Source organism: Bufo gargarizans, chromosome 8, assembly GCF_014858855.1.
Source record: "Bufo gargarizans isolate SCDJY-AF-19 chromosome 8, ASM1485885v1, whole genome shotgun sequence".
Classification (NCBI taxonomy): Eukaryota; Metazoa; Chordata; class Amphibia; order Anura; family Bufonidae; genus Bufo; species Bufo gargarizans.
In genome coordinates, this window is record NC_058087.1 from 134,176,610 (window position 1) to 134,294,698 (window position 118,089).

The 118,089-nt window shown below is 43.5% G+C and overlaps 1 protein-coding gene across 1 annotated transcript; it reads right to left on the minus strand.

The window, feature by feature from the left end:
• Positions 1-233: 233 nt before the first annotated feature.
• LOC122945427 (ectonucleotide pyrophosphatase/phosphodiesterase family member 7-like) lies at positions 234-67,972 on the minus strand. Its single transcript, XM_044304497.1, has 6 exons — positions 67,720-67,972; positions 59,322-59,467; positions 24,660-25,286; positions 4,702-4,966; positions 3,548-3,653; positions 234-309 (listed from the first exon to the last, which is right to left on the minus strand). The coding sequence occupies exons 1-6, from the start codon at positions 67,970-67,972 to the stop codon at positions 234-236; spliced, it is 1,473 nt and encodes a 490-aa protein (XP_044160432.1).
• Between the last annotated feature and the right edge of the window lie 50,117 nt (positions 67,973-118,089).

A 118,089-nucleotide genomic window follows, 5' to 3' on the forward strand; every position in this document is an offset into this window, starting at 1 on the left:
ATATTTATTATTTTTTTTCTTTTTAATACATTTGCAAACATTTCTGAAATTCAGTTTTCACTTTCTCATTATACAGTAGGTATTGAGTACGGATTGATGGGGAAAACTTGCAACACAACAAAATGTAAAAATATTTAAAGGCTCTGAAGCCTTTCCAAATGCATGTTATGCACTGTAACTGATTTTATTTAGCGATCTTGCTTTCTATAGAAAATTGAAGAAATCATAATAATCTATAGTGACGTCTGTGGTTGTTTGTTTTCATTAATGTCCTCTTCACGTCCTTCCTCTCTTTTTTCTTTCTTCGCCCTGCAGCAAGAAAAAGTATTTGAAAAGAAAAAAATGAATTAAGCCGTGTTCACACATTCTTTCCTGAATAATAATTATTATTGATATTTTTCAGATACTGAAGTAAAGTGATCATGGAAAGTTACAATCAATGAAAGTAACAAATGTCTGTCAGCAAAGTATAGAGACATAAGCACACAGGGGGAGATTTATCATCTCCCCCTGCCTGATTTTTGTTGTAAAAAATTAGCAAACCTAGGCGGTCATTTATTATACTAAAATACGCCCATATTAGACATATTTCAGGAGCAGATTGTGATGCAATAGTTAGTTACGCCGCATTCTTTTGACTTTTCCCCGCTAACGCAAGGTGTAAAAAAGTAGTCGTGGTGTGGGCGGGGAAGGGGACGGGCCAGAAGACAAATCTCATTCATCATTTTCTATGGCTGTTTTAGGCGTTGAAAATGGTCTAAATGTAAACCAGCTGGCTTACATTTAGACTGGCACTGGATGCACCAAAGTTATGTAAACGCCAGCGCCTCCTCATAACTCTGGCGAATCCAGGCCAAGATATAGGGGCTATTAAGACCAGCATCTAAAATGTCAGTCTTAATAAATACCCCCCTAGTGTTTGCAACTTTTTCAATAACATTGTGAAAAAATATTGTCATAAGTGGATTTTTTTTACGTCACTGTGTCCACTATTCTGAAAGGGAGCATGGCGAGGGCGGGGAGGAGGTGTGGCCGGTGGTGTCATAACAAATTTATCTTCATTTTTACCAGTTTTCCTGGCGTAAATGTAGACATTCATTCGTTGAAGATTGCAGATATGCTTGACCAGGCAGCTGCTCTGTATTCATTACATACAGTGGTGCTTGAAACTATTATATTTGGTTATTTATTGAGGAAAATCATCTAATATCACATGCCACGTTAAGATCAGTAGATAATTTGACAGTGTTTTCAATTAACTGGTTGACAATTAGATGTGAGTCGACCGGTTTTATTTAAAGAACAGCAATCTATCAAAGTGTGGTCTTCCCATCACATTTGTGTAAGTGTATCATGGCACATACAAAGAAGGATCTTTGAGGACAGCAGAAGTAGAGTTGTTGATGCTCTTTAGGTTGGACAAGGTTAACAAACCATCTGTAAAGAGTTTAGACTCCTCCAATACACAGACAGATTGGGTCAGATTTACTATGCACTGTACATCAAAAAAAGTTGTGGTTTGTACTACAAATTTTGATGCAAGGTTTTTCCAACAATTTTACTATGTTAATTCGTCAACATAGCCTTTTACGACTTGCTCGTAGATATTTCTTCACCAAAATGGGACTGCCTAAAGAATGTATACGATTCTGACAGATTTACAAATGTTTAGATTACGAATCTGGTGCATATATTGGGCGTACATTACACCAATCTTAATTTGATGAAATTAAGTTACTTTTCATGCTCTGCTTTACTTAAAGGAATTTTTTTTAATGCTTTATTCCATCCTTAGAATCAGTTTCTTCAGTCATTTGTTCATCTTGATGTCTTTCAACAGTATAAATTGCAGTAGAGGATGTAGACTCCAGTGGAATGGAAACCGTACTTGGTGTGGTCTTCTTTATATTTTGATAAAATATTTCACAAGGTCCATAAGTTTTAGGAAACCTACTATGAATAAATTCCTCAAATAACACTTAATGCCATTTTTGGAGTGCATGCATTCAGGCTCCAACTGCATTGCAATATACAACTAATTCCCTGCTGTCCCGGCTTAGTCTACTTTCACACTCGCGTCTTGGCTTTCCGTTTGCGAGATCCGTTCAGGGCTCCCACAAGCGGTCCAAAACGGATCAGTTTGCATTCTAATGCATTCTGAATGGAAAAGGATCCGCTCAGAATACATTAGTTTGCATCAGTTCAGTCTCCATTCCGCTTGCAGCATGTCTGTCTTGATGAAACTGAGCCAAACAGATCAGTTCTGGCACACAATGTAAGTCAATGGGAACGGATCCGTTTTCACTGACACAATCTGGCACTATAGAAAACGGATCCGTCTTCCATTGAATTTCAATGGTGTTCATAACGGATCCGTCTTGGCTATGTTAAAGATAATACAAACGGATCCGCTCTGAATGGATGCAGACGGTCGTATTGTCTGAACGGATCCGTCCATGATGGATCTGCACAAAACGCAAGTGTGAAAGTAGCCTTAGCCAGTTTCCAGTATTGATGACCTATCCTTAGGTAAATAAATGGTTAATATTATAAGTAAATAAATGACCAAGTGCAATATTTGTGACTGTTTTGTTTGATTTGGTTATTTTTAACTACTTTTAGGACTTGTGTGAAAATTTGATGTAGTTTTACATCAAATTTATGCAGAAATTTTGAAAACTCTGAAGGGTTCACAAACTTTCAAGTACCACTATGCATTTAGGGTAGGTCCACATGGACCAGATTTGCTGTGGATTATTTGGAAGCAAATCTACATGAATTTTTACAGGCAAATAATGGAGTGGTAAATCTGCACCAGGATCTGCAAATCTTTGCATAAATTTGACATTGGGGCACCCGGCACCCCCTTCGCGGTGCAGCCTCTTTCTAGGCCAGTGACATCATTGCTCATTGTTCACATGGCATATTTGCACATCAGTCCCATTCAATTAAATGGGCCTGGCCCTCTATAACAAGCAGAGCCACTATACAATGTACATTACTGTTCTCCGTATTTTGTGAGGATACCACAGTGCTTACCGGAGCTTCATTGCCTCATCAAACAGCTGATCAGTGGTGGTATAAGGAGTCGGAACCCACAGATCAGATATTGATGGAAACACTTTTAAAACCACCTGCCCTATATTTTTTAGGAACCCCTTCTTCTGTCAATACAGCTCTGACCTGTCGAGGCATGGACTGCACAAGACCACTGAATGTGTCATGTGGTATCTAGCACCTAGACATTAGCAGCAGATCCTTAAAGTTCTGTAAATTGGGAGGTGGGTGGTTCATGGATCGGACTTGTTTTCCAGCTTACGGTATTCTACAAATGCTCAGTCGGACTGAATAATTCTACTGTGGATAGGGGATAGGATGCTATCTTGGTATATTAAAGGAAAAGTGGGAGTGGGTCCCAGATATGTGATGCTTTTCTTTGGTAGTCCTTCTTAACTCTCTATAATCCATTCTCTCTTGAAGAAAACACAGCAAAAATAGGAAATTGGAACCATGAACACTACTTTTATAGTAGTTTTTTAATATTTACCATTTCTTTCTCTTCACAACTGCGTATGGCACATAAAATAGGAAAATTAACAGGAGCACTCCACTTACTGAAGACAGCACAATCATTGCCACAGAGATTGCATCACCTATAACATTTCACAAAATAGAACACGATTAAGTTACAACATTTTATGTCCATTAATAATGTTTAAATGTAAAATAAGAAAGAAGGTGTCAATTACAAAGAACACAAACAACAAAAAATGTAATAACAAAAAAACACATGTACACTTTAAATAGCAGAATAGTGGGACCTATTGTAAATTTCTAAAAGTATTGATGGGCTAGTAACTCAATACTTTTATTACAGACAATGTCATTACAGACAATGCCTTTCAGAATATCGACCCCAAGGTGATTCTGTTCTCACTTCCCGACAAGCTGCAGATCTTTGCCAGGTGAAGACACAGGACAGCCAGGCATTTTCTCTTTAGTGGCCGCTGCATGGGAAATGTAGTATTGTATGGTAGCCGTTCAGCTGAATGACTGTCCTTGTAATACACAGACAACCCAAGTCCGCCAGATTGGAAGCCAATCCTACACAGCGGCTATCTGGGGTCCCAAGTGTGGGAACAGCTCTGTGATGCCCATATGCCCTCATATGGCATATAGACAAGAGTTTTGTTCATGAGCCACAAACTGAAAGAGGACCTTTCACCACTTCTGACATGACTATTTTAATAGCTTCAAGCATTCCCCAAGTACTAACAATTCTGGAGCATCTATTCTTATGGCTCTATGATGTGCCATTCCTTTTATTATTTCTACTAGAAGTTATGAATTACTGTAATTACTAGCAGTCTGCAGTAAGGGTACAGAGGGGTGGTAACCAGTTGGGAGGGTGTTTACCTGCGCAGACTGAAAATGGCAGCACTGATTGGATAGAGTGAGTCTGTGCAGGTACACACCCCCAACTTGTTACCTCCCCTCTGTACCCTTACTGAAGGCTAATAGCAATTCATTCATAACTTCTAGTAGAAATAATAAAGGAATGGCACATCATGGAGCCATAAGAATAGATACTCCAGAATTGTTATTACATGGGGAATGCATGGAGCTATTAAAACAGGAATGTCAGGAGTGGTGAAGGTCCTCTTTAATGTAAGCCATACAGTTGTAAAACTTGTTACTTACTCATTTCTTTGTTGTCATTGGTCTCTCCTGGCTCTTCTGCAACAGCAGTAAAAATCATATCTTGAGTAACCGCAATAGAGCCATTGTGTGGCTCTGGAATGACACCCAAGAGTTTGCACATAAGTGGGTATATGTGGATGCTATCAAATGGTTCTGCAGTGTAATTCTTTTTAAAATCTGGCCCAAAGGCACGAAATATCATCTTCATGTCCATTTCATTGTTGTCAAATCCGTGATCTCCTTTATTAACATATAATATTACTCGCTGAAAACGAAATGAAGAGCTTTATAAACATGGGCAGGAATACACATTGCACCTGGGTAGAACATACAATACATATACTCTCTATGGAAATGCAGTTTCACACTGAAGACATAAGTCTAATGGGTAGTGTACTAGAATAACTCTTTTTCTTAAAGGGGTTATACAATCCTATAAAAAGTCCCCCAATATGCCGAGCTCCCCACACTGAATATACTTACCCTTCTCCCCGCGCCACTCCTGGTCCCTGCACCGGCGCTGCTGCTTCTCTCCAGTGCACAAATAAAAACAGCCTGTATCGGGAGGGAGCCTCCCTAGCATTGCGGGTGACACTAGGGAGGCTTGTCCTTGCCTGCCATTGGCTGCTTCCCCCCAACACCGGATGTTTTCATCTGTGCACGGAGAGAAGCAGCAGCGGTAGTATGGGGGCCAGGAGTGGAGAGGGGAAGCGGGTAAGTATATTCAATGTGGGGGGCCCGGCATATTCGGGGGCTTTTTATAGGATTGGATAACCCCTTTGAAGTGGTTGTCTCTTGACAACAACCCATGTCTTCATGTGATATGCCCACCCAAGAGTACATCTATGAGCCTGAATGGAGAATCATTACGTATGATAGTGGAACCCATCATCTAAAATTCAGGCCTATGTCTTACAAAATCAATAATTGACAAGAAATTCATATCGCAATATGGCTATGATCACTGGAGGGCTAGAGAAGCCAAGACAACCAGCTGCTCATTGGATCAGCTTCCATTTTAAAAAGGTTTATCTTTATGAGTCTTTAAGTTGTAGAATCTTTTTTTGTCATTAGTTTATATTTTGCTGGACAATTTGGGCTATATATAAAACAAAACATGTTCAATACATCACTAAAGTCAATGGCCACAGGATTGAGCCTACTGTGCATGCAATGTCCCACAATTGTGTGGCACAAACTCACAATTTCAGTAGCTGAGAATAATGTTATAGAGCAAAGGGGATATCAGTGAAGACAATGGGATAAGGCCAAGGCAGAGAATGTTGAGGAGAATTTGAGAACTTGCCTCAATTGGGGCCATCCAAAGGGGAACTCATGACTCATTTTCATATTGGTTAAAAGTTGCTTTTTTCTTCTACTTAGATTTCAGTCCACATCAATAAATGTAAGTGCGGACATGTGTTTCACATCTCAAAAACTGGCACTGTAATTAGTTTAATGCTGACTATGGCTCTGACAGACTGCCTGTTTGAAAAATCCAGCTTTCCTTGTATGTTAGCCAACCTGTCATGGCTTCCCTGGTGTCCCACAGCAGCACAATAGAGGGGTTATTTGCCCCTGTACAGCTGCCAGACCATTAATATTTTAATGAACCCAATCAATGAACTATGCTCCTTCCCCTCCACTATATAAAAAAAAAAACACCTTGTGAAATACCCTACTGAGTTTATTTTTAGTCCTGTAGCAGCAGGTTCGGGATCTTCTCCTGCTTCATGTGATGATGTGGACCAGGACTTGCGGCCTGTACTTATTATATGAGGGCCCTGTCTGTGCATAGCTGGTGTATTGAACACTCCTGCCCTGCAGTGTCATTGAGGCAGAAAACGGTTATTTTGTTTATCAGTCACCATTTATTTGAATCAGAGGTGATGAACACATCCAGGCCAAGTTCATTCAGGAGTCCTTAAATCTAAAAAACACATACTTCTGCATTCCTATCCAACAAGCACACAGAAAATGCTTGGGTATCACAACAGTAGTTGGTAGCAGCTTAAGGCATTTGTAGTTCAGAACATTGCCTTTCGACATTTCAGTCGCTCCTCTTGTGTTGCGTCTTCAACACAAGTCGCTCCTCTTGTGTTGCGTCTTTGGGTATTACTGTTTGTCAGATATTAGCCACTCAGTAGCTTCAGGAACATCTTAAAATAGTACTCTTTTTTTCTGAAAGAACTAGGATGCTCTTGAATATGGACAAGTCCGACCTATCTCTCTCTACAAAGAAAAAGTTTCTGGGGTTAATCATAGTCTTTGAAGAAATTTGACTATATCTTCCTCAGGAGAGGAAACTCAGGATTCGGAATAGGCTGAAATTTCTCCAGGTTTCTCGCCAAGTTCCACAGCTACCACTGTTGATATTTCTGAGGTTGCTAACAGCTGCAGCAAAATCAGAATTGCAGGCCATGTCTCACCTTAAAACAGAGATTTTGAAAAGTTGAAGTTGAGAGATCAGAGATCTAGACTTTCTACACTGTTTCTCATCTAGAACAAGCCAGTCTCTCTGGTGGTGGTACGATCTGATAGACAGAATGTCCTTACACAGCTTTAGTGGATTCTTGTAACAAAGGTCTCAGCCCTAATTCCATTACGGTACAAGTTGCAGCAATATCAGCCTTCTGAAATATACCTCTTTTAAGGGACCAGTGAAGAAATTTATAGCTGGAATTTCTAAATTAAGACCTAAGGTCTTTGGTCACTCTCAGCATGGGATCTCTCAATGGTGTTGAAGCAGCTTCTAGAGGGAGCAAGGCTTCTAAGCCTACCATCTGCAGATAAATATGTGAATGCGTTAAACAGGCTTAACAACTAGCACAGTGATGGTGAACCTTTTAGAGACCGAGTGCCCAAACTGCAACCTATATTTATTACACGCATATACCCTGCACATGTAGAGGCACTTTGGATTTTTTACATTTAGTACAAGAGTACTGATTTGCCTGCTCTTGACATGTGCACTTTTAACATTAAAATATAACTTTTATTAGTCGTTTTATAAACTTAGTGATACCTTATTTCTATTATTTCTAGCTGCAGGGGGCAGCTCATAGGGTTTTAAGCTACTCGATACCTCCTAATAGTGTGATAGTAGGCAGACGCCGAGACAAATATCAGATAGCTACTGGAGCAGCGCCGCCACCAGGCTATCAAAAACAAAGTACAGTTAAATCAAACAGCACACTAGAGGGTCCAGTAGATAGTTTTAATAGTAGGTTAGATAGAAGTAAGGTATCACAAAGTTTATAAAACGACTAATAAAAGTTATATTTTAATGTTAAAAGTGCACATGTCAAGAGCAGGCAAATCAGTAGTCTTGTACTAAATGTAACAAACTGCAACCTAAACCGACTTATTTATCACAAAGTGCCAACATGGCAATTTAACCTGAATACCAATATAGTGTATCTTCCATGTACTTTATCATTTAGCTATAATAACTGCCTGTGCCATTCATAGTGTGCCCTTCGCTGATGAATGGCAGGAAAAGTCTAAGGCTTATTGTTACACCATAGACTTTTTCCAGGGTGCGAGTGCCCACAGAGAGGGCTCTGAGTGCCGCCTCTGGCACCCGTGCCATAGGTTCGCCATCACTGAACTAGCAGTCCTCTAGAGTTAACAAAGGCACCTTCTACATGGTCCATAACCTTTTCTTGGGAAGAGAGGAGTTCAAGCGGCTATATGGAGTTCTCTGCTAATGTTTTTTCATAATTATAAGTTGGATTCCAGATATTTGGAAGCGATGACTTTTGGGCTGTCAGTTCTTAATTCTGCCAAGCAGGGGTTCCTTCAAATACGGGTTCTACTTAATAATTCCCCACTATTGTTCTGCTGTGGGATACCAGGGAGGATTAGATTTAGACTAGAAAATCTGTTTTCCATCAGTCTCAACAGAAACACAGGTTTCTTGCCTTTCTTGGTAATCATGTATTTTATAACTAACTGAGTAATGTCACAGAAGGTTTCTTATACAGGGGAGCGGGAGGAGCTGCCTGGGTTCTAGAGCTGTACAAGCACAAATAACCCCTCTGATGGGAATAAAGTAAAACAGATTAACTAGTTTAAATCAAATATTCTTGCATACAAGATACTAGATAAAGTACATATCTAGTTTGTTTTTGCCTAAATGTATTTTCTAGTCAGAACTCTGAATGCTCTATGTTTTTACCTATATTTGCCTAAAATTGATTACTATTCAGTTGTAGCACACCATACATATAGATTATATAAAATACACTACTTTTATGTGGTTTTGGCCTTCTCTGCCCTTATAAAACTTTAGTCACTTTAAAGGTTTCTATTGCTTTTATCTTGTAGAATAATTTTAGATGGTAATTCATTCTGTTAGTAATTGTCATGCCCTGCTCAGGTTATGTGCGGAGGTCTGCCAGGTTAGCAGCACTTGTGTAGTTTTTTGTTTTTGTTTTGGAGTTGAGCTGTATCCACCTCCCTTCAGGTGCACTGGGTGTGGTCGTTTGTATGAGTTTAAATTACGCCCCTTCCCAGTGTCCTGTGCGGGTTATAGGTTCTATCTTGCTCAGTGGAAGGAAGGAAGGAAATAAGGATTTGCTGTATCTGCTCTGTGACAAGATAAGTTGGTTTTGTTTTCTTGTGTGTGCTCTGTCTAGGCTGTTAGAGAGACGCCTGCCTCCTCCAGGTCTGAGGAAGCAAGCTGTCTCTTTCCCCCTGTCACCATCTTAGAGATTTTAGGGAATCTTCAGCCTTAGGCACAGGGGCACGTTTATTCCCACCTCTAGGGTCTGAACGTGGGCACAGAAGTCTAGGGAGAGCTGGTAGGGATTTGTAAGGAGGTGACCTTTATTCCCAGCTTCTGGCCTAGACACTTGTTTGTGGATTTCTGTTATATCTTGTATCCTGTCCAGCGTGACATTATAACCCGCCAAAACCTAGACTGCCATTTCTCAGCAGCTTTGAGATGGAGTCAATTGATTCGTTGGTTGATCGCATGCAGGAGTTAACTTCGGAGGTAGCTGACCTCCGCAATGCAGTTTCACTTTGTCCGAATTTTCTGCTTCATGGCTCTGCTGGTGGGAGTCAGTCCAGCCTTGAACCTAAGGTTGCTCTCCCTGATCAGTTTTCTGGGGATGTGGATGATTTTATCCACTTTAGAGAGTCATGCAAGTTGTATTTTTAGCTGCGGCCATCTTCATCTGGTGATTTGGTGTCAGAGAGTAGGGATAATCATTTACCTGCTTAAAGGGGACGCGCAGTCCTGGGCCTTTTATCTGCCGACCGGTTCTCTGGCCCTCCGGTCGGTGGATGAATTTTTTAAAGCCTTGGGATTAATATATGATGACCCAGATCGGGTCTCGATGGCAGAATCTAAGTTGCGTACTTTATTACAAGGAGAACATTCTGCAGAGGTGTATTGTGTTGAGTTTAGGAGATGGGCTACGAGTCTGGGTGGAATGACCCCGCGCTTCATAGTCAGTTTTGTCAGGGGTTGTCTGAGAGATTAAAAGATGCCCTTGCTTTTCATGAGTATCCGGATACATTGGAGAATGCTATGTCTTTGGCAGTATGGTTAGATAGACGCATTAGAGAGAGGTGTAAGGTCCCTTCCACGCGAGGGATCCCTTCTGTGAGTGGTTTTGTCCCACCAGTTCCCCAGAGTATTATGACATGTAATTCTGGGGTAGGGGAGGAACCCATGCAGCTGGGTCAGGTGTTGTTCCGTTCTGGTAATAGGAACTTTAGGAGGTTGCATAAGCTATGTTATTACTGTGGAGAAAGTGGTCATTTTGTTTATGCTTGTCCTTTTGTTAAATCGCGTGTTGATGATAAAGAACCACAAAGAGTTTTACATAAAGAAAGGAAAAAAAAAAAACATCCTTGACTCTTGGTAGTGTGAATGGGCTGCCGGCGCAAGCAAGTATGCAATCTCCCTGCAATACTCGTTTTCTCCTTCCAGCTATGATGGTGCTAGACTCAAGAAAATTAGATTTTGAAGTATTCCTTGATTGTGGTACTGGGGTAAACCTTATTGATTATCTTTTTCTTCAAAATCTGGGCCTAAGTACTTGCACCTTAGAAAGAGAGATTCCGGTGTTCGCAATCGATTCTTCCCCTCTTTCTCAAAGGAGTCTCACTCATATTGCTCATGCTATTCAGTTAAGGGTGGGTGATTCACATGTTGAGATCATCTCTTGTTTTGTCATGAAGGACTTGCCCGCTCCTATAGTCTTAGGGTTATCGTGGTTGATAAAACATAACCCTACTATAGATTGGCAGGCAAGGCAGATCATTGGTTGGAGTGAATTTTGTTCGGACAATTGTCTTAGTACCTCTATCTCTGGGGTGTCTACTACGGTTTTACCCCAGTATCTCTCACATTTTTCAGATGTATTTTTGGAAGGTGGGGCTCAGGAATTGCCTCCTCACCGTGAATATGATTGCCCGGTTAATCTCATCCCAGGGGTTAAGTTGCCAAAGTCTCGGCTATCTTTCTCAACCTGAAAGAGAGGTCATGCGGTAGTATATTGCCGAGAGTTTGACAAAGGGTCATATTAGGCCATCTAAATCTCCGGTCGCTTAGACCCTGTTTCCGGGAATTGAACCGCATTACAATCCGTGATCCATATCCCCTTCCCTTGATCTCTGACCTTTTTGATCAAATTGTTGGAGCCAAGGTGTTCTCCAAGTTAGATTTAAGAGGGGCCTACAATCTGATCAGAATCAAGGAGGGGGGGTGAGTGGAAAACGGCCTCCAACACACACGAGGGTCATTTCGAGAATCTAGTTATGCCTTTTGGGTTAACTAACGCGCCAGCAGTGTTTCAGCAATTTGTCAATGACATTTTCCATCATTTTGTGGGAAGGTTCATTGTAATTTACTTGGATGACATTCTAATTTACTCTTCTGATCTGAAGACTCATCAGGATCACGTGAGACAGGTTTTGTCGATCCTTCGGGAGAATAAATTGTATGCTAAGTTGGAGAAATGTTTGCTGTTCCGGAGCTTCCGTTTCTGGGTTACCTGCTTTCTAACTCTGGTTTTCGTATGGACCCCGAAAAGGTCCGGGCGGTTCTGGAATAGGACCGACTGAAGAATCAGAAAGCTTTGATGCGGTTTTTGGGGTTTACCAATTATTATAGAAAATTTATCTTGAACTACTCTACCATTGTAAGACCCCTGACCGATATGACTAAGAAAGGCATTGACTTCTCTGTCTGGTTGGATGAGGCATTGCAGGCCTTTTCGGCTATTAAGGAATGTTTCACGTCTGCTCCCATTCTGATGCACCCTGATGTGTCTCAGCCATTCATGGTGGAGGTGGATGCATCAGAGGGAGCAGTGTTGTCGCAGGGTTCATCTCCTGGCAAGTGGCGTCCGTGTGCTTTTTTTTTCCAAGAAGCTCTCGGTCGCCGGGAGGAATTATGATGTAGGAGATAGGGAATTGCTGGCCATCAAATTAGCCTTTTAGGAATTGCGTCACTGGTTGGAGGGGGCGTCTCATCCGGTTACGGTATATACTGATCATAAGAACTTGGCTTACCTGCAAACTGCCAAGCGTCTGAATCCTAGACAGGCTAGATGGTCAATGTTCTTTACTAGGTTCAACTTTGTGGTTCGGGGGTTAAAAACGTTTTCGCCCGGGGGTTAAAAACGTCAAGGCGGATGCATTGTCTCGTAATTTTCCTGGGGGAGGTGATTCAGAGCATCCTGCTCCAATTTTGGCTGATAGGGTGGTTGTTTCCGCTCTGTACCCTGAGTTGGAGATGGAGGTGTTGGGAGCCCAGGAGGAGGCTCAGGATTCTTGTCCCCCAGGTAGGTTGCTTGTTCCTGCTGGATTGCGATACAAGCTATTCAAGGAACATCACAATACTGTCCTTGCGGGACATCCTAGTGGCAAGTCCACCTTTGATCTGATTTCCTGGAGGTTCTGGTGGCCTGGGTTAAGTAAGAGTGTTGAGGATTACGTAGCAGCTTGTGAGACCTGTGCACGGTCAAAGGTTGCTCACACTCGACCTTCTGGTTCACTTCTTCCTTTGTCTATTCCATCTCGTCCCTGGACGCACTTGTCTATGGACTTTATTACTGATCTGCCGAGTTCCTCTGGGAAAACTGTGATTTTGGTGGTTGTTGACCGTTTTAGTAAAATGGCTCACTTTGCATTGTTAGCTAGTCTGCCCAATGCTAAGACTCTTGCTCAGGTTCTTGTGGATAACATCGTGAAATTACATGGCATTCCCTCGGATGTGGTTTCTGATAGGGGCATGCAGTTTTTTTCCAGATTTTTGGAGGGCGTTCTGCTCTCGTCTTGGTATCCAACTTTCGTTCTCTTCGGCTTTTCATCCGCAGTCGAATGGACAGATAGAGCGTACTAATCAAAACCTGGAGACCTACTTGAGGTGCTTTGTGGCTGAAAACCAGGAGGACTGGTCCTCATTCTTATCACTAGCAAATGGGGGGTGGGGTGGGGTACTGTCATGCCCTGCTCAGGTTATGTGCGGAGGTCTGCCAAGTTAGCAGCACATACAAACAACCCCACCCCTTCAGGTGCACTGGGTGGGGTTGTTTGTATGAGTTTAAATGACGCTTCTTCCCAGTGTCCTGTGCGGGTTATAGCTTCTATCTTGCTCAGTGGAAGGAAGGAAGGAAATAAGGATTTGCTGTATCTGCTCTGTGACAAGATAAGTTGGTTTTGTTTTCTTGTGTGTGTTCTGTCTAGGCTGTTAGAGAGACGCCTGCCTCCTCCAGGTCTGAGGAAGCAAGCTGTCTCTTTCCCCCTGTCACCATCTTAGGGATTTTAGGGAATCTTCAGCCTTAGGCATGGGGGCACGTTTATTCCCACCTCTAGGGTCTGAACGCGGGCACAGAAGTCTAGGGAGAGCTGGTAGAGATTTGTAAGGAGGTGACCTTTATCCCCAGCTTCTGGCCTAGATACTTGTTTGTGGATTTCTGTTGTATCTTGTATCCTGTCCAGCGTGACAGTAATCAACTCTTGAGAAATTCACCTGATGTATGTCGGGGGAGGGGTGCTTCATGACTGGCACCATGTTTAGTCCTATTTAGTTAGCTCCTAGATGCATTACACTAGGCTGTTTTGTGGGCGATACAATTCTATTGTGCAAAATCAGGAGTACACTGGTACAGATAATGTTGGGGAGAGAAAAATTGGGCATGTTTATCTCATTTTGTTCTTCTGTGAGATTTGCTGCCACCAGAGGTGTCTGATGGTGGCTTTCTCCTCTTTCCCCATTGAAAGCATATACACATTCAACAGATCCCATTGTCAGGGGAGATAGTTGTCAACTGACAGCTTTAAAGGTGTTATTGCTAGGATATGCCAAAGTTTGGAAGAGTTCACCATGCATGCTTGGCCACCATCTATTAATTTCTATTGTAGTGGGAAAAATAACAGTGCGGCATGCTTTTAGAAATCCCATAGAAATGAATGGAGAGCGCAACATGCAAGAATGGCCATCACTCCATTCACTTCTGTGGAACTGCCAGATACAGCTGGGCCAGGAGTAACCTGCAGCTATATGAAATTGGTGGCATATCCTAGCAATATGCCACCAATGTTTGAGGTAAGGCTGGGTTCACATGGTGTTTTTCCCATCCGTTTAACATATACAAAAAATGTACATGTTGCCATACAGTGGCATCCATTCACCATAGAGTTCCATTGTAAAAAAGACATGCTTTGGACCTAAACAATCCCTTTAAAGGTGTATGGGTGCCACTTGAATGGGTCTACAATCCGGGAGATGTGGTGCGGAACGGAAGCATGGATTGGAACCCCACGGAAGCACTACGGAGTGCTTGTGTGGTGTTTCTGTCAAAAAATAGAACATGTTCTATTTTTTACGGTGCGGACTGATCACGGACCAACTCAAGTTGAATGGGTCTCGATCTGTCCCAGCCGCGGCACAGATGTTGCCTGTGCATTGAGGACCTCAAATTGCGGTCCCCAATACACGGAACGGCCGCACAACGGCGTGTGCATGAGGCCTAAGAAAAAGAAATTAACAGATGTTCTTATAGTTTATTACTATACAAAGTGACAAAAGTAACTTACAATATAGATATGCCTCTACTGTTTCTGAATATAATTGGTTTCAAATTGGATAGAAAAGATTCTAAAATGTTATCATATGATAAACAAAAATGATTGCAACATTTACCAAATAACAATGAATTGTAATGTTAGTCATTAGTGAGTTAATTTGCTTCCTAGAGTATCAGCTATCAGAGTTGTGCTGACTACTGAACTAGAACTATGCATATGTCTAATGGAATAAGTTTATTAACTTGAATGACTTCTTTTTTGTGACACTTTTTTTAAACCCTCCTCTCTTTAGGAGTCTTTTTGCTATGTCATGAATTGTAGTGAATCGTGGAAATTCACTACTAATTTCAGACTGAATGAAAAATTATGCAACTATGGCTAAGATACAGTTTTGACCTTTTGCGGTAAAGCCATGTTGATATTGGAAGCAGAGAAGAACAATTTGTTAAGGGCCCTATTCTAATGAATTGGTCAGAAGACCCAATTCAGTTACAAATAAAAAAGTATTCAAATTGTACTGAAAAGTTGTACACTCTGTAGGACACTCTGAGGTCTCCTAAGATGCAATGGATATTCACTAATGACCACTAAACACACCCAACCATGCCCCCACAGGATCTTATTTTGTGCACTGAGGTACAGTCATGCAGGAACAGAAAAGGGCCTTCCCCAAACTATTCCCGTACAATTGTTCAAAATGTCACTGGAACTAAGGAGCAATCCCTGAAAAACAACTCCATAGCATTATCCATTTCCCACAAACTATACAGTTGGTACAATGCATAAAGGCATAGAAGAACCTGACTGGCGCACAGAGCCTTGACCTCAAGCCTATCAAACACCTTTGGGTTGAACTAGAATTGAGATTTCAACCAGGCCCTCTCATCCAACATCTGTGTCTGACCTCACAAATGCCATCAATGAATGGTCAAACATTTCTATAGACACACTCCAAAATATGTAAAAAACCTTACCAGAATAGTGGAGTCTGTTTTGGGTGCAAAGTAAGGGGGAGGAGGGGGGGGCACTCTATATTAATACCTATGGATTTAGAATGGGATGTCATAAAGCTCCTGTGGACATAATGTGTAGGTTTTCCAATACTTTTACATATTTATATAGTAAATAAGTTCTTTCTTGTGTAAGTGGTCCATTACAAAATCTGAGAGATAATTGTTCCTTTATTATCATAATGTAGTAACTTACATGGCTCCCAATATCAAGACTTCTATGGCAGCAAAAGGATAAAATTGTATCTTAGCCATAGCTTTATTATTTTGCAATTATTCTGAAATGGGAATGTCCTGTACATCTTTGGGATGTAGTGCACCCACTATGACTTGACCCTGTGTAACGTCAGTTCATAGTGCAGCGAGGTAGCTGGAGAAGACCAGGGGGTGGTGAGTGCAGGAAGAGCCTCTGGATCTGCAGAGTGGTGGCATAGTCTGGAGCAGAAAAGGTAAGGTCATTTATTTATTTTATTTGATGTTTGATGGGTCTGATCTGAAGTCTAATAATGAATGGGAGTCTGATAAGGATCTGATCTGAGGTCTAATAATGAATGGGGTTCTGATTTGAGGTCTGATGAGTATTGGGGGTTTGATCTGAGGTCTGATGAAGATTGGGGATCTAATCTGGCATCTGATCTGAGGTCGGTGCATCTTATGGTGTGAAAAATAGGGTATTTGTCAATCTACAGATCTTTTCCTGCTCTATAACATGCACCCTGCAGATTGCATTGCATTTTGTGGTGACAAGTTCTCTATAAATTAGTGGGTAATTTTATTTTTCACAACAGATGCTTAAGGAGACTCTTCTGTCAGAAAGGGATTTTTTTTAAACTCAATATTCATAGAAAACCCTTTGAAGGCTTTTTGACCATTTTTGTTTTTCATTTCAACAGTGCTATGCCATGCCAACTTGTATCAAAATATTGTCCATCCTCACTACCAGTTATACACAGAGGCATAGCATTCCTATATAGATAGGCAATCCAGTTTACTGCTGCTCTGAAGGAAAGATGTTATATTAGTAAAATAGTATATTAGTAGAATTAGAATGACAGTATGACAGCCTTATTGATAGACCCAGATAACGATGTACATAGAAGAGCATTGCACTTATAACTGTAATGTGTAATGCTGTCACTGAGTCATTCGTCCCCTTCCCTCTCTAGCTGCAGTGAACGGTCTGATTGAGAAGGTCCTAACAAAGGAGGAAGTTAATGAGCCAGGACAGGAAATAAACTTCTCATAATGATTTGTCTGGCCAAATACATTTAGCATGGCAGAACATTCTCATAAAGCATTAATAAGGTAATTGATATCATGCCAAGGAATGATGCATGTGGTACTCATATGCAATACTGAATACATTGAGATGTTTTGAATATCTAGTTTTCATTTTTTATCATTTGCATATCATTAGCATGCTTACTGATCCTGTTATTTCCACAATTCCACAACTTTTCTTTTTGGTGTTGCAATTTCAACAGTACATGAAACATCTGCCCATCTTTTCATAGAAAATAATTACATTGAGTATTCACAAATACACTGTTAATACTCCATTTCACAAACATTTTTGATGGTAGTGTCCTTTTAAAGGGGTTGACCAGATGATATTTAACCCCTTAGGAATCAACACTGTACATGTACTGCAGAAATCTGGGGTTAAAAAAATGGCACCCATCCAGAAGCTGTGTGGGTGCCAAAGCTGCCAGGTGCCTGCTGTTTGACACAGTAGACAATGTCCATGATTGCAATTGCAGTCTATGGGAGATGTAATTACATGATCATATGTTCAGGTCCATTAGGGAAAAAAAAAGTTTAAAAAGTTTTTAAAATTGAAAACCAAATATATACATAAAATTTAAATCATCCCCTTTCCGCTTATTGAAACTAAAAATAAACAATAAAAATATGGATCATTGCATTACCATGTCCCAAAATGCCTGTACTATTAACATACCATACCATAATACCATCGCCATAACGAAAAAAAAAAAAGGCTAATTCGTAATTTTTTCATTACTTCACGTCCCCCAATAAACTGAATGGTATTGGTTTGCACACTCACACTGTTATAATAAAGGCTTTCATCTCATTAGTATTGAATTACATATCTTAGTTAATTGCTGATGTAGGAATAAGTAAATGTAGGAATAAATAAATAAAACTGACATAGAATAAGCCTCCTCCACTCTCCCTGTAGTCTCCCTGCACTCTCGCTCTCCAATACTTTGATCACGGAGAGAAGGGACGAGTGCAGCCCTGGACTCCACCTGCACCTCTGTCCCTACCTACTTGCACGACCTGTCCAATCTGACGGCGTACAACTTGTCGGCGGTCCCTAGCTTAAATATTTGCAGGGGCCTAAAAGCAAAGGAAAACCGTGAACAGAGTCAGGGAAGCAAAAGTAAAAAAACAGGAGGTCACGCAGTACACAGGGAAAAACACAATAGCAAGGTCACAAAGAAAGCTGAGGTCGGAAGCCAAGAGGTCACGTCAAATACAAATGGGGGTAGTGAGGTCGAGGTCACAAACAAAACCGAGGTCAAAACAAGCAAGGTCTGAATATATAAAGAAGGCTAGTGAGGGTAACTGTTTACATAGCCCTGACTGGTGAGTCACATGACGTGGCCAGCGTCACGTGACTCACATTAAACAGCCCAACACAGCCGAGCACCGATTCATCATTATCGGCGCTTGGTTCCCCTGCTGCTCGTAGTCGAGGGGAATGCCGGCCGCTGCTGAGGAGGCGTGCACGGCCAGGTCCTCCCCGCCCCCTGATCCCCATGGAGATGAGGACGCCGGCCGCGTCCTTGCTCCTGCACACAGACGGGATTCCAGCGGCGCTGCAAGAAGGAAGTGCGTCTCCGACTCCCTGTTACAGTACCCCCCTTCCACTAGGGGTCATCGGACCTATAATTACTGGAGCAGGTTTTTCCGGGTGAGTTAAATGGAATCTTCTCACTTGCATCACATTATGCATCTTACTAGCCGGCACCCAAGACCTCTCCTCAGGACCAAAGACCTTCCAATGGACCAAATATTGCAGAGAGTTCCGGACCTTTCTCGCATCAATAATCCTAGAGATCTCGAATTCTGTTTGGCCGGCCACCTCCACTGGTGATGGAGATTCCTGTGAAGGGGATACAGGTGACACATACTTTTTAATTATAGACTTGTGAAAAGCATTATGGATATGAAAGGAGTCAGGTAATATTAACTTAAAAGATACAGGATTAATAATACCCACAATCTCATAAGGCCCAATAAACCGTGGTGCAAACTTATTCGAGGGTACCTTCAAAGACAAATTCTTGGTGGACAGCCACACTTTATCACCCAACTCAGAATCTACTCCTCGAGAGCACTTTTTATCTGCATTGCTTTTTTGAATCTCTTGGGCTTTTCTCAGGTTCGACTGAACCTGGGCCCAGACTGTGAACAGTTCTCTAGCCATTACATCAGCCTCTGAAGTTTGAGAAGAGGACGGCCAAAACAAACTAAATTGCGGATGAAAACAAAGATTACAGTAAAATGGAGACATACCAGTAGATGTATACACCTGGTTGTTAATGGCAAATTCAGCCAGTGTAGGATGTGCACCTTAGATACTGCTCCAGAGACTAGTTCAAACGTTCAGTTTGACCGTTGGTTTTCAGATGAAAGCCCGAAGAAAAAGACATAGAGATGTTACATTTATGACAAAAGGCCCGCCAAAACCTAGAAACAAATTGAACACCTCTATCCGAAACCACATTCTCAGGGATTCCATGTAACCGTATAACATGATCAACAAACAGAGAAGCTAGAGTCTTGGCATTGGGCAGTTTTGACAGAGGGATGAAGTGTACCATTTTACTAAATCTGTCCACAACTACCCATATTACAGACTTACCCTCAGACACCGGTAGGTCGGTGATGAAGTCCATGGAGATATGGGACCAAGGTCTACTAGGGATGGGCAGTGGTCGTAACTCCCCCACCGGACAAGACCTAGGAGTCTTGAACACTGGGAAGTGTTGCCCTGCAGTTATTTCGGTCATCAGATCGGAGGAGACCGAAGCCACAATGACACCTGCCCGTAATATTGGTTCTGGTGGAGTATCGGGAGATTGAAAATCACAAAAACTGCGGGATAAGGCATCTGCTTTGATATTTTTACTTCCTGGCCTGAAAGTAATACAGAAATTAAAATGTGTAAAGAACAATGCCTGTCAGGGATTCAAACGCTTAGCAGACTCCAAAAACATCAAATTCTTTTGATCAGTAAGTACAGTGACCTGATGGTGAACCCCCTCCAAAAAATGTAGCCATTCCTCAAAGGCCCATTTAATAGCAAGTAACTCTCGGTTCCCAATATCATAATTTCTCTCAGTAGGAGAGAATTTACCAGAGAAGAACGCACAGGGCCTAAGATTAGTGAGAGTTGCTGGCCCCTGGGAGAGTACTGCTCCTACCCCATCCTCAGAGGCATCAAACTCGACTATAAAATGCCTCTCTTGGTCTGGTTGGACCAATATAGGGGCGTTAACAAAACACCTCTTGAGTGCTTTGAAAGTTTTTATTGCTTCCGGTGACCAATTCAGTAAATCTGCCCCCTTCCTAATTAGGTCGGTGAGAGGCTTAGCAATCAGAGAATTTTTTAAATAAATGTTTGATAATAATTAGAGAAACCCAAAAAAGGTTGTAACGCTTTAAGGGAGGAGGGTCTCACCCATTCTAGAATAGCCTGCACCTTTCCCGTATCCATCTTAAAGGATCGGGTGTGAAAATGTATCCCAAGAATACAATTTCTTGTACCCCAAAGATACACTTTTCCTGTTTAGCGAATAATTGATTCTCACTAAGAACCTTCAGTACCTGCCTAATGTGGCTAATGTAAGAATCCCAGACAGGTGATTAAAAAATCTAAATGTCATCCAAATACACAATCATGAATTTCTCAATAAACTGTCTGAAAAGATCATTAACAAAATTTTGGAAAACTGTGGGGGCATTACTTAACCCAAATGGCATCACTAAATATTCATAATGGCCCTCAGGGATATTAAAGGCAGTTTTCCACTCATCCCCCTCCTTCTTTCGAATGAGATTGTAGGCTCCCCTGAGATCAAGTTTAGTGGACCACTGAGCTCCAAGAACCTGATTGAACAGGTCTGTAATCAACGGCAAAGAATACTGATTTTTAACAGTAATTTTGTTTAACTCTCTGTAGTCAATACACGGTCTCAATCCCCCATCTTTTTTCTCAACAAAGAAAAATTCTGCCCCCATAGGAGAGACCGAGGGTTTAATATGACATTTTTGTAAACTTTCCTTCAAATAATCCCTCATAGCCTTTCGTTCAGGACTGGACAAATTATAAATACGACCCCTAGGGTACTTGGATCCCGGAACCAACTCGATGGCACAATCATAAGGTCTATGAGGGGGAAGGAATTCAACATCAGACATTGAAAAAACATCGACAAAGTCATTGGATGTATGGGGGAAGGACTTCCGACCCAGTAGTGATTCCAGCCTGAATAACGGGTAGACAGCATGACTCACACTTAGGTCCCCATTTCTCTAATTCACCTGAGGACCGGTTGATGTCTAGGTTATGATTCTGGAGCCAAGGCATGCCCAAAACTACCTCCATGGGTAAAAAATTTTATATAAAAAAATAACAATTTTCAGTATGACAAACCCCCACAGTCAAGGTTATCTTCGAAATACAAAACTCCACAGTACTGCCCACCAAAGGAGTATAATCAATAGCAATAATGTGGATAGGGTCAGAAAGAGATAATATGGGTATCTCCATGGAAATAACAAAATCACGGTCAATAAAATTTGAGGTGGAACCTGAATCAATAAACGCTTTACCAAAACCTTTACAGGAACCCAAGGAAATAGCTACTGGTAATAATATTTTCCTTTTAACCACTTCCGGGAGTATCTTATGCTTCTGGGTGTTTGGTCCTGGTGATCTCCTGGAGGGAGGAACCTTAGAGCATATTGGTAGCCAGTGATCAAACTCTTCGCAATAAATGCAAGCACCCCTCTGACGTCTTTGATCCCTCCTGGTCATACCAATTTGCATGGGCTCTTCAGGAGGATTCTCCAATCTGACTCTCAAGGGTGAGTTGATCACCACCTGTGGAAACATCTGTTGTTCTCGTTGTCTTTCCCTAATATGTCGGTCCAGTCTAACAGCCAAAGTCATAGTCTATTCTAAATTGTCAGGAGGGGGATACCTGACCAACATATCCTTTACATTTTCTGAGAGTCCTGCTCTGAACTGACACTTCAGTGCTGGATCATTCCAGCCAGAGGAAACGCACCACTTTCAAAATTGGGTGCAGTATTCTTCTACAGGTCTGCCCCCTGACTCAGAGATTTTAATTGGGACTCAGCTACAGTCGACTTGTCAGGTTAGTCATATAATACACCCAACGCCTGAAAAAAACGCTTCAACAGAAATTAGGCAAGGAAAGTCCATGGGGAGATAGAAAGCCCATTCTTGTGGGCCCCCCTGCAGCAAAGAGATAATGATTCCCACTCTTTGCTGCTCAGGACCTGAAGAATGAGGGTGTAAACAAAGATAAAGCTTACAACTTTCCTTAAATGTTAGAAACAATTTGCGATCCCCTGAAAAATGATCAGGTAATTTACCATGAGGTTCAGAGTTCTGAGTGGAGGAGGCCGCTATACGCGGGGTCTGAAGCAACTCCTGCTGCTGTAGCCTTTTTCCCAATTCCTGAACCATTTGAGCAAAACTATGTACCTGATCCGTGAGGACTCGCAAAGGTTCCATGGTATAGTATGGTTTGTGATTCTGTCATGGAGGGAAGGGAAGAGTGCAGCCCTGGACTCTACCCACACCTCTGTCCCTACCTACTTGCACGACCTGTCCTATCTGACGGCGTACAACTTGTCGGCGGTCCCTAGCTTAAATACGTGCAGGGGTCTAAAAGCAAAGGAAAACCTTGAACAGAGTCAGGGAAGCAAAAGTCAAAAACCAGGAGGTCACGCAGTACACAGGGAAAATCACAATAGCAAGGTCACAAACAAAGCTGAGGTCGGAAGCCAAGAGGTCACGTCAAATACAAATGGAGGTAGCGAAGTCGAGGTCACAAACAAAGCTAGGGTCAAAACAAGCAAGGTCTGAATATATAAAGAAGGCTGGTGAGGGTAACTAGACCAATCACAGGCAACCTGTGGCCAGCAGGCTGCCTGTTTAAATAGCCCTGACTGTTGAGTCACATGACGTGGCCAGCGTCATGTGACTCACATTACACAGCCTAACACAGCCAAGCACCGATTCATCATTATCGGTGCTTGGCTCCCCTGCTGTTCGTAGTCTAGGGGAACACCGGCCACACTGAGGAGGCCTACGCGGCCGAGTCCTCCCCGCCCCCTGGTCCCCATGTAGACGAGGACGCAGGCCACGTCCTCGCTCCTGCACACAGACGGGATGCCGGCGGCACTGCAAAAAGGAAGCGCATCGCCGCCTCCCCGTTACAACTCTTCTATTTTACTCTTCTGTTTGAGTAGTCTGTGAGGATAGCAGAGGCTAGCAGAGGTAGTAAACTCCACATGGGGGCCCTGCTTCAAAGCCTAGCCAACTAGCATAGAATCTCTAGCAGGCCACGTTGTTTACAATTTCTCACCTCCATTCATCCAGCACGGAACCCAGCTAATGGAACAGGAAAAACCTCTCTGCAGGGGGTCTAGGCCATTCCCCAGTTCAATGAACATTATCAGACATCATGGAACCAGCAATTCAAAAGGAATTATGAATCTCCCGTCCATCACAGACATAAACTAGATGTGTCCCTGTGGCCACGATGAACAGGCCCGTGGTCATAATTTGGTGGTGAGATGCCAGGGAGGGGTGATATACATATCTCCCCACAGAAACCAAATAACGGTACCATGCTTGGACTCTACTGGTAGTCAGAACCCAGGCAGATCTATTGGTCCCAAAACCACCTCCCTGCGACATGAGCCCTAATTAGTTTTGTGGCTCATGTGCGGGCAGCCCAGCAGAGGGGAAGTGGACCCCTCCCAGAGGCCTGGAGGGGAGGGGCCGGCTACAGGTTAAAAGGCTTGTGCCAGCAAGCGAGCGCGTCTTTTCTCTAAAGGGGTGTCACATCTTGCCATGTGTTTAGAGGGACCTACTACCTGCTAACATCACTGCCTCCCTCGTGACTCCAACTAAGAACTCATCACAACCCACAGGACTCATATACCTGGTAAACTGACTCATTGTTCTGCTTAATCCTGTTTGTACCACGCCATCTGTATTTACCACTCAGACCACTGTATATATTTACTGTGTATATCGTGTTATGTCTAGTGAGCCCTTAAGGCAATTAAATATATAATTTAATGTTGTGCTGTCTTGTATCTCGATCACAAATCTCCACGTCTGTGTTTCGGCCTAGTTATACGCTACTGCGCGTTGGTTTCTCACCCTATATAATCCTGTTAGAGAACCGGGCTTATATCAAACGAGAAACTGGTGGCAGTCTTCCCGGGCTGAGGAAGCGCTGTTTCACTGGGGCAGTGAAAAGGCTCCCTCAGCTTGTTGCCTTTTTGTTGCCCGTGTGGACAGGAGGAGTCTGTGAACAGTGTACCAAGCTTACCTTACCTGCTCCTCAGGGACGGCGTAACGTCACACCTTGGTAACCAGTGACCTTACCTGCTCCTCAGTGTCCGGCGGCAGCAAGGTGCGCTATTCGTCACATAGTCATATTTATTTATTTATTTTGTCACAGTATTCTGAACTTGTTGAACAAAAATATCAGCTGGACAACTCCTTTGAAATCAAGCATACAACCAATAAAATAACATAGGCAAAAATGATAGTTAAGTATATACAGGAAAAATACAATGCGTCATAATACTTACCCCATTTACACTATAGCCCAGATCTCCATAAAGCAAAATTGGCAAAACTCTGTCATGTTTGGAATAATGGAGACGCTCAGGAAATTCTTGCTTCTTATATGCCTTTAAATGAGGGTGTGCATCTTTAAGAACCTGATATAGTTCTTCTTCCTTGCCCTCTTTGGGTGTAATCATTCCAAAACCACCATAGTCTAGAATATCAAATTTCACTGTGTCACTGAAGTTAATATAATTTGACAGCCGAATTTCTGTTACAGCAGGTGCTTTCTTTACAGTGGTCATGCCATGATCAGATGTAATGATGACATTCAGTTTATCTTTGAGCTTGTTTTTTTCAATTGCTTCTAAGAGATAACTAATAGTTCTATCAATTTGTTTAATAATTGTTTTTCTCTGTTCAGTTTCTGGGCCATATATGTGACCGGTTTTATCAGGTTCTCCATAGTAGAGGGTTACAAAGTCCAAACCATCTTCATTGAACCATTTCATGACAATATCTATGTTATCTCTCCACTCGTTCTCGTCACTGTCAGGGTGGTCAGGTGTCTCTGCCAGTGCTTTACTGATCGTTTTACCACTGTAGTTAGCGTTCCCTCCTGGGAAGTGAAGAGAACCAGCCATCAAGCCCTAAAAAAAATAAAAGCACTGAGTACAGGCAAAGACTTTCTCCACATTTCAGTTATCTTCAAACCAACTAATAGTTGAATATAATGGGGGCTCTAGTGGTTTATATGTAGGTGAGTTTGAAACAAAATAGCATTCAAGCTTAAATGGTCACTAACATTTCACACAACTTTGCACAAATCAATAGTACAAGCGATACCAAGAAACTATGTCATATGTTTTATCAGTGAGAAATGTCTAGTTCTCCTGTACAGCTAACCTTCTCCCCAATAACCCAAATTTTACTTAAAAAAATCTGTTTTTACCAGTCAGGATAGGCTCATATTACAAATGTCAACACAAGTCTAGGGAGATGGAAGGGGGGAGGAGTGCGGAGAAACTGTGGGTACAGGCACAGACAAGTAGGAATGCATAGCTACATAGGAAACATAGCAAATCACAAGTGCTTCATTTACACAAATACAGGTCAGTATTTCTCTGTACTTATCCTGAGGCTGCTTCTGAGTAACAGTGAGATAGGCCTCATGCACACAACCGTTTTTTTGGTCCGCATCTAATCCGCATTTTTGGCGGATCAGATGTGGACCCATTTAGTTCTATATATACTTAGTCTGTCCACATTCACATCCATATATCCATTCTGCATTTCTGCAAAAGGATAGAACATGTCAGATTCTCGTCTGTATTGTGCACAAGAATAGGCATTTCTACAATAGTGCGGAATGTGCAGAATGGGAAAGTGTGGGGAGCACACGGACGGTATCTGTGTTTCGGGGAGTGGTGGTTTGTAGACTGCAAAACACTTAGGACCAGATTTATCATTACTCTGACAGCTCACTCCACTTTAACATATGGCTAAAGTCAGTTTTATGATTGGCCCTTTAAGACTGTAATAAATGTGGTTTGACGGTAGCAGTTTATCCGTCAGTAAGCAGCTTTACGAAAAAGTTGCATGTTTTTATGAAAATGTCGCATTTTCTATTAAAAAGTCTCTTAAGATAAGCACGGTCCTCACTGGAGTGAAATTGCGACTTTTTTGTGACTTTTTAACCGCCTCCGGACCGCCTAACGCAGATGTGCGGTCCGGAGGCGGCAGCCCTGCGCAGAGTGACGCATATACACGTCATCTCGCGAGGGCCGAGATTTCCTGTGAACGCGCGCACACAGGCTCGCGCGCTCACAGGAACAGAAGGTAAGCGAGTGGATCTCCAGCCTGCCAGCGGCGATCGCTCTCTGGCAGGCTGGAGATGTGATTTTTTTTAACCCCTAACAGGTATATTAGACACTGTTTTGATAACAGCGTCTAATATACCTGCTACCTGGTCCTCTGGTGGTCCCTTTTGTTAGGATCGACCACCAGAGGACACAGGCTGCTCAGTAAAGTCACACTACACTACACCCCCCGTCACTTATTAACCCCTTGTGAACCCCTGATCACCCATGATCACCCCATATAAACTCCCTGATCACCCCCCTGTCATTGATCACCCCCCTGTCAGGCTCCGTTCAGACGTCCGTATGATTTTTACGGATCCACGGATACATGGATCGGATCCTCAAAACACATACGGACGTCTGAATGGAGCCTTACAGGGGGGTGATCAATGACAGGCGGGTGATCACCCATATAGATTCCCTGATCACCCCCTGTCATTGATCACCCCCCTGTAAGGCTCCATTCAGACGTCCGTATGATTTTTACGGATACATGGATACATGGATCGGATCCATGGATACACGGATCGGATCCGCAAAACACATGCGGACGTCTGAATGGAGCCTTACAGGGGGGTGATCAATGACAGGGGGTGATCAGGGAGTGTATATGGGTGATCACGCCCCTGTGACATGTGACATGGTTGAGACGCTTGGTGACGGAGGTGGTGGTGGTGGTGGTGTTGGTGGTACATCCCCTGTTTGCTGGGCGGCAGGTGCCAACGTTCCTCCAGAGGCGGAGGAAGAGGCCGAGGCGGCAGCAGCAGAAGAGGCCGAGGCGGCAGCAGCAGAAGAGGTAGCAGGGGGAGCCTTCCTTGGTTTTAAGGTGTTTACTCCACTGCAGTTCATGCTTTGCTTTGCATGCAGGTGCCTGGTCATGCAGGTTGTGCTCAGGTTCAGAACGTTAATGCCTCGCTTCAGGCTCTGATGGCACAGCGTGCAAACCACTCGGGTCTTGTCGTCAGCACATTGTTTGAAGAAGTGCCATGCCAGGGAACTCCTTGAAGCTGCCTTTGGGGTGCTCGGTCCCAGATGGCGGCGGTCAGTAGCAGGCGGAGTCTCTTGGCGGCGGGTGTTCTGCTTTTGCCCACTGCTCCCTCTTTTGCTACGCTGTTGGCTCGGTCTCACCACTGCCTCTTCCTCCGAACTGTGAAAGTCAGTGGCACGACCTTCATTCCATGTGGGGTCTAGGACCTCATCGTCCCCTGCATCGTCTTCCACCCAGTCTTGATCCCTGACCTCCTGTTCAGTCTGCACACTGCAGAAAGACGCAGCAGTTGGCACCTGTGTTTTGTCATCATCAGAGACATGCTGAGGTGGTATTCCCATGTCCTCATCATCAGGAAACATAAGTGGTTGTGCGTCAGTGCATTCTATGTCTTTCACCGCTGGGGAAGGGCTAGGTGGATGCCCTTGGGAAACCCTGCCAGCGGAGTCTTCAAACAGCATAAGAGACTGCTGCATAACTTGAGGCTGAGACAGTTTCCCTGGTATGCATGGGGGTGATGTGACAGACTGATGGGGTTGGTTTTCAGGCGCCATCTGTGCGCTTTCTGCAGAAGACTGGGTGGGAGATAATGTGAACGTGCTGGATCCACTGTCGGCCACCCAATTGACTAATGCCTGTACCTGCTCAGGCCTTACCATCCTTAGAACGGCATTGGGCCCCACCATATATCGCTGTAAATTCTGGCGGCTACTGGGACCTGAGGTAGTTGGTACACTAGGACGTGTGGATGTGGCAGAACGGCCACGTCCTCTCCCAGAACCAGAGGGTCCACTAACACCACCACGACCATGTCCACGTCCGCGTCCCTTACTAGATGTTTTCCTCATTGTTATGGTTCACCACAACAACAAAAATATTATTTGGCCCAATGTATTGTATTCAAATTCAGCGGGATATAAATTTGAGGCCTGGTATTTAGGCGCTGGGTGACCGGTATGGATTTACTGACAGAATTAGACTTGGAAATGCACAGTAGCGTGTGTGTGAAGTTATTCTGAATGACCCTATGTGCACCTTGAATATTATATACCCTTTTAGGGATAGATTTCAAATAGCTCTGATATAGCAGAAACCACTAAATTATGAAATTGCTAAATTGGGAATTGTATTTCAACCCAGAACAAAAAATGTGCTTTGACAGACACTAAATAACTTTCCCAGCCACAACAGGACAGCGGTAACGAGAGATTTAGCGGGATATAAATTTGAGGCCTAGTATTTAGGCGCTGGGTGACCGGTATGGATTTACTAACAGAATTGGACTTGGAAATGCACAGTAGCATGTGTGTGAAGTTATTCTGAATGACCCTATGTGCACCTTGAATATTATATACCCTTTTAGGGATAGATTTCAAATAGCTCTGATATAGCAGAAACCACTAAATTATGAAATTGCTAAATTGGGAATTGTATTTAAACCCAGAACCAAAAATGTGCTTTGACGGACACTAAATAACTTTCCCAGCCACAACAGGACAGCGGTAACGAGAGATTTAGCGGGATATAAATTTGAGGCCTAGTATTTAGGCGCTGGGTGACCGGTATGGATTTACTAACAGAATTGGACTTGGAAATGCACAGTAGCGTGTGTGTGAAGTTATTCTGAATGACCCTATGTGCACCTTGAATATTATATACCCTTTTAGGGATAGATTTCAAATAGCTCTGATATAGCAGAAACCACTAAATTATGAAATTGCTAAATTGGGAATTGTATTTCAACCCAGAACAAAAAATGTGCTTTGACGGACACTAAATAACTTTCCCAGCCACAACAGGACAGCGGTAACGAGAGATTTAGCGGGATATAAATTTGAGGCCTAGTATTTAGGCGCTGGGTGACCGGTATGGATTTAGTGACAGAATTAGACTGGGATATGGCCAAAAAATAACCACACTATTGCTGGTTAAATGCACTTGGTGTGACAGCTTGACCAACCACACTACTGAGGGTTAAATGCACTTGGTGACGGGCGCAGCTTGCCCCTGATGTAGTATATGGCCAAAAAATGAACAGACTATTGCTGGTTAAATGCACTTGGTGACGGGCGCAGCTTGCCCCTGATTTAGTATATGGCCAAAAAATGAACAGACTATTGCTGGTTAAATGCACTTGGTGTGATAGCTTGACCAACCACACTACTGAGGGTTAAATGCACTTGGTGACGGGCGCAGCTTGCCCCTGATGTAGTATATGGCCAAAAAATGAACAGACTATTGCTGGTTAAATGCACTTGGTGTCACAGCTTGACCAACCACACTACTGAGGGTTAAATGTACTTGGTGACGGGCGCAGCTTGCCCCTGATGTAGTATATGGCCAAAAAATGAACAGACTATTGCTGGTTAAATGCACTTGGTGACGGGCGCAGCTTGCCCCTGATTTAGTATATGGCCAAAAAATTAACAGACTATTGCTGGTTAAATGCACTTGGTGTGACAGCTTCACCCTGATGTAGGCTTTAGCCAAAAAACAACCACACCATTGAGGGTTAAATGCACTTGGTGACGGGCGCAGCTTGCCCCTGATGTAGTATATGGCCAAAAAATGAACAGACTATTGCTGGTTAAATGCACTTGGTGTGACAGCTTGACCAACCACACTACTGAGGGTTAAATGCACTTGGTGACGGGCGCAGCTTGCCCCTGATGTAGTATATGGCCAAAAAATGAACAGACTATTGCTGGTTAAATGCGCTTGGTGACGGGCACAGCTTGCCCCTGATTTAGTATATGGCCAAAAAATGAACAGACTATTGCTGGTTAAATGCACTTGGTGTGATAGCATGACCAACCACACTACTGAGGGTCAAATGCACTTGGTGACGGGCGCAGCTTGCCCCTGATGTAGTATATGGCCAAAAAATAAACAGACTATTGCTGGTTAAATGCACTTGGTGTGACAGCTTCACCCTGATGTAGGCTTTAGCCAAAAAACAACCACACCATTGAGGGTTAAATGCACTTGGTGACAGGCGCAGCTTGCCCCTGATGTAGTATATGGCCAAAAAATAAACAGACTATTGCTGGTTAAATGCACTTGGTGTGACAGCTTCACCCTGATGTAGGCTTTAGCCAAAAAACAACCACACCATTGAGGGTTAAATGCACTTGGTCGCAGCTTGTGCTGGCGCACCACAAGACACAAAATGGCCGCCGATCACCCCAGAAAAATGTGACTGACAAACGGTCTGGGCAGCCTAAAAACAGTGAGCAATTGAGTATCAGCAGCTCAATGATCCACAGCTGCAGATCGATCAATAATCAAGTACTTTGGAGGAGTTAATCTGCCTAATCTCGCCCTACTGTCGCAGCCGCAACCTCTCCCTACGCTAATCAGAGCAGAGTGACGGGCGGCGCTATGTGACTCCAGCTTAAATAGAGGCTGGGTCACATGGTGCTCTGGCCAATCACAGCCATGCCAATAGTAGGCATGGCTGTGATGGCCTCTTGGGGCAAGTAGTATGACGCTTGTTGATTGGCTGCTTTGCAGCCTTTCAAAAAGCGCCAAGAAAGCGTCACAAAAGCGCCAAGAAAGCGACGAACACCGAACCCGAACCCGGACTTTTACGAAAATGTCCGGGTTCGGGTCCGTGTCACGGACACCCCAAAATTCGGTACGAACCCGAACTATACAGTTCGAGTTCGCTCACCCCTAATCTCCTCCCCTCACTCAAACCGACCCCCAAAAACTAGGGAGGGTGGGTGGGTGGGAGCTTAATTTCCAACCTAAAATGGCTCCCCTCTCCTTCTTCCCCCAGTACTTAAACCCCCTTAACTCCTCCCCCTTCACTCAAACTGGCCTATCCTAACCCCACTAGTTCCCCCCTCTAACCCCCCTTCTAACCCCCCTCCAATCCAACGCTCCCTGGGGCTCCCTAACCAAACCCCCCGTCATGGGGGCCTCCCCTAAAGGGCTTTGCCCCCCCAGTCAGGCTATTGCTTGACGGGGGTATTGGTTATGTATAGTTTGCCCCTCCTTACCTAATTTCCCTTTCTTGTATTCCCCACCACCCCCATTACATTCTTCCGTCACCACCCACCGAAACCACATAAGACTCAGACAACTGACTGGAATGTAATGGCCACAGCAGCCGTTTATTAAATAACAAATACATAAATAACCACAACCATAACAATAATAATAACCTAACCCAATGGGGGGAGGTCCTTGAAGCCCCAAAACTTCAAGCTGCCGAACCAGGGTGAGCCATTCTTGCCTCCAGCCGTTACCCCCAGCTCAGAGGCACCACTGAATGACCCCCCTCAATTCACTACAACAGCTCGCTCCACATTGGAGTCCAGCCCCCACCATGGGCCCCCCCAATGTCCTCAAGTTTCACAGTGACCAACTCCAAGGACCCTCCCCCCCGCCACCAACGCACGGATTTGCCCCCTCAACTTCGGGCGTTTCTCCACAAGCTCAGGGCAACCTCGATGCCTTCTTGCAAAGCCAAATTCCACAGATCCAGCCCAACGGCGTTCAAGTGCTCCCCGTCCAACCTCCAAAAGGCCCCCACTCCACTCTCCAACTCACGGTGCCTGACCACCACCGCCCCATTCCGAGCCATAAAGCGCCCTATTGCCCTATTTACCTTCACACGAGTCTTATTAACCGCCTCCACTGATCGTGCGTCCCTCCAAACCCACCTCGGGACTATGTCCGACCACATGGTCACCAGATCAGGGAACAACGACCATAGCTGTAGCAAGTCCCACTTGATATCCTTCACCAACTCCCGAATAGGCCTTGCCGCCAAATCATTGCCTCCCGCATGGACCACTAAAACATCAGGCGCCCTGTCCATCCGCACAAACTGATGCACCTCCGGCAACACCCCTTTCCAGATCATGTCCCTGGGCCCTAACCATCTTACCACCACGGACTCTCTGTCAAAACCCAACTGCTGACCGTCCGGCCGAACCGCTGCTCGGACAACCCCCCAGAAGATGTTCGAATGCCCCAGGATTCACACCAGAGCGGGTGCCGCATCTGTAACGAAAAAAATTACAAGAACAATACCACAACGTCTTACATGACCAAAAGCGCCCCATCCCCCACCATCCAATCGGAACGGCTACAAGCGATCTAAGTGAACGTAGCACCAAAACGGAGCCGATTCCCAACGCCCAATCCGCTTGATAACCTCTTCACCCAAGCCCAACCTTGCCGCTTCCGTCGCCACCCCAATCCTAAAGGAGTGACTGGAGTGCCCCTCCCTTTCCAACCCCAACAGGTTCAAACACTTATAAAATACAGCTGAAAACTGAAAATGAGATAGAAAAGACCCATCAGCGTGCACCAACAAAGGAGAAGACGTCCCAATAACCCCTGCCCCATAGTCCTGCAGACATTGAACCGGACACATATCACAGCCCATAATCCTAAACAACACCACTCTCTGACCCCGACCCACCACATCCGTCTTTGACCGCCGGATCACAAACTCCACCTTGTCTGCAAACTAATCAACGTTGTCCCTCAATAGCCTCCTCACCCTGCTCTCCAACGGACAAACCACTTTACCCAACCGCATTGCTCCAAAAAATGCTAAAGAGAATGCCAAACGAAACAACCGGGCCTCCCCAGCTGAACTACAAACCCCCCATAATCGGCTCCCCAACTGCAGCAATAACGAGAACGACACTGGCCTCCTACCATCCTCTCTCGCCCGCATCCTACACCACCCCTTCAATGCCTGAACCACCAAAAACGACTTTGTAATATCAGCCATCCGCCGTAACTTAAAACCAAACGCCAGCCCTACCATATAACCATTAATCTTACTCACCGACCAACCCTCCTCCTTACAGTGGCCCAAAAACATTAACAACGCAAATTCTAATTCCTCATTCCTGCCTCCCAAGCCGGTACACTAGTCCTCCCAAGCACGCCAAGCCCTCAAATACATAGCCCTTGTACCCAACGCCAATGAAGCTTAAATGAGCCCTGCTACGGCTCCTCCAACAGGTCCCACAGGCAAGCCGGACTGTCCTGTCCAACCTTGTCCGCCTCTGGAGCCAACCACCGGAAACGATCCCACTGCGAACGAGAAAGGGCTTCAGCAATGCAATTGTCCACCCCTGGCACATGCACCGCTACAACCCAAGCATTGAGTGACAAGCACTCCAACACCAAGTGCTGCAGCAGCAGCACCACTAACGGCGACGAGACCGACAAGCCATTGATTGCCTGAACCAGCCCCATATTATCACAGTGAAAACAGATCTTCGTATCCCAAAAACGATCCCCCCATAACAAAACCGCCAACACTATGGGAAATAACTCCAGTAAAGCCATGTTCCTCACCCAGCCCCGCTCCACCAACACACCCGGCCAGCCCCCCGCACACCATTGACCCCCACAGAACGCCCCAAAACCTGAACCGCCTGCCGCGTCAGTAAACAGTTCAAAATCATCTAAAAAGGAACTCCACACCTGCAAGTCCACTTGCAACTCCTTACCCAACCGAATGTAATGATGCGGGTCAACCACCCCTGCGGTCATCTGTGCCAACCGTCTGCAAAAAAAAACAGCCCATGGGCATAATCCGGCAAGCGAAATTGAGCTTCCCCAGCAGCGACTGAAGCTCCCTTAACTGTAACTTCTTAACCCACCTAGCGTTTGCCATCATCCCCCTCAAATCCTCCAATCTAATGGCAATCTACACTCCATTTTCACAGGATCAATAACTATCCCCAGGAAGCTCAACTCTGTTACCGGACCCACCGTCTTTTTCTTGGCCAATGGAACGCCAAACAAATCAAAAAGCAAACTTAACGTTTCTAACAACAATGCACAAACGCGCGGACCCGGTGGACCGATACACAAAAAATCGTCCAGATAATGAATCAGTGATTCACAATCTGACGAGTCCATGACTGCCCATTCCAAAAACGAGCTGAACGCTTCGAAATAGGCACACGACAGAGAACACCCCAAGGATAAGCAACGATCCACAAAAAACATCCCCAAAACACGCCAACAAATGTTGACACTCCGGATGGATCGGCAGCAACCTAAATGCCGCCTCGATGTCAGCTTTTGCCATCAGAGCACCAATTCCGAAACGCTTTACCCAACCTACGGCCGCGTCAAACGACGTATAAACCACTGAACAAACAGCAGGGTCAATACCGTTGTTGACTGAATAGCCCTTCGGAAACGACAAGTGATGGATAAGGCGAAACTTATTCACCTCTTTTTTGGGGACGACTCCCAACGGTGACACCCGCAAATTAAAAATAGGCGGCTCCGGAAACGGGCCCGCCATCCGCCCCAGCGACACCTCCTTACCTAGCTTCTCACCCACCACCTCCAGCTGCTCCCTAGCCGACCGCAAATTCCTCCTTAACAACACAGCCCCCTTCGGCACAAACGGAATCCTAAAGCCCTCCGAAAACCTTAACCCCAACAACTCTGCTGCCTCTCTATCAGGGTACCTATCGAGATAAGGCTGCATCCTTATCAGCCGCACTGGTGACGCCCCCTTTTCCATTAACATCCCCCCCTCTCTGCTTCTTGCTTCTAAGACATCTCGCTGCCCCGTGGATTCCCCCACAACCTGAGCATTTGTGTTTAAATTTTCATTTAACCCCGAACCGACAATTTCCCTCGTTAAAGGCGAAACACAAGCCCTTTATCGCGAACGCCTGCAACCAATTTGTAAACGTCCACGGTATCAATCTAAAATGGCGTTTCTCCTCCTCCTCTTTTTTACCCTCGTCCATGCGTACTCTGTCCATATTAAAATGTTCCAAGGGAAGCAGAGAAAATATCTCCACATACTCTCCCTTCCAAATCTGGTCCCTCACCTCAGGCTTCAGGTGAGCCCCCAACGGAGCCTCAAAACAGACGTAAACTTCCCCTTTTGCCTTATCATCCACACGCACATTATCCTCCTCCACCTGAGTCCCCGTCTGCGTCGACAACCCTACGCCTGGTAACCCCTTCTGCTGTTCGCCCACTGACCCTGCAACTCCCGGCGGCCTCCGCTCATCCCCCAACTAGCCACCAACCCGCCAATCCCCCCAAAAGCTGCCCCAAGCCTTTGCTTAAATCCAACTGAGGTCCACCCCCCTCTAGCCCCCATACCCTGCACTACCTGCGAAAGTGGTCCACAAGTAATCTCACCTGGCTGCCTGGGTGCTGTGTGCCTATCAGCCACGAATCCTGAATCCAGATGCCTTCTCCTCTGCACCGCACTGTCTGGTCCCGGCGACACCGCCATCTTCATGCTGTCCCCTGGACATGCTGGGACCAGGGAAGTCGTCGTCTGGCTGCTCGAGGTAAATGGGATTTCTGTCTTCACCCTGCCTCCTGGCAAGGCAGGAACCATATCCACAGCATGTCCCCACCGCTGGGACTGAATCCAGACATTTGCTGCTTCTTTCTGCCTCAAGTCCCCTGGCCCCGATCAGATCAGGGACGTTGGGGTTAACTTCTGCCTCACATGCAGTCCAGGAGGCGGAGCTTCCTTCTCTCCTCAGATCCTGGGGCCTGCTGCCACCGACCGCCTCACTAGCAGCAGCCCCGCGCTGCTGGCAATTCCTCCCACGCTGAGGGGCCGCCTCCATGCCAGGAGTTACGGAGGTGCCCTCTGCACCTGGTCCCGCTCCCCCGACTTCTCTGGTCACAGAAGGAGGTGGCGGGCCCGGCCACCCCTGGGGCTCCGCCTACAGGTAGGATTAATTCCGCGTTGGGGCCTGGATGGAGCTAGCACCGGCGGCACCCAACTTGAGGAGGGTCCCGGGAGGGGCTCCGGATCCGGCGCTGAGCCCGAGGGGGGGAAGAGGATGGGGAGAAGCGCGATTGCAGCCTAGCCCGCCGCGGCCGTATCACTGGTGGATGAGGCGAAACGGGAGCCTCACCAGCCCCCTTCAGCCCCCTTCAGCAGCAGCTGCACCTGTTCTTGGGCCCATGCCGAGCCTCTCAAGTCATGGATCGCTGCCTCTAGCTGCTCCATGTCGCCTCAGGTAATGCCAGCATAATTTCCAACCTAAAATGTCTCCCCTCTCCTTCTTCCCCCAGTACTTAAGCCCCCTTAACTCCTCCCCTCTAACTCAAACTGGCCTATATTAACCCCACTAGTTCCCCTCTAACCCCCTCCAATCCAACGCTCCCCCGAGGCTCCCTAACCAAACCCCCCGTCATGGGGGCCTCCCCTAAAGGGCTCCGCCCCCCTAAGTCCGGCCATTGCTAGAAAAACAGTCAGCCTTGTGCTGTTTTAACATACAAGGTTAAATTAGCCTATAAAATAAGCTTGAGTTCAAACATATATAAACATATACAAGGTGGGGTGGGAGGAGAGGGGGGGAATATTTAGGTGGGAAGAGGAAGGATGAAACAAATGTTCAGAGAAGGCTTCTTTCATTGTTAAGTCCCTTCAAGTAAAGAAACCATGACCACGAGCTCCATATCTTCTTAAATTTGGCTGTTCGTCCGGTCTCCTGTCCTGCGATTTGCTCCATCCTATAGATGTCATCACATTTTGCTAACCAAATGGCCAATGGGGAGAAGTATTTTTTCTTCAATACAAAGCAATGAGAATCCTAGCTAGTAGCTGTGCTAGCAAGCTTTTAGTATGGGCTGGGCACTTGATTTTGTCAGTTAGACTTAACAGGCATAAGTGTGGCGTAAGATTGATAGTGACCTCGCAGACCTGTGCATTTTTTGGACTTTTAATATATATACCAGAACCATAAATGCCATAATCTAATTTACTGTTTTTGATTCAACCCAGACCTCTGGAATATGGTTCCATGTTATAATTTTTTTTTTTTTATAAAATGTGTCGGCAGATAAGAACCATTTGGCCCATCTAGTCTGCCCAATATACTAAATACTATGAATAGCCCCTGGCCCTATCTTATATGAAGGATGGCCTTATGCCTATCCCATGCATGCCTTAACTCCTTCACTGTATTTGCAGCTACAACTTCTGCAGGAAGGCTATTCCAGGCATCCACTACTCTCTCAGTAAAGTAATACTTCCTGATATTACTTTTAAACCTTTGCTGCTCTAATTTAAAACTATGTCCTCTTGTAGCTATGTTTCTATCATATCCCCTCTGTCTCGTCTTTCTCCCAAGCTATACATGTTAAGGTCCTTTAATCTTTCCTGGTAAGTTTTATCCTGCAATCCATGTTCTAGTTTAGTAGCTCTTCTCTGAACTCTCTCCAAAGTATCAATATCCTTCTGGAGATATGGTCTCCAGTACTGCACACAATACTCCAAATGAGGTCTCACTAGTGCTCTGTAGAGCGGCATGAGCACCTCCCTCTTTCTACTGGTAATGCCTCTCCCTATACACCTAAGCATTCTGCTAGCATTTCCAGTATTTTACTTGCTCATATTTTCTGCTTGATTGTTAATAAAAGGAGATTAAGTACAACACAGCCATGTATTGAGACCTCCTGAATGGTGTCCTCTCGACGTTCCTTTCTGCTGGATAACCTTCATCTGGAGGTTGATGATGCCTATCCATATGGAAAAAGCCTTCCTGGAGGTCTCAGAATCTGCTACTTTTTCCTTATCGACATCTGATATTCTGTTTGATCTCCCCTGCATTTATGCACTTTATTTTTTGTAATATCATGTTAAATATTGATATTCAGTGTATGTGAATTATACTGGGTGGGCCACAAAAAAACAAACCCCTTCCCTTGTCTGGCTTGTACAGGATAAGGCCTCATGCACACGACCGGGTTCCGTAGTTCTGTGATCTGTGTCCGTTTTTTCTTCCGTGGGTCTTCCTTGATTTTTGGAGGATCCACGGACATGAAGGAAAAAGTCGTTTTGATGTTCGCCTGGCCGTGCAATGGCTTACAATGCAAGTCAATGGGGACGGATCTGTTTGACGTTGACACAATATGGTGAAATTGCAAACGGATGCGTCCCCCATTGACTTTCAATGTAAAGTCAGGAGTCCCTATTATACCATCGGATCAGAGTTTTCTCCAATCCGATGGTATATTTTAACTTGAAGCACCCCCATCACCATGGGAATGCCTCTATGTTAGAATATACCATCGGATTTGAGTTAGATCGTGAAAACACAGATCCGACAGTATATTCTAACACAGAGGCGTTCCCATAGTGATGGGGATGCTTCAAGTTAGAATATACTATGAACTGTGTACATGTCTGCCCCCTGCAGCCTGGCAGCACCCAATCTCTTACAGGGGGCTGTGATCCGCACAATTAACCCCTCAGGTGCCACAAATTTTTATTTTTTTAATTCGGCGAAGCAGCTGAATGGAATTTTTAAGAACTTCGATCATCTCTACTTATGAATGATAGAGCATCTATCAATGCAAGTGTGAATCCCATGACCCTTAGACAGACCAAATATACTTATGTGTTTTAACAACCTGTCTTTTCATTTTTACAGAATTTACCTTTTATAGGTAAATCAAAGCCCAACATATGGAAATTTCATTGCTCTTTGACCATTTTGCATATCATAATGTACCTGCAGTCACACATAGATTAAACTGTGTGACAGCAATGAGCACATATAAGATAATGAAATCCAGCATTCCTAAAGGATTAGTACAGGTAGAACTGTACAGTAGGCCATCAGATAATATCTGTCAGGCTACTGATAATATTAGAAGCTTTGGTTTACAATTCTGTTTTGTAAGATTATCCATGATCCAGGTACAGCTTCACCCTATGCTGTAAAGAAATAATTAATAAAGCTTTCACACATGCCTGAAGATGGGGGAATCTTTCAAATTTATTTTTTTCTCTTTTTTTTTGCTGTACAATTGTCACAGATTCTAGAGTGTGATGCTATATTAATAGAGTGGATTAAGTAATTTTCTCTGATGAAGCCTTTTTCAGGGAATCTGATGATTAGTGCTCTTGAAACCAATGTTTATGGAGGAAAGAATTTGAGATGTGTTGCACGGGTAGGATGATTTAGGCACTCTCCATGAGGAAATATAGTACCCCCTAAATCCTGACTTGGCCACTCACCCAGTTAAGCCACTTCTCTCTGCTCTGTAATGATTAGGGGTAATCACCCCAAAACAGCTATCTTAAGATGAGGTGCTGGCTTATTTGTTATCCAAGTCATATCTTAAGGCCTATTTAAAAGGTAGAACATTTACTTATAAGATATCTACCTTACATCTGGTGGCGTCAGAGGCAGAGCTTGCTAAGAGCTTGTGTGCATATCTTCTTCCCAAAATTCCTGAGGCGCCTTTATGGCCTATGCCTCACAAATAGTGTTGAGCGAACCCGAACTTCAAATTTCGGGTCCGTACCCAACTTTGCGAGTTCGGGTGCCTGGACCCGAACTTTGCAGCAAAAGTTCGGGTTCGAGCATTTGATAAAGCTTGTTGAAAGACTGCAGGGCAGCCAATCAACAAGCTTTTAAGCTGGGGGCACTTAGAAGACATCACAGCCATGCCTAGTAATGGCTTGTGCATCAGGTGACCCAGCCTCTATATAAGCTGGATCACGTGTAGCACTGCCCATAAGCTCTGAGTAGTGCAGGGACAGGAAGCAGGCAGCTGAAGTGAGGGAAAGTGTTAGGAATCTCATCCGGCTATTTATTTTGTGGGTGACCTATAGTGATTTTTTTGTGGGTGCAATACACCAGCTTTGCACCCCTGACACAGAAATATAATAATTAATCTGGCTGTTAATTCTGGGGGTGACCTATAGCGATCTTTTGTGGGTGCAATGCACCATCTTTGAACCCCTGACACAGAAATATAGTTAATCTGGCTGTTAATTCTGTGGGTGACCTATAGTGTTTTTTTTTGTGGGTGCAATGCACCATCTTTGTACCCCTGACACAAAAATATAATAGTTAATATGTCTGCTAGTTCGGTGGGTGACATATACCCATTTTTGGTGTGAGCTACACCTGCACTGCATACGTGACATGGAAATTAATATAGTAATCCGTCTGTTAGTTCAGTGGTTAACATATACCAATTTTTGGTGTGAGATACACGTGCACTTTATACGTGACAGGGAAATTAATATAGTTAAAGGTACTTTCACACTAGCCGGAACAGCCTGCTGGAGTTCAAGTACAGAACAAGTGAAGGCGGTAGTAGATTGGATGGCTGACAGTGCCTCCATGCTGAAAGCACCTGCATCCCATGGGCATCTGTCTTTCACCTCACCCCCTTGCAAATCCACCAGGCAGTCTGAGCCCCAAGTCATGCAGCAGTCTCTTATGCTTTTTGATGAATCTGCTGGCGGGCTTTTCATGGGCCATCCACCTAGACCTGCCCCAGAAGTGATAGAGATTGAGTGCACCGATGCCCAACCACTTATGTTTCAGGATGTGCACATGGGAAGACCGCCGCTGCATGTCTCTGATGATGATGACGAAACACAGGTGATAACTGCTGCAGCTTTCTGCGTGGGCAGACCTGCAAGGAGGGCAGGGGTGAAGAGTGGGTGGAAGATGATGTGGAGGATGATGAGGTCCTAGACCCCACATGGAATCAAGGTCATGTGACTGATGTGTGCAGTTCGGAGGAAGTGGTGGTGGTCACACAGTGCCAGCCGCACAGCAAAAGAGGGAGCAGGGTGCAAAAGCAGAGTGGCTGTCCCCTAGGCAGTATGCCTGCTACTGCCCACCGCACCCAGGGACTGAGCACACCAAAGCCATCTTCAAGGTGTTCCCTGGCGTGGCAGTTCTTCAGACAATGTGCTGACGACAAGACACGAGTGGTTTGCACGCTGTGCAATCAGTGCCTGAAGCGAGGCATAAATGTTCTTCTCACTTGCATGACCAGGCATCTACATGCAAAGCACGAGCTATAGTGGAGTACACACCTGAAAAACCTCAAAATATCTCAGGTTCCTCTTGCTCCCTCTTCTGCTGTGGTCTCGGCCTCTTCCTCCCCTTCTGGAGTGACAGTGGCACCTGCCACCACCGTCATTCAGCATGTCCACACTGTCTTATGGAAGCGTTCAGCTGTCCATTCCACAAACACTGGAGAGAAAGAGAAAGTACCCCCTACCCACCCGCGATCCCTGGCCCTGAAGGCCAGCATTTCAAAATTCATGTCCTTTGAAATGCTGTAATTCTGTCTGGTGTAGACAGAGACTTTTAAAAACCTTATGGCAGTGGATGTCCCAAAGTATACACCAGGCTGTTTTGAAACTTATCTGTTTGGGGGGAAAACCCCACAAAGCACAGGAGCTGTGGATGGGCATGGAACAACAGACCGATGAGTGGTTGGTGCCGTTGAGCCTCAGACCTGGCCTGGTGGTGTGCGATAACGGGCAAAATCTCATAGCAGCTCTGGGGCTAGCCGGTTGACGCACATTCCTTGCCTGGCGCATGTGCTGAATTTGGTGGTGCAGAGGTTCCTGAAAAAGTACCCTGATATGTCAGAGATGCTGCGTAAAGTGCGGGTCGTCTGTGCACACTTTTGGCATTCTCACCCTGCTGCTTGCTTGTCTGCACTGCAGCATAACTTCGGCCTTCCCACTCACCGCCTCATATGCAACATACCCACAAGGTGAAACTCCACCTTGCAAATGCTGGAGAGACTGTGCGAGCAGCAGCAGGACGCATGGGTGAGTCGCTCTGTGGAACAGCACTACTTCAACAGCAACAAGTGGGCATCCATGCGGGACATGTGTGCCGTGTTGAGCTGTTTCAAGTACTCCACCAACATGGCCAGTGCCGATGACACAGTCCTCAGCGTTACTATTCCACTTCTATGTCTCCTTGAAAAAACACTTCGGGCAATGATGGAAGAGGATGTGGCGCAGGAGGAAGAGGAGGAGGAACAGGGATCATTTCCAGAGTTATCAGGCCAGTCATTCACGAGTGGCTGGGAGGGTGGTTTCCTGCACCAACAGAGGCCAGGTACACAAGTGTTCAGCCAGAGCACAGTTCTTCAGGATTAGGAGGAGCAGGATAATAATGAGGAGGAACCATGTTCACAGCAGGGTGGCACCCAAAACAGCTTATGGGCATCAATGGAGCATGGCTGTGGGAATACAGAGGACACAGCTTGTCGTTCCCTCTGGGCAGCCTGGCACACATGAACGACTACATGCTGCAGTGCCTGCACAATGACCGCCGAGTTGCCACATTCTAACCAGTGCTGATTACTGGGTGGCCACCCTGCTGGATCACCACTACAAGGACAACGTGCTGTCCTTAATTCCATCACTGGAGCATGATCGGAAGATGCGCCAACGCAGCTGGGGTACCGCCAGCACCTCAGAAGGGAAGGTTAGCATAGATGAAATGTGAAAAAGCTTTGTGAAAAACAACCAGCACCACCAGCTGATATGGAACGTTTTAGCAGGAGGCAGCATTTCAGCAACATGGTGGAACAGTACGTGTGTACATGTCTACACATACTGACTGATGGGTCTGCCTCATTAAACTTCTAGGTCTCCAAATTGGGCACCTGGCCTGAGCTTGCCCTTTACATCTTGGAGGTGCTGGCCAGTCTTGCAGCAAGTGTATTGTCCGAAAGTGTGTTTAGCAATTTACTGCTGGCACTGATGATTGGCCTGATCTTTGGCCCACATAAAAGAGCTCACTGGCAGCAGCCTATGTCCTTTGAAAACAAACTGATGCTAAATCTCAGCCAAGGGGGAAACAGTATTTACATATAAGTCAATGTACCTTGCAACATCTTAACCCGTAGAGGACCTGCGCCATACATGTACGGCATTGATGAACGTGGCTTAAGGACCAGCGCCGTACATGTACTGTGGGCTGATCAGGCGGGTGCAGGAGCTGCGCTTGCCCTATCAGCGGCACAGACCTGGCAGTCAGTGACATCCGGGCCCCTGCTGCATAAGCCAGCATCGGTGAAAGCAACAATGCTGGCGTATTAACCCCTTGTATGCCACGGTCAAAGTTGACCATGGCATGCAGAGGGTTTACGGAAATAAGCAGCTTGAAATACTTAGGGGCATTGCAGACCTGGAGAGAGGCTTAGACCTCACTGTTCCCTCCGCTTCCCCATATGGTCGCAGTCTTTCCTAGGCATCGGGGTGGCCTTTTACGGAAGCCTGTGAGAACCAGCCCCTTAGGCCGGGTCTCACAGGCAGGCTGTCAGCATAAAAGCTGACAGGCAATGCATTACAATACAGGATGAATTGTAATGCATTGCAGAGGGTATTAGACCCCAGAAATTGACCCCAGAAATTGAAGTTAAAAAAAAAGTTAAAAAAAAGACCCTTTCCCAAAACAAAACACATAAAATTGTAAAAAATAAAAACAGACATATTGGGTATTGCCGTGTCCATAACGACCGGCTCTATAAAAATATCACACGATCCATCCCCTCACCTGAACACCATAGAAAAAATAAAATAAAAACTGCTAAAACAACCATTTTTGTCACCTTACATCACAAAAAGTGAAATGAGCCCCTACATCAAACAATCAGGAAAAAAAAAATATGGCTCTCAGAATATGGAAACACTAATACAATATTTTTTCGCCTTCAAAAATGCTTTTATTGTGTTAAAAGTGCCATTTAAACCCATTTTTTCTCTCTGCTTGGTTAAGGGGAGTGGCTTGGGTAACCAGGTGCTATAAATTGAACCACTGAACTCTCCCAGAGCTTGCTGTACTAAGTGGCTTCTGATTAAGTGGAGTTTAAAGAAACAGAGTTTAAGACAAGGAGCAAGAAACTAAGGTTGGATAGAATTTCCTTGTGTGCTGTTGGCTTCATTCTAGCTAATCCTTCAACTACAGCAGACAGGGTCTAATTCTGGATCATATTTACTGTTTTCCTTCTTTACTGTTCATCCCCATTAAACATGTGCTCCATGGACAATGCCACTAAGTGTGTGTCCTGTGCAATGTATGCATGCCTTGAAGAGCAGTTCGAAGGTGAATACATTTGCACTAGATGCAATCATGTTGCATATTTGGAAGCCCAGATCTTGGATCTAAATAAGCAGCTTGAAATACTTACGGGCATTGCAGACCTAGAGAGAAGCTTAGACCTCACTGTGGAGGCAGTGGCTGGGGTCAGTGAAATGGAGGTGGGAGGAGGAGGGCAAGATCAGGACTATCAGATCAGCAGTTGGGTTAATGTAGAAAGAAGGGGTAGAGGAAAAGTGCCAGGGAGGCTAGTCCTGAGCTGGAACACCCTAGTAAATATGCCTGTTTGGCTGATATTAGGGATGAAAGCCCAGGGCCAGCAACACTGCAGCAGGGCGTTTCTCCTAGCAACCAGGAGGATGACCGCTGCAGGAAGGATGGGAAAAGAAGTGCAGTGAAGGTCAGACAGATGCTGGTAGTAGGGGACTCTATTATTAGGCGGACAGACAGGGTCATCTGTCGCCAAGACCGTGAATGCCAAACAGTGTTTTGTCTGCCGGGTGCTTGGGTTCGGCATATTGCGGATCGGATTGGAAGATTGCTGGTTGGGGCTAGGGAAGACCCGGCGGTCATGGTACACATTGGCACCAATGACAAAGTCAGTGGGAGATGGAAGGTCCTTAAAAATTATTTTAGGGAACTAGGTGACAAGCTCAAGTCCAGGACCTCCAAGGTAGTTTTTTAGAAATACTACCAGTGCCACAAGCGTCACTAGAGAGACAACGGATGCTTAGGGAGTTAAATAAGTAGGCTCAGAAGCTAGGTGCAGAAAGGAAGGGTTTGGGTTCATGGAGAACTGGGCCGACTTTGTGGTCGGTTACAGACTCTACAGTAGGGACGGGATGCACCTCAATGGGGAGGGTGCAACTGCCCTGGGGGAAAAAATGGTTAGACGGCTGGAGGAGCTTTTAAACTACGATCGGGGGGGGGGGGGGGGGGATGTCATACTAATAAGGGGGTAGATAGTGTAGATAGAGAGTGGGTTATAGAAGGGGACATTGTGGATTTAGTGGGGGCTGGGGTTAGCGAGGAAAATAGGGAGAAGACTGGGCATAACTATACATTTATAAAAAAAATATAACTGCTGGTAACAAGAACCTGTTACATACAAAAATTAGTATGCATAAACAGAAATGGAACACAGCGGCACTGCAAGCGACGGGTAAGAGCTCCGGTCCTTGATACTGGCTAAAGTAACAGCAATGTAGCAAATCGTGCTTCATATGTGGTGCTCAGCATGGAGAAGGGAAGCCATATGAATTGTGACAATGTAGCGAGAGTCAAAGAAATATGCGGCACTCACCGAAGCATACAAATCTGTGTCTTTTTATTCAATCCTTAGCATCGGACGAACAGGTGGGGTTACTGAGGCGGACAAGCTCCTGCAGATGAATGGCGGCTACGGCCGTTTCACGCAATGTGTTGCGCTTCTTCTGGCCGCTCAGATCGTCAAGGCGCAATACTACGCCATATATAAGCGACGCCCATCAGCCGGCATCATGTGCAGCAGCTGTGCGCCGTCAGTAAGTGACGTAAAAACATATCCATGTGATAGAGGGGAAAAACATACCAAAATATAAACAAGAAAGCAAAAGGTTAGGTTAACAGATCCGGCAGCAGCAACTAATCATACATGCAGGAGTCATTCCTGTGGACAGAAATTTTAAATTAAAACAACGCAGGTATAGAGAGGACAGGATCCGAAGGGATAAATCTCTTAAAGGGCCATAGGATCCATTAATGACACAACAGGCCCACCCCTTTGGCTATATTCTTGAAAGCCCCACTCTTAAAGGAATACGGACATGTCATTTCTGTCGTTTAATCCTGCGGCGCCAGTGGCTTTGGTACGGAGAATCCACCTTGCTTCCCTCTGCAGGAGTAGCCGGTGACGATCCCCTCCCCTAGGGATGGGTCGGACCTGTTCCACTCCCGCAAAGGAAAGGCAACGGGGATGGCCGTCATGCGCGTCCCTGACGTGATCGATCAGGCGGGGACATCCTCTACCTGAACGAATGGAATTCACATGCTCCCGTATCCGTTCAAAGAGCGGGCGAATTGTTTTGCCGATGTAATACCTATTGCAAGGGCAAAACACGGCATACACAACATATGGCGTCCGACATGTTATAAAATCCCGTACCGCATGCTGGACCCCTCCTATCAGCAGCCATTTACTGCACATATTTAATGCGCAAAAGGAGCAATGCCCACATTTATAATTGCCCTCAGGTTTTTTACTGGTGAGCCATGTCTCCACCTTGGGTGTGCAGAATACGCTGTTCACCAATTTGTCCTTGAGGGTTGCGCATTTTTTAAAAGTAACCAATGGTCGCTGACTAGAGAGGTTACTTAAGGCTGGATCCCCCTTAAGAAGGTCCCAATTGTCATGTATTACACGCTTGATGATGTCTGCAGCTGGACTGTACTTAAAAGCAAAAGCAAAACGGGGTGGTTCAATGTTTCTATTCCTTTCCACCAGCAATGTGTTACGGTCAAGTGCGGCAGCCTTACGTAGGGCTGCCGAGACTACTCCCGGTGGGTAACCCCGATCCACGATGGCTTAGCTCATTAGCTTGCCTGTGGAAGCCTTCCTCAGTATCATTAATCCTCCTAAGCCGGACGAATTGTCCGTATGGGACGGCTTTCTTAACTGAGGGAGGATGATAACTGGTCTGGTGAAGCAGCGAGTTAGTCGCAGTGGGCTTACGAAAGCCCGTGGTGTGTAATACGCCATCCTTGACTGTCACACGCACGTCCAGAAAGTCAAGCGACTCACCCCCAAAATTGAGGGTGAATCGCATATTCATCCTGTTGTGCGTGTTAAGGTGCTCCACAAAATTGCGGCACGACTCCTCGCTGCCTGACCAGACCAAAAAAATGTCGTCCACATAGCGTAAGAATAAATGCATGAACCGCAGGAAGGGGTTACCCACCGAGAATATGTATGTATCTTCAAATACCGCCAGGTACAGGTTAGCAAATGTGCACGACACGGCCGTGCTCATTGCGGTACCTAGTACCTGGCGGTACCATTGACCGTCGAATTGGAACACATTGCTGGTGAGGATGAGGTCAAGCGCATCCATAACAAAGCCCTTAAACATAGGGTCCTTGTCACTTCTACTCAAAACAGTATTAACAGCCCGGAGTTCAAGGTCGTGAGGGATTCTGGTATAGAGACTCTCGACGTCCAAGGACACCAGGCGGAACTCCCTCCGCCACTCAAAGTGTTGGAGTGCTCGGAGGAAGTCCCCGGTGTCCTTGAGATACGTCGGGGTCCCCAATAGAAGTGGCCTGAGGAGCCAATCCACATAACCAGACAGTGGCTCCGTCACTGACCCAATTCCGGCCACTATGGGGTGGCCCGGGGGCCGGGTCAGTGATTTGTGGATTTTTGGTACGAAGTACCAGACTGGAACTTTGGGATGGGCAGGGATAAGTCGATTGGCCATGCCTTTAGGCAAGAAACCAGCTGCTATGTACTTCTCAACGAATACCTGAAGTCTATCTAGTATTGCCTGTACAGGGTCTCCCTTCAATTTGAGATATACCGCGCTGTCCCCCAATTGCCTCCCTGCCTCCTCCATATAGTACTCCCTGGTCATCAGGACCACATTCCCTCCCTTGTCGGCCGGCTTAATAATGATGCCATCCTGTTGTTTTAACCACAAAAGGGCTCGATATTCTTCCCCGGTAACATTCGGGGGTGCTGCTGGGTAAATCAGCGCACGTATATCTCTTAGCACCCGTTTGTGGAACAGGTCTATGGCTGAGCCGGCCGGCATGGGAGGAAGGAAGGTGGACCCGATGCCACCGGTGTATGCATCCACCTTATGGCCACCACTGTCTAAAGTGTCTGCCTCCATGTTGGCTAAGAAGTGGATGCACTGTATCTCCTCTTCACTGAAACGACCCTTAAGATGGAAGTCAGTCCCTGTAATTGTCGCCGGGATCTCTCCAGGCAGTGGTGTAGCATTTCTAGAGGGAGATTCAGCAAACATTTTTTTCAAAAATAATTTACGGATCGACAGGAACAAGTCAATCTCAAAGTCCACAGGGCTGAACTGCTCAGCTAGGCTGAATCCCAGTCCTCGATTGAGGAGTGGGATGCAGCCCGGGAGCAGTTCCAAGCCCGTGAGGTTCACCACTATGTCAGCAGTGCTAGTACGGGTCTCATCTTCTACTGTCGCCACGAGACCTGACGTCTCCGCCTCGTCGACTTGCGTGGTACTTTTGGTTCTTCCTGTGCGTCTGCCACGCCCCCTTCTCGTTCTCCTTCTAAAGGGGTGGGGTTGGTTGGTGAATGGATCCCGTTTCCCTCTGAGAGGCTTGAATCTGAATCGGTTGCCCAAAAGTTGTTGCGCCCTCGTCGTGGGGTGCGCTTAGGGTGTGTTCTCTTTTTGCCCCAATCAAAAACTCGATCCAGTTCATAGTCATTTTTGTCTCTAATGAACTTATCTCTTTTCTTTTCCTTAATTTCCATTTGTGTGGCCAACAACTTTTTATTCAGTCGTTTTTCAAAGTTGGTGAACTGAGACTCCAACAATCTCTTCTGTAATTCCTCTCTTGCCCTGCTTAGTTCCTCTGTTACTGCGGTATATTCCGTTTCGTCCCGGGTCAATACGAGACCCATTATCTGCATGGAAAATTGCTGATGTGCGTCCTTCCACGCACTCACAAATGCGGGGTCATCATCGTACTGGACTATATCTTTAAATAAGCGCAGACCTCTCGGGATCCGGTCACAGTCCTGATAGGATTTCAGGGACTTAATTGTCCAGAATAGGCGCACTTCTTTGTCTGCCATCTGAAAGATTTTTAATTCCAAAGCCTTTGTGCTGATGGTATGTGTATAGTCCCCCTCATCACATGCTGCGAAGAACGTGTCCGCCCCCTCTCTTCCCTGTGTTAGGCTACATGCGGTATCTGGAATAGCCTGGAGGGACCGGTGCCTGAAGATCCTCTGCGTGCTCAGCCATCATGACGTGATTCAATCAGTATGCATAAACAGAAATGGAACACAGCGGCACTGCAAGCGACGGGTAAGAGCTCCGGTCCTTGATACTGGCTAAAGTAACAGCAATGTAGCAAATCGTGCTTCATATGTGGTGCTCAGCTTGGAGAAGGGAAGCCATATGAATTGTGACAATGTAGCGAGAGTCAAAGAAATATGCGGCACTCACCGAAGCATACAAATCTGTGTCTTTTTATTCAATCCTTAGCATCGGACGAACAGGTGGGGTTCTGAGGCGGACAAGCTCCTGCAGATGAATGGCGGCTACGGCCGTTTCGCGCAATGTGTTGCGCTTCTTCTGGCCGCTCAGATCGTCAAGGCGCAATACTGCGCCATATATAAGCGACGCCCATCAGCCGGCATCATGTGCAGCAGCTGTGCGCCGTCAGTAAGTGACGTAAAAACATATCCATGTGATAGAGGGGGAGGGAAAAACATACCAAAATATAAACAAGAAAGCAAAGGTTAGGTTAACAGATCCGGCAGCAGCAACTAATCATACATGCAGGAGTCATTCCTGTGGACAGCAATTTTAAATTAAAACAACGCAGGTATAGAGAGGACAGGATCCGAAGGGATAAATCTCTTAAAGGGCCATAGGATCCATTCATGACACAACAGGCCCACCCCTTTGGCTATATTCTTGAATGCCCCACTCTTAAAGGAATACGGACATGTCATTTCTGCCGTTTAATCCTGCGGCACTAGTGGCTTTGGTACGGAGAATCCACCTTGCTTCCCTCTGCAGGAGTAGCCGGTGACGATCCCCTCCCCTAGGGATGGGTCAGACCTGTTCCACTCCCGCAAAGGAAAGGCAACGGGGATGGCCGTCATGCGCGTCCCTGACGTGATCGATCAGGCGGGGACATCCTCTACCTGAACGAATGGAATTCACATGCTCCCGTATCCGTTCAAAGAGGAACCGGGGAAGAATATCGAGCCCTTTTGTGGTTAAAACAACAGGATGGCATCATTATTAAGCCGGCCGACAAGGGAGGGAATGTGGTCCTGATGACCAGGGAGTACTATATGGAGGAGGCAGGGAGGCAATTGGGGGACAGCGCGGTATATCTCAAATTGAAGGGAGACCCTGTACAGGCAATACTAGATAGACTTCAGGTATTCGTTGAGAAGTACATAGCAGCTGGTTTCTTGCCTAAAGGCATGGCCAATCGACTTATCCCTGCCCATCCCAAAGTTCCGGTCTGGTACTTCGTACCAAAAATCCACAAATCACTGACCCGGCCCCCGGGCCGCCCCATAGTGGCCGGGATTGGGTCAGTGACGGAGCCACTGTCTGGTTATGTGGATTGGCTCCTCAGGCCACTTCTATTGGGGACCCCGACGTATCTCAAGGACACCGGGGACTTCCTCCGAGCACTCCAACACTTTGAGTGGCGGAGGGAGTTCCGCCTGGTGTCCTTGGATGTCGAGAGTCTCTATACCAGAATCCCTCACGACCTTGGACTCCAGGCTGTTAATACTGTTTTGAGTAGAAGTGACAAGGACCCTATGTTTAAGGGCTTTGTTATGGATGCGCTTGACCTCATCCTCACCAGCAATGTGTTCCAATTCGACGGTCAATGGTACCGCCAGGTACTAGGTACCGCAATGGGCACGCCCGTGTCGTGCACATTTGCGAACCTGTACCTGGCGGTATTTGAAGATACATAAATATTCTCAGTGGGTAACCCCTTCCTGCGGTTCATGCATTTATTCTTACGCTATGTGGACGACATTTTTTTTGTCTGGTCAGGCAGCGAGGAGTCGTGCCGCAATTTTGTGGAGCACCTTAACACGCACAACAGGATGACTATGCGATTCACCCTCAATTTTGGGGGTGAGTCGCTTGACTTTCTGGACGTGCGTGTGACAGTCAAGGATGGCGTATTACACACCACGGGCTTCCGTAAGCCCACTGCGACTAACTCGTTGCTTCACCAGACCAGTTATCATCCACCCTCAGTTAAGAAAGCCGTCCCATACGGACAATTCGTCCAGCTTAGGAGGATTAATGATACTGAGGAAGGCTTCCACAGGCAAGCTAATGAGCTAAGCCATCGACTCGTGGATCGGGGTTACCTACCGGGAGTAGTCTCGGCAGCCCTACGTAAGGCTGCCGCACTTGACCGTAACACATTGCTGGTGGAAAGGAATAGAAACATTGAACCACCCCGTTTTGCTTTTGCTTTTAAGTACAGTCCAGCTGCAGACATCATCAAGCGTGTAATACATGACAATTGGGACCTTCTTAAGGGGGATCCAGCCTTAAGTAACCTCTCTAGTCAGCGACCATTGGTTACTTTTAAAAAATGCGCAACCCTCAAGGACAAATTGGTGAACAGCGTATTCTGCACACCCAAGGTGGAGACATGGCTCACCAATAAAAAACCTGAGGGCAATTATAAATGTGGGCATTGCTCCTTTTGCGCATTAAATACGTGCAGTAAATGGCTGCTGATAGGAGGGGTCCAGCATGCGGTACGGGATTTTATAACATGTCGGACGCCATATGTTGTGTATGCCGTGTTTTGCCCTTGCAATAGGTATTACATCGGCAAAACAATTCGCCCGCTCTTTGAACGGATACGGGAGCATGTGAATTCCATTCGTTCAGGTAGAGGATGTCCCCGCTTGATTGATCACGTCAGGGACGCGCATGACGGCCATCCCCGTTACCTTTCCTTTGCGGGAGTGGAACAGGTCCGACCCATCCCTAGGGGAGGGGATCATCACCGGCTACTCCTGCAGAGGGAAGCAAGGTGGATTCTCAGTACCAAAGCCACTGGCGCCGCAGGATTAAACGACAGAAATGACATGTCCGTATTCCTTTAAGAGTGGGGCATTCAAGAATATAGCCAAAGGGGTGGGCCTGTTGTATCATTAATGGATCCTATGGCCCTTTAAGAGATTTATCCCTTCGGATCCTGTCCTCTCTATACCCGCGTTGTTTTAATTTAAAATTGCTGTCCACAGGAATGACTCCTGCATGTATGATTAGTTGCTGCTGCCGGATCTGTTAACCTAACCTTTGCTTTCTTGTTTATATTTTGGTATGTTTTTCCCTCCCCCTCTATCACATGGATATGTTTTTACGTCACTTACTGACGGCGCACAGCTGCTGCACATGATGCCGGATGATGGGCGTCGCTTATATATGGCGTAGTATTGCGCCTTGACGATCTGAGCGGCCAGAAGAAGCGCAACACATTGCGCAAAACGGCCGTAGCCGCCATTCATCTGCAGGAGCTTGTCTGCCTCAGAACCCCACCTGTTCGTCCAATGCTAAGGATTGAATAAAAAGACACAGATTTGTATGCTTCGGTGAGTGCCGCATATTTCTTTGACTCTCGCTACATTGTCACAATACATACAAAAATTAGCCAAGGTAACCCAAAAATCCTGGATAATCACTTTATAGGTAATAGTAATTTAAAATGTATTTTCACAAATGCCAGAAATCCAGCTAGCAAAATGGGGGAGCTGGAGGCTATGGTACTAGAAGAACACATAGATGTAGTTGGTATGGCTGAGACATGGTTGGACTCTTTGCATGACTGGGCTGTAAATATTGAGGGGTTTACACTATTTAGGAAAGACAGGGTCAATAGAAAAGGTGGTGGCATGTGCCTGTATGTGAGGAGTGTTATTGAAGACAAGTGTGAAAGAGGAAATTGTGCGTGAGGATGTGGAAACCTTATGGGTGGAAGTTCAAAGGGATAAAAACTGTGAAAAAATAATACTTGGTGTAATCTATAGACCCCCTAACATCACAGAAGAGATAGAAACCCAACTGTATAACCAAATAGAGCGTGCAGCACAGGCTGGTACAGTAGTCATAATGGGATATTTTAACTTCCCAGACATTGACTGGGCTCATGATTCTGCCTCAACTGCAAAGGGGAGAAACTTCCTCAAGTTGCTGCAGGACCACTTTATGGGCCAGTTTGTAGAAGCTCCCACTAGGTGCGATGCTCTGTTGGATCTGGTAATTTCTAATGATGCAGAGCTTGTTGGTAATGTTACTGTTCAAGAAAAACTAGGTAATAGTGACCACAATATAATTATATTCCCCCTAAACTATAAAAAGCAAACTCTGTCAGGCAGAGCAAAGACACTGAATTTCAAAAAGGCTAATTTGCCTGGGTTGAGGGCAGCATTTCAGGGCATAGACTGAGAACAGCTGCTGTCACACAATAATACAGAGGATAAATGGTAGAGCTTCAAATCCACATTGAGTAATTGCACTAAAAAATGTATCCCTTTAGGTAACAAGTATAAACGGCTTAAATTAACCCCCCCCCCCCCCCATGGCTTACAGCTACTGTAAAAAGAGCAGTAAAAGACAAAAAGAGGGCATTTAAGTAATACAAATCTGAGGGGTCAGCTGTAGCATTTGAAAAAGGGCTTAATAAAATCTGCAAAAAGGAGATAAAATTAGAAAAGATACAAAACGAACAGCAGGTAGCAAAAGAAATCAAAACAAATCCCAAGACGTTTTTTTATACTCAATTGGCTAACTGTAGATATCGTCCAAGAGAAGTTAAATAGGGTAAATGTGAACAAAACTCCGGATCCAGGTGGATTACACCCAAGAGCGCTTAAATAGATCAGTTCAGTCATTGCTGTGCCCCTGTTTATAATTTTTAAGGATTCTGTAGGGACTGGTGCAGTGCCAAGTGATTGGCGCAAGACAAACGTGGTGCCCAAATAAAAAAAAAAGCTAAAGGTCCTCCATAGGTAATTATAGACCTATTGGCTTGGAAAGTATAGTTTGTAATTGGATTGAAAACTGGCTGAAGGATCAGGTCCAGAGAGTTGTGGTCAATGATTCCTATTCAGAATGGTCCCAGGTTATAAGTGGTGTACCCCAAGGTTCAGTGCTGGGCCCTTTATTATTACCCTATATTTATTATTTAACTTTTTTATTAATGATATCGAGGACTGGATTAATAGAAGTATTTCTATTTTTGCAGATGACACTAAGCTATGTAGAACTGTACGGTCTATAGAAGATGTCCACAAACTACAAGCTGACTTGAACACTCTGAGTGATTAGGCATCAACTTGGCAAATGAGGTTCAATGTGGACAAATGTAAAGTTATGCATCTTGGAGTAATAACCTCTGTGCTTCATATGTTCTAGGTGATGTGGCACTGAGAGATTCACTTATAGAGAAGGATTTGGGTGTCCTTGTGGATGGTAGATTAAATAACAGCATACAATGTCAATCAGCTGCTTTTAAGGCCATCAGGATATTGTCATGCATTAAACGAGGCATGGACTCGCGGGGCAGGGATGTTATACTACCACTTTACAAAGCGGTGGTGCGGCCCCATCTGGAATACGCAGTCCAGTTCTGGGCATCAGTACATAGAAAGGATGCACTGCAGCTGGAAAAAAGTACAGAGGAGAGCGACTAAAATGATAAGGGGCATGGAGGGTCTTAGTTATAAAGAATTGGATTTATTTAGTCTTGAGAAGAGTCGACCCAAGTATATAAATGGGCCATACTAAAAATACGGCGAAAAGCTGTTCCATGTAAAATGTGCTCAAAAGACAAGGGGGCACTGCCTCTGACTGAAGAAGAAAAAGTTCAGTCTCCAGAAGCCTCAAAGCTTCTTCACTGTAAGAACTGTGAATATATGGAATAGATTTCCTCAGGACGTTGGCACAGCAGGAACAGTGGACAGTTTCAAAAAGGGTTTAGACGAATTCTGAGTGAAAAACATTAATGCTTATGAAAACGTGTAGAAATCTGAGTCTCACTTCCTTCTGGGATTCGCGTCCCCACCTATCCCTTGGTTGAACTTGATGGACGTTTGTCTTTTTTCAACTGTATTAAATATGTAACTATGTAAAAGTAAAACAAAAAAAAAAAAGTTTACATATTAGGTATGGCCGCGTCCGTAACAACCAGGTCTATTAAAATATCAACGTGCACTAAACCTAGAGGAAATAGGACCCTTAAAATATAACTTTTATTATTGATCACGCTAAAAAAATGTGTGCTCCAGTATCGGTGAGAGATAACAACAAAAACATGGGCGAACAGATGCAGCCCTCCTATTACTGCATATATAGGGTCCACCTGGATATAACAGTGAGACATCAGCTTATCTACCTCGATATTTGGTCAATGATCCTCTTTCCTCCCCATTGTTGTAGTATATCCAGGTGGACGCTATATATGCAGTAATAGGTGGGCTGCATCCGCTCGCCCATGTTTTTGTTGTTATCTGTCACTGATACCGGGACACACAATTTTTTTTTAGCTTGATCAATAATAAAAGTTATATTTTAAGGGTCCTAGTTCCTCTAGGTTTAATGCATGTTGATTAAAACAACTTGTTTATTACCTCATAATATTGTTTGGAAAGTGTTAACTATTAAAATATCACACGACCTAACTCAGGTGAGCAGGTAAAAAAAAAATTATATAGCAATTTTTTGTCACCTTACATCACAAAAAGTGTAATACCAAGCGATCAAACAGTCATTTGCATCCCAAAATAAAAAAAACGATGACTTTCAGAATATGGAGACACTAAAAATGTATATTTGGTATTGTCACATCCAAAACAATTTGCTCTATAAAAATAGCACATGATCTAACCGGTCAGATGAACATTGAAAAAATAAAATAAAAACTGTGCCAAAACAGATATTTTTTTGTTACCTTGCCTCACAAAAAGTATAATATAGAGCAACCAAAAATCATATGCACCCTAAAATAGTACCAACAAAACTGCCACCTTATCCCATAGTTTCCAAAATGGGGACACTTTTTTGGAGTTTCTACTCTAGGGGTGCATCAGGGGGTCTTCAAATGTGACATGGCAACTTAAAATTATCCCAGTAAAATCTGCCCTTCAAAAACCATATGGTGCTCCTTTTCCTCTGTGCCCTGCCGTGTGCCTTTACAGCAGTTTATGACCACATGTGGGGTGTTTCTGTAAACTACAGAATCAGGGTAATAAATATTGAGTTTTGTTTGGCTTTTAACCCTTGCTTTGTTGCCAGAAAATTTTTTTTTAAGGAAAATCTGCCAAAAAAGTGATTCTTAAATTTCATCCACATTTTCCTTTAATTCTTGTCAACAAAGGGTTAACAAAGTTTGTAAAATCAGTTTTGAATACCTTGAGGGTAGTGATGGCCTTACGGTTCGCCCGGCAGTCGGTTCGGGGCAAACTTTGCTCATTCGCGATTCGCTGAACATGCGAACATATGGCGATATTCGCTCCCACCATATTCTTTTACATTGTGAAGAACTTTGACCCATGACACATCCATCAAGTGGTGCAGGACAGCCAATTGAGACGTTTCAGCCCATGGACATACCCCCTACCTTATAAATAGACCCGATCTGGATGCCATTTTACATTCAGTCTTTTGTCAGTGTATGGAAAGGTTGCTGTGTGGAGCAGGGACAGACTGTTAGGGACAGAAACGCTATCAAATTGGTCCACAAAAGTTTTTTTAAGGACTGGTATAGGTGTGCTATTGATAGGTGTGCAGTACAGAGGGGTGTAATACACTTATAATATAGTTTCTAACATAGAAAGTATATTATAGTGGATTTGTATTGTGCAGCAGCGGTAAGCAGTTCTGCAACGATACTGCAGCTACACAGAGTGACAAACGCAATTAGAAAAAATATTTATAACTGGTGTGATATACCAGTCACCCCCCAAATAACTGATAGAAGTGGGGTGTATACCAATAATATACTTTCTATATAGTGCATTTGGGTACAGCAGAATTTTTTGGCGGTTTTGCTGCGTTCCCTCTGCTACACACAATGACAAACGGTATTGGAAAAAATAATTATAACTGGTGTGATATACCAGTCGCCCCCCCAAAAAACTAAATTAAGCAGGCTTTTATATACCAATATACTTTCTTTATAGTGCATTTGTGCACTGTATAGTGCATATAGACTATTTGTGCACTTCTAGTAATAATTTCTTGGCTGCAAATATGAGCTGAAGGTTTTTCAGGTTCGCCTGCCATTAAAATGAATGGGACCTGCCGCGAACTTGCGGTTCGTGAACATTTGATCGCGTTCGCGCACCGTCCCGGCAGATGTTCATCCATCACTAGTGACCTTGCCACTCTGTGGCCTCCTCATGCTGCTGCCATCTCCACACTATGTCACCTTGCCACTCTATGGTATCCTACTGCTGCCATCTCCACATTTCTCTTGCTGTTCCCACCCTCCCCACTTCATGACTCGGACACTATTTAGCCTTTTTGGCTTGGCTGACATCATCATTTATTTGACCCCTCTTCTGATCTGTCAGAAGGGAGGAAATATGAGATGCACAATGGATTCTCTCTGTGTAGCTGCTGTAAGGCCTGTATGGTCCCATCATAATTGGCTTATGATTTGGTAGCCAAAACCAGGAGTGGGTACATAGCACAGAAGACATGCAAATATTCCATACACGTGATATCTCTGTTTTGGATCCACTCCTGTTTTTTTTGGCATTAGCAATACTGATGGATTACTGACCAAATGCTGACTGAGTGAAGGCGAATGCTGAACAGACAGGATCCATTTTTGGGGGGTTATTGTTCTGATGGATCAGAGGAAGGGCAAATTAATAAGTGACGTCAATACAAACTTACTGCTGACACCCTCTCCAACTCTGTCGGGGGGCTCTACTTGTATAAGCGTTTAATAGAACAGGTTCTGTAGACATCTATGTGGAATTAGCTTACAACGGTGTAAAAGGAGTGCGCTTCAAACTTGAGTTATTTGGTCAGTTTTGGCCCCGTGACTACCAAAATAAGGGAAGTGTGCATTGATTCTAAGAGCGACACCTGTCATCTGCATGTCATACTGACTCACAGTATTATTTTGCTACCAAAGCAGACTCCCTATGCGTGTTAGGGCTCATGCACACAATTGTATACCTTTTTCCTAAAAAATTAGACAAACCGTTGAATCGAATTTTTGAAAAATTCACTTATCTCTAGTTACATTCTCTGTTAAGTTCACACAGTAGCTCATGTGTAACTACACGTGACCTGGCAGTGCACTCACACCCCCTATCAGGTCCCCCATTAAAGTCCCCTTCATGCCAAAACACTCCTTAAAATCAGATCTTCCCATACATTAGCAGCTGCGTAGATATAGTCATGTTATATCTGGTCCACCGTGTATACAACACAACAATGTCAAAATAACTGTCACGGCTGTGTCTCGGCCCCGGTGTAGTTTGCCGTGACACGTCTGCGGTTCTTGCAGTTGCCTGGGGCAACATGTAGTTTCTGCATGTGTGTGCACTGCTCCTCCTGTGTTTATGGGGTTAAGGTGTCGATCTGAGTGTGGTCTCATGGCTCTACTTATCCTGTTGCTGTGAGCAGGTTCAGTTATATTCCAGCCTTGCTCCTTTCCTGGATATTCCATCTGTCCAGTGTGAGGGCCACCTAGATTGACATCAATGTCTTCCCTATGTTTCTATGTATTCTACCCTACCTTCCCTTGTATATTTTTGGTGTGGGCTATGTTCAGGGTCTGTTGTATGTCTAGTTGTTGTTCCTTGTCTCGACTGTCGTTGGTGTGTATTGTCCTGCATGGATGTTAGACGTTCCCCTGTCTGTCTGTGCCTTTGGTGAGAGGGCTCCTGGTTTCCCCGGAGGGGGCATTACAAGCCATTGAGCAGCTATGCCTGGTGACATCATCTATCCGGTTTGCATGGGGGTCCAGGCAGTTTCTGGTGTGTTGCTGCGGCAGGTAAGTGCTAGTTGTTCTGGGTTCTTACCTGCCGAACAAGTTGTTTTTCACTGTTTTGCAGTTCCCCCTCCGTGGGACCCAGGAGCCCTCTAACTGAAGGCACAGACAGTCATGCTCTTATGTGCGTATGGTACCTTATATTGTTTCTGAGCCATGCACACAGTTCGCCAAATACAGAATATTATTTTACCAGCATATAATGCTTTATGTCACCTGATTCTGTGCAGTGATCCATAGCGGAAGTGCGCCATTATCCCACCATTCTGACATATTTTGGGTTTTTTTGAAGCTAATTTTCTGAAGGGTTTCAGGATTAAACATCAAATTGTGGATAACACCGTGATCTTCAATCCAGCGACCTATTAGAGTAAAATTCAGGTCATATGATGCAGCAGAAAGCAACTTTCAAAAGTAGTAAAAAAAAGCTGGCAACACAAGTAGGTGATTGAGCAGTTTTACACAGAGCATAATTAAATAGTATTGTATTTTTAAAGCTTTGAAATTGCATTGGGAAATAATTTACTGTAATGGAAATGTGTAATTTGCTTTGGGGGAATTACCAATTATGAATCTCACGAATAACAAATTCAACAAAAGAAATTATCTACAGTGTGATCAGCAGATTTAATGTGGAGGAAGCAGAATACATCTGCCCGAGGTTGTTTGGTAGCAGCAGGAAACTGAATGAAAAGCTATAAGACAGACATGAGGATGGTGTTTAGTAGGAAATATGGTCTGATTGGTTTCACTTATGAAGCCCTATAGCATGAGGTGTTTTTAAACAGGTAGTTGCCCAGTTTTGGTAGAATAAATCCAAAATGTGCAATTCATGTTTTAGGATGTGGAAACAGGCAGAGACATGAGTGTTAAAATGATTTTTTGTTTGCTGTAGAATAAAACTCCTGCAATACTAGGAAGATCCTATTAGCATTCATCTGAGGAATAAGTTTTTTAAAAATGTTCTTAGAATGCTGTAAATAAAAAAATAATTAAAACCTCATATTTCACTGATTCCCCGCGCCTCCTGTTTCAATCTCTCAGACCCTTGATTGTCTCTTCTACCTGGTCCCTTTTGACACCCAGTAAATTACTGCTCAGATGACCCAGCACAGCCAGTGATTGGGAGACTGACGTAGGACCTGGGAAGCATCAGAATGGTAGTGGTGGGGAATTGGTGAGCAGAGGATAAAAAAATTGCTAACTTTTTATTTTATTTTATTTTTACAATATTTTGAACAGGTTTAAAAAAATAATATTGGCCAGACAAACCCTTTACCTTTATCCTGGGAATGGCTCAAATGTTTGCTGCCACAAAAATATTTAGTGTCATGGTTGGGCACTGCTTCCACATGATGCTTCTTTTCCAGCTGTGGCATTTGCAGAGATGCACATACAGTGCTGCCCATAATTATTCATACCCCTGGCAAATTTTGACTTAAAGTTACTTTTATTCAACCAGAAAGTAATTTTTTGACGGGAAATGACAAAGGTGTCTCCCAAAAGATAATAAGACGATGTACAGGAGGCATTATTGTGGGGGGAAAAAAAATTCTGCTTTATTTACATTTAAAGGGCTTCTGTCACCCCACTAAAGTGATTTTTTTTTTTGGGCTGGTGAAATTAGTTATATTGCGATATATCACAATATAATTGTGTCACTTACTTTGATCCAGCAGTTTCTTCAAAAAACGAAGTTTTATCATATGTAAATTCGGTCTCTAACAGCAAGTAGGGCGGCTACTTGCTGCTAGCTGCTGCAGAAATCCGCCCTCTCGTCGTGTTGATTGACAGGGCCAGCCGGGATCTCCTCCTCCGGCCAGCCCTGTCGGCATTTCAAAAATCGCGCGCCTCTGTGGATTCGGCGCAGGCGCTCTGAGATGAGGAGGCTCGTCTCCTCAGCACTCCCTCAGTGCGCCTGCGCCGATGACGTCTTCTATTTCGGTGATGTCATCGGCGCAGGCGCACTGAGGGAGTTCTGAGGAGACGAGCCTCCTCATCTCAGAGCGCCTGCGCCGAATCCACAGAGGCGCGCGATTTTTGAAATGCCGACAGGGCTGGCCGGAGGAGGAGATCCCGGCTGGCCCTGTCAATCAACACGACGAGAGGGCGGATTTCTGCAGCAGCTAGCAGCAAGTAGCCGCCCTACTTGCTGTTAGAGACCGAATTTACATATGATAAAACTTCGTTTTTTGAAGAAACTGCTGGATCAAAGTAAGTGACACAATTATATTGTGATATATCGCAATATAACTAATTTCACCAGCCCAAAAAAAAAAAATCACTTTAGTGGGGTGACAGAAGCCCTTTAAGCAAAAAATACAAGATGTTACGCACTGTGGAAAATCTCAGAGGACGTGGTCGGAAGCCAAAAGTGACACCTGTGTTGGCCAGGAGGATAGTTAGAGAGGTGAAAAAGAATCCAAGGATCACCACCAAGGCCATCCTGGTGAATCTGGGTTCTGCTGGTGGCAATGTCTCAAGGCAGACATCCAACAGACACTGCACAATGCAGACCAAGGAGGATGCCACTTTTCCAGATAAGGCACACAAAAGCTTGTTTGAAGGTGATCCTGCCTATGACCACCTGTACAAAATGAGGCCGGTCATCGATCACTTTGGGGCCAAATTTGTACAGGCTTATGTACCTGGATGGGAGGTCGCGGTTGATGAGTCTCTCATTGCGTTCAAGGGGAGACTCCTTTTCCGACAGTATGTTCCCTCTAAGCGGGCGAGTACCTCAGGGTACACTTACAAGTTTCGTTTGTACGAGGGGCAAGATTCCCGTATTCAACCCCCAGAATGTTCCCCCACTTTGGGTGTTAGCGGGAAACTTGTGTGGGACATTATGCACCCACTGCTAGATAAGGGTTACCACCTGTACGTGGATAACTTTTATACTAGTATCCCCTTGTTCCAGTCCCTCACCGCCAGATTCACGTCTGCCTGTGGGACCGTGCGGAAAAATCAACGCGTCCTCCCTACCTAACCCCTCCAGGTACCTATCCCCAGGGGTTAGACCCGTGCCCTTACCACTAGAAACCTGTTGCTGGTCAGATATAAGGACAAGAGGGATGTCCTTGTACTGTCCACATTTCATGGAAACGGCATCACCCCTGTCCCTGTGCAAGGTACCGCGCTAACGGTCCTCAAGCCCGATTGTATCATCGACTACAATCAGTATATGGGAGGAGTTGATCTCTCTGATCAAGTCCTCAAGCCATATAACGCCATGCGCAAAACCCGGGCATGGTACAAAAAAGTTGCGGTCTACTTGGTACAGGTTGCCTTGTACAACTCTTTTGCGATTTCCCGGAGCACTGGCAACACAGGGACATTCCTTCAGTTCTATGAGGCAGTCCTCAAGGCCCTGATCTTTTCTGACCGGGAAAGAGCAGGCCAGAGTACCCCGGGAACTGTAGGCACCCGGATCGTCCCTGGCCAACACTTTCCAGGTGTGGTCCCCCATACTGGAAAGAAGGGACAGACCCCAAAAAAGTGCAGAGTGTGTCACAGGAGGGGGATATGGAAGGACACCACTACTCAATGTGACACGTGCCCCGATCATCCGGACCTCTGCATTATTGGTTGCTTCAGGGAGTACCACACTTCCATGGAGTACTAAATTTATATCCCAATTTAGCCACTGACAATTGGATAAAAAACTGGTTCTCAGACTTAAGACACTAAAACGGAAAAAAAATGATTTTGCAAATATTATTTTGTAAAACTAAAATAAAAATAAAAAGTTGACATATTAGGTATCTCCGCGTCCATAAGAATCTGCTCTATAAAAATACCCTCCTAACTCCTCAGATGAACACGTTAAAAAAAAAACGGTGCAAAAAAAAAGGTATTTTTTTGTCCCCTTACATCACAAAAATTGTAATAGCAAGCGATCAAAAAGTCATATGCCCCCCAAAAAAGTGCCAAAAAAACTGTCCTCTCATCACACAAAAAATGAACCCCGATTGGGCAAAAAAAATAAAAAAATGACTCTTAGACTATGGAGATACTAATATAGTGTAAAACAAAAATAAATGTTAAAAAAGTAGACATATTAGGTATCACCGTGTCCGTAAGAATCTGCTATATAAAAATACCCCCCCACCCCTCAGATGAACACGGTAAAAAATAAAAAATAAAAACGGTGCCAAAAAAGCCATTTTTTGGCAAATTTTTCATTTCAATCCTTTTTTTCCAATAACAAAGTAAGAGTTAACAGCCAAACAAAACTTAATATTTAGTACCCTCATACTGCTGTAAACTGCTGTATGACCAAACGGCAGGGTGCAGAAGGAAAGGAATGCTTCCAGAAACATTTTGATGGCCTTTTTTTTTGGCACCATGTCACATTTGAAGCCCTCCTGATGCACCCCTAGAGTAAAAACTCCATAAAAGCAACCCCATATAAGAAACTACACCCCTCAAGGTATCCAAAACTGATTTTACAAACATCGCTAACCCTTTATGTGTTCCACAAGAGTTATTGGCAAATGGAGATTACATTTCTGAATTTCTATTTTTTGGTAACCTTGCCTCACAAAAATGTAATATAGATAAACCAAAAATCATATGTACCCTAAAAATAGTCCCAACAAAACTGCCACCTTATCCCATAGTTTCCAAAATGGGGTCACTTTTATGGAGTTTTTACTCTAGGGGTGCATCGGGGGGCTTCAAATGGGACATGGTGTAAATAAACTAGTCCAGCAAAATCTGCCTTCCAGGGGCAGGGAACACACAACATTTTAAAAAATGGCCTTGCAAAAGCTGGAACCTAAATAGATTTCCCAGTTATATACCTTGATGTATTCCTTCACTAATACAAATACATACAGATTCATAGATAACTGGGAAGAGGAACTAGCTATAAAGTTTGGTAAATGGGAATTGCCAAAGGTATTATTAGCTCCAGGAAAAGTCTCTAGATGTGTAAAATTGCAAGAAAATAGCTACAAAGTTCTTACACATTGGTACTATACACCACAACGTTTACATACTATGTTCCCAGAAGTCAGCTCTATTTGCTGGAGATGTGACCTTACTATAGTGACTCAAAGCCATATCTGGTGGTCGTGTACTAAAATACAAACTTATTGGCAAGAGATATGTAGAGTTTTATCCAGTATAAGCAGAGTAACAGTCCGGGCGTCACCTAAATTATGTCTTTTTAGTTTAATGGGAGAAATAGCTGGTACAAAATTGAAAGAGGTTCACATTTTGTGTAAAACACTATTAGCTGCTGCCAGTCTTCTTGTGGCAGTATACTGGCGGAAAACAGATCCCCCATCGTTACATCATTGGTATATGAAATGGAACCAGATTTATAGATTGGAGCAAATAGCCCATTGGGATGCCAGAACACCTCAACGTTTTTCGGATATATGGAGTCCATGGAAGAAGTTTAGAGGGTTTGCTGACTAAGCCAGTGTCCCCTTAAGAATACGGCGCTGTCTTCTAGTAATAGTCCTTGTTGAGAGAGTAAATGTGACACTAGGACTTACCATACCTTACACCCTCTTCCCCTCAGACTTCCCCCTCCCATCCCTCCTCCCTCCCCCCTTTTGATAATGTTTCCCCAGGTTTATGTTCTACCTGATAATGCGATATACCGATGATATCAATATCTGTATAACTAATGTATTGGCTGTTATTTAAGCATGCTGAAATATCCAGGATCTAGTCATTGTTAGTCTTTTATTGACTATCGGTGTATTTTTTATATTTCTATGAAACAATAAAAACTTTTTGAAGTAAAAAATAAAATCTGCCTTCCAAAAACCACACGGCACACCTTTTCCTCTATGCCCTACTGTGTGCTCGTACAGTAGTTTACAGCCACCTATGGGGTGTTTCTGCAAACTACAGAATCGGGGCAATAAATATGGCATTTTGTTTGGCTGTTAACCCTTGCTTTGTTACTGGAAAAAAATGTATTAAAATGGAAAATTTGCCCAAAAATCTAAATTCTGAAATTTTATGTCCATCTGCCATTAGCTCTGGTGGAACACCTAAAGGGTTAACAACGTTTGTAAAATCAGTTTTGAATACCTTGAGGGGTGTAGTTTGTGTGTTATGGTGCAGACCATTGTCAGAATGTCACACTGGCAGTTTGCCAGTTTTCACACCCTTTGTGTACCAAGCTCCACGGGGTAAATAGAATCTGGGAATGATCAGCAGTTTTTATCTCATATTATATTTAAAAATAAGAACTATATAAGATCTTTGCTGTGTGTCCCTGTAGCTCATCCATGTTCCTCCTCCTCACTGCCAAGTATCGGACTGTTTGACAACTGAGCAGCAGCCTCCATGATGTACTATGTCTGAAGTGGTACATAAAGCTTGTTAAGTCCCACACCCTTTGCTAAATTCCACCACTTAATGGTCTTGAGAATAAGATGAAGCTATCAATAGGAGATTAACCTATGTGTTCTCTGCAGGATTCAGAAACAGTTGGGGCAAGATTATCTACTGTTTACTTTTTATATATTTTTTTTCTAGGTTTAAAGGTCCTCTATTTAATTGGGAAACTTGTTAGCTGCAGTCCAGGAGGAGCGGAGCACATGAAGGGAGAGTTTGTTACTCTGCAGTGACAGAAGGGCACACCCTTTCTTCTCTCGGGTCACACAGTTATGTTGGGACTCCTGCCTGATGGTAGTCGTGGTGCCCTTAGTGTTATGAGTCTATTATGCTTGCAAGGCAGGAGGTGCTATGGCCAGCGAATGTTGCTGGAGTCAGTAACCAGGCCAGTTATAGAAAATAGACAAATCTCTCTTTACTAAAGTGCCTACTGAGAGTCGTGGTACATCCAAGGGTATCAAACACAGTTCCACACAATTCACAGTGCTAATCTTCCCTGATAGCAAATATATGGGTATGAGCAATGATGGGGTTATAGTACTCCCTGTATCTACCTTTCCAAAGTCTCTCTGTGCAGAATCTAAGACTGGTAATAAGGCTCTTGCAAATGTGTCTGTAATTCCCATCTGTGGGGTGCAGGATTAAAATATGGCTGACTAGGGTTGTGTCAAAGTGTGGAAGGGTGTATTAGCAATGTCCCTCTCACTGCAGTAACGTCTTTATCAGCCTTAGGCCTTATGCACACAGCCGTATTGCGGACAGCAAACAGAGGGTCCCCAACATACGGGCCCTGGCCTTGTCACTTGAATAGGTCCTCAATCCGGAAGGTCAGGTGCGGTATGGAGGCATGGAACCCCACTGAAGCACTACAGAGTGCTTCCGTGGGGTTTCTTTCTGTGCCTCCACATCTCAAAAAAGTAGTGCATGCACTACTTTCTTGCAGTGCGGACGGATCACGGACCCATTCAAGTTAAATTGGTCTGGATCTGTCTGCGGAATCTGCACGGATGTTGTCTGTGCATTGGGGACCGCATGTGTGTGAGCCCTTAAAAAGCGAATGCCTTTCTGACTGCACTGCTAAGCCATGCAGGTTCTGGACCTTCTAGTACTTTTTCTCTTCCTGGAGTACTATGGAGTAAAGATGGCTTTAAATATCTCAGAGACAGTGATTCTCTGGTACTCAGACCCAGTTTCTCTGAGGGGTGAGCACATATGGCTCCTCTCTCTTCCTCACCCAACAGTAGACTAACATACTGAACTAGATGTGGACTTAAGTCCATCGCCTAGCTTCCTACAAGGTCAGAGTCAGGATGGTTAACCCTGACTAATCCATATATAATTATACAGGTAATAGAATACATCAGAACATAAAATGACAAAAAGAATTGAGCAAGTACCCTGTACTGGGATAGTTCATGTGTAAACACACGCCACACCAGTATGAATTCTAGTCAGCCACATACATTTTCTAGTCAAAATGACAAAACCAGCATACTGTCCTATACTGCTATGTCATATAAAAGTTGTATATTTTTTACACTGCTATTATTAGTAAAAGCAAACTCTGAGCTGTATAAATACCTACAGTATAATGGTCACAGGAAGGCCTCATTCACATGTTTGTGATTAAATTTGTGATAAGATTGTCAATGATTCATCCATGAAGATATCTGTGAAGGATCCATGTTTGGTTCATGTGTCCGTTTTTGCTCCCCGTGTGTCATCCGTGTTCCATGGACACTGCACAGCTGAAAACTAATTTTCAGAGTCTCTTCTTAATGGTCCTTGAAACACGTATGAAACACGGGCCACAACTATTAGAATGGGTATGATGGATCCGTAAACATAGATAAAATAGGGCATGCTTCCGTGCTAAAACCACAGACCCATGAACCGTGCTAAAACAGTAATGTGTGAGAACACACATTATCATGAATGTCTTCTGCACATGTCCGTGAATCACTGATGTGTGAATAAGGCTAAAGCACGCAGATGATCATTAGTTACAAATGCTCTACAAACCTTATCCATGTCATTTAGTGAAATATTTTCCTGCTCATCTGGAAAAATGATGAAATTTGCACAATGTGGTTCATCACAGATGTTTATGTTCATTTTACTACATTAATAAACTTTTGCATTTTTGCATATAAAAGCCTATGGATCGTATACTTTAGTATATTACATCTTGGTGAACATTTTCTGAAGCTCCAAAATAATATAAATACCTCTATTGGATTTTGAGACTTACCAGTGATTGTGGTGAAGTGAGATGGCGATGTCATTGTCACAAAAGGTGGGGTGATATATTTTGCCTTTACACCAATTTCTGCCAAGTAATCTAGAAGTGGAGTATCAACATCTTGATCATAATTCCAACGAAATCCATCAAAAGAGATCACAAGCAGCTTGTTGTGAGCAGCTTTTCCATTCCTGAAGATTGGCTTACAGAAAATGATGGTCGAAAAAATGAAAAATATGATTGCAGACTTAAGGGTTTGCATGGTGATGTATTGGCAGTATGCTGGGATCTGCTATCTGCTGGCTGTCACTGAGAAATCTTTATGTTCATTTCTTATCAATCACTTATCAGTCCAAAGCTCACGTAAACCAGTGTTATGGGAGAACCTGCCTGAACATTTTACCTTCAAGTACTTTTTCTTGTATTGCTTATCTAGTTAGGAATTTGACATGAAGAAAACATCTAGTTAATTGCTCAGTGTAAGGCACCAATAACTATGATCGTGAACAATGAACCCGCAGTGTTGCACAAACAATTACTGCAAATTTTATTTGACAAAAAATAGTAACACAACGAGCTGTGCTTGTTACTCATTGCTAAGTCAATTATATAACTTTGTCATAGTTGTACCATAATTCTGGAAATAGCCTCTTCCCTATCTTGGCAGCCTGTAGATCCACTTTTTCTACCAACAGACTTCGCATATTTTTGCAAACCTTAGGCTACTTTCACACTTGCAGAGGCAAACATACCGAGAGGCGGCCGGACTAAATCTACAGCACACTGCGGTTTTTGTCCGTCCGCCTCTCAGCATGTTTTTCGCGCTGCGGCTAGACCTCCAGCCCGCCCCCATTATGGTGAATGGGGCGGGAGTGGATTTCCATCAGCATGGTGAACTTGCGGTGGCACGGATCCGGCAGGCTGTCGGAGAAAGGTTACTGTCACCACCAGTTCTGTAAGAAGGTCTGGCAGACGTCCTTCTCTACCTCTTGCATGACGTTCTTTGTTTTGGTTTCACTTTTGTAATTCATTAAACGGGGGCACATCAGAATTAAAGAAAGAGTGTCGGCACACGGTATATAGTACACAATATAATTCAAAAGGAAAGAAAAGAATACCGAGATGAGAGCCGCACATCTAAAAATTATCAAATTTATTTATAGCAACAGACACAACAAAGAAAAAGTTAAAATCATTGTATGCAATAAATCAAGGCCTTGTTTTATTGTATACAATGATTTTAACTTTTTTTGTTGTGTCTGTTGCTATAAATAAATTTGATAATTTTTAGATGTGCGGCTCTCATCTCGGTATTCTTTTCTTTGTTTTGGTTTCACTTTGTCATCTCCTTTCCTTCTACCAGGTGTTACCTATTTAGACTAATCATCTCCCTTTATATTCCCTCCCATACTGCCTCACTTTGCAGTTTATACTACTTCCTGGATGAAGTGTTCACTGCTGGAGGCTGCTGCTGTTGTTTGCGCAGATAAGTCTTTTAATGTATTGTGTTTCCTTGCTGGCTTGATTCTAGGTGACCCTGACTCTGTCTGTATTAAGTGCAGGGAGCCGGTGGTCGTGTCCCCTCACTATTATAGGGTTTTCAGGTGTCACACAGTCTTAGGTATGTGGGCATGCAATCGTCTATCATTGAGACCCTTGCATGGGCATAGAAGTCAGGGAGAGCTCTTAGGGTTTTATAGGGCTCACCTATATGCTCCTTAGTTTGGGATCAAGCCAGTCGGACATTTATTCATAAGTTCCAGCTATCTGCAACATCATCCTTGACATTATAAACAGCTGTAACCAGTTTCTGCCTTGATTGACCACATGCAAGGTCTTTTGCTGGAGGTAGCAGATCTCCGTAAAACTGTGTCGCAGTTTTAGGTGACCGGTTCTGCTGGCGTTCATGGAGTTTGTTCTGAGCCTAAGATCTTGCTTCCGGATACGTTCTCCAGGGGTAGTGAGAATTTTGTTCGCTTTAGAGAGGCTTGCAGACAAAATTTTCGCCTACTTCCCCATTCCTCTAGTGATGAGGAGCAGAGGGTGGGGATCATCATCTCGCTGCTCAGGGATAACGCTCAATCTTGGGCCTTTTCGCTGCCGGTAAGGGGCACGGCCCCTCCGACCGGTGGATTAATTTTTTGTAGCCCTGGGGCAGATATATGATGACCCGGATCGTATTGCTCTGGCTGAATCTAAACTGCGTCTTTTATGCCAGGGTAAACAGTCCACAGAGATATATTGTTCTGAATTTCAGAGATGGGCAGCTGATACTGGTTGAAATGATGCTGCACTCCGAAGTCAATTTTGCCATGGTCTTTCGGAAAGATTGAAATATGCATTTGCTTTTCATGAGAGACCAGCCTCGTTAGAATCTGCCATGTCTCTAGCTGTTCGTATTGACAGGCTTCTTAGATAGAGAGAGGAAACTACTTCTTCCTGTCATATTCAGGCCCAAGGACAGTGGGGCTGTCTCATTCAGTGCGCAGGGGTCTCAGTCTCTCTCAATCCCCTCTAAGGAGGAGGCCATGCAGCTGGGTTTGCTTGCCTTTAGATAGTAGAGGATTCAGCTCTCAGAGGAGGGTTTGTTTCTGTTATGGGGGTATAAATTATTTGGCTAATGTTTGAAACTTTAGGAGATTAATGGAGTTTTCTAAGGGTAATAAAAAAAACAAAAATAAAAAAAACCCTCTAAAAACTTTCCATTTGCTACTATTGGCAAGGTTGATGCGGAAATTGAAGGTTTGCCATTTACTTGTAGTTCTAATTTTCTCCTACCTGCCAGGGTGGCGCTAGACAGCAAGAACATTGTTTGTAAGATTTTTGTAGATAGTGGAGCAGCTGTCAATCTCATTGATAATCAATTTGCAATAACGCATGGTTTCCAGGTATGCACTTTGGAAAAGGATATACCTGTTTTTGCTATCGATTCCGCTCCACTTTCTCAAAGATCGTTAAAGGGCATAGTTCACAATATCTGTTTGACTGTGAGTGATGCTCATGTTGTGGATATGTCCTGTTTCGTCCTAAGCGGATTACCTACTCCTCTAGTGTTGGGGCTACCCTGGCTCACTAAACATAACCCCACCATTGATTGGCAAGCAAGGCAGATAAATGGTTGGAGTGAGTTTTGCAGAGAGAATTGCCTCACGGCGTCTCTTTCAGAGGTTTCTACCAAGACTGTACCATCTTTTCTCTCTGAATTTTCGGATGTGTTTTTCCGAGAGTGGTGTCCAGGAGTTGCCCCCTCACCGTGAGTACGACTGCCCTATTAATCTCATCCCAGGAGCCAAGCTGCCAAAATCACGTTTATACAATCTCTCCCAACCTGAAAGAGTTGCTATGCGTACTTATATCTCTGAGAGCCTGAGAAAGGGACACATCTGACCCTCGAAGTCTCCTGTTGCCGCTGTTTTTTTTTTGTTAAGAAAAAAGATGGTTCTTTAAGACCTTGTCTGGATTTCAGGGAGCTGAACCGTATCACAATTTGTGACCCATATCCACTTCCTCTGATCCCGGATCTGTTTAACCAGATTATTGGGGCTAAAGTTTTTTCTAAGTTGGATTTAAGAGGGGCATACAACCTAATCAGGGTCAGGGAAGGGGACAAATGCAAGACGGCCTTTAATACCCCTGAGCGTCATTTCGAGAATTTGGTTATGCCCTTTGGTTTGATGAATGCTCCGGCCGTCTTCCAACATTTTGTGAACAGCATTTTTTATCATTTAATGGGGAAATTTGTTCTGGTGTATCTAGATGACATTTAGATTTTTACTCCTGATTTCAAGATTAATCGGGACCACCTACATCAGGTCTTGCTGATTCTGCGGGAGAATAAATTGTACTCTAAACTGGAAAAATATGTGTTTGCGGTTCCGGAGATTCAATTTCTTGGTTTTCTTCTCTCCGCTTCTGGTTTTTGCATGGACCCTGAGAAGATCCACGCTGTGCTTGATTGGGAGCTTCCTGAGAATCAGAAGGTGCTGATGCGGTTTTGGGGTTTTGCCAATTATTACAGAAAGTTCATTTTGAATTATTCCTCTGTTGTTAAGCCACTCACTGATATGACTAAAAAGGGGGTAGATTTTTCCTTGTGGTCGGTAGATGCGCTTAAAGCCTTTTCTACTATCAAAGAGAGTTTTGCTTCTGCTCCCATTTTGGTACAACCTAATGTCTCTCTACCTTTAATTATTGAGGTGGATGCTTCTGAGGTGGGTGTGGGTGTGGTCTTATCTCAGGGTCCCTCTCCTGCCAAATGGCGACTGTGTGCCTTTTTCTCAAAGAAACTCTCCTCTGCAGAGAGAAATTATGATGTGGGAGATAGGGAGTTGTTGGCCATCAAATTAGCTTTTGAGGAATGGCGCAATTGGTTAGAGGGAGCCAGACACCCTATTACCGTGTTTACCGACCTTAAGAATCTGGCCTACTTGGAATCGGCCAAGCGTCTGAACCCGAGACAGGCCAGATAGTCTTTGTTCTTTTCTAGGTCTAATTTTGTTGTCACGTTCCGCCCTGGGGTTAAAAATGTGAAGGTGGATGCCCTGTCACGTTGTTTTCCAGGAGAGGGGGAACTTTGAAGACCCGCGTCCCATTTTGGCTGAAGGGGTGGTCGTCTCTGCTCTTTTTCCTGATTTGGAGGCAGAGGTTCAGGCAGCCCAGGCAGAGGCTCCTGAACTTTGTCCTCCTGGGAGGTGGTTTGTGCCTCTCGCTTTACGACACAAGGTTTTTAAGGAGCACCACGATACTGTCCTTGCTGGACACCCGGGGACTAGAGCCACAGTGGATCTCATTGCTTGGAGATTCTGGTGGCCGGCTCTTCGTAATACGGTTGAGGGTTTTGTGGCAGCCTGCGAGGCCTGCGCTCGTGCCAAGGTCCCTCATTCACGGCCATCGGGTTCTCTCCTCCTGTTACCCATTCCTTCCCGTCCTTGGACGCATCTGTCCATGGACTTCATTATGGACCTGCCTTGTTCCTCGGGGAGGACTATGATTCTGGTGGTAGTGGACCGTTTTAGCAAAATGGCGCATTTCATTCCCTTTCCTGGGTTACCCAATGCTAAGACGTTGGTGCAAGCGTTTGTTGATCACATTGTTAAATTGCATGGCATTCCTTCAGACATTGTTTCTGATAGGGGCACGCAATTTGTTTCCAGATTCCGGAAGGCCTTCTGTTCTCGCTTTGGGATTCGGTTGTCGTTCTCTTCTGCTTTTCACCCACAGTCGAATGGTCAGACTGAATGCGTCAATCAGAATCTGGAGACATATCTGCGCTGTTTTGTGGCAGAGAATCAGGAGGATTGGTATTCTTTTTTGTCCCTTGCTGAGTTTGCTTTAAATAACCGTCGCTAGGAGTCCTCTGATAAGTCACCATTTTTTGGTGCATATGGCTTTCATCCGCAGTTTGGGACATTCTCTGGAGAGGGGTCTTCTGGTTTACCTGATGAGGAGAGATTTTGCTCGTCTTTGTCATTTATTTGGCAAAAGATTTAGGGTAATCTGAAGAGGATGAGTGAGAGATATAAGCATGTGGCGGATAAGAGACGTGTGCCTGGTCTGGACCTAAATGTGGGTGATCTGGTGTGGTTGTCTACAAAGAATATCAAACTGAAGGTTCCCTCCTGGAAGTTGGGTCCTAAGTTTATTGGGCCTTACAAGATCTTGTCCGTCATCAATCCTGTTGCCGTCCATCTTTAACTTCCTCAGACTCTTTGCCTCCTCCTCCGATTTTTGTTGATGGTAATCTTGAATTTCAGGTCTCTAGGATTGTGGATTCTCGCATTATCCGTGGTTCTCTCCAGTACCTCGTTCATTGTGAGGGTTATGGTCCTGAGGAGAGGATGTGGGTCCCAGTGGCGGACATTAAGGTCACTCGTCTCATCAGGGCTTTCCATAGGTCTCATCCTGAGAAGGTGGGCTCTGAGTGTCCGGAGTCCACCTGTAGAGGGAGGGGTACTGTCACGACCAGTTCTGTCAGAAGGTCTGGGAGACGTCCTTCTCTATCTCTTGCATGACGTTCTTTGTTTTGGTTTCACTTTGTCATCTCCTTTCCTTCTGCCAGGTGTCACCTATTTAGACTAATCGTCTCCCTTTATATTCGCTCCCATACTGCTTCACATTGCGGTTTATACTACTTCCTGGATGAAGTGTTCACTGCTGGAGGCTGCTGCTGTTGTTTGCTCAGATAAGTCTTTTAATGTATTGTGTTTCCTTGCTGGCTTGATTCTAGGTGACCCTGACTCCGTCCGTATTAAGTGCAGGGAGCCAGTGGTCATGTCCTCTCACTATTATAGGGTTTTCAGGTGTCACACAGACTTAGGTGCATGGGCATAGCAGTCAGGGAGAGCTCTTAGGGTATTATAGGTCTCACCTATATGCTCCTTAGTTTGGGATCAAGCCAGTCAACGTTTATTCATAAGTTCTAGCTATCTGCAACATCATCCGTGACAGCTACCTCAAGTGTGAAAGTAGCCTTTATTAAAAAAGCATAGACAGGGGAGGGGAGGAGGGGGATGATGCTGCAGTTATTCTTATTCAGCCTTTTATTCAGAGGAGAGCAGCAGGCAGAATAGAGAGAATATGTTTTGATATGTATGCCATGTAGAAAAGTTACATTGAGAAAAAAAGAAAAGACACTAAATCTGCAAGCTCATACAGCATTTGTAGCTATAATAAATTTGATACTGCACATCTGCTGCCATCTGAGGATGGATTGTAAAATTCAATGAGATGAAAGTTACATTTTAATCATTATATTATGAAAAGTTTTACTACTTAATTAAGGGGAGTGCCCTGGGCAACCAGGTGCTATAAATTGACCCACTAAAACTCTCTAGAGCCTGCTCTTCCTGAGGCTTGCTCTACTAAGTGGGCTTCTTATTAAGTGGAGTTAAAAAACAAGGTGTTTAAGAAAAGGAGTTTGGAAACTAAGGTTGGATATAATTTCCTTGTGTGTTGTTGGCTTAATTTTACGTAGCCCTTCAACTACAGCAGACAGGGACTAAATCATATATACTGTTTAACTTTTTTACTGTTGTAATCCCCATTTAGTATGTGTTGCACAATTTACAACGCAGTCCAGTGCACATCTTGCATGATGTATACAGTCCTGGAACTGCAGTTCCAGGGTGCATATCTTTGTTCTAGATGTGAGCAAATAACCCGTTTGGAATCGCAAATCGAGTCTCTAAACGGGCAAGTTGCAACACTGAGAGGCATTGATAATTTGCAAAAGAGTTTGCTTCTCACCGAGCAAGCACTCTTTGGGGTAGATGAGGGGGAGGGTGACAGAGAGGAGGCTGAGGAAAGTGAGGTAGCTAGCTGGGTAACAGTTAGAAAGCGGGGTAGAGGGAAGAGTGCCAGGGAGGCTAGCCCTGATCTGACACACCCCAACAAGTTTGCACGTTTGGCAGATGAGGGGGATGTCAGTCCGGGGACGGCACTGCTGCAGCCGGACACTTCCTCTGCCAGTCAGGGGAATGTCAGCTCCAGTAAGCAGGGAACCAGGAGAGCAGGGCAGGCCAGACAGGTGCTGGTAGTGGGCGACTCCATTATTAGGGGAACAGATAGGGAAATCTGTCACAAAGACCGTGATCGCCGAACAGTGTGCTGTCTTCCTGGCGCTAGAGTTCGACACATCGCGGATCGGGTTGACAGATTACTGGGAGGGGCTGGAGAAGATCCAGCGGTCATGGTCCATATCGGAACCAATGACAAAGTTAGAGGTAGGTGGAGAGTCCTTAAAAATGATTTCAGGGATTTAGGTCAAAAGCTGAGGGCAAGGACCTCAAAGGTAGTATTTTCCGAAATACTGCCTGTACCACGAGCCACACAAGAAAGGCAACGGGAGATTAGGGAGATTAACAAGTGGCTCAAGAACTGGTGTAGGAAGGAGGGGTTTGGGTTCCTGGAGAACTGGGCCGATTTTTCTATCGGCTACAGGCTCTATCGTAGGGACGGGCTGCACCTCAATGGGGAAGGGGCAGCTGTGCTGGGGAGAAAGATGGCTAGAAGGTTGGAGGAGTGTTTAAACTAGGGACTGGGGGGGAGGGTAATTACGTTATAGGACGGGAAGATAGCGCAGATAGAGACCGGGGGCAAGGTAATGGGACTGGGGGAGGAATGGAAGGAGGGACTAGAACAGTTCAGAAGGAAAGGTGTAGGGTAAAAAATATACATAAACCTCTCAAATGTATGTATACTAATGCCAGAAGTCTGACTAATAAAACTGGTGAACTGGAATTAGTGATGTGTGAGGAGAACTATGACATAGTGGGAATAACTGAGACATGGCTGGATGATAGCTATGACTGGGCGGTTAATGTACAAGGTTACAGTCTGTTTAGAAAGGATCGTCAAAACCGGAGAGGGGGAGGGGTCTGCCTTTATGTAAAGTCCGGTCTAAAGCCCACACTCCGCGAAGATATAAGTGAGGGACATGAACATGTGGAGTCAGTGTGGGTAGAGATACATGGAGCTAAAAACAACAATAAATTACTAATAGGAGTTTACTATAAACCACCTAATATACCAGAGTCCACAGAAAATCTACTACTAAACGAGATAGACGAGGCGGCAAATCATAATGAGGTGGTTATTATGGGGGACTTCAACTACCCAGATATAGACTGGGAAACGGAAACTTGTATATCTCATAAGGAAACAGGTTCTTGGCAATAACCAAAGACAATTACCTCTCCCAACTGGTTCAGGACCCGACTAGAGGGACGGCCATACTGGACTTAGTATTAACCAATAGGCCCGACAGAACAACAGACGTGCAGGTTGGGGGACACCTGGGAAATAGTGACCATAAAGTAATAACCTTCCAATTATCATTCAAAAGAGCGTTTCTACAGGGAGGAACAAAAATACCAAACTTCAAAAAAGCTAAATTTAGCCAACTAAGAGAGGCCATAGGCCAAACTAACTGGGACAAAGTCCTCAAAAATAAAAATACAGCCACAAAATGGGATATCTTTAAAAACATCCTAAAATCTCATTGTGAGAGGTACATACCGTATGGTAATAAAAGGTTAAGGAACAAAAAGAAACCAATGTGGATAAATAGAACTGTAAAGAAAGCAATAAATGACAAAAAGAAAGCATATCATTCACTGAAACAGGAGGGGAGCACGGAAGCACTGAAAAACTATAAGGAAAAACTAGAACATGTAAAAAACAAATAAAAGCGGCCAAACTAGAGACCGAGAGATTAATTGCCAAAGAGAGTAAAACTAACCCTAAAATGTTCTTCAATTATATAAATGTTAAAAAGTATAAATCTGAAGGTGTTGGCCCTTTAAAGAGTAATGAGGGGGAAGTCGCAGAGAGCGATGAGGAGAAAGCAAAGCTGTAAAATATTTTTTTCTCCAATGTATTCACTGAGGAAAATAAATTGTCAGATGACATGCAGAATGCAAAAATAAATTCCCCATTAAAAGTGTCCTGTCTGACCCAGGAAGAAGTACATCAGCGACTTAAAAAGATTAAAATAGACAAATCGCCAGGACCGGATGACATACATCCCCGTATCCTAAAGGAATTAAGTAATGTCATAGCCAGACCCTTATTTCTGATATTTGCAGACTCTATACTGACAGGGAATGTCCCACAGGATTGGCGCATGGCATATGTGGTGCCAATATTCAAAAAGGGGCCAAAAACAGAGCCTGGAAACTATAGGCCGGTAAGTTTAACATCTGTTGTGGGTAAACTGTTTGAAGGTTTTCTGAGAGATGCTATATTAGAGCATCTCAACAGAAATAAGCAAATAACGCCATATCAGCATGGCTTCGTGAGGGATCGGTCATGTCAGACTAATTTAATCAGTTTCTATGAGGAGGTAAGTTCTAGACTTGACAGCGGCGAATCAATGGATGTCGTATATCTGGACTTCTCCAAAGCATTTGACACTGTACCACATAAAAGGTTAGTATATAAAATGAGAATGCTCGGACTGGGAGAAAACATCTGTATGTGGGTAAGTAACTGGCTCAGTGATAGAAAACAGAGGGTGGTTATTAACGGTACACACTCAGATTGGGTCACTGTCACTAGTGGGGTACCTCAGGGGTCAGTATTGGGCCCTATTCTCTTCAATATATTTATTAATGATCTTGTAGAAGGCTTGCATAGTAAAGTATCAATTTTCGCAGATGACACTAAACTGTGTAAAGTAATTTACACTGATGAGGACAGTATACTACTACAGAGGGATCTGGATAGATTGGAGGCTTGGGCAGATAAGTGGCAGATGAGGTTTAACACTGATAAATGTAAAGTTATGCACATGGGAAGGAAAAATGCAAGTCACCCGTACATACTAAATGGTAAAACACTCGGTAACACTGACATGGAAAAGGATCTAGGAATTTTAATAAACAGCAAACTAAGCTGCAAAAACCAGTGTCAGGCAGCTGCTGCCAAGGCCAACAAGATAATGGGTTGCATCAGAAGGGGCATAGATTCCCGTGATAAGAACATAGTCCTACCACTTTACAAATCGCTAGTCAGACCACACATGGAGTACTGTGTACAGTTCTGGGCTCCTGTAAACAAGGCAGACATAGCAGAGCTGGAGAAGGTCCAGAGGAGGGCATCTAAAGTAATAACTGGAATGGGGCAACTACAGTACCCTGAAAGATTATCAAAATTAGGGTTATTCACTTTAGAAAAAAGACGACTGAGGGGAGATCTAATTAATATGTATAAATATATCAGGGGTCAGTACAGAGATCTATCCCATCAGCTATTTATCCCCAGGACTGTGACTGTGACGAGGGGACATCCTCTGCGTCTGGAGGAAAGAAGGTTTGTACACAAACATAGAAAAGGATTCTTTACGGTAAGAGCAGTGAGACTATGGAACTCTCTGCCTGAGGAGGTGGTGATGGTGAGTACAATAAAGGAATTCAAGAGGGGCCTGGACGTATTTCTGGAGCTTAATAATATTACAGGCTATAGCTACTAGAGAGGGGTCGTTGATCCAGGGAGTTATTCTGATTGCCTGATTGGAGTCGGGAAGGAATTATTTTCCCCTTAAGTGGAGAAAATTGGCTTCTACCTCACAGGGTTTTTTTTTTTTTTGCTTTCCTCTGGATAAACTTGCAGGATAACAGGCCGAACTGGATGGACAAATGTCTTTTTTCGGCCTTATGTACTATGTTACTATGTTACTATGTTACTTTCTAATGCATTTTGTGTTGCAGTTTTTCACAATTTTTAAGATATCAGTATGATGTGAGTGAATAGGAACTATACTGTTCACTGAAATTAAGTGGTTAATAAACATGAATTGTCTGACAAAATAGAGTGAAAACAGACAGCAGGCCACTGGAGAGTCTCAAGGCTATGTAAAGAAAAGGGCTCCAAATTATTAATAACAAACAATTGAAAACATTATTTTAGCTCAAAATTAGTACAATGCAATAGTAAAAAAATGTGTAAATAGCCTTTCACAATCATAATGTTGACCAGCACTTTGCTTCCTGTGGTCCCCAGTGTAATTACATTGCGGGCATTTCCTTGATCACATGCCATACATTTTGCTAATGCCCCTAGCCCAGTTATAACCCTCGATTTATGTACAGTAGGTTGTGCCGTTGTACTCAGACAGCCTTGGGCACTGTGAATAGTCAATGCCCGAGGCTGCCTGATTGCACAGGCGCAACCTGCGTAAATTGTAGGTTGTAACTGGGCTGGGATCATGTGTACAATGTATGGCATGTGATCATGGAAGTGCCCGCAATGTAATTACATTGAGGAGCGCTGGGAGTGCAGCGGCGGCCTGTTAGGAATATTTTCAATATTATCACTATTAACCCTTTCACGACCAAGGGTCATTGATGCCCCAGTGTCCAGGTCAAAATTTACAAATCTGACATGCGTCACTTTATGTGGTAATAGCTTTGGAATACTTTTACTTATCTGTACTTCATGATAGTCATATATTTGAGTCAATATATTTCACCTTTATTTATGAAAAAATCCCAAATTTACCAAAAATTTTGAAAAATTCACAATTTTCCAAATTTCAATTTCTCGGCATCTATGGGGTTACAGAACTTACAGCAGAGTGTCAGCATAGAGCTGACACTCTGATGATGGCGGCGGCTCAGGAATGAAGCCGTCGCAATAAAACAGCAGGGGGGCAGACGGGGGGCAGCGCTGGAAGGGGGGGAGGGAGGTATGTCACGCCAGCAGGGGGCGGACTCAAGGAGGGGGCAGCACTGGGAACAGATGGAGGGGGCACAGATGGGCTGCACAGATCGGGGGCGGGGGGGGGCGCTGCACAGATGGGGGGGCTGCATGGATCGGGGGGGCCACAAGGACACTGATTTCAGGCTCTGATCTGCAGAGCGCAGATCACAGCCTGAAACCGGCATTATCTTCACAGACTAACCAATCGGATCGATTGCCGGCAAGGGACCACTCCGATTGGTCCCTTGCCGGCATTACTGCACTGTATGCTGTCCATGACAGCATACAGGGCAGGGGCAGAAGCTTTAATCCAAGCGATTTGCAGCGCTTGGATTAAAGAGCTGCCAGAACATATATATACACGTGGTAGCTGCATAGGGTATGTGCAGCTATCACGTATATATACAGATTGCGGTCGGGAAGGGGTTAACTACCTCCCGTCCACCCATAGACTATAAACGTCCGGGAGGTGGTTCTCTATTTCTGAATGGACGTTACAGAACGTCCGTTCAGAAGCTGCAGCGGCACGCTAATCGTGCAGCTGCTGATCGGGTTGCCCGCTGTCAGTGACAGCAGGGCAACCCAGAGAGAAGGCAGGGACAGTGCCCTGGTGTCCCTGCCTTCTGGATCGCTGGATACACAGTGCTCTCCGAGCGCTGTGTATGCAGAGCAGAAAGCGCTATGCGCTTCCTGTTCCGGGATCGGAGAGTGCAGGAGCTGTGTGAGGTCTTTCAGAGACCTCGATCAGCCCTGCACTAAGGCTGTACAGAGCTGTATTGCACTGTACAGCCTCTCTGGGGGGTGCATTTTTCCTGTAACTGGGGCTACTATGTCAGCCCCAGTTACAGTAGAAATCAACAGTGAAAAAAAAAAGAAAAAGTGAAGTAAATGTCCCCCAGAATAAAATAAAAAAAAAGGTTTCACGTGTAAAAAAAAAAAAATCCTAGCTCTTAGAACATGGAGACACTAAAACATCATTTATTTTTGTTAAAAAATTTGTATTATTGTATTAAAGTGAAATAAATAAAAAAAAGTATACATATTATACCAGCTACGTAAAAACCAGCTCTATAAAAATATCACATAACCTAACCCCTCGGGTGAACACCATAAAAAAAAAAAAAAAACTGTCAAAACAAGCAATTTTTGTCACCTTACATCACAAAAAGTGCAACACCAAGTGATCAAAAAGGCGTATGTCCCACAAAATGGTACCAATAAAACAGTCATCTCATCCCGCAAAAAATGGGACCCTATATAAGAAAATCTCTCAAAAAATATAAAAATCTATAGCTCTCAGAACATGGACAAATTAAAACATAATTTTTTTTGATTCAAAAATGCTATTATTGTGTAAAACTTTAATAAATAAGAAAAAGTATACATATTGGGTATCGCCACGTCCGTAACAATCTGCTCTATAAAAATGTTACTTGACCGAACCCCTCAGGTGAACGCTGTAAAAATAAATAAATAAAAACTGTGCTAAAACAACCAATTTTTTGGTCACCTTGCCCCATAAAGTGTTATAATGAATGATCAAAAAATCATATGTACCCAAAAATAGTACCAATAAAACTGGCACCTTATCCCCTAGTTTCCAAAATGGGATCACTTCTTGGTAGTTTCTACTGTAAGGATGCATCAGGGGGGCTTCAAATGGGACATGGCATCTAAAAACCATGTGGAGTTCCTTTTCTTCTGCGCCCTCCCGTGTGCCCATACAGCATTTTATGACCACATGTGGGGTGTTTCTGTAAACCGCAGAATCTGGGTAATAAATATTGAGTTTTGTTTGGCTGTTAACCATCGATGTGTTAAAGAAAAAATTGGATTAAAATGGAAAATCTGCCAAAAAAGTGACATTTTAAAATTTGATCTCCATTTTCCTTTAATTCTTGTAGAACGACTAAAGGGTTAACAAAGTTTATAAAATCGGTTTTAAGTAACTTGAGGGGTGTAGTTTCTACAATGGGGTCATTTATGGGGGTATCCACTATGTAGGCCCCACAAAGTGACTTCAGACCTGAACTGGTCCTTAAAAAGTGGGTTTTGGCAATTTTCTTAAAAATTTGAAGAATTGCTTCTAAATTCCTAAGCCTTCTAACATCCTAAAAAAATAAAATGACATTTCCAAAATGATTCCAGCTTAAAGTAGACATATGGGGAATGTTAAGTAATAAATATTTTGAGGTATTACTTTCTGTTTTAAAATCAGAGAAATTGAAATTTAGTGTGAATTTAGGATTTCTTAATAAATAAAGGTGACTCAAATATTGACTCAAATTTATGACTATCATGAAGTACAATGTGTCATGAGGAAACAATCTCTGAATGACTTGGATAAGTAAAGGCGTTCCAAAGTTATTACCACATAAAGTGAGATATGTCAGTTTTGCAAAATTAGGCCTAGTCAGGAAGGGGGCAAATGGTTAAAGTGCTTAATCACATGGAGGGGAGAACATTAATATATTTTTTTAAATGCAGATAACCCCTTTAGGTTTGAAGGTACTGAGCTTGTGGTTATTCCTGACATATAATTGCAAGAAAAAGTAAGTAAATCCTTTGGAATGATCAGAATTTCTGCATTGACTAATTATAAAATCTGGTCTGATTGTTATCTAAAGGCACAGTTACATGAGACGACTGAGCAGGCAATGACTGAGAAGGAACCGTTCCTTTCTGATAATTGCCTGCTAATCAGAGGAGATGAGAGCTGCATTTACATGCAGGAATACAGATTCTTTGTTTCTGGGTAGTGTAAAAAGGTACCTGGAATCATCGTGGATGGAAGGTATGCTTCACCGAGGTTTCTGGCCTCGGTGATGTAAGCGCTGGTATTTTATTCAGCAGCAGCTATTGCTAATTGACACCTTGAGAGTTAGCATGGCTGTCATAGCTGATCTAGGATGGCTCTTACTGGGAGTAGTCAAAGTGTTGGGTGGGTGACTACTCCTCATGTTCCAGGCCGGGCATAAAAACCAGCCAGCACTGCCAGATGTGTGGATTTACCTCCCTCTAACAGTGGAGCTCAGGAGTCTGTGTGCTGTGAACTGAGGGCTGTGCTGGGATTTGAGGTTTGAGCCAGGCCAGAGGACTCGGGCCTCTCAAAAGGTGAACAGGCAGCCTATGGACTTGATAAGGCTGAACTGCTAACAGGGTGTGAATTAACACCTTGGAGAAAAGGTGACTTTTATTGTTCATGGACTTTCCTTGTGTGTGAACAAACACCAAGCCACCTGCGTTTTGTGATACAGCTTATCTGCATTTTGTTATACACCAATGTGTGAATAAACACCGCTGTTTGATTCAAGAACTCTGCACTTTGCCTCTATACTGCATGCGCTAGTCCTAACTACCAGAGCGAATCCCTACAGTAGCCGATCGCTGTTCATTCAGTACAGTGTGCTGCCAATAGCTACACAAACAGTGAATTCACCAGATGAACAAGTGTTCACTTATTCATCAGATGATTGATGACACCTGTACATGGAGTGTTCATACGATGATAGTCATGTGTAAATCCGCCATAAGTCACAATTATGGACAAACACCATTTAACTAAACTAAGCACACACATGCAGTTGTACTGCTCATGTATTTTATTGTACACATTGAGTATAAATCCGCATTGCATGGAGAAAACTTAAGTGAACTCTTGAATTTAGTGACCTGTAGATTCATTTTAGCAATCCTCTCCAACAAGTGAAGAGGAATCTGTGCATTTTGGTATGGATTTGGTGCAGAAAAGCAAAGAAATTTGCGCAAATGTTTATATGGATATTCTGTGTGCAGGTATCCTCAATGTGCTTCAGCCAATCTGTAGAAAAAACAAAACATAGATTGCACATCTACGTTGCTTCTCAGCATAATTTATAAACATGTGAATGAGGCTCTTTGTATACTTTTTGATCAAAATGCACAGGCTCACTCACCACATGAAGGTGCCCTAGAGTCCCCACTCTACTTTGACACAGCACCACATCATGACCACTACCGCTGCAAAACAGCACCTACATGCAATGAGACCCAGCAGCCGAGCAACACCCCTGGACCAAACCACACTGACTCTAGGCCCCACCAACCCACAGGCACTGCAACAACAGTCACCATGCAGTACTGCCCCATGGGGTTCTCTGGGAATTAAGAAAATAAAATTACTGAAAATACTTAAATATTACTTTATTATAACTATATTCCCAAATACCTTTAATTAGTTATAATGGCTCATTTTGTCTCGGGAGCAATCATTAGGAGAAGCAAAATGGCCACCATCCTATTAATATGCACAAAACCTGTCCTAATCACACAGCAGGACACGTTACTTCACAAAACTGAGCTAAAGATCTGCCTCATCATCCTCTCTGCTCTGCTTATCAGGGATTATGGTCCTGAATGCAACTAGTAAGATCTGCAGCTGAATCTCTGTAGGAATGGAGTTCATAAGCAGACAGATTAATTACAGAGAGGACGGACAGGATAGACCATGGGTGGATTGGCCATAGACCTTACATTTCCTGGTGGGCCGATGCCCCAGGGGGCCACCAAAGCCCTCCACTCTGCCACTGGCCAGGTATATATTGAGCTCTCAGCAGTAACGTTATAAGAATCAGGCACTCATGTACCTGTCCAGCGATCACACTTGCCATCTTTAATTCAACTGCTAAGCCCCTTGCCCCTTATATTAATCAGAGACAAATGGAGGAGGAGGACAAAAAATGGCAGCTATTGATGGCCCCCACAGAGGGACAGCTTTTGGGGCAATATATTTTGCTGCACTGTGGTATATTGTTCTGCTGGGACTGTATATTGCGCTATGATATTTCTCACCCCGCCTACTTCTGTTGCCCCACCTTCTGTCACTTTGGACCCCCCTAAAATATGGGGCTACTTTAAGGTTTTTTCCCGGAGCACTTTAAGTTCCCAGTCCACCCCTGGGACAGACTGTGGTAATGTGGGGCTGTGAATGAAGCCGACTGCATACTCATTAGCCACACCTTTAGTCTTCTCTCTGTACTTCATGTCTGAAGATCTTATCATCTGTATTTAGGATCTTAATCCCTGACAAGTTGTGTCAGAATTGTGTCTGAGTTGTGTTACTACACGCCTCTACCATGCTACTATCTTCTAAGAACCTTTATACTGTGATCTGATGTAATTTATATTATGTCCTCCACAAATGTGCATACAAAGCCATGTTAAATGCAATTGTTCATGTAATTTGCCTGGTTACCAGTAGGTGGCAGCAACCCATTGGCAGGTACGAGCTACAGTTTAGTATATCTGAGCCGGTATGGATTATTCCAGCTAAGCTCCCCCCTCTGTGGAGAGGTGGGCTAGTCCCACATCCTGCAGCATGGGTGGAGAAGAAAGTTAGAGAGGAGTGTAGCCCACCCCCTGCTAGGGGTAGGTTGTGTGTGTGGAGTTCCCCTGCATAGGGAACACAGCAAGGACCTAGTCCTAGACTTGGCCATATTTACGAGTCTGAGCACTTTCAGCTCTGCTGGATGAGGAAAGCAGAATCATCCTCAGCTAGTCTATCCACAGCAGAAGGTACCAGAAAAGTGCAGAAGCTAATCCTGCCATAGTTACAGAGCTACCAAGCAGACGTTTTATCCTGCAAGCTCCACATTTAAAGCAGAAGTACCCATTCCTGCCAATGATTGCCAAAACCTGCTGGGACCAAGAGACCAAAGCTGTATACCTCTTGGATGCAAGTTATTTCAAGTAAAGAAACATTTGAACTTCATCTATAGGTCTGGACATCATTTATTCTGCCAAGTTCTTCTATGACTCCTACTATCACTACACACAAATGTATTGCAAGTGAGCCAGAAGCCAGCAGTCTGGCCGTACCCAGGTAGGAGACACCGTGACACAACTAACATCAAGCTATAGAGACATTATAGGCCATTACACCACTCTGGCATTCCTAGTCTGGGATGCCCTGTGATAGTACCCTGTGCATGCTGCATTTGGCGTCACGACACATACAAAATATTATCCACCTAACCCTGCCACTGCATTAAAGTGGCGTCAGCGTACCCATTCCTGGTCACTGCACAAGCAGAGCAGGCAGGAGGCTGAGGCAGCTCTTTACCTCCGTTTTCTAAAGTAACTTCTGTGTGATCAGGTTTTTTGTGTGCTAATAGGACGGTGGCCATTTTCATTCTACTGATGATTTCTCTACCGGCAAAATGAGCCTTTATAAATAATGAAAATTATTTGGGAATGTATTTATTACAAAGTGATATTTTAGTATTTTCAGTGCCCTAGGAAGAGGACCAAATAGTCCTAAAATTTCTCCATTTCTAGATACTTTGTCTAATCATGGTCTGATGTGCACCCAGGTCATTGGCAATGCCTTTGCAGCCTTCTCCAGATTCATGCTTTCCTATAACACATTTTCAAAGAGAGCAGTGGGGAGCAGGTAAGTATAAATCTTTGAATGGGTTGTAGGCGTCACTGAAAATTTTATTTCCCGACAACCCCTTTAAGGAGCATAGTGCTTAACAATATGCCCCATATAGTATATAGTGTTCAGGCACGCCAACACAAGAAGATTGTACTTTGCTTTTAGATAGTTTGCAATGATATAGAATGATTGCAGTATAAAAATCATTCAAATCAGCTTTCTACTGAAAACCATGCCATTGCACTAACAACTTCTATCCATACTTAGTATATTGGAAAGTCTGGCATAAACTAAGCATAATCACATCTAAATTAGCATAAATCAATAATCATGTGATAAACATATCAATATGGACCAAGGACAACATAAAAAAATAAACATATTATAGTCTGTTATTCAACACCTAATCATCCATTGTAATTGGAAAAAAGCATTATGTAAAGCACTGGAAAGTTAATTGTCATGTTGTATCTCATTAGAAATAAATCAACCCTGCTGGTAATTTTCTGATACTTGGTCACCCTTTTCCTACCTTAATTTTTATTACATACATGTTAAGTTAATATTCCTAATAAAGTGAACAGACCTTAGCCGCGCCCATGCCAGTTGATACAAGTGGTGACGTCACTGGGCCAGCGGTAAACAGTGAGAAGGCTGTAGCGCTGCTGGAGCACCGCTGCCTTCTCAAACAGCTGATCGGCGGGGGTCCCGGGTGTCAGACCCCCGCCGGTCAGATGCTGATGATCTATCCAGGGGATAGATCATCAGTTAAAACAAACTGCAGAACCCCATCAAGGCTAATAAAGCAGCAACTATAAAGATTTATATAGCTAAAACTAGCAATATTTATATTGATATTGATAACACTAGCTAGTTCTGGGGTAAAGAAAGTGGCACAAGAAAGCAGGCAATTTATAGGTTCTCCAGGCAAATTAAATATCGCTCAGCAACAGGAACACAAGCCTGAAGTGCTTCTTGGCTGTAAGGTTAAGTAAAATCTTGGCATCAACTCTTTATGAAAATCCACTAGTGAACTCACCCTAACTCACTACTTTTATATGTTTGTAAGCCTCATCTATATGTTTTCATAATAAAAGGAATTGTCTCTTTATATTTGAGCTTGAACGCTGTACAATAAAAACTGTAATATTCTTTGTGTGACAGGTTCCTGCTAATATCTCTGCTAACTGTGCACCATTCAGTATTGGTAATCTTTCTATTTGCTTTTCAGACTTCTGCTCCCTCCTAATTCAGAAAGTGTGATTTGTGAGTTGTCCATAACAGTGACACTCCAAAGCTCAAAGACTCTAAAGTGTGAGATGTCTGTATCAAAAGTCTGGGGTGGGCTATAGCAAAGATGTCTAAATGGATAGATCACAGGTCTTTGAAGAGGTTCATTCAAGTTTGATGCAGTAGTGTAGTACAGATGTGTGCTTCCTTACTTTTCCTCTTGTTCAACATATCCCAAAATGTATTACATGAGATAACTACCTATGAAAAAACTATTTCACAGTACCCTGTATAACCTGTTTTGTCTATGTATGGCCACTAAATGGTTGTGATTTCACTTGCCGCCTGTCGAGGCCTTTGCTAGCATGTCACGGTATTGTATAGAATTTGTATTGTGAGAAAATACCTGTTGGCCGAACACTATCTATCCCTAAGTACATACATACACATACCCGCTTCTACTTGGCTGAGCATAAATTTGTTCTAAACGGGGAGAGAGGACAATATTGCTTCCAGACTCATCGGACCATGCTTATCTTCTCCAGAACAAAAGGATTGGACTTGTTTAAATCCATGACCTTTTAACAACCCCAACATCTGCCATTAGAACCCTTCATACACATAAAATGGTCACCCGATCCCTCCAAAATTGGCAAATTCTAATCTAATGTATTTAAACGGGTTTTCCAGGCTTTTTTCTAACCTATGGAAGAAAGTTAGTTTCACTTATGCCCGTCCGTTACTCTACTGATGCTGCCATCTCAGCTTATTTCACATAGGCTCCAGGCTCTTCTGCTCAGGTCCTGAATGAATGTCTTCTGTTGTCTTCCTGTTCAGCTGCATTTAATAGCATGCAACTGAACAGGAAGAAAAGGGCACAGATTAGAAGACCCTAGAGTCAATGTGAGTGCAGCAAAGATGACGGCATTGGTATTTGGTGGGGTTGAGTTTATTGCTTTATGAAAATTGTGCTGCAACAAGAAAGAGACACTACCTGAAGCCACTCTTACAAAAGTCTTTACAATGTATGCTGTAACATTAATATTTCACTTTATTGTAACTAATGGACCCAGTTCCAGGAATGAATTTAAACATGGAACCGAACTGTGGATATGAACCATTTGTCTATTACCAAATTAGTGAAGCAATCCTTATTAAACTGTGTTTAAATGGTTTAAAATTATAATTTGCTAATAGACTGTCTGGTGCCGAAAAGCCTGTGTAAGGCTCATATGACCACGGTCCTGGTGTTTAACTCTTTCTTATGTGATGTTTCATACTCTGATCAGTTTTTTGGAATTCCTCCTATACCCTCCTTGAGCTATGGGATATAACACATCCTGTCCTCTTCTCTGCCCACCTTATCCACTCCATCCTGTGTCTAGAGGGGCATGTTTCACATGCTGGGTGGCTGTCTGTAGGTTTTTGAGAGTTTGCAAATCAGGTACTTACTGTGTGGTCTGTAAAGACAAGGAATATTTAAAGAACTATCTTACACCTTGTAATTGAAGGACATGCAGGTCATTCCATTACAATTGTGGAATCATTGTGTCAACCAACTGGGGCTTTATTACAGACAATGGTTGTGTAGCCATTCTGCTAAATAACTATTTTGACTTTAGACTATTTCTCACTTGGTTGTTCTGATGGTCCCTACTTTTCACTCTTTAACCACTAGCCAGGGATCTGGTCTTCACAGCAGGGGAACCAACAGGACGCTACTTCATAGAATATTCCCAGTGTAGTTGGCTGCTAACCTACAGGGGTCAGAGCACCAAGGGATCAGGCAAAACTCATAGTCAGAAACAGGCTGAGGTCAGGGCTAGTGGACTTTTTGCAAATCTGTATAATGGGGTCAGAGGTCAAGGCTGGAAGTAAAGGGTCACAACGGTAAACAGGCACAGGTTGGTACATGGGCAGACAGGAACACCTTAGCAGGAACTTAGCAAGAAAAAAGAGAGCATGCTTGTGCATCCTATGGGCACTTGAGGAAGGAACTGACTGACAAGCAGACCACTATCTGGGAGGGGTGACAGAGCGGGTCCAACAGCTGGAGGAGGGTCTGGTCCACCTCATAAGGAAAGTGGGACAGTGACGACTAGCAGCTATTTCTGTAATGCACTGAAAGTCACTGAGCTCCTCACTAGGGTTGCTATGGCTGTTAATGTTTGTTGATGCAAATTGTAGGGCCACTTTTCTTTTGTGCCATTAGACCGATATAATAATTAAAGATAAATATTGAAGTTCAAAATTATGAAAAAAAATTATATTTTTCTTCTATTAACATTTTTTTTCTGTTACAAAAGTTTCAAAGACAAAACATTTTTAGAACCATTACCATATATATCTACTGTGAAAATGGATGCTATATGTATTTCTATTGCTGGTTCTATTGCCCCATACTGTCAGAACAGATATTGTACAGTGCCAAAACATTAGAAACCCTTCATAGTGACTTTTTATATATTGACCACCTAGATATGTGCATTTCTTTATTGTATGCCCCCCCCAAAAAACATGTTAAATATAGCTAAAATGCTTTATTAAAATCTTTTTATGAAAGTAAAAAGAAAAAAATTGCACATTTGTATATTTCACACACAAAATGTCCGCTATGCTATAGCTAAAACTAATAAATATATATTTTTTATGAATGAAAAGGGGAAAAAATGTGGTATATGCATGAATGCATTCTTGTATACTATTGCTAGAGATGAGCGAATCGAATCGAGGAAGTGGAATTCGATCAGAATTTCTGGAAAAATTTGATTAGCAAGAAATGCGAATTTCCTCGCGCTTCGTGGTAACGAATCGCAATTTTTCCTAAAATGGTGACTACAATGGCAGCTACACTTGTAAGGACATGGCGCAAGGAACTCTGGGAGCAAGTGTCGGAAGCAGCGGTTCAATTCTGAGACGTCCATATAGTGCGGGGGGAATCGAAGACCCTCTACATCTCTGTGCTCCGTTATATGCGGTAAAATCTTTTGTGACTTATTTCAGTGGAAAAACAAATTTTATTCAGTGTTCAGCGCTGCAGTTATATGCAGTAAAATCTTTTGTGATGCATTTCAGTGAAAAAATAAATCTTGTTCAGCACTGTAGTAATATGCGGTAAAATATTTTGTGATGTATTTAGGTGATAAAACAAATTGTAATCAGTGTTCAGCGCTGCAGTTATATGCGGTCAAATCTTTTGTGACTTATTTCGGTGGAAAAACAAATTGTATTCAGCATTCAGCTCTGTAGTAATATGTGGTAAAATCTTTATTGAAGTATGGTGGTCGAAAAACTAAATTAATTCAGTGGTCAGCGCTGCGCTTATATGAGGTAAAATCTTTATTGACGTATTTAGGTCGAAAAACAAAATTTATTCTGCTGTCAGTTTTGCGGTTATATGCGGTAATATCTTTAGTGATGTATCTTGATGAACTTCGCAACTCTTCCGGGCTCAAAGCTATCTTCATGCTTTGTCTTTTCATTGTATGTAGCTACTAGAGGCCTGTTCATGCCAGGCAGGTTCCCCCAGAAGTATCTTGGTCGATCAACACTCTGTTATTGTGTCATTCCTTGGCTTCCTCATGCTGCTGCCACCTACAGACTCTGTCATTGTGCCATTTTGCGGCTTCCTCATGCTTCTGCCACCTACAGACTCTGTCATTGCGCCATTCTGTGGCTTCCTCATCCTGCTGCCACCTACAGACTCTGTTGTTGTGCCATTCTGTGGCTTTCACATGCTACTGCCACCTCCAGACTCAGTAACTTTGCTACTCTGTGGCCTAGTCATGCTGCTGCCACCTCCAGACTCTGTCATTGTGCCACTCTGTGGCCTACTCATGCTGCTGCCACCTCCAGACTCTGTTGTTGTGCCATTCTGTGGCTTCCACATGCTGCTGCCACCTCCAGACTCTGTCATTGTGCCACTCTGTGGTCTCCTCATGCTGTTTCCACCGCACCTCTATGTCATAGGTCCACTCTGTGGACTTCTCATGCTGTTCCCCCCTTCCCCACTTCATGACTGGTCCACTATTTCAGCTTTTGGCCTGGCTGACATCATCATTTATTTTCAAAATAACTGTGGAGCTCCAGTTATGGGTCTTCAACACAGTGAAAGCCAGATATCTCTCAAAGGAAGGAAAACCGAGCAAAGGGGTGTCCGCATTACAGAGATCACCAAATCCACCATATTTAGTGTCCCTATGTCAAGATCCCACTCTTTTACAAGCTTTAAGGATGTGTCGGGGAAGACCTAAGCCAGTTATCCATCCACAGACAGCTGTTTTGGGGTGTTGCCCCTCATCAGTGTGGAGTAGGATTCTGGCTAACCGGGAGCAATGCCTTGGAGACTACTCAAACAAAACAATAGCTGATCTTAGGGAGACCAGCTACAGAAAACACTGTGGAGCCTCATTTAAGCGTCTCGACATGCAGTATGCCAGACCGACAGGGGAATTATACGTGAGGTCACAGTGTGAGCATTAGGTGGACTGAGGTAAATACAGTTCTGGTTACTCATGGTTATGTCATCCCTGGGCAGTCCTGCACAAGTGATGAGGAGAATGGCACAATAATTCTCTGGGGCACACTCTGGTGTAAGGGACACAGGCCAGATGGTGATTCGATGTGCCCTTGATGGTCTGTATTAATGTGTCTATGGCAAGGTCCCTTGTAGTCATGACGTCAGTACCTTTTGTGGTGGTACAACCATTTACTGTAGTGTTAACTGAGGAGTTGGAGACTGAGAAAAGGATGGTGCAATCTAACTTATAACTTTTACTGAACGTTGCTCCTAGTAACAGTTACATCCAAGTATAAAACAGTCTCTAGTACATCCAGATATGAAATACAGTCTCATGCATACGGGGGTAGGGTGATGTAAGTCCTCAGATAAAAACAGGCTCATAGTCCTATATATATATATATATATATATATATATATATATATGTGTGTGTGTGTGTGAAAGCTACTGCTTTAGACTAGGCTCTTGAAGTAATTAAAGTCATTGGCTGGTAAAAACTCTCGCCTGAGTCTAACCTGATTTTAAGGTGGTTTTCTGAATCCTTGAACTTCTATTTTCCAGTGTTTTCTGACAGATGGCCTATGTATCCTCAGGGTTTAAACTGGAAGGTGTGGATGCCAGAAGCTGTGTCCTAGACCTGCTTGCAAAGGTGACTTGGAAGCCTTTAGGTATGGCTGTTTGCTATCCTTTGACTTTAAGACAATATAAAAATCCCCTTGAATACTTGCTTTAGTAGCTGGACACTGGTCACCCTGGAGGAGTGAGCTGTAGAAGTGGACTTCTCACCTCTGGGTGGAATCTTGTGGCTTTAACCCTGGGCTGTGTAGCCAACAGGGAGAGAGCAGAGAGGCAGGAGGCCTCCCTCCAGCAAGCAGCTACTTCATGGCTGCTCTGTGGGATACTGCATAGACCTCTTTTATAACATGTGCTGCCCGACACATCCAGGACAGGAATCTGGTCACTTGAAAGACACCAAAACATACGCCATATGCAATCACCTCCAAAAAGAGCAAATATAAATGTGGTGGACTTTGCAATGTACTATAAATACATTCTAGGAAAATATGTCACATATAATATATATATATATATATATATATATATATATACCATTGGTCTGGTTGAATAATGGGCGTTGACACTTTTCGGTGCTTGATGGGGAAACATGGGCGACAATCATAAGTAAGGGCAATAAAGTCCATGGCAAGTAATAAAGAGTCCCAGTAAGTACTGGCATATATCAAAGTGCAAATATATATTTATTTTTTTATTATATAAAACTTTTAAGAGATAGCTCAGTGCAATGATCACAGAAAATGTCCTTCTGGGCATATGGCTTAAAACATTATAAAACATGTCCATAGCAAAAATCCCAAATTAACCTGAAAAGGGGGTTAAAGGGAAAATATGTGCAAAAACAGGCACAAATGTGATGAAGAAAGTCTTGTCAGACAGAGAGTCCTGAAAAAGGCACAATGCAGGCATTGGTATCCCGAGTGACTTAAGAAACTGCCACTGGGCCGTGGAGAACTGGCATCAGCTCAGATTGTTGCAACAAAGGACGCCTGTACTGGAACAGTCATTAAGGTACAATGGTGCAGGTGTTGGCCTAGCAGGCCTACTTACAAGTAGGTGTCCATTTCACCCTGGTCATCATGGATGGTGAATCCAGGCTCTGATTTTAACTGAGGCCAGTAGTTCGGGTCATATAAGGGATTGACTCTCGCAACTGTACTTGTAGGTAAGTAAATTGGAAAAGGACCTACCCATTGTGTTTGTCCTACAGGTACGGATCCGTTTGACGTTGACACAATATGGTGCAATTGCAAACGGATCCGTCCCCCATTGACTTTCAATGTAAAGTCAGGAGTCCCTAATAATATACCATCGGATCAGAGTTTTCTCCAATCCTATGGTATATTTTAACTTGAAGCGTCCCCATCACCATGGGAACACCTTTATGTTAGAATATACAGGTCCTTCTAAAAAAATTAGCATATTGTGATAAAGTTCATTATTTTCTGTAATGTACTGATAAACATTAGACTTTCATATATTTTAGATTCATTACACACCAACTGAAGTAGTTCAAGCCTTTTATTGTTTTAATATTGATGATTTTGGCATACAGCTCATGAAAACCCCAAATTCCTATCTAAAAAAATTAGCATATCATGAAAAGGTTCTCTAAACGAGCTATTAACCTAATCATCTGAATCAACTAATTAACTCTAAACACCTGCAAAAGATTCCTGAGGCTTTTTAAAACTCTCAGCCTGGTTCATTACTCAAAACCGCAATCATGGGTAAGACTGCCGACCTGACTGCTGTCCAGAAGGCCATCATTGACACCCTCAAGCAAGAGGGTAAGACACAGAAAGAAATTTCTGAACGAATAGGCTGTTCCCAGAGTGCTGTATCAAGGCACCTCAGTGGGAAGTCTGTGGAGAAGAAACATCCAGAGCCACCGTGTACAGGCGTGTGCAGGAAATGGGCTACAGGTGCCGCATTCCCCAGGTCAAGCCACTTTTGAACCAGAAACAGCGGCAGAAGCGCCTGACCTGGGCTACAGAGAAGCAGCACTGGACTGTTGCTCAGTGGTCCAAAGTACTTTTTTCGGATGAAAGCAAATTTTGCATGTCATTCGGAAATCAAGGTGCCAGAGTCTGGAGGAAGACTGGGGAGAGGGAAATGCCAAAATGCCTGAAGTCCAGTGTCAAGTACCCACAGTCAGTGATGGTCTGGGGTGCCATGTCAGCTGCTGGTGTTGGTCCACTCTGTTTTATCAAGGGCAGGGTCAATGCAGCTAGCTATCAGGAGATTTTGGAGCACTTCATGCTTCCATCTGCTGAAAAGCTTTATGGAGATGAAGATTTCATTTTTCAGCATGACCTGGCACCTGCTCACAGTGCCAAAACCACTGGTAAATTGTTTACTGACCATGGTATTACTGTGCTCAATTGGCCTGCCAACTCTCCTGACCTGAACCCCATAGAGAATCTGTGGAATATTGGGAAGAGAAAGTTGAGAGACGCAAGACCCAACACTCTGGATGAGCTTAAGGCCGCTGTCGAAGCATCCTGGGCCTCCATAACACCTCAGCAGTGCCACAGGCTGATTGCCTCCATGCCACGCCGCATTGAAGCAGTCATTTCTGCAAAAGGATTCCCGACCAAGTATTGAGTGCATAACTGAACATAATTATTTGAAGGTTGACTTTTTTGTATTAAAAACACTTTTCTTTTATTGGTCGGATGAAATATGCTAATTTTTTTAGATAGGAAATTTGGGTTTTCATGAGCTGTATGCCAAAATCATCAATATTAAAACAATAAAAGACTTGAACTACTTCAGTTGGTGTGTAATGAATCTAAAATATATGAAAGTCTAATGTTTATCAGTACATTACAGAAAATAATGAACTTTATCACAATATGCTAATTTTTTTTAGAAGGACCTGTACCATCGGATTTGAGTTAGATCGTGAAAACTCAGATCCAACAGTATATTCTAACACAGAGGCGTTCCCATAGTGATGGGGACGCTTCAAGTTAGAATATACTGAGAACTGTGTACATAACTGCCCCCTGCTGCCTGGCAGCACCCGATCTCTTACAGAGGGCTGTGAGCCGCACAATTAACCTCCCTTCCCTCCCTCCCCAGTATTAAATTCATTGGTGGCCAGTGCGGCCCCCCTCAGCATTAAATTCATTGGTGGCCAGTGCGGCCCCCCTCTCCCCTCCTATTAAAATCCCCCCCCAATCATTGGAGGCAGCGGAGAGCTCCGAATTTTAGAGTAAGGTATACTTACCTGCGCTGTCTGTGGCCGGCCGGGCGCTCCTCCTACTGGTAAGTGACAGGTCTGTGCTATAAGCAATGCGCCGCACAGACCTTTCACTTACCAGTAAGAGGAGCGACCGGCCAGCCACAGACAGCGCAGGTAAGTATAATGCTTCTAAAATTGCTAAGTAACCATGGCAGCCAGGACTGCAGTAGCGTTCTGGCTGCCATGGTAACTGATCGGATCATACAGCTACAGTATGGGGACATCTGATCGCAAGAAACAGTACACAACACAGGCGGGGAATAACAGGAAAATGAGTGCAGGAGACATACAGCAGGGAAAAGCACAGTATGTAAGTGCAAGAAATACAAATTTACTGTGGCTGAGCATTAGGGAAGTGAGTAAAGTAAGAATGTGACAATGGGCAATTTATTTCAAAGGACAGCACTCTAATGGTTGCCACTAGAGCAGGGTTACTCAAATGGCGGATCGAGGTACAAATGCGGACCACAGTCGCCAGCTGTCCGGACCTCCTCATGCCCCGCTTTCAACTGTATTTGTATCCTCAGCATGCTGATACAGTTGAACACAATGATGAATCAGCCCATTCAAAACCAGATATGGGTCTTTTTTTCTGGAGGATTTAAATAAAGCGTCAGGTCCCTGGATCAGAATCTGATAGGTCCAGTGATCTGGCGCTCCATAGGTCAGAACACAAACCCCACTTATGACGGACCATAGGACAACATCTGCGTGGAGTTTGCATGTATTCTCCATGTTTATGTGGGTTTCCTTCAGGTACTTTGGTTTTCTCCCACACTCCAAAGACAGGGAGTACCTGGGGGAACTTAGATTGTAAACCTCATTAGGAACAGCTTGATGCCAATGTCTGTATAGCGTTGCAGAATATAGTAGCGCTATATAAGTGCATAAAATAAATAAGTTAGTAGTGATGAGCAGCATAAGCAATATTCGTTTTTCGCAATATTTTGCACATTTTTGGCCTAATGTTTGCCATAAATTTGCAAATTCTAGAATTCATTATCTCCAGTCAATATTTTCTTAATTGCAAAAATTAGCAATGTAATATGCGAGTATTGCGCGTGCAATACAGGCATAGCTCACTTTTGATATATTTTTCAAGCTGCTAGAAGTCCTCCAGTCCTGAGACTGGAGAAAATAGTTGGCATCAACTTTTGTGACTGTGAGGAAGAACTCCTGATCACTGTAAGTAATTTTACATTACAGCATTTTTTTTTATTACATTTTACATGCATGGCAGAACAATATATTTGCGATTGCGCAAATCGGCAAATCTCCCACTAACTATCTGTATTATATATATGAGCTAACTAACTATCTAATGTAATTGAATAAGAATCCAGATGACTCAGCAAAGCACAGAGCACAGCAATGACACTGCTCTCTCTCTCAGAACTGCAAAAAAACGGCAGAAAATGGCTGCTGGGGAGGTTCTTATATAGTAAGGGGTAGGAAACTTTCGTATTGGTTGCTAGGGATGTTGCTAAGCTCAGACAAAGACATTGTAGCCTTCACATTGGCCCATAAGCAAGAAGCAGTGAGGATACTGATGAAAAAAAAAACTAGAATATTCGCAATTACGAAGATATAGCACTATATTCTAGATCATCGCAAATTCTCAAAGTGCTGATATTCGTGATAAAAATTCACAATTAGAATATTTGCGATCAACACTATAAGTTAGTATATATTGAATTCCCGCTCATACAATTTCTTGCACCTTTACCTTTAGGACTATCTTTTTTGTTGAATTAGTAGGCAATTATTTGGGGACTATGGAGAGATTTCTTATGTCGCTTGGTTGCAGGTCATATGTCTTTTGTGCTGTCCGCTTTGAGGTCCTGTCTATAAAATGGCTACTGATCGTGAGTCATGTGACCAGGCAAATCATTCAGCCTCCTCCATTCAAATAGACTGACCTGCCATCTGCACTTGCACTGTTAGGAACTTAGTACAGATGTGTTTGAATGGAGGAGGCTGAGTGGTGTGTCTGGTCAGATTATCCTCTATCAGCACCCATCTTATGGACAGAACCTCTATGCGGGCATCACAGAAGGTTTGCCCAACAGGACATGGTTTATGAAATATAGCAAACAGAGCAGAATATCAGCAAAGGCTATATTACTACAGTAAGTGACAGACACTTTCTACACATTAGTCATCAGTAGCCAGAAAGTGTCCAGCACCTTTAATCATGTACGTATGGCAGCCATGTGCATAAGGCCTTATAATGCTGCGTTCCTGAGCTTTATGCAGCTGTTCATAAGTAATAATTAAGTTGTATGCTACTCGTAGGAGCTCTACCAAAGTGAAGCTTAGTTTTTACTGGAATAGAAATCGAGGGCAAATTTCTTCCCAAATGGAACCACATGTCCACAAGGTTGTATGTGGTATTTCAGTTCAGTCCGATTCACTTCAACAGATTTGAACAGCAATACCAGACACAGCCCATGTAGATAGGTGGCGCTGTCTTAAAAAGAAACCATGTTTTTCTAAACCTACATCAACAAAGCTTTGTTCTTTCACTGTTTGAAATTCTATGGAGATCACTATACTTTCTAAACAAATTAAGGTAAATGTTCTGTTACCACATAACTATGGTACACTCAAAAAAATATGTACAGTCGGGTCCATAAATATTGGGACACCAACACAACTCTAACATTTTTGGCTCTATACACCACCACAATGAATTTGAAATGAAAAGAACAAGATGTGCTCTAACTGCAGACTGTCAGCTTTAATTTTAGGGTATTTACATCCAAATCAGATGAACGGTGTAGGAATTACAACAGTTTGCATATGTGCCTCCCACTTGTTAAGGGACCAAAAGTAATGGGACAATTGGATTCTCAGCAGTTCCATGGCCAGGTGTGTGTTGTTCCCTCATTATCCCAATTACAATAAGCAGATAAAAGGTCCAGAGTTCATTTCAAGTGTGCTATTTGCATTTGGAATCTATTGCTGTCAACTCTCAAGATGAGATCCAAAGAGCTGTCACTATCAGTGAAGCAAGCCATCATTAGGCTGAAAAAACACAATAAACCCATCAGAGAGATAGCAAAAACATTAAGCGTGGCCCAAACAACTGTTTGGAACATTCTTAAAAAGAAGGAACACATCGGTGAGCTCAGTAACACCGGAAGACCACGGAAAACAACTGTGGTGGATGACCGAAGAATTATTTCCCTGGTGAAGAAAACACCCTTCACAACAGTTGGCCAGATCAAGAACACTCTCCAGGAGGTAGGTATATGTGTGTCAAAGTCAACAATCAAGAGAAGACTTCACAAGAGTGAATACAGAGGGTTCACCACAATATGTAAACCATTGGTGAGCCTCAAAAACAGGAAGGCCAGAATACAGTTTGCCAAACAACATCTAAAAAAGCCTTCACAGTTTTGGAACAACATCCTATGGACAGATGAGACCAAGATCAACTTGTACCAAAGTGATGGGAAGAGAAGAGTATGGAGAAAAAAAGGAACTGCTCATGAGCCTAAGCATACCACCTCATCAGTGAAGCATGGTGGTGGTAGTATCATGGCATGGGCATGTATGGCTGCCAATGGAACTGGTTCTCTTGTATTTATTGATGATGTGACTGCTGACAAAAGCAGCAGGATGAATTCTGAAGTGTTTCGGGCAATATTATCTGCTCATATTCAGCCAAATGCTTCAGAACTCATTGGACGGCGCTTCACAGTGCAGATGGACAATCACCCAAAGCATACTGCAAAACCAATCAAAGAGTTTTTTAAGGGAAAGGAGTGGAATGTTATGCAATGGCCAAGTCAATCACCTGACCTGAATCCAATTAAGCATGCATTTCACTTGCTAAAGACAAAACTGAAGGGAAAATGACCCAAGAACAAGCAGGAACTGAAGACAGTTGCAGTAGAGGTCTGGCAGAGCATAATCTGGTGATGTCTATGCGTTCCAGGATTCAGGCTGTATTTGACTGCAAAGGATTTGCAACCAAGTATTAAAAAGTGAAAGTTTGATTTATGATTATTATTATGTCCCATTACTTTTGGTCCCTTAACAAGTGGGAGGCATATATGCAAACTGTTGTAATTCCTACACCGTTCACCTGATTTGGATATAAATACTCTCAAATTAAAGCTGACAGTCTACAGTTAAAGCACATCTTGTTTGTTTCACTTCAAATCCATTGTGGTGGTGTATAGAGCCAGAAATTTTAGAATTGTGTCGATGTCCCAATATTTATAGACCTGACTGTATATTTAACTTTGTTATACGCAATGATTGTACAATCTGTTCAACATAAAATTTTAAAGACCCAATACAAATCATTTTGATGGAAATTCTATGGAAATCTCAGTATGTTGACACAATGCAGAATGTAATGTAGATGTCAATAGCTGTAAGGGTTTTAAGAGACTGTAAGAATGAACTTTGTATTCAGAATCTTTGATATATCAGCAGGGATACACATTATCTGCTCATTATCAGAAAATATAATGGCAGTCTGATAAGTTAGCTGCACAGGTGATTAGTATCTAGAAAGTAAGCGATTAGCAATCTTTCGCGCGTAGTATTGCAGTCATTATTTTCATGGTGCAAGTGACAGTGTTATCTTCAGTTCAAAAGTCACAGATTTTTACAAGTATCTGTCATAGTAAAGCAAAATAATGCATGACCAGCAATATGTCATATATTATACTTTGAAATCTAGTTGTTTCCCTCTCTTACAGCTGATTCACATGACCATGAGCGTGTGTTGGCTGCATATAATGAGCCGACCTTGGCTCCCCTGAACAAAACTGACTGTATTATAGACATTTATGATTGTTCTGCCCAGCAGGGTTAGGGAGAATGATTTTATGTCACGTCTGCTTTAGTTTTAGTATTTCTGTAGTGAATAATGGGGTCATTAATAAATTGTATTGCACTTGTTTTTCTTGTTACAAAGACTGCTCCATTGTGGGTGTTGCAAAGCATTTTGGGAGTGCAAAGTATCCTGGGAAAGAGAAGTCTCCAGGACACAGTACAGAGCTGTCCTCCTGCATATCTGTCACGACCATGGTCATGGTTGTGACTCCTGGACCCGCATGCAGTTGCCTGCGGTCTTGTCTTGTGGTCAATCACAGGTGAGGGCTGAAGTATGTTGCTTCACGTGTGGTTGCCGCCAGCAACATGTTGTTTTGGCAGTATAGCAGCCTGAGCTGTTGCTAGGCAGCTTGCTGTCAGGTGCATGCGGTTGCACCTGGCATCCTGTCTTTGTAGGTGTGCCTTTTGTCTGTTTGGTGTACACGGGGTTTATGTGTGTGTGTGTGTGTGTGTGTGCACTTCCTCTTTAAGTGGCTTCACTACCCTGTCTGGCGTTGGAAGGGTTAATTCCCTTGCCACTGTGTGTCTGTGTGGGTGTGGCTACTTGGCTATTTAGCCTCTGCTGAGATCTGAAGCTGAGGGGTACTTCAGCCTTGTCTTAAGCTGGAGCCATCCTCCTGGTCTCTTATACCATCTGCCAGTGAGGGCCACCCTTGTGGTCATAAAACTATATGTCTGATGTTAAGAAGATGTGTGTATGGTCTTTATGTTTATTGCAGCTATGGCTCTGGTTTCCTGTGTGAGTTATGTTGTGTGCTGTGTCCTTTTGTGTTAGGTGTGGACAACAGCATTTGAGCACGGGTTCTAGTCAGTGTGTCTGTGGCAGGTAGGTTTGGAACTGCTTTAGTTCACCTGCCATATCCATATTTTGTATTTGTTCTCCTTTCCTTGCAGCTTGGCCAGTGAGACTCCGGTTCGTCCGTATCTAGGAGGAACAGGTCGTCTTACCCTACTCCTAGTCCAGGGCTATCCTGAGGGCTAGTAGGGACCCTAGGTTCCAGAGTATGAGCCCTCCTACCATCAGGGTTGGCTCATACAGCTAGGAGTCAGGGTCAGAATTAGGGACGTATTAGGAGGTGACCTGCTCCCTCATTCCTGTCCTGGCCTAGCAGCGACCAATATCTTCTGACATCGCATGGCTGAGGGTTTTTCCCATCCTCAGCCGTGACAATATCTCCTTCTTAAACTCCACAATCCTGGTAAATTCATACCAATCTTTGTTTCAGGGACATTATGTTATGCAGAGCTGTTCAGATAGCTATCATTGCTACTCAGGGAAGTTGTTATATTGTTAGGTGTTAGACATAAAGTCCTATGTTAGGCAGCCATTTTACCATATGCTTCAGTGTTATGCAAATGTTACAGTACATGCTATGCTGTATACTTATTCGTGTTATTTGTATTCTTATAGTTTTACCAATCAATCAATTGATAGAATACTCCTCTTTTACCAATAAACAAGTTAGACTACAAAGATCAGTCCTCTTATTTGGAAGACAGGAATGGTTTATACTGAATATTAGACTGCACACTGTGTGAAAGAGTATGAAGACAGAGTATTACAGATGCTAGTCTCCAGCGATAGTGGATCTGACTATACAAAGCCTCCATCACACACAGTCCTGTGTACAAGATTGCAGCGGTTGCCATACAGTCACAAGAAGTGAGAGTGCAACCCCCAGCAAGCGCAGCACGATCTAGACCACACTGAAGTATATTTCTACATAGACTGAGTCTGCACAGAGACATTAAGCAGTCAGCAAAAGGCACACAATGTCCGCTAGCCAGGCATCATCATACAGGACCAGGTCACGAGCGAGCTGCTCTAGCAAGTCCCCAATAAAATAAATGGCTGCTCTTGCCTGTTCAGAAGCTAAGGCTGCACAAGAGATGCAACTAAAGAAAGAGACAGCATGCCTGCAAGCATCATTGTAAGAAGAGAGAGTACGCCACCAAGCATCAATGGAAAAGGAGAGAATACTCCTGCAAGCGTCACTGGAAAAACTAGCCGCAGAGAAAGAAGTGGCAGCCGCAATAGCCAAAGCAGAGTACCTGGAAGCCATGGAGTACCCCGAACCTGAGAAACACAGTCAAGTTCTTGGGCCAAACCTAGATCAACAAGATCCAGCACAGCGCGTCTCAGAATATGTCCATCAACATCCCAAGACAGATGACAACTGTGATCCAGTATATCAGCCAGTTTATACAGATTGTCAAAGATCCTACTTTGAACCACAGTACCTCCAACAGGACAGTATACGACAACACGAGGCTGACCACAACTACCGCCCTACAGAACGAAAGCTACAACCTTTGCTTCGACTTAAAGGACACACTTCGTGTCAGAACGGTATTTTACAGACTGCCCTAAGCCAGAAACCTCTAAAAGGTATGGTGATACATCGCACATGAAGCATAACAACAACACACCGGGTAGTATCGTCGCCAACCAGGCCGCCATGGACTTTGCTAATTTCTTTGCTAAACGGGAGCTGGTTACAAAAGAACTTATAAGAGTTACTGAGACCTACAGGGCAACTTCCAGAACCATAAGGGACTTAGATCTTTCCTGTAGTGAGGAGTTAGAGCTCTTGGTAAACTGGCTGGGAAGCGAGTATGCTCAACACGCCAAAAGAATCTGAGACATTAACATAAATTAACTGGACAAAGGCCTAAAGATGGTATGGGAAAGACTTGATGAGTGATATGGGTCAATAGAAACTATAGAAAATGCTTTATATAAGAGAATTGATAATTTTCCCAGAATAGTGAGTATGGGTTACCAGAAGCTTAGGGAGCTCAGTGACTTGCTTATCGAGGTACAGGTTGCTCAGGCAGAAGGTGTCAATCTGATTGTCCAAAAACTCCCTTATAATCTACAAGAGAAGTGGATCACGCATGGTTACCATTATAAACGGTTTCATAATATACCATTCCCCACGTTCGTGGTGTTTGTAGACTTGGTCGCTGAACAAGCAAGGATTAGGAATGATCCCAGTTTTGACTTTACATTGTCATATTCCACTACCCCTGGTGTCAAACCTCATAAAACACCATGCGTAGTCCACAAAACTAACGTTGCCTCTACCGGTTCTACTTACAGGCCGTTTAAGTCTTCTCAAAAAGAGAAAAAACTCAAAGATCTTACCAAAGAATGCCCCCTGCACAAGAAACCACATTCTCTACTAAAATGCAGAGCCTTCAGGGAGAAGTCTTTAAAGGACCACAAATAATTCCTCCAAGAAAACAACATCTGCTTCAGGTGCTGTGCTACAACATCACACTTCGCCAGGAACTGTAAGGTCAGTGTGACATGCACAGAATGTGATAGCACAGAACACAATACGGCTTTACACCCTGGACCACCCTCTCGGGTATCACCCCCAGGAGAGGAACATGAAGGGAAGCAGATAGACACCGACATAGACACTGTACAGTAGTAGTCACTTCTCACTGTACAGAGATCTGTAAAGGACTTGCAGGATGGAAGCCCTGCTCAAAAATCTGCCTTGTCAGAGTTTATCCGGTCAGCTACCGAGATAAAGCGATCAAGGTATAGACAATCTTAAATGATCAAAGCAACTGGTCTTTATCTAAATCCACCTTCTTTGACACCTTCAAATCGTAGGGCGCGGTTCTCCCTACTCCTTAAGGACATGTGCTGGTACTGTTAAGACGGCGGGGAGGAAAGCAACCGAGTACAAGGTAGAGTTCAAGGATGGTCAGAACAGCTTGTCCCTGCCAACCATACTGGAGTGCAATCACATTCCTGCTGGTATGAGATACCTACACCAGAGATAGTGGCATACCACCCCCACCTGAGGAGTATAGCTCACCTGATACCGGAACGGGACCCAAAAGCCCCGATAGGCTTACTCCTTGGAAGAGACATACTACAACTTCATAAGATTATAAGACAGATTAACGGTCCCTAAAATGCTCAATACGCCCAGAGACTTTACCTAGGATGGATCATCATAGGAGACATCTGTTTAGGAGGAGCACAGAAGCCGAGATCATTCAACAGTATGCTGTAAAGAATTGCCACACAGCGCTCCTGTGCCTTGTCCTTTCGCAGATACCTCCTGTGAAGACCACGCCTGCGATGGCGAGAAAGATCACCTAGGGTGCACAGTTTTCCATAGACAAGAGAAGACAACAGGGTCGCAATGTCCATAGAAGACAGGCTGTTCTTGGATATCACGGATCAAAGAATAGTAAAAGACAAGTCAAAAACCTGGGTCGCACCTTTACCATTTAAACCCCAGAGACAACGCTTACCTATAAACAAAGAACTTGTCACTGTCTTTGGTGTGCGCCGTGACACTGTTGCCATGCTTGCAGTTGCATTTGGCAACATGTTGCTGTTATAGCATGCAGAGGCAGTGTTACGGCCTTTGTTGTGTGCGCCGTGACATGGTTGCCACTCATGCTGTTGAAACGTGTTGCTTTTTATGCTTGTGTGTGCACTTCCCCTTTAAGTTGTTTCCTTCTTCTATCTGGTGGTCGTGGGGTTAATGTCTTCCTTGGTGTGTCCTGGGTTTGGCCACGAGGTTTATATTACCTGTGGCTTCCAGGCTGGAGTCAGTTGTACTCTAGCCTTGTTTGTTGATGGAGCTCTGATGGGTGCACCTGCCTAGTTCTTGAGGGCCACCTTGATGGACACAAATTGTCTTCCTTTTGTATCCTCCTTGTACCCTACCTCACTTGTTGTATGTTTGGTGTGGATTTATGGTATGGGTGTGTGTTGATGTCTTGTTTGGTGTACTATATCTGGCATGTTTGGTGTTATTGTAAATGATTTGATGGAGCAGCTGGTTGGACTTGATTAATGGCTATAACTGTATAGTGGTAGGCTTGATAGATTAATACAATATATGGGCACTGCAGTCCAAATGCTGGAGGCGCTAATCAAAGCAGCTCTGGGTATAATAGTTCATAGTTCCATAATTATATTGGAAGTCCCAATACTAGATAAGCCATGTAGTGATAATTGTCATCAGAGTACAAACCGGATTCCAAAAAAGTTGGGACACTAAACAAATTGTGAATAAAAACTGAATGCAATGATGTGGAGATGGCAAATGTCAATATTTTATTTGTAATAGAACGTAGATGACAGATCAAACATTTAATCCGAGTAAATGTATCATTTTAAAGGAAAAATAAGTTGATTCAAATTTTCACGGTGTCAACAAATCCCCCAAAAGTTGGGACAAGTAGCAATAAGAGGCTGGAAAAAGTAAATTTGAGCATAACGAAGAGCTGGAAGACCAATTAACACTAATTAGGTCAATTGGCAACATGATTGGGTATAAAAAGAGCTTCTCAGAGTGGCAGTGTCTCTCAGAAGCCAAGATGGGTAGAGGATCACCAATTCCCACAATGTTGCGCAGAAAGATAGTGGAGCAATATCAGAAAGGTGTTACCCAGCGAAAAATTGCAAAGACTTTGCATCTATCATCATCAACTGTGCATAACATCATCCGAAGATTCAGAGAATCTGGAACAATCTCTGTGCGTAAGGGTCAAGGCCGTAAAACCATACTGGATGCCCGTGATCTCCGGGCCCTTAAACGACACCGCACCACAAACAGGAATGCTACTGTAAAGGAAATCACAGAATGGGCTCAGGAATACTTCCAGAAACCATTGTCAGTGAACACAATCCACCGTGCCATCCGCCTTTGCCAACTGAAACTCTACAGTGCAAAGAAGAAGCCATTTCTAAGCAAGATCCACAAGCTCAGGCATTTTCACTGGGCCAGGGATAATTTAAAATGGAGTGTGGCAAAATGGAAGACTGTTCTGTGGTCAGACGAGTCACGATTCAAAGTTCTTTTTGGAAATCTGGGACGCCATGTCATCCAGACCAAAGAGGACAAGGACAACCCAAGTTGTTATCAATGCTCAGTTCAGAAGCCTGCATCTCTGATGGTATGGGGTTGCATGAGTGTGTGTGGCATGGGCAGCTTGCATGTCTGGAAAGGCACCATCAATGCAGAAAAATATATTCAGGTTCTAGAACAACATATGCTCCCATCCAGACGTCATCCCTTTCAGGGAAGACCCTGCATTTTTCAACAAGATAATGCCAGACCACATTCTGCATCAATCACAACATCATGGCTGCGTAGGAGAAGGATCCGGGTACTGAAATGGCCAGTCTGCAGTCCAGATCTTTCTCCTATAGAGAACATTTGGCGCATCATAAAGAGGAAGGTGCAACAAAGAAGGCCCAAGACGATTGAACAGTTAGAGGCCTGTATTAGACAAGAATGGGAGAGCATTCCTATTTCTAAACTTGAGAAACTGGTCTCCTCGGTCCCCAGACGTCTGTTGAGTGTTGTAAGTAGAAGGGGAGATGCCACACAGTGGTGAAAATGGCCTTGTCCCAACTTTTTTGGGATTTGTTGACACCATGAAATTCTGATTCAACATATTTTTCCCTTAAAATGGTACATTTTCTCAGTTTAAACTTTTGTTCTGTGATTTATGTTCTATTCTGAATAAAATATTAGAAGTTGGCACCTCCACATCATTGCATTCAGTTTTTATTCACGATTTGTATAGTGTCCCAACTTTTTGGGAATCCGGTTTGTATTAGTTTCACAAACCACTAATGGAGACGCTGTCACCTATTGCAAGTTTCATATACTACAATCAAATTGTTGTCACCAGAACAGTATTTCACCTTTTGGTGTAATAGGGTAACTCACGTTTCTGGGGGTAATGTCGTTCCGAGGATGTGCCTAGACGCGGGGTCCCATGTAGTCTATAGCACTGCTCTTACCTCTAGTTCAGACCTTCCCCTTTTCAGAATTCCCTATGTGGATGTCTCTTCTTTGGTGATGTTCTGTCTGTTTCGTGGCTGGAGGTAGATGCTGCGCTGTGTGTGGTTGCGATAGTCGGCGTTCCTCGAGGTTACTAGTGGCGCGTACTTTCGGGTATGTTGATGTACTTCTCCGCGTGACTCAAGGCTCTGGTCATGTGACCCGAAGGCTCCGTAAAACAAGTATCAGTTCAATGGTGAATACTTTGCTTTAAATCCTTAGTGATCACTTTGGTATGAGGTGGACCCTTTCTCCATCCCTTCATCAGTGAGTAAGGGTCTTCCTCCAGATCCCTGCTTTTTATAGGGAATTATGAGTTGATGTCATACTGTTGAAACCAAAATTCGGAGCCTGGACTATGTGGACATGGATGTTATATAAAACAATTACAAATCAACTTCCATTGCAATGTTTAGATAGCTGCTATCGCTAAAATAGATATGTGATCTCAAGTATACAATAAAATATACAATAATATTTTATTGTACTCTCTGCCTCAGGAGGTGGTGATGGTGAGTACAATAAAGGCATTCAAGAGGGGCCTGGATGTATTTCTGGAGTGTAATAATATTGCAGGATATAGCTACTAGAGAGAGATCGTTGATCCAGGGAGTTATCCTGATTGCCTGATTGGAGTCGGGAAGGAATTTTTTATTCCCCTAAAGTGAGGAAAATTGGCTTCTACCTCAGTTTTTTTTTGCCTTCCTCTGGATCAACTTGCAGGATGACATGCCGAACTGGATGGACAAATGTCTTTTTTCGGCTTTATGTACTGTGTTACTATGTTACTATGTAATATACGACAGTGGAATACAATATAAGAATTGACTTTGGGTTAATAACATAAGTCGGTAGATATAATACATTAATTCATATATAAAAAAATACAATATGCATTCAATTATTAAAATTTGATTGAAGATCATATAAAAATAATAAAATAAGGTCAATATTTCCAAAAATTGAATATCAATGTGTGAGAGGAGATATTGGGAGTGGGGAGATATTCAATTTTTTGACATATTGACCTTATTTTATTATTTTTATATGATCTTCAATCAAATTTTTATAATTAAATGCATATTAGATATATTTATATATGAATTAATGTATTATACCTACCGACTTGTGTTATTAACCCAAACGTCAATTCTTATATTGTATTCCACTGTCGTATATTATTGTATATTTTATTGTATACTTGAGATCACATATCTATTTTAGCGATAGCAACTATCTAAACATTGCAATGGAAGTTGATTTGTAATTGTTTTATATAACATCCATGCCCACATAGTCCAGGCTTCGAATTTTGGGATCAACAGTATGACATTAACTCATAATTCCCTATAAAAAGCAGGGATCCGGTGGAAGACCCTTACTCACTGATGAAGGGACTTTGTGTCTCAAAACGCGTTTGGAAAAGAAAGGGTCCACCTCATACCAAAGTGATCACTAACGATTTAAAGTAAAGGATTCCTAAAATATTCACCATTGAACTGGTACTTGTTTTACGGAGCTTTTGGGTAACATGACCGGAGCCTCGAGTCACATGGAGAAGTACGTCATCATACCCGGAAGTACACGCCGCTAGTAACCTCGAGGAACGCCGACTATCGCAACCACACACAGCGCAGCACCTACCTCCAGCCACGAAACAGACAGAACATCACCGAAGAAGAGACATCCACATAGGGAACTCTGTAAAGGGAAAGGTCTGAACTAAAGGTAAGAGCAGTGCCATAGACCACGCGGGACACCGTGTCTAGGCACATCCTCTGAACGACATTACCCCCAGAAACGTGAGTTACCCTATTACATCAAAAGGTGAAATACTGTTCTGGTGACAACAATTTGATTGTAGTATATGAAGCTTGCGAAAGGTGACAGCGTCTCCATTAGTGGTTTGTGAAACGAATATTCTGATGACAATTATCACTACATGGCGTATATAGTATAGGGATTTCCAATATAATCATGAAACTATGAACTATTGTACCCAGAGCTGCTTTGATTAGCGCCTCCAAAGTTGAGACTGCCCATATACTGTATTAATCCAACAAGCCTACCACTATACAGTTATAGCCATCAATCAAGTCCAACCAGCTGCCCCATGAAATCATTTACAATATATTCCAGTTATTTCAGCTATCTAGTTGAGGAGCTACTTACCAATGATTTTTAAACCTTTTTAACCTAATTTTTATATTCCCTTTTATTAATAAATACGTTTATCCAGTTGTCCAGTGAGTGCCTGCTAATATCTTTATACTATTTATCTGAGCTTGGGTGTAGCATAGCAAGAGCGCTGCTACCACTGAGTCAGACGGTGGAGCCACCTCATTTTAGTCATTTTTTACAACTAACAATATCACCCAAAGAGGTAGTGCTTACCTACTGACAAAAATGGATATCTGGAAACACGTAGATGACAAACGTAATAAAGTAGAAGCTTTCACTCTGAATACAACAGAATATACTAATAATGAAAACCAAGAGGTCAATATGTCCAATCTATTTAGAGAAGCAGAAATTCTTCTCATTAGACAGCTTAAACAATGGTGGAAGATCAAAACACTAGAAGAATATATAAAACATAAAAAAGTGCCAAAAGGAATAAAACTGACGAAATTTCCGGCTCAGGATTTGTACGGTATAGAATTTATCCAAGAATGGGAGTCATTACTTCATGATCAATCCCTTGCCCTAATCCAACTAATAATAAAAATGAGAAAAATAATTTTAGATCAGATCACACTCCAAATAGACCAAATTAAAGAAGCTATGAAAGAATTGCCCAAAAATAAGGAACATAATAATCTCCAACAGAAAGTTTGCAAAAATTTAGATAAAGTGGAACAAGAAATTTTAGAGAAAAAAATTTAAAAATTAAAAAACAATACTAACCGGAGCCAGAGGAGGGAGGAGAATGGTAATAGAAATCAATCCTCTACAATTCAAAATAGAAGAACATTAGAGGCAGTAAATACACAAAATATTCCAACTATTCCAATCAGCAATAGGTTTGCTGTACTAGAAGAACAGCATTTTTTAGACGTAACCCCACCACACCCACGAAGCACGAATACGTCAAAGAACACCACAATCACCAACAAAGAGACACAGCAGACAATACAATCACCCATACAACTTGAGACAAAGACACCAATCACAGGAACAGAATTACAGGGAACAATACACACAGCAGACATGCACACGGAGATCACCACCACATCGGTCGAGGAACAATTATGCACAGAGGCACCAAATAAAGAAATACGAGACAAAAAAAACAGATACGAAGGGTAGGAAGCAAGAAAATACCACAACAGATAGCACAAGATAGTACAGAGAGTTCTATAATTAATTTAAGTTCAATCACTCGCACAATAGCACAAAATAATTTATTGAATAAGGGATTGAAATTTGCACCTACCAAAACATTTAATAAATTCGACACTTACATTGGTGTGGAAACATTTATTAGGAAATTGTGTCTTAAAAAGTGTTTTTTAAAAATCCAATAAATACTGACTTAAAAAAGGACACATATATACACACAAATCTGAAAAAAGCATCTAAGAAATACCCCCGTCAGGGAAAAAGCCAGGAGATAGCGGCTTTTAGACAATGCGTGGAGACAGATCTGAGAAAATTAAAAGACAGACCAAAGACCAAAAATAATCTAAGTATAAAAGAGATTAATGCAATTAAAGAACTACAATCTCAAAATGAGATTGTCATACATCCGGCGGACAAGGGTGGTGCCATTATAATTCAGGGTCTCACAAAAAATACCGTATGTTTCGCCCTATAAGACGCACTCCGCCCCCCCCAAAAGTGGGGTGAAAATAGCAGTGCGTCTTATGGGGCGAATGCTGCTGATTTTGCCGTATTTTCAATAATACACCTGCCTCGTGGCGGGTGTATCAGCTGTGAGGGAGGAGGGGCTGGGGGCCGGCATCTGCATTCATAATGACAACGGGGCCCGTGCAGTGACTGTATTCTACTACACGGGCCCCGCTCACTGCATAATCGTATCTGTATTCTGTAATAGTTAATTGTGTATATACCGGTAATCGCATAATCAGTGCTACTTACAACTACAAGCGCTCGGTAGGTAGCAGAGAGGAGGGAGGACGGGAGGACGGGCGGGCGGCGCGTCACTCACTACGTCCAGCGCATGCGCCGCCCACTTTATGAATGAAGCAGGTGGCGTGGGCGCATGATGTAATGACTCATGCTGCCAGCGCCCGTCCTTCCGGCCTGCCTCCTCCGTCCTCTCTGCTACTTACCGAGCGCTTGTAGTTGTAAGTAGCGCTGTTTATGCGATTACCAGTATAAACACAATTAACTATTACAGAATACAGATACGATTATACAGTGAGCGGGGCCCGTGTAGTAGAATACAGTCACTGCACGGACCCCGCTGTCATTATAAATGCAGATGCCGGCCCCCAGCCCTTGTATTGAGGGTCATTCACTACAGGGACACTGTTATGGAGGGGATCTGTGGATGACACATAGCATAAGATGCTATATATGTGTCATCCACAGATCCCCCCCATAACAGTGCCATCCAGAGACCCCAATAAGAGCCACCCACAGATCCCCCATAAGTGTCACCCACAGATCCCCCATAACAGTGCGTCACCCACAGATCCCCCATAACAGTTCCCCATCCACAGATCCCCCATAAAAGTGCGCCACCGACAGACCACAATTAGTTCAAAACCCACCAAAAGCACACCTATTGGTTCATAATATTTTTTTTCTTATTTTCCTCCTCAAAAACCTAGGTGCGTCTTATGGGCCGGTGCGTCTTATAGGGCGAAAAATACTGTAATAAAGAATGTTATAGACAATTATCCGATACCACAACATATAAAAAGCTGATAGGTAACCGTACGGTACAGTTCTATCAAGAACTAATTGAGTATTGTGACAAAGGTCTAAACAACGGCATATTTTCAGACAGGGAATACAAATTTATTCGAAACACAGAAAAGAGATTTCCTGTTCTATGTTGTCTGCCTAAAATACATAATGACAAGGAAAATCCTCCAGGCCACCCCATCATGTGACACCACCCAGATAATCCAAACTATAAAGTTGGAGCAAAAATTATCTTATCCACCAGTGAGTGGAAAATAGGAGGAGTAGGTCTATACTCTGCATGAAAAATTTTGGAAAAGAACGGCTTCGGATTCAGATGGAGATCCTCTAAAAACGTCTTCTTTATTAGTAAATAATATTACAGCAGACACATCCACCTGGTATACAAGACAAGTTGACGCGTTTCGGGTACTTGACCCTTAGTTGTAACAACATTACATAGTGAAACACAAGATCCTATATAATGCACTGAAATCTGGCTGTAGAATAGTGCCAAGGAGGGCTGCTACGTTGTCCTGCTCTCTGTCGCCAGTCTCTATTCACTTCTAACATACCAGGCAAAAATAAAAATAGAAGACAAAATTGGCTCAGCTACAAAGGGTTAAAAATTTGACTAAAAAAAGAATTTAAACAGCTACAAAGGGTTCACAAGGTGAGGGGGCAATCCATGCAAAACCTGCAACTATGTGACTCCTTTGCAATACTTTGAAAATTCGGACCACTCCTGTAGATTTCCAATCAAAAGTTACATCAATCATCTTGGAGAATTTAAATTATATCAGTAATCCTAATGCACTCAATATTTCTAATGCAGCAAGACATTTTGTGCAAATGCATGCCCGTAGAGTGAAAAGCTTTAATGCTTTTGCAATCGAGAGGGTGTTTGCACCCCCAAGAGGAGGTGACCACCGAAAAAAACTCCTCTTACGGGAGGCGTTTTGGATTTTCAGACTAAATATTAGAGTCCCAGCTGGTCTAAACTTAAAAAGGGAGTTAATGTACATTTATCAATAAAATTGCCATAATGAGGTAATATACTATATATGCCATTCTCCTATGGGGGGCACATGGAACCCTTTATGTTGGGAATCCAATGGCACAGAGGAAGGTCATATTAGTTAATTGTTATTATATGTTTTTCTATGTAGTATGCAATTCACATTGTGCGGTTTTTCTTACTCCTATTTTGATTTGGAGTCTAACTAGTGTGATAGGGCCATAGACCTCAAGGGGCTAATTTGATTAAAAACGCCAGCACAATGTGAAAGTCATCTACACTGTGATTAGTTGTTTAGGTGAGGGGTGATAAATGTAATGAAACAACCAATGAAGGAAGTGTCCTCCTCCCCCTGGATTTTGGAGGGGAGGGCTTAGAATGCATTTAAATTCTTGTGTTTCACTATGTAATGTTGTTACGACTAAGGGTCAAGTACCCGAAACGCGTCAACCTGTCTTGTATACCAGGTGGATGTGTCTGCTGTAATATTATTTTCTAATAAAGAAGAAGTTTTTAGAGGATCTCCATCTGAATCCGAAGCCGTTCTTTTCCAAATTTTTTCATGCTGACTGCAATGGGGATACACCCCTAAGGCTTCAGGAGTCGGGACTATTCACTGACCAGGAAGGTGAGCTAGATAAAGTGTGTTTGTTAGGTCTATACTCTGCACTTTTATCATTTAGAACACCCAAAGCATGATCCTTATCCAGCAATCTTCTTAATTTGCTGAAAGAGTTATCCATGGGATCAGAGGTTAATTTGTGATAGATGGTAGTGTCACGTAAAACAATTATGTTCATTTATTATATAATGTAGCATCCATAATTGCAATAGATCTGCCTTTTATAGGTTGCTCTTATAACTAATCCCCTGTTTCTGCATTACTGTTTCAATGCAATTTTTTCAGCTTATTTGCACTGGGAATATTCTTCATTTCACCAGATCTTTCTCCACCAACTCCTGAAATGTATTAAGGGCCGCCAACCGGAAGGCAACAGGGTAAAAGTCAGGGTCGGGCACATGAAGATCTCTGCCAGTATCATCACATATATATCATATACAGTACATCATATACATACATCAAGCTAGAGTTTTTAACTTTAGATAATAAAGATTGATATTTTAAATGGATCCTTCTTAATGTGGTTGTCTTTATTCTATGGGATATATATATATGTATTTGATCATTCCCCAGTCTAGGTTTTGGCTCCTATTGTTTGCCGTTTTGTCCATTTTCTTCAAAAAGTACAGTAAATGGATCAAAAAATATCTTACTCAATAGTTTTTTCTCATTTTGATCTGATCAAGCAAACCTCATACCAGAAAAATGAAAATTGATTGTATTTAACAGAACTTTTGAAGCCATTGTGCATAAAAAGTTTCTATTAAATAGAAATGACATACTTCATTAACAATGTATTTCATTACAAAAATTAGTCTGAGGGAGCATAATGATGCATGTCTAAATTAGCCTGGAGAGCGTTAGACTTTAATTTACTTTAATTAACAAAGCACTTTTCAAACAAACTCTGCTGTTCTGTCATTTTCCAGAGTATACATGAAATATATTAAAAGGGATCAATCTTTATAAAATAAACATTTCATATCTGTGTTTGCATATAGTGAGGGTATAAAAAGTACAACATATTTAATCTTCAAAAAATATCTCATTGGGTGTGAGTGATGGATTTTAAAAGTGTTAGTTTTACTTTAAACACACTTTTTGGTGTTTTTTTGGCTTGTAAAACATATCATGAAGTTCATGTGTTTTATTTCAAACCTTTTTAAGTGCCCTTTTATTTACACTTGTTTCATGTTTTTTTTATTTTCTATACAAACACCTATGAAAAAACTCGCAGACTTTCAGCATGCTGTAGCACCATGGACCCAGAAAACATACTAAAAGTAAGGAAAAAACACTTTTTGACGTGTATCATATTAACCTATTAACTTATAGTTAACATCTGACCAGAGCGTTAAAAAAGCAGAAAAAATTAGAAAAATGTGGAGTATGTGTTGTTTATCCTTAAAGGGCCTCTGTTGGCAGGATCAACCCTATTAAACCAGGCATACTGTGGTAGGGTTGATCTAATACCACATCTATGCTCCTCTATTACGCTGTTCCTGAGAAAAATAACTTTCTATTAATATGTCAATTAGATATTTGGTGCACCAAGAGGTGGGTCAGAGCCCCTCAGGGCACACAAACTCTGCCACTCTGTCCGTCCCCTTGTATGACTGTAATCTCAGCCCTGCACCGTAGTCTTCACTATCAGCACAGTGCATCTGGCTCACCTTTCCCTGCAGCACAAATGACTACTGCGCATGTGCCTATGATGTCATCCCCTACCTAGAAAAGAAGACTCTTGGCTTCATTGTAGTGAAGTATGCTGTCATTGGCATATGCACAGTAGTTATCTGCACTGCTGGGGAAGCTGAGGCAGGTGCACTGAGTGCCAACATTGTAGACTATGGTGCAGGCACAAACTTACAGGGTCAGGAGAAAAAGTCACCAGGTTCGATTACGAGGGATGTGACAGCAGGAAACAGGTGCGAGTTAATAGAAAGGAGAGTGGCTAAGTGTGCAACAACGTGTACTAAAGTTGCACCATAATATGTGGTGTGTCTAAGAATGCACCAAATTTATAATGTAGCCTGAGCCTCTGTGATTATTTGGGACATTGTTAGATTGCCTAATTGTTGCCTAATCTTAGTACAGTAGATTACTAGAAGCAGTCTAGAATCTGTAAGGTTATAAGGATGTTTTTTTCTGGAGAAGACGTTGATTGTTTGGTTTGTAACACTAGCAGAAAGTTTAAAGCGACTTCAGGAAACAATGAAAAAGTCAGAGTACCGGAGCACGGAGTAGAAAAGAATGGATATAACGACCCAGTCTATGAACTGGCACATTGCTAATTCTAGCCTTACTGATGGATCTGTGTTAACAGGGTTAGAATGACTAGACATTCAGAAACTGCATATTTAATACTGGAAACCAAACGTGTAATACTGTCTGCTGCATTATGACTGTGTAAAAATGATGTATTGATGGCACATATAAATTCTAGTGAAGTATTTACTGAGAAGAGCTCTGCATTCAGCATCTCCTCTCTTAATACCCATGACAAGCTGTTTATATGGTTATCAGTCAGTTTACTTGGTGAGATGTACATCAGGTTTGGCTTCTTTCAAACTGGCATCAAAATACCAGTGGTGTTTAAAATAAAGGGCACATTTACTATTTGAAATGCTCCAGAATTATTTTTTATTTTTTTGCCTTGGTTGATAAGGAGGCGTGGGTTAATATGCAACGAGATTCAGTCATACAATTCTGGCACAATGTAAGCCAACTAGGTGGCAAAAACATAGGGGGTCATTTACTATTCTTAAAGTGAGCCTGTCACCACTATATGACCATATAAAGCACTTACATGGCGCTGTAGCACATCTATACATGATTCTAATGGTACCTTTGTTATTTTCTTTAGACATGCAAATGAGCACTCGCAAGTGCCCAGGGGCGGTGTTCAGAGTGTAGGTGCCTAGGCTGCTCTGCCTTTTTAACCGTTACTCCTCCCCACTAGGTCCGGCCAAGATCCCGCGCCTGCGCACTGCTTTGCCGTGCCGGGGCATGCACACTGCAATGCCCATTTTGGGTACGGCATCAATTCAAGTAGTGCACGTGCGCCAGCCGGCGAAGCAGTGTGCAGGCGCGGGATCTCGACCGGACCTAGGGATGATACAAGGGAATAGGAGGGCGGATAAAGGAAGAGGCTGGGGGAGGAGTAACGGTTAAAAAGGCAGAGCAGCCTAGGCACCTAAACTCTGAACACCGCCCCTGGGCACTTACACTCTGAACACCACCCCTAGGCACTTGCGAGTGCTCATTTGCATATGAAATAAACATAGTTTTTTTTCCTGCTTCTGGATGTCTAAAGGAAATAACAAAGGTACCATTAGAATCATGTATAGGTGTGCTACAGCGCCATGTAAGTGCTGTATATGGTCATATAGTGGTGACAGACCTTTAAATACGCCTACATTAGGTGTAATTTAGGAGCTATATGCAACTGCGCCCTACTCACGCCAGATCTAAAATTGTGGGTGTAGAGTGGGTGGGGAGGGGGCTGTTTTAGGCATAGAAAATGGTCTAAATGTAAGACAGTTAGGAAGCTGTCTTGCATATAGAACTGGTGGAGGATCCACCGAAGTTCTGGAGATACCGGCGCCTCTTCATAACCTCGGCGGAACCACCACCAGCACAGTGCCTTTATTAAGACCGCCATCTAAAACATTGGTCTTAATAAATGTGTCCCTTAGACTAGTAGGTCAGGGTATGCTCCCATGTGGTGTAAATGCTGTGGATTTGCATCCGAAGTGTTGTACCGTAGCAGCAAAGTGGATGAGACTTTTACAGCAGCACATTGCTTGACTTGATTATAAATCCACAGCTTGTCAATTTATCTGCAGAGTATTTTACCTCTTGCAACGCAGAGCATGAAATCTGCAGCAAATCCACAGATTGCTTCCTCAACAAAATCTGCAGCTCGTTATGTGTGAGTCAGATTTATCATCCAGTATCAGCCAATGTGATAAATCTGGCACGTTTT

Bases quoted from the DNA above. Each gene is read 5' to 3' on its own strand.
- LOC122945427 (XM_044304497.1), bottom strand. From the start codon at position 67,972: ATGCAAACCCTTAAGTCTGCAATCATATTTTTCATTTTTTCGACCATC. The intron at 59,468-67,719 runs GTAAGTCTCAAA...TTACTCTAATAG, and splicing joins TCACTTCACCACAATCACTG to GTCGCTGGATTGAAGATCAC. The intron at 25,287-59,321 runs GTGACATAAAGC...TATTTTTTTTAG, and splicing joins GGATCACTGCACAGAATCAG to GGCTTGATGGCTGGTTCTCT.